General features: G+C 39.3%; 6 protein-coding genes across 10 annotated transcripts; all 6 read left to right on the forward strand.

Annotated features, from left to right (window-relative positions):
* The first annotated feature begins 5,652 nt into the window (after positions 1–5,652).
* On the forward strand, positions 5,653–19,787 carry LOC309715615 (adhesion G-protein coupled receptor G5-like). Its single transcript, XM_082548858.1, has 15 exons — positions 5,653–5,706; positions 7,118–7,160; positions 7,728–7,861; positions 11,788–11,845; positions 12,069–12,213; positions 12,384–12,500; positions 14,535–14,660; positions 14,813–14,858; positions 15,028–15,122; positions 15,970–16,085; positions 16,389–16,657; positions 16,738–16,834; positions 17,091–17,220; positions 18,405–18,561; positions 18,686–19,787. The coding sequence occupies exons 2-15, from the start codon at positions 7,153–7,155 to the stop codon at positions 18,778–18,780; spliced, it is 1,593 nt and encodes a 530-aa protein (XP_082404984.1). The 5' UTR covers positions 5,653–5,706; positions 7,118–7,152; the 3' UTR covers positions 18,781–19,787.
* An 8,764-nt stretch (positions 19,788–28,551) lies between these two features.
* On the forward strand, positions 28,552–43,741 carry LOC309699348 (adhesion G-protein coupled receptor G5-like). The gene is made up of 16 exons (XM_082522346.1): positions 28,552–28,623; positions 30,349–30,388; positions 31,529–31,650; positions 34,817–34,880; positions 35,101–35,242; positions 35,639–35,755; positions 36,502–36,624; positions 36,806–36,851; positions 37,033–37,127; positions 38,978–39,099; positions 39,210–39,478; positions 39,549–39,645; positions 40,775–40,904; positions 41,299–41,446; positions 42,536–42,607; positions 43,281–43,741. The coding sequence occupies exons 1-16, from the start codon at positions 28,554–28,556 to the stop codon at positions 43,322–43,324; spliced, it is 1,701 nt and encodes a 566-aa protein (XP_082378472.1). The 5' UTR covers positions 28,552–28,553; the 3' UTR covers positions 43,325–43,741.
* A 6,410-nt stretch (positions 43,742–50,151) lies between these two features.
* LOC309699436 (adhesion G-protein coupled receptor G1-like) lies at positions 50,152–68,206 on the forward strand. Of its 2 annotated transcripts, XM_082522446.1 has the most exons (14): positions 50,152–50,206; positions 50,398–50,483; positions 55,577–55,652; positions 55,841–55,982; positions 56,243–56,359; positions 60,681–60,806; positions 61,095–61,140; positions 61,256–61,350; positions 63,966–64,099; positions 64,405–64,673; positions 66,414–66,510; positions 66,805–66,934; positions 67,102–67,258; positions 67,732–68,205. In XM_082522446.1, the coding sequence occupies exons 2-14, from the start codon at positions 50,399–50,401 to the stop codon at positions 67,839–67,841; spliced, it is 1,584 nt and encodes a 527-aa protein (XP_082378572.1). In that variant the 5' UTR covers positions 50,152–50,206; position 50,398; the 3' UTR covers positions 67,842–68,205. The 2 variants fall into 2 exon arrangements, with proteins under 2 accessions (XP_082378572.1, XP_082378573.1); XM_082522447.1 differs by lacking the exon at positions 60,681–60,806 and having other exon boundaries at positions 67,732–68,206.
* An 8,023-nt stretch (positions 68,207–76,229) lies between these two features.
* LOC309708983 (adhesion G-protein coupled receptor G2-like) lies at positions 76,230–85,751 on the forward strand. The gene is made up of 14 exons (XM_082537398.1): positions 76,230–76,303; positions 76,402–76,523; positions 78,982–79,045; positions 79,292–79,433; positions 79,832–79,945; positions 80,599–80,724; positions 81,479–81,524; positions 81,684–81,778; positions 81,873–81,988; positions 82,288–82,556; positions 82,637–82,721; positions 82,944–83,073; positions 84,188–84,344; positions 84,968–85,751. Exons 1-14 carry the CDS (start codon positions 76,296–76,298, stop codon positions 85,060–85,062), a joined length of 1,569 nt encoding a protein of 522 aa, XP_082393524.1. The 5' UTR covers positions 76,230–76,295; the 3' UTR covers positions 85,063–85,751.
* A 159-nt stretch (positions 85,752–85,910) lies between these two features.
* On the forward strand, positions 85,911–97,464 carry LOC309710811 (adhesion G-protein coupled receptor G5-like). The gene is made up of 14 exons (XM_082540593.1): positions 85,911–85,990; positions 86,706–86,765; positions 88,366–88,584; positions 88,702–88,861; positions 89,191–89,341; positions 89,524–89,646; positions 89,816–89,941; positions 90,358–90,406; positions 91,734–91,840; positions 92,051–92,166; positions 92,255–92,523; positions 95,874–95,979; positions 96,611–96,939; positions 97,028–97,464. The coding sequence occupies exons 2-14, from the start codon at positions 86,714–86,716 to the stop codon at positions 97,138–97,140; spliced, it is 1,920 nt and encodes a 639-aa protein (XP_082396719.1). The 5' UTR covers positions 85,911–85,990; positions 86,706–86,713; the 3' UTR covers positions 97,141–97,464.
* Positions 97,465–98,672: 1,208 nt separating this feature from the next.
* Positions 98,673–117,370, forward strand: LOC309702285 (adhesion G-protein coupled receptor G1-like). 4 transcript variants are annotated; one of them, XM_082526886.1, is made up of 15 exons: positions 98,673–99,056; positions 100,312–100,444; positions 100,635–100,677; positions 100,835–100,967; positions 101,292–101,346; positions 102,098–102,182; positions 102,325–102,453; positions 104,241–104,390; positions 104,468–104,522; positions 104,602–104,693; positions 105,341–105,459; positions 109,493–109,773; positions 114,267–114,360; positions 114,463–114,791; positions 114,878–117,370. In XM_082526886.1, exons 4-15 carry the CDS (start codon positions 100,910–100,912, stop codon positions 115,000–115,002), a joined length of 1,572 nt encoding a protein of 523 aa, XP_082383012.1. In that variant the 5' UTR covers positions 98,673–99,056; positions 100,312–100,444; positions 100,635–100,677; positions 100,835–100,909; the 3' UTR covers positions 115,003–117,370. The 4 variants fall into 4 exon arrangements, with proteins under 4 accessions (XP_082383012.1, XP_082383013.1, XP_082383014.1 ...); XM_082526887.1 differs by having other exon boundaries at positions 100,352–100,444; positions 100,635–100,967; XM_082526888.1 differs by having other exon boundaries at positions 100,355–100,444; positions 100,635–100,967.
* Positions 117,371–127,386: the final 10,016 nt, after the last annotated feature.

Here is a 127,386-nt window from a genome sequence, read left to right on the forward strand (position 1 = left end):
TTGTAATATATCTATATCACTAAAGCACTTCTGGATGGATGCAAACTGCATTTCGTTGCCCTGTACCTGTGCATGTGCAATGACAATAAAGTTGAATTCTATTCTATTCTATTCTATTCTGGATCTTTGCATGTTTAAATAAGGATGGTGCATGCACGCATGCATGAGTCACATGCATAATTAACATTTTCTATTAAGAATTCATTTTTCATTGTTTCAGTGTGAGGGATTATATCATCAGTCATCATTCCCTCTATTTCTTTGTAGATGCTAGATGCCTGTCATGAGGCTCAGATGGTGACTAAGGTAGTGTTCAGGTGGGTTGTTCTAGGTTGTTCTCTGTTTTGTGATCATCCTTGAGATGACACTTACATGGTACATGCTAATGTTGTCATCTTTATGTATTGAAAAGTATAGTTATATGTAACATTTTCTCCATCAGTATACCCCTTTTTGCTCATTTTTATTATTGACCACATCTTCCAGGATACACACACTTGATGATAGGTTGTCGAATCTGTCAAAACAAAAAGTACCAAGAGCATCAAGCAGCAAGTTAAAAAGAACCGCTAAAAAATGTGACACTATTGATGTATTGTGATGTGCAGACAACAATATTTTCCTTGAATGGCAGTTTTAGCAGTCACTCTTGAAACACAATTTAATGTCTGTTAGTTTCATGTTGTAATCTGCTGTGGCATTTTCTGTTTGACAAATCAGTTTTTGTATGGAGCCAAGAAAGACATTTTTACCCCACTGGGGGTAGGGATGGGTATCGAAACCCGGTTCTTGTTGAGAACCGGTTCCCACTGTTTCAATTCCTTGGAATTGTTTGCTATTTTTGCAAACAATTCCCTTATCGATTCCAGTCGCCCCGAATGATGTCACCACATTGCGGAGCGTCGCTTACCTGGCAGGAAACATGGCTCAAATGCTCAAAAGTTTGGCTATACTTTACGAGAACGGATGACAACAGGGCAACTTGCAATACTTGCAAAGTAGATATTTCATTTATCTATCTATTTCATATTTCCACGAATATGCAAAAGTATTTGCTCACAAAACACACGATGACCTTAAATGAATGTCGTGTTTTTAATTCCGCTCCGGATTCGTGAATCTCAACCCAGCAGCAGCGGTAACGTTTGCACGTGCTCTCCCGTTAATGCGGCAGGTAAATAATCAACTAACAGTGCATATTATGTTAGCGCGATCTGCCTTATTACAAAATCTGCCATTACTGTGCATTTAGGTGACCATGATGAGAGAGACAGACAGAGTCTGGCTCAGATGCTGGCAGTTGTTGCTGCAGTCTACCGGTAGCGTCTCCTTTCAGGCCAGGATAGACGAATGTCACCGAGCAGTGACTCAGTTTGTGGTCAAAGATTTGGACCTATTTGCCACAGCAGATGCCCCCGATTTTCAGTAAGTGAATGTGTTTAATTGTAGGCAGGGACATTACTGGATATTCTTGTGTAATTGCTACTGAATAATTTATGTTATACTTTGTTATTGCTACAGAAGAATATTTATTTTATTATTTTACATTTACAATTTTTTTCCCGGGGACCCTGTGACACCCCATTGAAGAGCCGTAGGCTGGATCTCTTAAGATCTCACTGCTGGGTTTGTAAGGCCATGTTACTCCTAAATTTCTATCTTGTTCAAAGAGAAGACATAAAACAAAGTTCTAAGCTATTCGACCTTAGTGTTCTCCTTTTTTAAAAATAAGAATTGATAAGAGAATCGATAAAGAATTGAATCGTTAAACAAAATCGAAAATGGAATTGGAATCGTGAAAATCTTATCAATACCCATCCCTAACTGGGGGTCATCACTCTGCTTGGCATTACCTGGGGTCTGATCGTCTTCGCTTTTGGCTACCTGACAGCTCCTGACCGATAAATCTTCAGCATCCTGAACTCTTAGGTCTGAAAAATGTTTGTCTTAGTGTTCAGCTCAGTTGTATGTAAATAATATTGCAAACTAAGCAAGTGCTGTGTGTGTGTGTGTGTGTGTGTGTGTGTGTGTGTGTGTGTGTATAAAAAAAAAAAACACCCAGCACGCCCCTGCGGGCGGTTTATCCTTCAAGCTCGGGTCCTCTACCAGAGGCCTGGGAGCTTGAGGGTCCTGCGCAGTATCTTAGCTGTTCCCAGGACAGAGATTTCCGATGTTGTTCCCGGGATCTGCTGGAGCCACTCGCCTAGCTTGGGAGTCACCGCACCTAGTGCTCCGATTACCACGGGGACCACCGTTACCTTCACCCTCCACATCCTCTCGAGCTCTTCTCTGAGCCCTTGGTATTGGCCTCTATATATATATATATATATATATATATATATATATATATATATATATATATATATGAATCCATCCTGTGGATGTGAATATATTGCAGATATATGATATATTGCAAACATAATTCAGAATAGATGAATGAGAGAAAAACATGTCATGAAAAAACTACATCATATATAACATAAGAATGGGAAAAAATTTAGACATTCATAATTTGTGAATGTTTACTGTTTATAGTTCATTACAAGCAATGCTTGTCAAGTAAAAAGTATAAGACATTTATCAGGAACTTTTAGAATTGCAAAACATGTTTATGCAGTGGAATTTTGCTAAAAGCAGGCTCCTCTGTCTACAGAGTATGGAAATCATTCTATGAGGAAAGAACATGACAGAGGCTAATGCGCAATATTATAATGGATGGTTCCACATGCAGATTTTGCTTTGTTTAGGGATAAACAGAAAACTGCCACTGTTGTTGTATCAGTTTGTAGCAACTACCTCTAATAATAATGGTTTTCGCTTAAAAATAAAATAGCAAGATGGAGACAGAAAACCTTTGTGGCAGCAACTTTACTCTTCCCACACTCAGCACCTCCACTTAACACTTTGTTCTGACCTCTCATGTGACTAAATTGAGAATGTAGAATATGGAAAAGAATACGGAAATCTGAAAAACATGCAAACACCAAATGCAAATGCAAATGTGCAAATCGTTAGCTCTGTAAACACTGCAAAGACACGGCAGTTTCAGTGTTATTCTGTAGCTAATGCGGGAGACCTCAGTTCCCAAGTCGCCACCTCGGCTAACCAGACGCCGCTGGACCGGCCTGTGCGTCCACAGACAGGAGGGTTGCCACAACATGAACAAAATTAATTTCCACAGGTCCACTAGGTGTCAACCTTTGATCCTAAAATGTGTCTTCGCTCTAGTGCCCTTCAATTCACACATTAACCGTCACTGTCACCATGTTCCTATTTCACACAATGAAACACACAGAGAGCGCGTCTCACACGCAGAAACACACACAGAAACCTCTGAGCTCAACTTACAGTTTCTTGCCACAAAAGCCAGTCATAGACAAAGTTAAATGTGGAAGGTAACGTGGGCTGCAACTCTAGTCTCAACGTAGAATGTTTTTAGTATCTTGCTAGAGCCAGTTCGTATGACACTGGAATTCAGCCTCAACTTATGATGTCAGTATCTCGTGCCGAAAACCAGACACCGACAATTTAATGTGAAAATACGTGTAACTCAGCGAACAGATTAATTTAGAATTTCCAATATGAACATTTGGTATTTTTGATACAACAGGCTGTGCTTACCTTTTTATATTTGGACCGGTCCTCTGCTCGCCTCGCCTCACGATCTCACCACAGGCCAAATCGGCCTTCCTCAGCACACCAAAGATCCGGGTCGCGCAGCACCAAATTGTTAAAACCTCCCAATTGTTTTGATCTTTGGGCTGAAGGAAGGACAATACTGTATATAAATGGTGTATAAATGCTCAATCAACAATCTTTTATTCCATACTCAACACTTTATGAGCATAAACCATCCGGAGGAGAGATGAGCACGGGAGGGTGTCTGCCTGATCCCGAAGTGTCTCAGCGTTCCTCAGATTCTTATAGCTTCCGCCTCCCCTCCACCTAGTCATAAAACCTAAACATCTACATTCTTTCTCTCTCTCAGTGAGCCTGAGTTATGACCTTGGCTCCCTGTTTTTCTGCTTCCAACAAAGGTGGGGGTGAAGCTCCTGTGGAATGTGTTCTGTGCTCTCTGCACACAATATTCTCTTCTTAACTCAGCAGTATGAAATGTCATGAAACAGTGTAACTCATTCACAGTAAATCAACAGTATAGGATAATACAAACCTATCTAATAAATCTAATGATTTTCACATTCTTTTTAATTCAGAAATATAATGCAAACTATACTACATACTGATTATACTCTCTATAATAAGAAGTATAATGCGTCTTACAGCAATATAATGATTCACTGTTTGATACTTGAGACGGGCGATTGTGGCTCAAGAGTTGGGAGGTTGCCTTGTAATCGGAAGGTTGCCGGTTTGAGCCCCGGCTTGGACAGTCTCAGAGGGCCCGTGGCGCCAGTGTCCGGCAGCCTCGCCTCTGTCAGTGCGCCCCAGGGTGGCTGTGGCTACAATGTAGCTTGCTGTGTGTGTGAATGGGTGGATGACTGGTTGTGTAAAGCGCTTTGGGGTCCTTAGGGACTAGTAAAGCGCTATACAAATACAGGCCAATTAACCATACTTGGTGTTTTCGCTGCATTATTGTAGATTCTTAACCTTACAATATAAAGCATGTCTAAACATAACATATACAAATAAGGTTGGAGAAACCTGAGTGGTGAAACGTTTCTTTCTCCCACTAAAAACACTGTGTCTAGAAGAACAGAATCAACCTTTTGGGATATACATATTATATGACATATATAAATAAAACTGAATTTAAATAATGACCATTTTCATTCATCCATCCTTCCTGTTGTTATACAGTGAGAGGCAGGGACGGGTCTGCTACAGGGATAACATATAGGTAGAAAAATATTCATGCCCATACTCACATATATGTTCAAATTAAAATTGCCACTTAACCTTCATGCATGAAGCCACAGGACGCACAGAGACAGCTGGAGACCCATGGTCCTAAGTGCATATGAGAGCATGAGGGTGGGGATGGATGTTTGTGTCTGTAAAATAAATTCATAATTATAATAAAGGTCAATCAAATGGACCAATATGGCAAGGCCATGATGATCCACTTGGTAAAATAAATTCGCTTGGCATCTTTCTTGGCCTTAAGACAACAATTCTGATGGCTAAAGATCCAAACGGGACACAAAAAAAAAAAGAACTGCTTTGAAATTCATATGAGCTGTTCGCACTAAAGTAAAAATCACCATCACTTCATACGGATACCCTTTGGGCGCCAGCTGCGGTCGCAAGGCTGGAGCCGAACAAAAACACCCTGATACAAACTGTGTTTAGTCTGTTCCTTCCCATTCCATGCAAGGCCACCTGGGTTGGCTGGAAGACTGTTTACTTAGCCTGGCAGGGCGAAGGACACTGTCTCAGCTGAACTCTGGACACGCACACACATACATATACACTGATATGCACACACTCCTCCCCCCTCCCTTTCCAAACGCCTTCGACGCTTATTCCCTTCCGATGCTGACGGAGACCAGCGCACGCAGGCCCGGATGTACTGTCTAATTAGGCTGTCTCTCACCCTTTACCCACCCCTGTTGCTTGTCATGTGTTTCTTTGGTGTATTAAGAGTTTTTTTTTTTCATGTGCTATGTGCAGATGTGTTTTTTTCTGCCTGGGGTTAGCTTCTGTTTCTGGGGATGAGAGTTGGGCATTCCCCCTTACCTTCTCAAGGTAAGCTATGTTAGCCTCCCATAAACCTTAAAGTGCACTTGAAAAGCTCGCACAAGCTTTTCAAGTGCACTTTAAGGTTTATGGGATTTTTTTCCCTTTAGAAATGTCCTGCATAATTTGTCTCTTTCCACTACAAGACACTTGCTTTATCTAAAACATAATCATATTCAAAGTAATCCAAAATTGGACTCTGGCGATTTCTCCCAACTTTTACTGACATGATTCTACGTGGGACGGAGCAGCAACACAGACGACTCGACTAACGTACTTGCCACCTGCTGGCATAATGAGACACAGCATAAAAAAAACCTGGAAACTACACTTCATTTTCACCCTAGACACACACACATCAATGAAAACTAAAATGGTAAATGGCCTGTATTTGTATAGCGCTTTACTTAGTCCCTAAAGACCCCAAAGCGCTTTACACTACATTCAGTCATTCACACACTGGTGATGGCAAGCTACATTGTACCCACAGCTGCCCTGGGGCGCACTGACAGAGGCGAGGCTACCAGACACTGGCGCCACGGGCCCTCCAACCACCACCAGTAGGCAACGGGTGAAGTGTCTTGCCCAAGGACACAACGACTGAGACTGTTGGAGCCGGGGCTCGAACCGGCAACCTTCCAATTACAAAACAAACTGCCAACTCTTGAGCCATGATTGCCCCAAACTAAACACATTTTCGCTCTAAATTCCGTTAAATTTAGTTAGTTTTGTTAACACTCATTACAGTTTTAGTTAGTTTTCCTTTTTTTGCAAAGTCTTGTTTTTATTTTTATTTCCGTTAACGAAAAAAAAATTCACTTCTAGTTTTCGTTATTTCGTTAGTTTTCATTAACGATAATAACCTTGTGCATTTCTACAAGATGTTTGATATCATCTCTGTCAGGTTGATTCTGGCATTTTATAGATGTAGAAAGCCAAGCCAGTGTGCAAACTGAGGGCCCTTTTCCCTCAATCAAACTTGGATTAAGATACTGATGTTTTGCAGAGAACTTGTTTCAGCTTCTTTTTCTTCCAGATTGAATATATCTTTATTTAACTTGTTCTCTTATTGGCTTATTTCAACAACTGTACAAAAACATATGACCAGTGAATTGCTTTCAAAATTGAGATAAACTAACTTCTAAAAAACATAACCTGTTGCTGAATGTGTGGGAACAGAATTTACAGCATATGCAGTTTCCAGTTTGCTTCAGTTATTTGACATCAGCCTGTATTTAGTTTAGGATCAGTGCCAACAGAGGGAATATTTTACTCTCCTGTCTGTTAACACTTCCTCTTTCTCTCTCAGACAGTAATTTACATCTTATTTCATTTCCCATTACCCTGCTCACTTTCAGCATGTTTAACTCATTTGCTTTTTTCCTACCATCATATCACCTGTGTTCTCTATTCATTTCAGAAGTATAAATAATATTATTTAAGAGACCCAGCAACATGCAAAGGTAGGATATGGTTTGGTACTCTTTGCATAAAAAGATGTTTAGCTTCATTATCAATATTGGGACTGCAAAATATATATTAGCTATTTAACTAAGCACACAAAATTGTTTTGTGCGAACACATAAAGCTGTAGATGAGTGTTTGCTCTTTGCTGTGTCTCTTTTAAAGACTTAGATTCACCATTGCTAAAATATATCTGTCTATCACTAATGTTCCGCATGAAATGGAATGAGATAGATTAATAACACCATGTGGTTTTGTCAGATTGTTTTATGCACTGCTATGTAATAAGACCTCATCTGCAGCCACTGGCTTTTGGTTGAAAAAAGGAAACCCATAGTTGTCATTTGTTATCATAATTACAATAATAAACGTCCACTTAAGTATATGGGGTCACCTTATATGAAAGCTATAAACACTGTCTGCTTGAAATGAGAGACAACACAATCTCTTGTCTTGTCTTCATCCTAGACCTCCTTTTGGCTTGTAAATTGCTTTCATGACAAACATCCTTTTTTTGTTAAGCAGAGACTTTTTTTAAAAATAGATTAATTTTCTCAATTTCACAGGATTAAGTGGGGGATACTTTGGTGGCTGGTGTCTTGTGTGTCTCATGACATGGTCTCTGTAAACTGTGCATCAGAAACGTCTATCTGTGGAAACTCTAGTTCTTTTTGTGATCCACATAAACACATTACCATGAGTAAGTATTTCCATGTATTTATTGAAATTCCTATTGCTAACAGTATAGGAACATCCCCTTACTTTAATACTGTTGTTTTTTGGCATAAAGCAGGTCTAAATGCTAGCCTATAAATTCTCTGAAACTGTCAAACTGCTGCAATACATGTAAACTCACCATTAAAACATCTTAAAATATGAAAGACCTCCTCACAGATGAAAAGGAAGTACAGGCAAAAACATACCATACACTTCTTGTGACTAGCATAAATAATCAAAACACAATGAATCATGGTCTGTAAATTCTAACCAGCATACTAATGGAGCTAAACAGGAAACAATACAAAATCAAGAAATAATGAGAAAAAAACTGAAGTGGAAGAAAATAACTAACAATCTAAACAAAAACCAGATAATCACAAAATGCAAAAATCAAAGCAATTAACAGTTTCACCTCCAAGCAAAATATGCGAGATGCTCAGCTATTGTCTGAAAGACTGAAAACAAGAGGCCTTATACACTGTAAACATAGGAACTGATGATACAGTTACTTATATGTCCCACCAGGCCTCCTCTCGGTGGGACATGCCTCCACCTCAGCAGGAGGCATCCTTGTCAGATGCCCGCAGCACCTCAACTGGCTCCTTTCGATGTGGTGGAGCAGCGGCTGTACTCGGATGACTTCTCGCCCTAAGGGAGAGGCCAGCCACCCTTCAGTGGAAGCCCATTTCCACCGCTTGTATTCGCAGTCTCGTTCTTTTGGTCACTACCATGACCATAGGTGAGGGTAGGGTTGTAGATCGACTGGTAAATTGAGAGCTTCGCTTTTACACTCAGCTCCCTGATTGCAGACTGCATCACTGCAGCCGCAGCACCAATCTGTCTGTCAATCTCCTGCTCTCTTCTCCAATCACTCGTGAACAAGACCCCGAGATACTTAAACTCTTCCACTTGGGGCAGGAACTCGTCCCAAACCCAGAGTGGGCTCTGCACCCTTTTCCGCCCACTCCGGGTCAGGGACGAGCTCCTGCCCCAAGTGGGGCATAATTATAGAGCTAATGTGAATTCAGCTAAGGTATGCTGAATCTTTAAGCTGGATGATTGTTTGCTTTTCTCCGACCTTTTGTGCTCACATTCTAATACATTTTTATAATTCTACATTGTCGATTTCTACATTCTAATATAACCCAAGTACAGCCGGATTCCTAGTAATGTCTTTTTTTAAAAAAAATTTGACAGGCAATAGAAAGAGTATATGATAACAATTCAAATACCACACAATAACGACATTAACCCTTTAACTAACTGTTGAGATCACCATTCTTCATCATCATCATCATAATCGTTTATTTGTATAGCACTTTAAGAACACACCAGGCAGACCAAAGTGCTGAACAACACAGATCAAAACAACTACCAAATTAAAAATACCATAGAATCATTAAAAAATAGACGCTTGTCTAATATGGAGGGGAAGGTTATTCCAGAGCATTGGAGCCGCGATTGAAAACGCTCGGTCTCCTCTGCATTTCAGCCATGACTTAGGGCCCGACAGCAACAGCCACTCAGCTGAATGGAGCGAGCGAGGAAGAACGTGCTTCAGCAAATCAGATAAGTAGACAGGAGCCAAACCATTTAAAGATTTAAAAACCAATAAAAGGACTTTAAAACGAACCCTAAATTCAATGGGAGGCCAATGCAAGGAGGCCAGAACCGGAGTGATGTGATCGAATTTCCTACTACCGGATAAAAATCGTGCCGCCGCATTTTGCACTAACTGCAGGCGTGACAAGGTGTCCGACCCAACCCCTATTAAAAGGGAATTACAATAGTCTAGACGTGAGGTGATAAAAGCATGAATAAGAGTTTCCAAATTTGTCACGGTTTGCCGGGGCAAGCCGTGTGGAGTAGTAGAAAGGACCCAAAAGGCGGCAGCTCTGGTGCAGGTGAATATTTATTTACAAGGGTGGGTACAAACAGCAATGGTGGGAAAACATGAAACCGGAAACCTAAACTGGGTAAACTAACAACACAAACCAGAAATGAAGATGCAGGGAGGTCCGGGGAAATACATACGGAGAGACGTAGGGAGACCGAGGGGAAACAACACAGACGAACCAGCAACTACCATGACAGAAGACACAACTTAAATACACTCAGAGAACACAGGGAGATTACACACAGGTGGGGAACACAGCTGGGAGTGATTACGTGACGAGACTAGGGAGGCAAACTGAAAACACTCACATAAGACGCAGACCTTCACAATAAAACAGGAAACACATACACACAATGACACAACACACCAACTTAACACAGACTGGGGGACACAGAACATAGGAACATGAACCACGAAACAGAAGAGTACAAACACCCAAGGCAACCAAAACCACAGAAAACTAAACATAAACACGGAGTCGCAGACTCCAGACCATGACAAAATTGGGTTTGGAAAGGAAAAGCTTAACCTTTGATAGGCGTCTGAGGTGATAAAAAGCTGATTTTACCACCCCATTTACATGACCTTCAAAAGTAAGCGCAGAATCAAGTTTACCACCAAGATTAGTGATTGAACTTTTCAGATGGGAGGTCAAATCACCAAAATCAACATCTGGAGAATCAGTAGAGCGATGCAGGCCATATAAAATTGCTTCCGTTTTGCGATCATTAAAATTCAGAAAATTATTTGCCATCCATAATTTAATATCGCTAAGACAGTCAAGCAGTGATTGACATGGGGAGGTATCCAAATGACTAAAAGGCAAATAAAGCTGACAGTCATCGGCATACAAATGAAATGACACTCCGTGTTTACGAAAAATCACACCAAGAGGGAGTAAATACTGCGAGAAAAATAATGGCTCAAAGATAGATCCCTGGGGCACACCCCAAAGCAGAGGGGCCACAGAGGAAGCGGGCAGCCCCAGCTTAACACAAAAACTCCTTTTGGAAAGATGTGATTTTATCCATGACAATGCCAAATCAGAAATTCCCACACAGTGGTGTAAGCGGGAGATCAGCAGGTCGGGGTCCACTGTGTCAAATGTAGCTGTTATGTCCAATAACACAAGCACAGCATATTTACCACGATCAGTAGCAAAAAGAATGTCAGTCATAACTTTAACAAGAGCTGTCTCCGCACTGTGAAAGGGCTTAAAACCAGATTGGAAGATTTCAGACAGTTGCGAGTCATTCAAGTAATCCAACAGCTGGGTATGTACAATCCTCTCCAAGATCTTGCTTAAAAAGGGAAGCTTGGAGATAGGTCTAAAATTTGACATAACAGAACTACCAAGGCCAGGTTTCTTAAGTAAGGGGTGTATGACTGCATGTTTAAACCCACTAGGAACTTGACTGGTTAACAGACTAGTATTGATAATTTTCAGGATATAAGTCTGCACTTTAAGGTTTATGGGATTCATAAACCTTAAAGTGCACATCCATACAACTGACAAAAGTCAGTTGTATGGATGTGATGTAATGAAATGAGTGTCTGCCGCTCACATGGACTGTTTCTGTCTGTTACTCTCTGAACTCTTTGTAAATGCAAGGTAAACAGCAGTATGCTGTTGAATATAAAGCTACAGATGCATATACAGTCTAGAACAGAAGTGAAAACAGCACAGACTGTACATTAGCTACAACACTAAAAAGCCTGTTTCAAAAACAAAGAAAAAAAACCCTGAATCAAGTGCCCTTGAACTCTGTTGGAGGCTATAGCTCAGGAGGTAGAGCAGATCATGTGCTAGTTGGAAGGTTGGTAGTTTGATTCCTGCCTCCATGTTGCTGGGCCAGAAGCTAATCCTGATTTGCTTTCCGATGAATTGATTGGCATATGAAAGTGTGTGACTGTTATATAGAAAGCACTTAAGCATAGAAAAGGAACTCTAAAAAGTACTCTCATATATATGAGGGTATATGATATGTATCCTTTTTTTTCCTTAACAGCTGAATTCTGTTTGATGAATACATGCAACTTTTCAAGGGGCCCTGAGGACACCATCACGTAAACATTTACATTTTTATGATTTATTTTTTGTCTGTGTTCCTTTCTGTTTCTGAGTTTAAAAAAAAACTCTTAGATCTAACATTTATATGAGAGTAAAGTATAAAGAATTAGTAGAGTTGAGATTTAAATTATATTCAAGAACAACACGTTCTATGACATGAAATCACTGAATAGTTATAAATCAAAATGATTCATATTATCTTGTCCGTTTTTCTCTAAGGTCCTTAATAAACATGGAAAAGGTTCTTCAGAACACAGAGTTAAATGGAAACACATTGATCGCAAATCCTTTCTGCAATTTAGTGGTCCTCGTGTACCAGCCAGAGGCCAATAAACACATTGAAATGTATGCCAGTGACACGAAGGTACGAAAAAAGAAAGAAAATATTCTTAGTGGCAAACATGAAGTCACTCGCTGGCATTTTTTCATTTTTCTGTCTTGACTGAAATTCACTACATTACCAAAAGTATTTGCATCACTCAAGTGATGCAAAATATTTACATACAGTGTTTTGCTCTGTTTCTGATGATATAGGCGGACGTGGCTCCTCTCCCCAACAGCACAGTGAGTGTTCAACTACCAGCAGAACTGGGTGCTGGACCAAACAACAAGATTGTGTTTTTCATGTTTACATTTCCTGAAACTAACAGGGTAAGACATTACACTTGGTTATATAAATGTATAGAAAAGGATGTGAATAGCTGTTGTTTAAGATGTGTTAAAATGGGGTGGCTGTAGCTCAGGTCAACTACTGCTTGGAAGGTCGGTGGGTCGATGAATGTGTGTTAGTAAGTACTTAGAAGCATAGAAGACCTATGTTGTGTGAATGGGGTGAATGTGGCATGTTGTATAGAGGGCTTTGAATACTCCGGGAGATTATAAAAGCACTATATAAGAATCATTCCATTCCATTTTAAGGGCATCTATACCAGGGGTTGGCAACCCTTAACCCTTTTACGCAAGATAAAGATGACTTTGTAGTGGAAAGCACAGTTCTTCATTTCCTACCATAGAAGAAAGTGGTCAGTCAGAAACTCCACATCCTTCGCAGAGGTCATTTTCACACCTTCAGGGACCTTAATTAGAGGGGTCGACCAGCTCTCTCCCTGTGACTTGGGCCCAAAACATGACTCCATCACCTCCTTGCTGACGTTGCAGCCTTGTTGGGACATGGTGGCCGTCCACCAACCATCCACCTGGACCATCCAGGGTTGCATGCATCAGTGAACAAGACTATTTATAGATTAGTCTTTATATACTTCTGGGTCCACTGCAGCTGTTTCTGCTTGTGAACATTGGTTAGGGGTGGCCAAATAGAAGGTTTATGCACAACTGCAAGTTTCTGGAGGATCCTACACCTTGACGTACGTGGGGTTCCAGAGACACGAGTGGCTTCAAATATCTGTTTGCTGCTTTGTAATGGCCTTTCCGCAGGTGCTGTCTTAATCTGATGTATTTGTCTGGTAGAAACCTTCCTCGTTGTGCCTATATCTGCACAAACCTGTGTGTGCTCTGACTCAGCTACAAATCTCCTAACATTATGGTGATCACGCTTTAGTTTCCATGAATTATTTAAGGTTTTCATTACATGTCCAAGGCATTTAACTATTTCACGCTTATCAGCAGCAGACAGATCCTTTTTCTTTCCCATATTGCTTGAAAATGGTGATCTGTTTAATAATGTGGAATATCCTTCTTTTGTAGTTTTTCCTTTAATTGGGCTCACCTAGCAAACAAAGTCACTTTCATCAACGCAGGACTGTAAGCTGTCATCTGTAAGGCATGAGCGGTGTTTGGTTTTAACATAGCTCATAGTGGAAAATAGCAGTTCACATACATATGTGTATCCGAAGATCGTCATGAATCTGAATGCATATTTCTTCATGTTTATGTGTTGAGGATGGCATTCCATGTTTCAAACACAAGTTAATAATTTTATTTTAATATTTCAAGATCACACTAATCTTCCAATTTAGAACTACAATTTTAAAAAAAGAACTAATGCAAATAAATTTAACTTTAATTAAATTATTATAATTTATTTTGTAAAGTCATGCGGAGCCACAGTATAAGGACGAAAAAGGCTGTGGAGCCGTGGGTTGCCGACCACTGATCTATACTAATTCTGTCTATTGTTTACACTGTATTATTTAACTACCATGGTTGGTTAGTTTTGTTTGTTGTATCCCAAAGAGATTAAAGAAATATTGCCTCTAAATAGCACTTTGGCTTGAAATCAGTTTGTCGCTGCCATTAATTCCATTATTCACATTAATACCAGGCCTCAGTTTTTTATGTCTGTGCAGTTCTGCCAATAACCACAAATACACATAAGCTTTGAATAAAAGACACTAGAAACACATACATATATTTTTTATTGTTTTAGAAAAACAAAAATTGGTCACTATACTCTTTGGTCCTTCACGCCAATATGCTAGAGGAATATGCCAGATGTGCAAAGTGAATGCTCTTCTGCAGTTACTGTTTACAACAATACACCAAATGTAAATCAATATAAATTTAAATTAACTTGTAGGAATTTAAGTACACCGGTAAGAAATAACCATCACTGGGGGTCTTTTTCCTTTGGATACTGTAAAAGCCCTTCAGAATAGTGAAAAAATCTTACATGATGCATGTTTTAAACAAACCTTCCCATTAATATCAATGTGTCTTGTATTTTAGAAAATGTCTGAAGTGGCACGTGACCTATATAATCTAAAACTAGTTGGCCTGTTGGTACAAAATAAACCTAGATCAGGACTAAGTGAACGTGTCAACATAACCATGGAGGTTACCAAAAATATAAATGTAAGTGCAACTTCATTTCATCATTTATTCCATTCATACTTTACATATTATAGTATTAAATAACATGGAATGCATTGTGTATGTGACTAAATATATAGCATATATATATGCATGTTATGCATAACATAACATGCAGTATAATTGTGTTACAGGAAAACCAGAATCTCTCCTGTCAATTCTTAAATTTGTCAACAGGAAGTGAGTAACCAGTAATCACATTTGTGATGAATAGTAACATGTGACACAAATATGTTATTTTATGAATAGGAATGATTGAGGTTCATGGTTTCAATAGGGACCTAAAAGTTGAACTGTAATTCATTGGTGGCATCTTAACTATAATGGATCTCTTTGTTTTGCTTACCAGGTTATAGTGAGGATGGCTGTGAAACACTTTGGACACGTAACCAGAGTAATGTCACCTGTTCCTGTAACCATCTCACGTACTTTGGTGTACTCCTGGTAAGACTGGACTTGTGCATTATATAAAGAGGAATTCAGGATATACAAAAACAAATATTAATACAAGAGCCATTCATTTATAGCAAAACAAACAATCATTTAAAAAAAAACCATCTACTATCTACTAGAGATGGACCGATCTGATATTACGTATCGGTCCGATACTGACCTAAATTTCTGGATCGGACATCGGAGAGAAATAAAAAATGTAATCCGATCCATTAAATATCACGAAAGCACTCCTCAAAACGTACGACATGGCGTAACTCTGCTCATAACCATAGCACGTCGGAGCAGTATGCGTCACGTGATAGAGCAGCTGTGGCGTGCGAGACCTGTCGGTGGTCTGGTTGAGCATTTGGAGCCTCGCTACCAAACCGGCATTTCATCTCCTAGAAAGTTATCCCAGAGAGAAGTAAAGCAAGTGTGTAAGTTCATCTCTGAATGTTTGTAAAGCATTCCCACCTTAAGCTTAACAACCGATATATGGAGCGACTGCCTCTCTCTCTCCCTCCCTCTCCTGTTGCTGCTTCAATCATGAAACTGATCAATGATCGGCTGATCGGCTTTTCTGTCGCGAGTCCGTCTCTCTTGTTTGTTTTTGGCCCACTTTGCACGAGAAAGAGGAAACCAGCGGCTGAACAACAGCAGCATGTTTACGCTTGATAAGCTGTTGTTAGAATTTATTTAATATTACTTTCTACACCAGGATACTTTTCTACGTAGCTGACGGCTGGTAACTGTGCAGGGGCGGATCTAGCAAAGTTTAGCCAGGGGGGCAGGTAAGAAAGGGGGTAAATCAACAAAAACATTGATAACTTTATGTAAATATGTATTTTCTCCACAGGTTTCTCCACATGTGTCAGAAAAGGACACAATAATATTGACGTATATTTCCCAAATTGGTTGTAGTGTCTCTCTTTTTGCCCTTTCCGTTGCAGTTTTGCTGTTCATCACAAATAGGTAACTTTTTTGATGATATTCTTTCAACATTCGTCAGTCATCTCCCGTCTCACATATTTAGTATCAGGCTCTTCTCACCAAACCTCTGCTCATTTCTTTCTGTCTTGTTTGTTGTTTGTTTTTGTGAATTTACATATTTATTCATTACTTTAATAAAAGGAAATACATTCTTTTCGCAACAAATTCTTTCTGGTTTATTATGTTAGTAATTCTGTCAACCATCCCATCCTTCTTCTTGATATGGCTTTCTTCAATGACATGACCACTAAATTTGCCACTTACTCTGTCTCCATTGTCTAACAGAACACTCAGACTAGATGTTTCTATGAAGGTCCACATCAATCTTGCAATTTCTCTCATCATCCTCAACCTGCACTTCCTGCTAAGTTCCACAGTGGCAGCAGTGCCCCCCACTGGGGTCTGTTTATACATGGCTCTTGTCCTTCACTATTCTCTGCTGACCACTTTTAGCTGGATGGCTGTGGAAGGATTCCACCTCTACCTTCTCTTAGTCAAAGTCTTCAACATCTATATCAAGAGATACCTGCTCAAACTCAGTGTGGTGGGATGGGGTGAGTGGAGCCATTTAAGCAGGAAGCTGTTATTATCAGTCACATAACATTTAAGTGACTGCTCGGTTCTTGTGTTTCAGGAGTTCCTGCGATCATTGTGTCAGTGGTGGTGATCATAGACAGAGGTTTTTATGGTCCTGCTGTTGTGGACAACTATAACTCCAACAGCACTGCAATGTAAGGAACAAATGTGATTGCATGTAACACCTCAACATAATTAAACTGTTTTGTATGTGCATTGGAGTTTCTGATAATACAATACAATAAAAGCTTAAAAAGGGAAAGGCATACAATCCTATTTAACCTAACATGTAATCTCACAATTTGACTCTGAATCTCAGTAGTTCCACCTACATGCACTCTTACTATGTGACTCTAAATCACCTGGGCAGGTGAGAGATTAAAATATGAACTGTAATCACTTTCTTTGTAGATGTTATATAACTAATGACACGGTGAAGGTGTTGACTACAGTTGTGCTGTTCGGCTTGGTTTTCCTCTTTAACGTGATCCTATTTGTGACAACTCTCTGGCATATTTTGATTCTCCGCCGTGTCAAAGAGGTATGGGTTAATCTTTAAATCTTTATAATGCATCTTGAAAAGTTTATGAATCTCCACATTTTTCTCATCGGCAATCCCCTTGAAAAGGCCACAAGGAACACGTGTTAAACATTCAGTAGCATCTTTATTTTAAAGGTAAATAAAGTGAAAGTGGGTTACCAGTCATTTAGTTTTTCTGATAAACATTTATCCATCTTCTAGTACATTTCTAAATTATGTAATGGGTTAGGTATAAACTATTCCTGAGTGTAAATGCTCATCCTTGTGTATTCCTATCGATTTTCTGTCCTTAGTAATATTGCCTGATTACTGTAACCTGTGTTTAATGTGTCAGCTAATCACACATGTTGTTTTCCTAGTGTTTAGTGTTGATTTTCCCATGTTTGACTTTTTTGGAACAGTTTGGAATATGTTTTTTCCCTGCTTCTCACTGAGAATATTTGCCTCAAAGGATACCTTCCAGTGTAATGGCCACTGCCTATCTTGTGCCTAAATTAGTTTTTTACTCCTTAGCCATAAAAGGCTGATGGGGTACTGACATCACCCTGTTGGGCACATAGCCAGAGAGGTGGATGGCATGGACACCCAAGTTTGTGAATGCCAAAATTCAATAATGGGGTGACATTGGGTTTTGAAATTGGCACTGTAGGTGTAGCTACTAAAAATCTTGGACAAGTTCAAACCCTGGTGACACTGACCTCAATGTCAGAGCTCAGCCTTTCTAAAAATCACTTAGGATTTACAACTTTATACCATAGGTGTATCTACCAGGAGGCTGATGGGTAGCACTGGAATCGTATAGTATTTGTATAATTTTACTGTTTTTTACTTACTACCGCTGTGTGCGAGATACCTCTTCCTTGTGTCAAAGTGCTTGCTTGTATGTTATCAACTTCCATTTAGCATGCTGTATGAGCGAATGAAAGAGTCTAAAGATAATACACAAACTGAAAGAGATGTGATCTCATTCACTAGACAGGAGGCAGTTTTAGTGGTTACTGTTCAAACACATTTAAAAGTCATGTTAGCTTCAAGAGCACAATTTTACATAAGCTGAATAAGAGACATGCTTTCCCTGATGAGATAAGAATAGTGACAACGAGTTATAAAACAGATTTCAAGTTCTCATGCTGCTTGTCAGATGTTCTATAATGGGATGTTTCATTTTATGCTTGGCAAATCAGTTTGGACAGCGCAACCGTGACCGTGCCAAGAAAGATATTTGTACCCTGCTGGGAGTCATCACTCTGCTCGGCATTACCTGGGGCCTGGTCTTCTTCTCTTTTGGCCATCTGACCACTCCTGGCCTCTACCTCTTCTGCATCCTGAACTCATTGCAAGGTCTGCATAACCTGCTGAAAGATGAAATACTTGCTTTCAATTTTGCCATGAATGTTTGTAAAGTGTATGAACGAACTGTAACCAGGCACAGTCTTTACTACTTTCTCTCCTTTGTGTGATGCAGGTTTCTTTATATTCCTGTGGTTTGCGATGTCACTGAGAAAGACTAAAAATCCCCGTGCTATGCCAAACAGTGAAATGGCTACAACAAGCAAGTAGTTTGAACAACTACCAACTCATCAAGAAGCTCCCATGTTTGTGTAGTTTATAGGTAATACTGTAAGATGTTCCTACTAACATGTGCTTTCATTATTAATAATATGTCATGAAAAGAAGTGTAGCAAATCCAAATGCAGACTCCAGAAGCAGACGTAATGAAACGAAAAACAAGCCTTATGTGGCTGATTTAAAGCCAAAAGAATGAATCAAAACACTCAGGTCAACAATGAACATCATGCTGTTGTAAGAAAGTTGTAAAGTTTTTGCCTTGCAGGACGAATATAAGCTTACATAAGTGATATTAATCAAGGTTCTATATGATGTGATTTACATTAGTAATACTGTTAATAGGCTACATGTATAAATATACATCAGTGTAGGGTTTCTTTTCTCAGCTGTCACAAATTGGAAGATTCAGGAATTTATTTTACACTAACTGATTCCATATGTTCCTTAGTAATGAAGTGATGATTTTTACTGGTTGTTCTCATTCATATGACTTGCACGAATTACCACAACAAGAGCATTCTGGAGTAAACCAATATATCCCATATGGAAAAGAAATAGTAAAAACTTATATGATTTACTCATGAAAGTGGCCACTTTCTCATTACTTTCATATATTGTTTTAGTAAGTATCCAAAACATACAAGTTTCATTATATAATTTTTCAAGGGATCTTATATCTGTTTTCACTCTTGTATGCTTTTCATACAAGTTTCACACAAGACAGATACAAACTTTATAAGATTTATATATATCTTTTCCAAGGAGTCTAGAATAAGTGTCGCCAGATGTATCAATTTTCTTCTCCTAATTATTATTATAAACCTTTCCTTGATATGATGACGTTTTCCACTGAGGTCAAGAAAAATACACCTTCTGCATTGCCTACTGATGTGATTTGGTTTTGGAAAGTACCTCACCTGGTGCTGGTTTAGTCCTTTGTAGTGTCCTTTGTACATCTGAACGAGCATTGTTAATTCACTAAATGCTGTGACATTAATATCAACAATAAAAGAAAATTAAAATTGTTTATGTAACATGTTTGTCAAGGGTGTAAGTGTGTGGCAGGCAGAGGTGTGGATCCAAAACACATGACTCTGCAACACAGAACAATGGCTTTAAAGCTGGTGAAAAGGGCAACAAAAACAAAAGGCAAAAATACCAAAGTAAACTGTACCAGACGTAAAATAAACTCACTCACTATAAGCTGAACTGAAGGGAAACAATGAGGATCTTCAAGGTTCAAAACACTCAGTAAACTACAAAATCTGAAGTTTTGTTTCATTTCATTCCAGTTTCAACAGGTGGCGTACCTGCTGCTTCTAGGCACTCCGAGGTGTCAGGAAATCTATTTTTGTTAACCAGAGTAAATTGTAATTAATGAATTAATGTTTTATTGACATTACCACTTCTATATATTTAACCTTTATTTATACAGGTTGTCCCAATAACATTCACGATTTACAAGAGGGCTCTGTTTCAGACATACAGATTGTAATTACACCCATGTGTAAAAGAAAACAGTACCCTATATCTCATTATTTTTGCTGCAGATTGTGAAGCCCAATACAACACTGGAATCAAAAGTGTAATCAAGTAAATATGATATAGAAATTTGAATAGTATTTAAATACATTATTCAAATGATTAGAAGCATATAGATGAAAGAAAGAGAGATACTGCTGGGTGAGCTCCATTCACTCACATCATCAGAGAGTGTTATTTATGTATTACTCACATTATTTATTGTATATTGCCTTGGTGCCACTGGGTTTTAGCATGTCTCAATGTCTCACACATTGATGCCATTGAACAGCCGGATTATTTTATCTCAGGAAGTTGGGGGGAAGCAGACAATTCAACAGGAACAGTCTTTTGTCTCTTCAACCGCTGTAAGAGGTAGCAAGGAAGTGTGAACTTTTCTTTGGGAGAAGACCAAAGGTGTAAAAACTGCCTTTTGTTTATCTCAGGATGGCTAAAACATACCCTCTTAGATGAACCTTGGCTAGATGTAGAACAAGCACTTTGCAATAATCTAGAGATCTCAGACCTACCATTTATCAGCTCAAACATCCAACGACATGAATGCTTTAAAAGCATCAACATCAGCTCTTCTCTGACAGCATGGTGGGAGTTTCTAAAATTTCTAAAAAGCGTCTTCATTAATCCCATGCAAACGTACACCTATCTGGAACAACCCTGACATATTACAAAACAATAATATGATAAACTTTTCAGATTGGAGTGGTAAAGGAATCAAATATTTAGAACATATACTAAAAGGAACAGAATTTATTTCATTTGACGGACTAGTTACACAATATGGGATCAACAAGAAAAGATTTTTAGAATATCAACAAATTAAATCCATAGTAAAAAAGAAATTTAAACCGGGTCAAGTTGAACTACAAACACCACCAAGTGTGGTTCAATTTCTTACTCTTAAAACCCCCAAATTACTATCCAAAATATACAGAATGCTTTCTAAAACAGATGAATCAATATCACTTCCTATTGCAAAATGGGAAGCGGATTTATCAGTTAACTTAGACCAAAACTTCTGGTCTCAGATTTGCTTAAAAACCTTTCATCTAATTAGAAATCCCAGTCTTCAATTAATTCAATACAAAATATTACATAGAGTGCACTATACAGGTCATCGGATGTTCAAGATGGGCTTTACGTCTACCAGCAACTGCTCACACTGCCAAACCAATTCACCGGATAATTATATCCACGCTCTTTGGTTCTGTCCACCAGTTCAGAAGTTTTGGCGCGAGATATGTGAAGACTTATCGAAGTGTCTGAAATGTAACATTCCAACTTCCCCCTTAGTGTGTTTGTTGGGCAGCTTAGATAATGTCACTTCAGAAAAGAATATCGCCCATATGGTTTTCACTGCCCTATGCATAGCCAAGAAAACAGTCCTCATGAACTGGAAAAATAAAAATAATCTTAATTCTAACCAATATAGAAATTATCTATTAGATTACATTAGTCTTGATACAGCCTCTGCCACCACATCAGATCAATTGCTCTGGGCTCCTTTGATCAGCTCCATCACCTAGAGGGGGTGGGGGGGTCATAGTTTGGTCCCGCCTTCACTGTTGTGATTGGTGTGGGGGTAGGGACAGGCTTAGGGCGTCGGGGGGGTCCCCGGAGGCATCTTCCGTGGGGGGCTCAACCCGGGGTAGCGGTCATGTCCGGTTAGGGGCTCTGTTGGCTCTCAGGTGACTGTTTCCTCGCGGCTGCGTGCAGCAGGGCTAGGGGAGGGTCTGTGCTGACGGACGTGGGTTACTGACCTGGTAGCCTGGCTGCCCCTGGGTGGGTCCGGGATGGGCGTGAGGTTCTGGGGGTGCTCCGTCTCTGGGCTGGGGCCCGGGCCTCGGGGGCTTGGGTCCTGGTTGGTGTGTTGCCGGGGTTGTGGGCGGGTGGGTGCATGGGGGCCCAGCCCTGGAGCAGGGTGCCGCCGGTGCATCGAGCCACCTGGGGGGCTCTTCAACTGGTGGGGAAGATTGTCACATCTTGCAGGAGCTTTCCTCTCCTCAGGGGCTCTCTCTGCAGGAGGGGGAGATACAGGGGAGGTGGAGGAAGATCTCAGCCTGGGTGTTTATTGTCTTATGTAGTCTGGAAGATGAGTGGATGGTGGGTTGGGTGCAGTTTTCTCTGCGGTGGGGTTGGGTGGACTGTCCCGGGCTCTGTGGGGCCGGGAGGCACTGCTGCGCTGGGCCCCGGTCTGGATGGGCCTGGGCCCCCTTTCCCTGGCGGGTCACGGAGTATGGGGGTGCCTACTGGGGTCAGCGGGGAAGCTGGCCCCAGGGAGGGGTCACTTGCCCCTCCCTTCCTTCCCTCCCCATCTCCAGCTGCCTCCCTCTTCCCGCTCCACCACAACCACCCACACATGCAGGACCTTGGAGTAGGGGTATGTCACCAGGGTGCAGAGGAGGCTAACCCCCCCCCCCCCCTCTGTCCCCTTCTGGCTGCCTCTGCCTCAATTTTATCCCACAACTTAGACATTCACATTACTCACACTCTCATTACACATACATATAGGATCTTGGGGGTGGGCACGATACACGGAATCCAAAGTACCATCAGGGTGTACACCCCACCCCTGGTGTCGTTGCCCACCTCTCAAGGTTAAATACACGTAGACATTGAGGGCTAGCAGGAGGGACCATGCGCTTACCTGCTGCTCTCTGGCAGGTAGCTCCATGCCCTCCTGGGTTTTAAATGCACCTTAGAACACACATGCATCAACACTACAATGAGCGGGTGGAGGGAGGTTTGGAGTCTTCTCTCACCCCCATTCTCTGCGACCTGCTGGAGCAGGGGGGCTAGGAGGAGGAGTTGGCCGTCCGACTGCGGTCTGGAGTGTGGGGCCTCCCTGCTGCTGCGGAGTCGGGGCGGTCTGCCTCCCCCCACCGCAGGGAAAAGGGTAACACCACCTGGGTCTGGGTGCAGTTCCCCCCTCCAGGGGCAAGGGTACCTAGACCCGGTTTGTAGAGTACGCTTGGGGAGTGTGATCGTGTGTACAGCGTCTCTTTATGTCTGTCTCCACGTTGGTTGAGTGTGGAGTAAGTGCATATGAGAGCATGAGGGTGGGAATGGATGTTTGTGTCTGTGTGTGCCTGTATTTCTGTGTCTATATGTCAGGTTGGGTGTCAGGCGCCACCTCTCTGGGGACATCTCAGGCCCTCCAAGGTTTGGAGGCCTATCTCCCCCTACCACCACTTCCCCTGCCAGTGGCGGACTCCCTCAGACATCGGTGCGTTGGTGGTTTTTTGTGTCCGGGGGTGGGCGTCCAGGTACACACCGGCTCACTCCTTGGCGGCCGCTTATCGGGGCCTGGAGCCTGGGGCTCGCTCGGGCCACTTCGGAGGTGGGGTGCCCCCGGCCTCTCGGCCTGGGGCTCGGTCACTCAGGCACGGCTGGCTGCCGGCGGAGCTCACGGGCGCGTCACTGCAACTCCCCCTGGCTTCTGCTCCGAGGCTGCTGAGTGAGCCCTCATCTGGGACTCTCCTCAGCTCTTTCCGGGACAGTGGCGCGGCTGCCCCTCTGTTGGTCTTCCTTGGTCTCTTGTGTTCTGGGGGCCTCTGGATGTCTGGAGTTTTGATCTCCTCCATACCTGCTTCATGCCCCCCCACACCCTCTAGCAGATCATTACATGAAGGAACCTTTAAAAAACAAAAAACAAGCGCGTCCATGCTCACAGGTGTACACACGGGTGATCACACCCACAAACTACACCCTTTTTGGCTCCTACCTCAAAGCACACTGTGTTCTGTTGATCTTATGTGCTGCACAATAATGTTTAATATTTAGTATTTACTGTCATATTCCCATATATCATTGTGATGTTGTTTATTCTATTACTCTTGTTCTCTTCTGCTTGTTTTCTTTTTTCTTTCTCAGCAGGTGATCCAGGTGATTGATATATGCATTTTTTTTTCTGCTCATTCTGTTGGTTTATGTCTTTTGCCCTTCTCCCCGTCCCTCTTCTCAGCTGTTTCTCTTTCCCTCTTTCTTTCTCCCCTTCTTTCCCCCAGTCAAGTCTGTCCTGTATTCAGTAAGTGAAAATAAAATAAACAATAAAAGGTGAATCAAATGGACCATTACGGCAAGGCTGGGATGGTCAGTTTGGTAAAGTAAATCCGTTGGGCATCTTTCTTTGCCTTTAGACAACAATTCTGATGGCAAAAGAGCCAAACGGGACAGGCAAAAAAACCCCAAAAAAACTGCCTTTTGTTTCTGTAGAAGGTATTTAAACCCAGGGCTGTGCCAGGTTCAGCAGAGACTTTGCCAGTTGTTTGCCCCGCGATGCCTTCTCTCACCGATCTTGGGTTTTTGTTCTTTTTTGATAAAAGGATGTTAGCTACGCTCACCATTTGTCTGCAAGCATTATTGAATGGAAAACTTCCACAACAGGATGGCATCACGAACAGGATGGTCCATGTGGTTGGTGAACAACGGTTCCCGGGACGGGCTCATCACCCCTGAGGGAAAAGGTACCTTTGTCCTCCCGCCTGTTGAAGTGAGGAAATGGAGGAGCCTCTAGACTGTGTGTTTTAGCCAACACTGAGACATTCGACTCTGAGGGGACTCCTGCAGATGGGTGAGCTGTAGCTAACTTATGTACAGTCCTGGAGACTTTTTGTCTGGCCGCGGTGGAGTACCTGCAGACTCCGGAGTTTGAGTCTCTGTAGGAAAAATCCTCGGGTTCGAGTCCCCAGGCCTGTGTTTGGTTCTGGGCCATCACACGAATGGTGGTTCGAGTCCAGTGTTGATAATCATTTCCGCATACCGCAATGGGTTAAGTGACGGTATTTTAGCACTTTTCTGCCGGGAATGGAAGAAAGCCATTGCAGAGGATGCTCTGAATGTAAAGGGAAGCTTGATCCAGCGGGCGTTCCAGGGACAAAGCTCAATATCTGACTATGTCAAGAAATGTGGGTAAAAGTATGTTGTGTTAGATGGCAGAGAAGGGTTTTGTGGGAAAGGGTTCAGCATGAACCAGTTGAAAGTTAGAAAAGCAGTTGGAGAGAAAGAAAAAGAGATGTTTGAGAAGTGAGTTAATAGGTTGATGTGTGGGTGAAAATTTTTAAAAACAATGGTGTAAAAACAATGAAAAATAGGAAATAAAGCAATGAAAACTAAAGAAAAAGAAAGAAAAGGAGAGGAGACAGTGTGGAAGTGTGTGAGAGGGGAATTGTCTCCAACTAGTGGGAGAAGGTGGTACTGCAGTCACCAGCTACCCTTGGTGCACACAAAAGAAACAAAATAGGAGTGTTATAATATTATGAAGAGCAATGTTCCCTCTAATTTTTCATGTGTCTGAGCGAATGCACAAACTCCCTGAGCGGTCCCTTGGACCACTGTGAGCAACAGCAGATGTGTGCACTGTGGTCACGCCAGCATCGAATCCGTCCAAGTTACATGGTTTATTAAAATAATCAAATTACAACATTTACATTTATGTGAGACTACCTGTGTGGTTATAACAATAAACACAGCATCCTTTTCTCTTTATGTTTAACTTTATGAATTGATTTATTGTGAGCAACACGAATGTTTGCAGTAAAACAGGAACTAACACACAGAGAGAGACTCAGACACGTGGGCTTGATTCTGAGACCAGAGAGAAACAACATGAAAGCATGACAGACCAGAGAAACAAAGGAACGGAACACAGAGAAGACACTCAGACAACTTGGTATTAGTATCTTTCCCAAGGATATTTGGTATGCAGACTGGAGGAGACAGGGATCAAACCATCAATCTTCAGATTAGTAGGTGACCTATTTTACTTCCTGAACCACAGCCACCCCCGAATAACTGTATCCAGTATATATTGTAAGTGGAATCATGTGTGAAGAGATTTCACCTCCACAAACAGCAAATGCATGGTTTGTGACACAGGAGAATTGCACTGTTAGGTGATTTAGTTAATTAATCTGACCTTAGCACTGCTGTTATGTTGCAGGTCAAATTGATCCACTTTAAAAGTTAAATAAAAGTGCAGGTTTAAGGGTTCAGATGTGTGAAAAGCTAATGTGAGACATATTTCACCACAAACAAACAAACACACACTCCCTATTGACCTCTTGCAAAAATAGGGTTGTTTTGACTTTTGATGGGACCCTTTTCCCCTTGTGTGGGCAAACTCCACCTACACTTAGTGGAAACTCACCAGGAAAGGAGCAAACCATATAGAGTTTTACAAAATGAGCAGCAGATGTAAACAGCTGACAGCCATGGAGGCTTTGATCACAGAAGAGGAGGATGTGTCTAAAGATAAAGACCATGTTGAGGTTGCTGCTATTCAGGTAGTCTTGTTCATTTTGTTAAATTGGAAGGAGCTGGATAAAATGCATTTACATGTGTTCTAGGGGTGTGTGTGTGGGGACTGGTAACAAATGGGTCCAAAACAGAAGGATAGGAAAACAGAGGTGTTTAATAAATAAAATAGTTTTTATTATAGATAATCTTAACTAGAAGAGCCGGCAAGGCCGTTCTTCCAATTACACTAGAAAAAGAAAGAAGGTCGCAACAACAAAGAACACAACCAAACAAAAAACTCGACATCACGAGGAGGAACTTCCAGGGGCCCACAGGCCCATCATGTCACTACCAGCAGCTAGCTTTACTGCGGCTGAGGCCCACAAGCTCACACTACTCACATGAAGCAGCTACACTCCCCACTACTCCCCACTGCTCCCACTACTCCACACCATAGGCTCTCTTCTGACACAATCTGGAGACACCAGAGAATACCACCCTGCCTCATCCAGTTCATCCCCAACTTCTATGACCTCAGAGAGGTGATTGCTGACTGGGCCCAGGTGGTAAACAAGCCCAATGAACAGCAGCTGTGTCCTGGGAAGAGAGAAGAGTGAGAGAGAGACAGAGGGGTGGCGCAAGAGAGGAGGCGGCAGAGAGAACACCACACTCACACAAGAGTAGTTTCAGGAGGCCCGTAACACATGGATATACATGAATATATCCTCGCTCGGGTCTGTAGGTCAAAGGATACATCAACTTTCAGTCTGTGGGATAATGGTGTGCAGATAAATACTGGAATATCGATTCCTCCGATACCAGATATTTATTCTCTAGAATTGATTCTCATTTTAAAATATTCACATTTTAATAATTTAGGGTACATTTATACTTTAACATTAACGGAAAAACAGTGAAAAGTAGTTATATTATCGGGTTCATCGGAATGATTGACAGAAGCTACTTGACAAACCTGTCACGGTGATATGTAAAATACAGCTGTATAAATGCGTCACAGCTCACGTGTGCTTCCAGGTGCAGCGGGAGAAAACGTGGAGCTGGAAGCACGCGTGTAGCTGAATTTGGAAAGTGTTGACGTTCTGTTGACATTTAAACAACAGGGACTTCCTCGTATGATAAATATTACAGAATCCCATTTGTTCAAATTTACATTCACAAATATGGTTATGAAATTAGTAATTAGTAAATAAATACATGCTACAGTACATAGCTGTATTAGTTTACCTTGGGGGTCATATGTGTGTCCCTGCCATCACATGGATTCAGTTGGACTAGATTTAGTCAGGTAAAGATGTAGCGTAGAGCATTTAAAGAGCATTACGTAGGTTGGGTATCATTAAAATATATGCAGTAGCTGTAAGCTACAACTCATAATATTTCATACATAAGATAGATCAATATAACCTGTATTGATAAAATGTTTCTCAGTTGTTTTATGATTTTCAATCAGTCGCACTCATTTTTCATTTGAAAATTTAGGTACTTACTTTTCATGTTTTTTTATTTCTTGTATAATAATTCTTTCTAATTAATAAGAACAATAAGTCTGATGTCTTTTATTCATTACAAAAGGTATACATTATAGTATACTGTATCATCGATGCCATCCTGAATTTTACTTGCTATCAGATCGGAATAGAAATCAGTATTGCACGTCACTGGCAGCCAGAGAGCAGCAGGCGATAGAGATGCTTTGGGTTTGTTTAGGGGAGCTGTTAGGTGTCCATGTTTTTCAACTGGTATTTCTTTCTATATTTTTTTTTCTGTTTTGCAACACAGATTCTCTTTGGGGTTGCATAAGGAAGGTTGTCTGGTGTTTAAAAAACTCTAACAGCTCAAACACAGCTGGCGAATGACAAGGGACAAGCCATAAATGGTTTGTCCAACCTGAAAAGAGAAGAGAGTAGTAGAGATAGATATATGTTGATAGTTCCGCCTCTTGTTTCAGATAGTTTACATGTCATTTTATGAACTTGGCAGGAATCTTTCCAAGCGGAGCAGGTTTACTCATTTGCATTTTTCCTGCTGTCACATCAGGTGTGTTCTGGATTGTTTTCAGGTGAAATCATTTCTACAATGAGATCCAAAAAGGGTAGGCTATCATGTTGTTGTCCTTATATTAGAGAGCTCTTTTAGCTTTGTGTATTGTCCTTTAGTGTATTGAATTAGAGTATTTCGTCGTATGTGTTTTTATGTGTCCAGTACTAGTTTATGTGTAACTGCGGTTTACTTATTGATGCCTTTTTTAGTGAGGAAGTGGACAGTGCATCCTCGGTTTTTTAACATAAAACTCATTGTTGCATCCCAAATATGATCTCCTTAGACTAATTTTTAGTTTTAGTATCCTTATTTTCCTCTGACTTGTCTCTTCTGTGTCTAGGTTCTAGATCTAACATAATGTAATGGAAGTTTGTTAGGCACAACCACCACAAGACACAATACTGAAAGACAATGGCACTACACATATTCCTTAAAAAGTAAACTTTTAGCACTTACTTCAGATATCCTGCTATCAATCGGCAACTGAATGAAGTCAAGCTTGCTGTGATAATTCACTGAAAATTACGTCTACAGCCGAAATTCTCATTTAACGTAACTTATATCAATGTGACATTTAATTATTAGATGTCCATTCAACATCCTTCCTGTTCTAAAGGATTACAACCACAATACAAATGCCATACAAATACACCTGGCTGCAGGAATACAGATTGAAATCTGTCTGGAGATTCTCTCTAAATTACAAAGAAGTTACTTGCAAACTTCCAGCAATCTCTCTGAGAGGGACTGCAATCAGTCCAGGTCAGACTGTCACTCTTTGCAGAATGGTGGCTATCAGGTGGTCTGTGCAATTGCAGTGTGATCAAAAGTGGTCATGAGTGTTCAAGAGCCTCAAGTTCTGGGCATCCACCAGTTATAATCTGCTGGAGAATGTGAAAACATTAAAAAGAGCCACCAGGCTGCCACTGATTCGTTTTCATTTGTTGTTGTTAATTCAAGGAGGTTGCAATCCTATTTGTATTTGTGTGATTGTTTGATTCTCCATATTCAAAGTGCGTTTAGTGTTGGACAAGTTTGTTCAGCTAACGTTATCACTGGATGGTGGTGCAGGGGATGAGCCCTCTTGATGTTTAGTATTCTGAGTAGGGCTGCAGATTAATTATTATGGTAATCTATCAATTATTTCATCGATTCATCGAGAAATTAGATAAGAAATGCTTTTGGCTTATCAATGAGCAATAATAAATATTCAAATGAGAACAAACACAGGTCTTAAGTTGAACTACATTCAACATCTGTCCAAAAACAACAACTAAATCATTTGATTTTATGTCCGTGCCATATTGAAATTTAATTTTTAAAATAAACTGTTTCTATGTCAAGCATCATATGTATAATTGTCTACTTTACAATATAAAAGGGCCATTGGTGCTGTACAAATAAAATTGAATTGAACTGAAAGAAAGCATTTCTTAAATGCAAAAAGTATCTAAATAATCAGAAGTACAATCAAAGGTCAAAGTCACATAAAATACGGTATATATGGAATCTAAGAAATTTACCTTTACTATGTGTTCTTGGAAACCTTTCTGACATTAATAGGAGGCAAGTTTTTGTGTAGCTGAAAACAGACATTATAATGTCTCAGGTCATTTACACGTCATTTTTTATAAATTTACAGAAAACATTGTCAAAGACAGCAGTTTACTCATTTTCTTTTTTTCCAATTGTTACATAATTCGTGTTCCATTAACTTTTCAGGGGAAATGAATTCTACAAGGGCATCTAGCATCATGCAAGGGTATGCTTCATTTTTGTTCTCTTTATGTTAGAGATGCTTTCTTTATTAAGTATTTAATCTGTTTAATGCTAGTTTAAGAACACAAAATAAATATGAATATCAGGACTAAAAGTTGCCTATTGATGATTTTTGCAAAGGTACATGGCAGTAAGATTGTGGGGGTTTCTACATGCATGTTTTTTCTAAACATATTTTTCTATGAATATAATAATCATTATCATTATGATTATTGTAGTTGTTGCTATTGTTATTTTCATATATTCCATTCCATTGGATGAGTATTCCACATCCAAAACATTTTTCATTTAAATAAGGATACATTCAGATAAATATTTTGCTAATTCTCTTACTGACATGTGCAGTAAGGGGAAACTGTGCAATCTTATTGAAACACAAATGCAAAAGTACCCTGCCTCACTATTCCTAATGTTTTCTTTTTTTAATTAACACGCCAATTCTTTGCCTGTTTGATGTTAGAAGGCAATTACATCAAATTTTCAATATAAACAATAACATCTTATATATAGAATCAGAATCAGAATCAGAAAGGGTTTTATTGCCAAATGTTGAGCAGGTTTACAACATTAGGAAATTGCTGCGGTGCGGTGGATCATAGCTTGGTCATTTTCAACCACACTAGGGAAGCTCGTCCCATTTTGACCCTGGGGCCTTCAGGTCATGCTCGGCACAAATGTTCCTGTATACTATGCTTGCCACTTTATGGCATTCTAGCATCTTGCACCTTGCACCCGAGCCTGTCCCAACTATTTGAGAAGGGTTCCTGCCATCAAACTCAAAATTACCTTATTTTTTTTCTTAAAATGTTGAGCTTAAAATTGTTAGATGTTTTGTGTGCGTTCTATTGTGAATAAAATATGGGTTCATATTTATAATCAAATGTATATTTATAATACAAATCACTGCATTTTGTTTACATTTACATTTAACACAGTGGCCCAGCTATAATTGAAATTGGGGTAATAGTTATATAAACCGATGCTCTTCACATTGGACTGATGATGATGAAGTTTATCACAAGGCCTATTCACCTTGATAAAAAACATGTAACTATAAATGAATAAGTGGTGTTTTGTTGTTGTTGTTGTTGTTGTTCTAAACTGATTCTCTCCATTTCCCCAGGATAACATGTTGCATGCTTTGGTGGCTGTTGTCTTTTGTATCTCATGGAAGCTTCTCCTGGAGCTGTGTATCAGGAGCTTCCTGTGGCAATTATTGCAGTTCAGTTTGTAATGAAACATTCTGTAAGTGGTTTAATGCATTTCTCTTAACTTTATCTTAAGTAAACTGAGAAGAGACAGGGACAAGTTTTAGATGAATTTCATAAATATTCTTTATTTATTAGGGTGGCAGCGTGGTGCAATGCTTAGCATTGTCGCTTCACAGCAGAAACCCCAGGTTTTGAATTCACTGTGGGACCTTTCTGTGTGGCATTTGCTTGTTCTTCCATGCTTTGGTGGGTTCTTTCCAGTTACTCTGGTTTTCATCCACAGTCCAAATATATGCATTGGCCTAGGTTAATTGGTGAGTCTAAATTAGGCATAGGTAAAAATGTGAGTGTGAAGGGTTGTCTTTCTCTCTGTGTTAGCCCTGGTTGTGGTAACCAAATCTTCCTTAACCACAAACACTTCCTTCCTTCCCTCAACTTTAGTTGCCTCTGGAACACATTTAGAGAACAATGGTTCAAGTGTTAAATCCTCTTTCTGTAGCCAAGCAACCTCACTAGCACTAGGGAGAGCCTCGGACTTCAAAGGATATAAAATGTGTTCAGCTACTCTTGTTCTCTTCACCTTTTCATGTCTTCTCTGTCACGTGCTCTTTTTTGGTTTAGAATGAGTGCTAGACTCGTCCAATGGCGCATCCTCATTTGCAAAAGGCAATTCATCCAAACCCAAAGCATTAACCTGTTGCTCCTTTGCTTTTGACCTTGTGACCGCTAACAAACTTTCAACTGCTTCAGCCTGACATGAATGCTTGGTTATTAGCTCTGTAAATATTGGAAGATCACGGCCCAACACCACTTGATAAGGCAGAGTTTGCAGCACTCCCACTGAAAGAGTGTAACACTGGCCTTCAACTTCAATTGCAACCTCAGCAATTGGGTACGATACCTTATCACCATGAATACAGCACACATTCACTGTGGAGGCCTATCTCCCCCCACCACTTTCGCTGCCAGTGGCAGACGCCCTCAGACAAGGGTGGATGGATGGGCATCCAGGTACCCATCGGCTCACTCCTGGTGGCTGCTTGTCGGGGCCTGGAGCCTGGGGCTCTCTCGGCCTGAGGTTGGGTCACTCTGGCACAGCTGGCTGCCAGCGGAGCTCACGGGCACGTCACTGCCCATGAGCTCCGCTGTTTATTATATTGCTCTCTTTTTCTTTGCTTGTTTTCTCTTTTTTCTTTCTCAACAGGTGATCCAGGTCATTGATATATATATTTTTTTGTCTGTTTGTTTTGTTGGTTTTTGCCCTTTATCACCATCCCTCTTCCCCGCTCTTTTTCTTTCCCTCTTTCTTTCTCCCTTTTCTTTTCCCCAGTCAAGTCTGTCCCGTGTTCAGCAAATGAAATTAAAATAAACAATAAAAGCAAAGGTGAATCAAATAGACCAATACGGCAAGGCTGGGGTGGTCCATTTGGTAAAGTAAATTCATTGGGCATCTTTCTTTGCCTTAGACAACAATTCTGATGGCAAAAGAACCAAATGGGACATGCAAAAAAACAAACAAACAAACAAACAAACAAAAAAAAAAAACAAGTACCCCAATTGATGGCTCATGTTGCTGACATTCAAATTCATTTTTGTGATTCTCACTGACTTCAGTTTGTCTAGCAGAACAAATGTAATTTTTACTAACAGACATCTTTGTACACTGAGCTTTAAGATGACCTATTTGACCACACAAATGACATGTTTTATTGGTTTTATTTTTTGTCTCAGATCTGGCAGGATCTGAGTTATACCAGTTCTGTCATGTGTGCTTAGCGTTTAAGTCAGTTCCACCACCTAACTCGTTCGATGGCATGTTGGAAAAAAAAACCTAGCTTGAATGAAGTCTTTTGATGGTCGACAAGCTGCTAAGAAAGCTTCAGCCAGTTCTGCTGCGTGCTTGGAAGTCTTTAGGATATGTTCCTTAAACCACATCTGCATATCAGGATTCAGAACCTTGAGAAACTGTTCCATAACAATGGAATATCCAATTTGATCGTTCGTCTTTGGGGTTCCCTCTTCTCCAAAAGTACCAGAACAAAACCTCATTCGATAGGTGTCAAAACTTATTTCATACTTCTGCAAGACAGCACACTTTACTTTTGCATAGTCCATAGTGTCATCAATATCCATAGCTACATAGGCGGAACAAGCTTTCCCAGTTAGCAGTGGTGCTAGGTGAAGAGCCCACTGATCTCGTGGCAATTAGTAATTCTTTCAAATGTGATCAAATAATGTTCAATGTCCTTACCTTCACTGTCAGGTTGAATTTTTGGCACCTTCCAGTCTGAATGTCTCATCAGTGTTGAAAGCTGTGCTTCACTGGGTTGATGTACTGGCTCCAAGTCAAACTTATTTGATTCTTGTGTGCTGGAAGATGGTTCTGGAGTAGGTCCTCTTGAAGACGCAGATGTAGATGCTTGAACTTCAAGCAACTGACGCTATTGGTTGCCCTGCTGCACCTGCTGTTGAACCTGGGCAAACTGATGCCGGATTTGCCTGCATCTATCCTCCTGGTGCTTGTGCTCTTGCTCCAGTTTAGCATCGAGTTCAGCCTGCTGTTGCATCAGAGTTCGCAAACGTTTGGACAATTCAGCCACATTCTCTTGTCCATCAATATAGCCACTTACTGCCCCTTGTTGGTTGCTGCCATCTTGTAAATCACCTGCTTCACATTCTGGAACAAGCCCTCTCTTTGCTTGGGTAGACATCTTCTCCACTCATTAATTGGCCTGGAAACCCACTGCTGCTGCCACCAAATGTGGTAGAACTTGACCTAAGCGGCCAAAGAAGTGCAGAAGACAGATGCTGTCCAGTGTAGCGAGTGATTTATTCACCATTTTGTGACCAAACCATATTTACAAAAATAAATTTAAAAAAAACTCAACTCCATAATTAACTCAGTTCAAATAAACATAACTAAACTTAAATCAACGGAAATTAAGGTCAAACTCCATACAGCTACACTGACCTGGTCCTTCCTTCCTGAACACCTGCGTTCACCCGCTTAAATAGTCCACTCACCCCTGGACTATTCCATTAGGTAGGTGAGAAGAACCAGAACCAGTCCATTTACTTCTTTTGCACAAAGTAGTCTATGGCTAAAAGTTCATGATACAATGAATAATGTCTATTTTGAGCTGAAACGTAATACCCCCATGAAAAATTTATTTAAATTGTTTCCTTTAATTACTTTACAGCCAGCTGCTGTATGAGGTATACAACAAACATCCTGGATGGTTCAACCCAAACAAACCCTGCTGAGTAAGCATTTTATTTACCCTAAATACATGATTTTTTTTTTCAGTTTGTCAGAATTTGGTGTTTGAACATTTGTGTGGTGGGTGAGTGCAATTTGTAAAACACTTTACATTAAAAATGAAGAATTTGGTAATATTAAGAATATTTTTGTGTTATTGAATCGATGACAGGGTGTAAACTAATATAATACTTGTGATGAACTATTCTTGTCCTTTTCCACCAGAGCCTTGATGAGCCTAGAAAAAATTCTAGAAGAAACTCCAGTAAAAGGAGTCATAAATATATCTTCAGGCAATTTTGTGGCTCTCCTCTTCAAACCCACTGGTTCCTTTACAGGCCTTGAAATTTATGCCAGTGACAATGAGGTAAAAACCCAAAAGACAGAAAGGATTGACACTGCTGTTTTCACTTTTTGGGAGCAATACTAACCACGTCCAATCATTTCTTTGGCTTGGGCTGAAATATCTGAACAACTGTTAGACGATATTTAAACAATGTGTACACACACTTTGATCTCAGATGATGACTTTTACTGATTACTGCTTTGATTGACATTGCCTTGAGCACAATTTGCAGGTCATATTATTTTCTTATCAATTATTGCATCACTGAACAAATTTCCATTTCTAAATTTCCTTGCTATTAATACTTCAAAAAGCCTTTTAAATACCATCAACTGTGCAGTAGCTGTGACAGTTCTATCATACTATTTCATGTATTCAAATGCAATATTTCTCCCTCTGTTTCTGGGAATGATATAGGCAGGATTGAGTCAGGTCCCCAAGAGCAAAGTGCATGTTCAGCTACCAAGCACTCTGGATATTGGACAACAGGACAAGATTGTGTTCTCCTTGTTTAAGTTGCCTGAAACAAATGGGGTAGGGCAGCATATGGGCTTCTGTAAAATACTTTGTTTCTTCTGTTGTGTATAAAATTCTCCACAATTTTCTCACAGTCAATATGAAATATGTTTTGAGTTCTAAATCAAGCTTGTTCCAATGAATCCCATGGATACTTGATTCGACTGGGTATTGGGGAGCTATCTTGTTATTTGATTTGTGAGCAGGTACCATTTTTAAACCTGATTTATCTTTTACTGTTGTAGTGTTTATAGTTTATTTCTGCACGTAACTCCAACTGCAAATTCACATAGATTTTTTTTGTGATTGATTGTATATCATTGGCCAAGTTTTAGCCAAGTTCACACTCATTCAGAATTCCTTTCAGTATTTTTGTACATAATTTGCTTTATTATTATTACAAAGGAAAAAAAGTAAATGGGTTAAGGGTTGTGTTACACATCATGCAGGCTGAATTATGTTTTGAAAAAAGAGGAAGAGTTACTCAAACACAGTGATGCACAAGAAGTTGATCTTTTGGTATTATGTAAATCAAAATGTAAAGCAATACAAATTTAGAAACATTTGAATTTAGGGGGTAGAGTAGTAGTACATGGGAAAAGACAAACCTCTTGTTTTTACTAAGATGTAAATGACAGATTCAAAACAGTGCGACATTATCTCTGAGTTGCTTTCCCCTTTTGCAGTTAGAATTTTATAAAAATCTTATGTAAAATCATTATGAACAAACTTTTAAATGAACTGGTGTATGTGTTGCATTCTAGACTGATGCGGGAGTGTTATATGATGTATATGAGCGAAGACTGGTTATCCTGAGTGTGCAGGGCAAGCGAATATCAGGTCTTAAGGATCCTGTCAACATCACCATAAACTTTAAGGATATAAATGTAATTATAATTTCATTTCATCACTTGTTCCACTCTTGCATATTGATATATAATCCTGAATATTATGGAAGTCTGTGTAAATTATTATTATTACTAAAAGTTAGTAAAAAAATATAGATGCATAACACTAAACAGATATAAAATAGTTATTTTGTTATATGTCTGTTTATTTTTGCCATAGAAAACCCAGGAACCCTCCTGTCAGTTCTTTAATTTTTCAACAAACAGTGAGTAACCAAGCATGATGTCTCTCATAAAAAGTAATATGTACCATAACTATGTCTTTTTTAAATTTGTAGTCATCTGGGTTTCTAGTTTCACTCAACATTACAGATTTCTGAGTGAACTGATATAATTAAGAGGTGACAGCATCTCATGGATAATAGTTGTTTTTGTTTCACTTACCAGATTTCAGTACGGATGGCTGTCGCACTCGGTGGACTGATGGTCAAAGTAATGTCACCTGTTCCTGTGACCATTTCACATACTTCGGCGTGCTCATGGTAGATTTATTCTTTTTTAATATACAAAGTATAATGAACAAAAAAAGGCATAAAATTATGCCAGTAATTTAAGAAATCTTTTAAATAAATAAATAAGAAGGAGAGTTTTAAAAAGAATTACATCACAGTTTTGTCATGCCTCAGTTAGGCTTGTTAAATCCAAAAGTTTAGGAAAACACTAAACAAGTATTGCTTGCTATGAAGGTTTGCCAGGGTTAGGGCTGCCACGATTAGTCGACTAGTTACGATTACGTCGACTATCAAAATCGTCGCCGACTGATTTAATAGTCGACGCATCGTTTGAAGCTTTGTAAGATCACAAAAGACGCAGGAATAAGTAGTAGGATTTAAGCGTGTAATAACGGACCGAAACAGAAGATGGCAGCACTGCATGTACAAGGATGCCAGCTGCCATTAACCCCGAAGAAGAAGAAGCTGTGTCCCAGAATTCATAGCGCAGCCCAGCTCAGTTTCCAACAATGGCAGCAGCTAGTTAGTTTGAATATTACTGGTATTATTCTTTCTGGGTCACAAAATAAACGTTTAACATATATTCAAGCTTGAATGTAGCTGTGTAAACTTTAAATATCTGCTCAGTTTATCAAGACACCACATATTTTCAAAAACACTCCGACATTTTCGGAGACGTCTGTTACCCACTAGCTCGATAGCTAGCCGGGGGCAAGGCTCACTAGCGCCGGTGAGAACACTGGCCTCCCAGCAAACAGTTTTCAAACCCACCGCTGTCTTTCGCTACTCAGGTTAAACATATATGAGTCACTTAGATAACTTAAAAATGTTATTGTTTTGCTTTTTTTTGTATTTTATTTGTTCCTGAGTAAATCGGTTTGGCTGAGATTAAAGTTACAGTTTTTACACAACTGAATAAACGTCAAGCAGACAGCTGATCATCAGAAGTGTGAGATGCTCGAGAATATACTCCGGTGTCCTGTTATATTTTAGATAGCAAGGAGCAGACGGCTGAGTTTATTAAACTCCACCGAAACAATCTGCAAATTTCATTAAAATGTAATAAACTAACATCTTGTCTTTTTTAGTTAGCACATACCTTAAACACTTAAAGCTGTAAGCTAATGATAGTTATATAAGAGCAGATGCTGCTGGTGCAATAAGCTGTAGGTTTTACGTCCAATGGATGCATGATCTGATTAGTCGACTAATCGCAAAAATAATCGGTGACTAGTCGACTATCAAAATAATCGTTTGTGGCAGCCCTAGCCAGGGTAAGAACATTTATATGCAAATATTAGTAAATGAGGTCCAGTGTCCTTCAGACAGGCAAGAACAAAATGGAGGCAACGTACAAGAATACCAAACATGGAAAAGGTCCACGCAGCTCATACTCAAGCGTGGAATGATGTGGTACCTTGCAGTCATTGAGCTGACTGCATTCACGGTGTACCTATGCATTACAGTGTCAAATGTGAGGCACTCTGTCTGACAGCTAAAGCTTGGGTCAGGCAACAAGCTAATGACCCCTACACACCAGCTACTGGAATAAAAGTTGTGAGTTTATTATAACGGATACAGTAACATTTAATTAGCTTTCTGTTAAAAACAGCAGAGGTGATTTAATATGCCAGTTAACTTGCCAATTGTAACAAAAGCAGTTAGGTCTGAAATATTGTTATTAAAGTTAAAAAGGCTAAACTTAAACATTTTGTAAAATGAATACATTTAAAAAAACTATCTTAAATAAATAACCGCCCCATTTTTAGGATTTGTCCACCTAGTAAATATAGAATCACTAAACTTAAAACATCTAAAAACCTCAATTTTGTGCCACTAATAATGTGAACAAATAATGTGAAAGTGTATTTGCTCCACAGACGTCTCCTTCTGTGCACGTCTCAAAAAAAGAAATTGAGATATTAGCATACATTTCTGTGATTGGCTGTAGCGTGTCTCTCTTTACTCTGATCATCACCGTTTTACTCTTCATCACAAACAGGTAATTTGTGGTTTTTTGTTTTTGTTTTTTTCCCCATCAACATATTTTTCAATCAAATATGACAAAGAAAGTTGTCATTTACAATAGATCCCTTCTTCTCTATCCAACAGGACGCTCAGAAAAGATGTTTCTATGAACATCCACATCAATCTCGTCATCGCCCTGATCCTCCTCAACCTGCACTTCCTGCCCAGTCAGGCAGTGGCAGCACACCCCTCCACTTGGCTCTGTTTCTACATGGCTCTTGCCCTTCACTACTCCCTGTTGGCCACTTTCACCTGGATGGCCTTGGAGGGGTTCCACCTCTACCTTCTCTTAGTCAAAATCTTTAACATTTCTGTCAGCAGATACATTCTCAAACTCAGTGTGGTGGGATGGGGTAAGTGGAATCCTTCAAACAGGAAGCAGTCAGCAATCTTGTGCGTGACTAATCATTTTTTGTGTTTCAGGTGTTCCTGCAGTCATTGTGTCAGTGGTGGTTATCACAGACAGAGGCTTTTATGGCCATGTCCCTCTAGACAGATCAAACTATGATGACATGAAAATGTGAGGAAAATATTTATTACACAGAGTCATTCATCTCTCTCTCTCTCTCTCTCTCTCTATATATATATATATATATATATATATATATATATATATATATATATATATATATATTAGGGGTGCAACGATACACAAAATTCACGGTTCGGTTTGATGTTTTTTCGATAAAAAAAATGTTCATGCTTTTTTAATTTGTCATTTATTAAAATTATAAATATATATTTTAAGTCAAAAGTACAGTTTTTAAATTTGATGTTGCTGGAACAACAAAGGGATAAAATAATAAATCTATCTGATCGAGAAATCACTCATCTTTGGAAAAGAGAGTTTGTTACAGAGAAATGGCTCTTTCCAAAATAAAAGCTATACTGTACGCTTCTTCTGAGCTATATTCTCAGCAGCATATTAAACATATCAGGTCCCCATAAGGAGAATCATGTGCTAACGGCTGTCTAAATGACTCGGGTAAAATTTGTAGCATGCATGCTTGTTGTTTTTGTCTGCTTCCACTTGTCTTTGCACTAGGATGATGTCGGCATAAATGTGCAGTCATATTCATTGTGTTCCCACTAGTGCTTTCAGGTTAATCTCGTTGAAATGACATTAACGCCACAACACGGCAAATCTCCGTTAACGAGCTACCGCGGATCGCCCCGTGCGTGGGGCTAGACGGCATCAACACGTTAACGAGCAAACTGCACTAACGCAGTAGTTCCCACCCATGTAATTGAGCATTGCGTGGCACATCCGACATACTGTTTTACTTTTGTCCATGACGCGCTTACCTTCAGGGTCATACGTCACATGAAGACCAAAATAGTTCCAAACGCCAGATCTGAATGAGGGTGGGGGAGATTAAATTTGCCATGTTGCAACGAGCTTAGCTTCTGTCTTGCTAGCTTGCCCTGCGCTCAGTGGATCTGCGCTCGACAGTGCAGCCTAGGCGGAGTAGTCGAACGCAGATCCACTGAGCTCTCAACACAGACAGCATCGTCAGAAGAAACGTTGATAAAAAAAATTAAAAATTTTGTATTGTTCAATACATATGCATACCGAACCGAAAGCACTATATATATATAAACATATAACTGTGTGAGATGAAATCACTGTCTGTTTTCTTTCTTTGTAGATGCTATATATCTAATGAAACAGTGAAGGCGGTCACTACTACTGGACTGTTCACCATGGTGTTCCTCTTTAACATGATCATGTTTATGGTGACAGTCAAACGTGTTTTGAATGTTGGGTATAACAAAGAGGTATGAGTTATTCTTGTAATCCTTTTTTAAATAAACTTCAACCTTTGATATTTATAGTAATTTCCAAATCCTTCCACAAAATTGTATCCTTTGATAAGCCCGCCAACAATGAACTGGTCTTAACAACAAGGACTGCTGGTTTTTCGAGATAATTTTCATTTCTTTGCATGAGAAATGGTTCATGTGGATTTTTAAATAAACTGTTTACATTCCAGTAATATTTCAGTACCTAAAACCTAATTTCCATTACAGTGTCTATAAAAAATAAATAACAACAAAAAAAAAAATACTGAAGAATTCCTGTCATTACCTTTAAAACACATGTGAAGGCCTCTGTTAGTTTCAGATTTTGTCTCTAATCTGCTGTGTCTTGTGTCATTTTGTTTTTGGACAGCTTCGCCACAAAAACGCCAAGCAAGCAATTTTTCCCCTGCTGGGTGTCTGCGCTCTGCTCGGCATTACCTGGGGCCTGGTCTTCTTCTCGTTCAGTAACCTGACCAACATTTCCCTCTACCTTTTCTGTCTCCTGAACTCACTGCAAGGTCTGTATATTGTGTTTCATTCATTTAGTTCTTCTGTGTGTGTGTTTGTGTGTGTTCAATCAAAAATTACTACTAAATCTAACCAAAATAACAGAAAATAATTGTGGATTTTAACAAGTGAAATGAATGTAAACTTAATTTCATCGCAGTTTTTAAAAGGCCAAACGTATTTATGCATAACTTCATTTAAATCAGCCGATTCTACAGGATCAGATCTGAACTTTTTTCAGATTTGGTGGTTTTAATATGAAATAACCACTAGTGACTCCCAAAATATGGGTTAGGATTCCGTTGTGGTCACATCAGTTGGGTATGATGGGTCTTTTGCAAGAATACTGTATGACATTATAAAAAAGACTTTTATATTAGTCCTGTGATGGACTGGCAAGCAGTTCGGGGCATACCCTACCTGTCAAAGCTCAGATAAAATCCAGTCCCCCAGTGAATCTAAATTAGATATGTGGCTGTGAAAATAGATGGTTGAAATAAAAGTTGAAATGACCAGAAAATGCATATTTAACCCTTTCATGCATACTAGTGACTACAGTGGACAGCTATTCGAAGGCTGTTTTCTTGTATTTGTGTCATTGTTGATGGTTTACGTGCACATTAACCATTACACTGGACACTGATGTGTCACGTCACTCCATACCCTGCCATGTTAAAAAAAGAAAAAGGAAAAAATTACATGTTTAAAAAAATGAAGTTAAAAATGCACATAGAAGTACAAAAATCATTTTCATGCCTAAAGATAAATGAAAAAACTTGGTCTTTCACGTGGAATTCCAATAAAATTGATTCATGTTTGTGGCTGTAATGTGACAAAATGTGGAAAAGTTCAAGGGGGGCGAATACTTTTCCAAGCCACTGTACTATCAAATAGATGGTTCTATTTTTAGCAGATTTCAATACAACTGTTTCTGTTGGGGTGTGTTTTGTTTGTTTGTTTTTGTTTTTTACCATCTATGGATAAACAGCAATCTGACACTGTTGAAATATCAGGTTTATTGCATGATTTGTATGTCTGGCTCACTGTCCAAACCTCCTCTATTTAACTCTCTCTTGCTCTCTCTTCTGTTTGCCTTGCAGGTTTTTTCATCTTCCTGTGGTTTGTATGTTCATTAAGAAGGCTTAAAAAATCAGCTGAAGCAACTTCCTCCAGTAAGATGATCAACAGCAAATAACAAGAGTTCGAGAAGTGTGTTCATGGAATTTACTTTACTTTACTTTACTTTATTGATTTATATAGCAATCTTCACAGGATAAAAACCACAAAGTGCTTCACAATAATATAAAACACATAAACATAAAACAGTACAATCAAACATACAGTACAAATCTAATTAAAAGCTAATCTAAATAAGTGAGTCTTAAGATGATGTTTAAAAGAATAAATAAAATTCCGGAGGGAGAGAATTCCACAACCTGGGGGCCACCACTCTAAAAGATCTATCAACTCTGGTTTTAAAACGTGTTTGGGGAACTACCAACAGCCTTTGATTAGATGATCTCAGGCTGCGAGAAGGAGTGGGAGGTTCTAAGAGATCAGAAATATAGGCAGGAGCGTCATGATTCAAAGCTTTAAAGTCAGTTTTTAAAAGGACAGTTTATGGACTTCCAAACTGTTCAGCTCTACTGCTCTTCTGAGCAGTAGAGCTGAATATTATCAGCATAAAAGTCAGGGAACTGCCTAATTTCACATTATAATTTTGGCTTTAGATTGTCTGCATGTATAACCATGTACCATGTGTAATGAAATGGGATGAGAGATTTATCTTTCCAAGATATTATGTTTAGATAAGATGTTTATTCAAGTTTCTTTTCTTCTATGAAGGGCAATTCTGTGAAAATTGTGAAATGGTGAAACTGAGAGAATAATTTCTGCAGAAAATCCTGATCTGACCTGATCTTTCTGTCCTGATTGGTCCTGGTTCATTGTCTGTCAAGTCATCTATTCTACTTTTATACAATGCATAAGGATCTGATCTTAGTTTTAGTTGTGTAGAGCTCTGACATTTGTAATTCTGATATTCTGGTATTGTTATCTAGATAATTACTGCATATCATATTTTATGTGAGATTTTTAAATATATCTTCAGGTGTGTCTTCTTACATATATAAAATGCATTTGTGAATACTTTCAGTACTATTTTGCTTATCTAAGCATGTATCTGTATCTGAGTTTACCAGAGGCTATCATGTCAATATAAACAATAAAAACTGGAAATTGTGCAGCTTCATTCTATTTTTGTATTAAGTTTTTTTTTCTTGTTTTTGGAGGGCCATTTTTTCCAGTGTGGCATCTTTGTGTGAGTAAATTTGAGTTGACATACCTGATTTACAACATTTCACTGAAATGTTTATTTATGATTGCAGTCATTATATTGCTTGCTGATGTTTTAAACTATTTTAAATGTAAAGATACTATTTCCAGCTGCAACTATAAAGACAAACCTTTAAAAGACTGCCATGTGAATACTGATTTTGCAAGTGGTAAATGAAAAAGCCTGACTTTTAAAAAAGCTTTTCAAGGAGGGATGGTAATTGAGATCATTTTAGCAATTCCATTATTGCTATCAATTTGATACCAAGTCTCATTGGGTTCTCATTGACTCTGATTTGAGAGTCACCACCATCTCTAAGCAACATATCAAAGACACATTTGTGCAAATTAATTACATGCTGAGTGGTCAAATGTTTGTAAAAGTTGGAGGTATTTATCATCTGTTGTGATCAGTGTTGGGGTCATTGCTCAAAAGAAATAAGTAATGTATTACACATGTAACACAGAAAACCTTTCTAAAAAGTAATGCAGTACGTTATCAAGAAAATTTGCCACTTATGGGATAAGGTTTATATTATATTATCTTATCTTACGGAATTATTTGGTTTGTAACTCTGATCTGAAACACACTGTCTCATAATTATCAGTTAATAATATAAACCTACAGGCTACAGTCCCACACACCAACACAAATCCCATCTTAATGAAGTCAGATATGATCTTTCTCTTATTATTTAGGTATAAACACAAATTTGACAGCACACAGTGATTCTGTGTTGAAATATGAACAGGTAGAAATGGAGGTTGCAGCCTGACTGCTCATCATTGTTTTTGTTAGCTGTTAGAAGTTCAGAGTCTGACTGCTGAGCTGGGATCGGCATCTACTCAGCTTTAACATAACTCTGTGTTTTTGGCTAGCTTAGAGTTAGCACTCTGGCTATGCACGTGCTCGCAAAGAAAGAAGTTCAGTTATCAGTATAATGCAGTTGTTTCTGTCCTGGATGTAGTCTTCACTTCACCATTACACTCTCGTTTTTGTACAATAAAAGTAAAAGTATTGTCAATATTCACGCTGCAAACTGAGCCAGCATTTTCCTCCTCCAGCACACAAACTCAGCTGAAATCAGATGATTGTTGTGCAAGTGCAAGTGGAATCGATAGGAAAGCAGGTTATTGACTCCAAGGAACTGAGCTTCTGGGAACCAGTTCTCTACAAGAACCAGTTCTCAATCCCCATTCCTAACTCCAAGTCAAACTGTACTTCTCTATACATCTGTGCGTCTGTGTCACTTGGCTGGTGTAACTGATGACTGGTAACTAGTTTGATTTTAACATCCAGAGACCTCATGGAGGTTAAGTTACCACTGTGGCTGAATCACAACAATTCTGCAAAAATCAGTGGGCCATAATTCCTCAACAGCACTGTAAAAGACTCATTACCAGTTATTGCAAATACTTGTTTACAGTTTTTACTGCTAAAGGTGGCCCAACCAGTTAGTGGGTTTAAGAGGAAATCACTTTTTTTTTGCACAGGGCAATGTAGGTCTGGATTAATTTCCCCTTAATAATAAAAACTATCGTTTAGAAACTGCATTATGTATTTACTTGTAGTATCTTTGAATAATATTAAAATTTTGTTTAATGATCTGAAACATCATTGTTACAAACATACAAAAAAAAGTAAATCAGGTGGGCAAACACTTTGCCATACAACTGTATATGCTTTGTCCAAAAGGAAAGTTTAAACGTAATCGTAAATTTAGGCGGGTGTCTGTACCACAGAAGCTGGGTAAAGTGATGACTTTTTAAGTAATGATTTAATTACTATTTGTTTGAAGGCCAATAGTGCCTTCAAACAGTGAATATAGTCTAGGACTTTTTGGGGGAGTCTTGTAGGAATCAGGTATAATGGGCATGTTGATGGTTTGAAGGAAGTGATTGCTCAAAGGAACTATAAATACTACTACTAGTACTGAAAGTAGATGCATGTAGTGATAAATATGCGAGGTGAATCTTGAAGACGATTCTTGAAGATGATTCTCGGATATTCACCTTGCATCCAAGAGCTACAGTTCCTTTAAAAGCTGGATGTGGAGAGTCCCCTCTTTTGACACCTTAGCTCATGTGAGACACATGATTAATAGCGGGTCAATGATCCCCTTAAGGATACCACCCACTAGGGTTTAAATACTTTGGACTCCCCACCATACAGCTCATATTCAATTATAATGTTGTTTTAAAGCAATACTGAGTTGTGAACTTTGTTGTACTGTTACTGCACACATCACTGAACTATGAAACATTCCATTTTGATGCTACTGTATTATTGTATCATATACGTGTGTGTGTGTGTGTGTGTGTGTGTGTGTGTGTGTGTGTGTGTGTGTGTGTGTGTGTGTGTCATGTTTAAATAATGCAGTAGTTAGCTCAGGTCCTCTACCAGAGGCCTGGGAGCTTGAGGGTCCCATGCATTAACTTTGCTACTCCTATGACTGCACTGTTCTGCATATAGATCTCAGATGCCGTTTGTGGGATGTGCTGGTAATGATCACCAAGATTGCGGTCACTGCCCTAACTCCTCCAATTACCACGGGGACCACTAATAAAATGTAAATAAAATAAAATGTTTTTTCTCATGCTAAGCTTTCATGTAGAAATAATTCCATACTGAAGCAGCACTGTAAATTGTTCTTATATCCTCTTATCTTCTTTGTGTCCACCCTAAAACCATGGTTACAATAAGGCATCTAGCGATGGCATTATTTTTGTGCTACTATTCTGAGCGCAGGTAAAAAAAAAAAAAAATTCAGGTGCAAGTGTTGTATTTTGAGGAGAAATTTATTTTGAGTGAACAAAATTCATTGCTGCGTGCAAAAAAATGTATTTCAGTGTTTGCTGTTATCCATACACACACACAATAGCAGCACCTCTCACTTTTGCATTTGCGCTAGCTCGCAATGTATTGCTCGCGCTCTCAACATTTCTGCCCGTACATGTTCAGCTCTTTCTGTACACCATTATATTTGTGCCATAAAACCAGCCAATCACAGACTTGGATGCAAAAAAGTCTGATTGTCTGTTTTGGTCTCCAATCAGCTCGAAATGACGAAAAGCAATATCCCAGAATGCATTTCGTCCAAAACTCAGTACAAAACACAGAGTGGCAGAGTTTGAAATATTACTCTTTCTGGGTCACAAAGTAAATTTTTAAGATATTTTCATGTGAGAATGGTGCTGTGTAAACTTCAAATATCTGCTTGATTTTTCAAGACATCACATATTTGCAAAAGTGCTCTAACGTTTTCGGAGATGCCTGTTACCCACCAGCTGACCGCATAGCTGGACTGGCCATTGGGCATACCAGGCATTTGACCAGTGGGCCGATGGTGATTTTTCATTTTTATGTTTGTTTGTTTGTTTGTTTGTTTTTGTAACAGTTTATACAATGAAAGGTGGTGGATTAGCCAATTGGTCATGATCAACTCTGAGCTGGACCAATTACAATACATCTGCATTGAGGTGAAAAGGAAGCAATTTGTCCCATACTTCAGCTAGAATGAAAAAAGGACACAAAACTGGAGTTATTCTGTGTCTTTGCTGCACAGCTGCCTCTTCTCTCATTCTCTCCCCTCCCTCTCCTGTTGCTACTTCAATCATGAAACTGATCAATGATCAGCTGATCGGCTTTTCTGCTGAAAGTCCCGTCTCTCTTTGCGCCAGAAAGAGGAAACCAGCGGATGTTTAAGCTTGATCAGCTGTTGTTAGAATATATTTAAAATGACTTTCTAGTATCAGCTGATGTTTGCTGGAGCCACAGCTGTAAAAGCTGCTGGCCACGATATCGGTTTGGATATCTGGTGAGAGGGAAACATGAAGGTGATACATCATACATATAGTACCAACAAGACAGTGTACATAACTGTCACAACAGCGTTTGTTTCAGTTCAAAGGCTTTAAGGTTTTTCCTGTAATACCTGGTGGTGTAGTTGGCTGATTTTTTGTCCCAGTCCAGCCCTGGCTGATTGGGTGGTGAAGGCGCGGACTCCCGGCACTTTGTTTTAAAAACCCTTTTCGTTTCTTTCACTACTTGGGTTAAACACAATATATAAGTCACTTAGATAACTTCTAAATGGTAATGTTTTGTTTATACCTGGACCGTTTAATTTAAATCTGAAGTCTTGGAGAACTGTAAGTCTGTTTTGAATTTCACCCGTCATATTGTGAAAAGTTTTCCTCCTCAATTTAAATATTTTTTATGTTCGACTTAATTCAGAGTCAGCTGTTTAAATAAGAACAGAACATTTTACATCAGGGGATATTACAGCACACTTTGGGTGTGATTGTCCCCCATTATCCATCATTACATTTGTTGCAGAGAAACAAGCACAGGGCTCTCATTGATTTAGCGTATGGTGAATTATATATTTTCATTTACTTTACATTTGTTTTGTGTTGTGTGTCTTATTTTGAAATAAATATTTTTGCGTTACCATATCGACCAAAGAGCATTAAGGGGCAGAGAGGAGGATGTCACTCTCAAAGTTGTTGGCACATTTCAGAAGGACACTGCTAATAAAGTTACACATTTACACAGTGAATTTGTATTGATTATTATATTTACACAATACCACAGTTTTTGTTTTGGTCGTATCATTTTATTTTGTTGTATTTATCTGTGAAATGTTAAGGCTGGTCCTTGAAAATATTGTCTGACATTCCGTGACGCAAAAAAGGTTGGGGACCGCTGATCTAAGTGACTTATATATTATATGTTTAACTCGAGTAGTGGAAGACCATGGGGGGTTTGAAAACAATGTGCTGGGAGCTGCGCCTTGACCACCCGGTAAGCTAGTGGGTAACAGGCATCTCCAAAAATGTTAGAGCGCTTTTACAAATATGTGATATGATAAATCAAGCAGATATTTGAAGTTTACACAGCACCATTCTCGCATGAAAATAACTTAAAAGTTTTGTGATCCAGAAAGAGTAATATTTCAAACCCCACCAATCTGTGTTCCTCCGCCACTGCCTCGTTTGAGTTTTGGATGAAATGCATTCTGGGATATTGCTTTTCGTCATTTCAAGCTGATTGGAGACCAAAACAGACAATCAGATGTTTTGGATCCAAGTCTGTGAAGATCTCATCCCGTGGGGTCAAAATGATCATGAGAACGGTGAGCAAAGATCCCAGAACCACACGGGGGGACCTGGTGAATGACCTGCAGAGAGCTGGGACCAAAGTAACAAAGGTCACCATCAGTAACACACTACAACGGCAGGGAATCAAATCCCGCAGTGCCAGACGTGTTCCGCTGCTGAAGCCAGTGCATGTCCAGGCCCGTCTGAAGTTTGCCAGAGAGCACATGGATGATACAGCAGAGGATTGGGAGAATGTCATGTGGTCAGATGAAACCAAAGTAGAACTTTTTGGTATAAACTCAACTCGTCGTGTTTGGAGGAAGAAGAATACTGAGTTGCATCCCAAGAACACCATACCTACTGTGAAGCATGGGGGTGGAAACATCATGCTATGGGGCTGTTTTTCTGCCAAGGGGACAGGACGACTGATCCGTGTTAAGGACAGAATGAATGGGGCCATGTATCGTGAGATTTTGAGCCAAAACCTCCTTCCATCAGTGAGAACTTTGAAGATGAAACGAGGCTGGGTCTTCCAACATGACAATGATCCAAAACACACCGCCCGGGCAACAAAGGAGTGGCTCCGTAAGAAGCATTTGAAAGTCCTGGAGTGGCCTAGCCAGTCTCCAGACCTCAACCCCATAGAAAATCTGTGGCGGGAGTTAAAGTCGGTGTTGCTCGGCGACAGCCCCAAAACATCACTGCTCTCGAGAAGATCTGCATGGAGGAATGGGCCAAAATACCAGCTACTGTGTGTGCAAACCTGGTAAAGACCTATAGTAAACGTTTGACCTCTGTTATTGCCAACAAAGGTTATGTTACAAAGTATTGAGTTGTATTTTTGTTATTGACCAAATACTTATTTTCCACCCTGATTTACGAATAAATTCTTTACAAATCCTACCATGTGGATTCATGGATATTTTTTTCACATTCTGTCTCTCACAGTTGAAGTGTACCTCTGGTGCAAATTACTGACCTCTGTCATCATTTTAGGTGGGGGACTTCGAAAACCATAACTTTGTGCTGAATATATGGACAGAATATATGTGCATTTTCCTGTATTTAGTTTAACACTTTTAATGTCCACATATTTTTACTACAGACTTAGTGGCACAGAAGAATGTAAATTCAGATACTGTAGCCTTTTGTCAGTTGACACTGCCTCTTTCTTTTTGACAGTGTCATTTACATATTGTCATGCCAACCTCAAAATAAGCTGTAAACGCAAACATTACAGCTGAATATGCTTACTCATTTGTTTTTTTTGCTGTTGTGGCTTCCTGTATTCTTTTCAGATGAAATCATTTGTACAGCAACTCAGCAACAGACGAAAGGTAGGCTATGCTTTTTTAATGATACACACATATACACACATGCACGAATAATGTTAATGTAAATAACTTAACCCATTTCATTATTATGTCTCATGAATTGTTTTAGAGACGTATATAATTTGAATGTAAAGCAGAGAGGTTTTGTTTGCTTGTTTATTTTTTAATCTAAATAAATCTTCTTAACCCTACAGGATGAAGTGGTTGATCTTATTTTGTCTGGTGTTTTTTGTGTATCTTGACGTTTCCTCTCAGAACTTTACAAACATTTCTGTAAAAGGTAAGTGAGATAATATACATTTTTAACTTTGTTTATATCACAGCAAAACATGTAATAGCCGCACTGGTCCACCGTCGGATGTCATGTTTTGCTTCTGCTAAGCATGAAATGGATACACGTTTAACAGGGTGATATTCTATTTCAAGTCAACATGAAAATAGTTATGGCAAAAATAGACATTGCTAACATTGCTAACATGTCTCTTTTAGCCATCCAGTGTAAATATTTCTGGTATAGAAGGAGCAAGGAATGAGCCTCATGCCTTTCTTGTTCACTAGTGACTTGATGCCTTTAAATATAGTATCTCCCCCTGCTAGTACTTAAGCAGGACTGTCTATTTCTTGCTTATGATAAACAAAGTAGGCCATCCACACTATTGACCAGCGTGTTTATTACCCGTTTATATGGGGTTGGTTTTGAATATGAACAATGAAAGATTTCCCACAGGGTAGAAATTTTATGCTTGTTAAAAATGTTAACAGATCAAGGTGCTATAAATACTGTAAAGACATCAAAATAGTCTACAGAACTCATATGTTCCATAACGTTGCAAGCAGTGGCGTCGTTAGGCCTATTTTAGGGGTGCTGAAGCCTCCCTAAAATATTCTTAAGCCCCCCTAAATAATTTGGTGGGGGTTTTTTTGGGGTTTTTTTTTTTTTTTAACTTATTCGATTTTTTTTTTACAGAACTTGCAGACAAATTCAATATAAAGATGCAGGAATATGAGTTTAAAGAAATAATAATATAAACCTGTCGCTATTCACACAAATATGATCATAACTCGGTTGGTCCTTTTCGCTTTACATTGTTAAGGTAGCGTCAGTGCTTCGTTATCCAATCCGTTCCAGTTGTTCACAGGGGACATCCACATGACTGAAAATCCAGTCCTCGTTTTCACTGCTACTTTACACTCCGCTCGTATACACCTGCAGAAACACTAGCGTGCATGTGGCAAACGGCAAGAAATCATGGATATACGCAAGTTTTTCAAGAAAGTAAGTTTTCATCACTGGCTGGTAGTAACAATTAGTTAGCTCCAGCTAACAGCAGAGAGTCCCATGTAAATAATGAACCAGGTGCTCCCCATTTTGTAAATAAAAACCTGGCTAGCGCACTAAGTTAAATTGTTAGCATAATGTTAATTTCTGTCACTCGTTTTAGCTCTGAAAAATCCAGCTGAGCTCATTCAGGTATGGTTATCATCAGTGGAAATAATAATAATCACTCCATCCCCATTAACCTGTAGGAGTCTGGGCAGAGGTGAACAGCGAGGCAAAGGGGAGAGACGTCTGCTGGAGAGGTGAGTCAAAGGATGGAGTCATTTGTGATGCAGACAGTCTGATTAGAATTTTATGGGACTCAATATGGATATGAAATATGAAACATTTCAGTCACGGTACAACATATAAGACCTGTTTAACTTGAGCTTTTATTTAGGAGAGTCAAGGTTAGAAAGTGGAGAGAGCAAAGAGAGAGAGATATATATAAGTCAAATTAGCCTGACTCACATATTTTTGAGGGTTCTATTTTAATATTACTTCAATTCAAGTAATTTAGTAATATTTTTCAGGGCTTTAAATTGCAACCATTTTAGTCACATGCGTGCTCAAAATATAATGTTTGTAACTTCAAAATATTTGGGAGCAACAAATTACTGTGGAGCGGGAGCAGAAGTCATGATATTAGCAATTTACATTACAATTCAGTATGTTTTAATGTATCTTGAAGGGTGAGGCAGAAGGAGTGGCTGAGGGAGAAAAAGGTCAACAGGCAAGTTCAAGTCAGAGAGAGCAAGGAGAGACAGAGGAGCTGCAGCAAATGGATGGAGAGGCAGAGGAAGATCAAGTTATTACAGAGAGAGGAGAGCAAACAGGCCAAGAGAGGGAAAATGATGAAGCAGCTGCAGCAACTCATTCTACTACAGGGTTTGATTTAGGTGACAAAGACACAGGGCCCAGACAGGTGAAGCTGAAGAGCTATCCACATGATACGTTTGGTACACAGAAGCGAGCATTTAACCACAGCTGGTTTGAAAAGCACAACTGGTTAGAATATTCAGTCAACCAGAGTGCAGCTTTCTGCTTCCCATGTAGAGTGTTTGGCAAAAACATCAAACATGATAGTTTGGTCAGTAACGGTTGCAAGAACTGGAAGAAAGCTTTAGTCATCTTTGGCAAGCATGAGATGGCACAAACACATAAGGACAGTGTTGTTACATGGAAAAGCTACCAGGGAACTAGCAAACAGGGAAACGTTGCACAGATTATAGCAACTGCAAATGTGAGTGAGATAGTCGAAAGAAGAGAGTATCTCAGACGAATTGTTGCAGTCACCTCTATGTTAGGGAGACAGGGACTCCCTTTTCGTGGCCATGATGAAGGTGAAGACAGCCCAAACAGAGGGAATTTTCTTGCATGCATGGAGCTTTTGAAGGAGTTTGATCCTTTTCTTCAAAAACATAATCCCCCATCAAATGCACAGTATATCTCACCAACATCCCAGAATGACATGATTGACTGTTGTGCCCAGGAAGTTACTAGTGTCATTGTATCTGAAATGACAAAGTCTAAAGTCTATTCCATCATGGTGGATGAGGCAAGGGATAAAAAGGCAGAGCAGTTAGCTGTTTGTGTCAGGTACGTGTCAGAGGGGGCAGTGAAGGAGCGTTTCCTTGCACTTGCAGAGATAAAATCATTTGATGCCCAGTCCATTGCAAATGAGATTCAGCAGCAGATCCAAAACTATGGTCTTGCAGAGCTTAAGTGTGTAGCACAAACATATGATGGTGCAGCCGTTATGAGTGGCTCCACTGGAGGTGTACAAGCACATTTTAGAAGGCTCCATCCTGAGGCTATCTATGTGCATTGTTATGCTCATCAACTCAACCTGGTTTTGTGCAATACTTGCAAGGCTGTCCCAGAGGCTGTGGAGCTTTTCAGCTTGTTGGAGTGTGTGTATTCTTTCTTCAGCACCTCCCTAGTCAATCATCATAAGTTCATGGAGACTCAGGCAAAGCTTGGATTGACAAAAACTGAGCTTGTGCAACTTTCAAACACTCGCTGGGCATGTCAGTTGCGATCAATCAGTGCAGTTCTTGAGACATTGCCTGCCATTTTGGAGTGCCTATCTGCAATTGGATCCCCCATAGCTGTTGGTCTCAGAGCAAAGCTCTACAAGTTCTCAGCAGTCTATGCACTACTGATGTTTCAGTCGATTCTGTCTGTAACCGAAGGACTCCACAAATTCCTGCAGAAAGAGACTTTAGACCTGGCAGAAGCTTTTATCTGCAAACAAGCTGTGTGTGACACACTTAAGGGCAAACACTCAGATGCATTTGCTACAGAGCTGTATGAGAAAACCAAGGCCCTGTGTAACACCCACAGTATCCCTGAACCAGGTGCCAAGACAAGGCACAAACAGAGGAAAATGGAGGATTTTGTCCTGGAGGCAACTGTGGGTTCACGCACTGAATTGAACAACTCAGACACATTGAAAAGAGAGTTACTTTTCCCTTGTGTGGATCGGATGGTTGGCGAGCTTGATCAAAGATTTTGCAGTGTAGATGCAGGGCTGCTAAAAGGCGTCCAGGCATGCAGTCCTAAATCTGAGAACTTCTTGAGTGAACCACACTTGAATGAACTTGCAAAGCACTACAGACTTGACCTGAAAAAAGAGGAGGTTCTGGTGGCCAGAAACTTTCTTACCCGGAAAACAGAGGCTGGATGTCCACCCAAAAATATGTTGTCTGTGTACAACCTCCTTGATTCAGACATGTTTCCCTCTCTGAAGGCAACCATCCAAGTTGCCCTAACAGTGCCTGTCAGCAGCTGCTCGTGCGAACGGTCCTTTAGTGCACTGCGTCGGCTGCACTCCTGGCTGCGTCAAACAATGGGTCAGAAAAGACTTCACAGTCTTGCAGTCATGTCTATTGAAAAAGACACGCTTCAGCATCTGAGTCACAACAGAGTGATTGACCGATTTGCCACTCTTAAAAACAGACGTCATTCTTTGATGCTTCCACCCACCAAGTAACTGGTGATTGCAGCCAGAAAAATGTACTTTTTTATTTTCAGTTTTTTTCTTGTTATTGATGCGGCAAACACATTTCCTCTGTTTTTTTGTTGTACTGTATTATAAAGCAGACTGAAATAAAACAATAGATCTATTGGTGGCCTAGGATGTTTAATCTGTCCAAAAAAGTAGGAAAACAATTTCTCAGTCTTTGTTTTCTGTTTGTGAAATTTTGTGCTCATTCACTACGTTCGTTCATGTCGTGTGCATCTCTTGGGGGCTAAGCCCCCCCTGTCCTTAAAACCTAGTGACGCCCCTGGTTGCAAGACTCCCCACCCTCAACTATACTCAATGCATAGCAGACCCTCATCCTTGGAGCTGCTTTAGCAAAATCAGATATTTCTCACCTGTGATAATTTATCGAGAAATTTAACAGACTTTATTGTTCATGTCTAAGTAAGACTGCCCTTCTTAAAGTAAGTGGGTTGCTGCAACTCACTTGCATTAAAAGCTACAGATACTGAAAGAGCACATCTCCAGGGCTCAAATATACAGCCAGCGCAAAAGAGCTGCTTTGATCTTATGTGGGCTGGACCAGTGAAAACCAGTGAAATTTAATTCAATAAGTTATTTACTTTAGTGTAGCATTAATGGCTATGGGGGGCATCCTAATCAGTAGAAAAAGATGTAAAAATTATGAAAATACAATTAAATGTCTGAAATTTCTCTTCTACTTAACATTTTCCAAAGCTATCCAGTGGGCTTTATTGGAGTCTTTGCAAGATTGATTTTGCCAGCTCTAGCAGCTGGAGTTAGTGATGTGTCTGGTTCCGCTGACAGGTATGCCAGCACAGTGAGTGTTGGGTGCAGACACTCGATCTGCAAGCCCAAGTATTATTGGGAATGATACTAAAACCCAAGTTGTTCCACGGAGTATGAATGCATGTGAAATGTTAAAAAGTGTAAAACAAAATGCTTGTAAGTAGCCCTTTGAGCTGAACTTTGGAATATTCTGGGGACTTGTGTGGTTCTTAACTTGTTAAAAGGGGTCTTAATATTTTTATTTCATTCTACTCTACAGCGAGCCCTGATGCTGAGAAATGTATGAACTATAAAGTCAACCTTTCAGGAACTGGAGGCTATGCAAACACTATCAAGTAAATATTTTCAGTCTTTTCACAGAAAAGATTTCTTTTCTTATTAATTCATAAGTAATTTGAAAAAAGCTGCATAGAAATGTGATTAAATTCTGATTTAAAGCTAAGTTACTCTATGTTATGGAATTAATGAAAGAGTATAAATCAAAATGGCACATGATCTTTTTTTTTTTGTCTTTTTCCACAAGGGACTTGGAGAACATAGAAAAGACTCTTGAGAACATAAATATAAATGCGACTATATCGATATCATTTGGAAATATTGTGGCTCTCCTGTTTATACCGACTGCTCCCTTCAAAAGCGTTACACTTCATGCCAGTGACAGCCAAGTAAGAAAAAGTCAAAATCTCATTGGCTTTTTTACTTACTTCCAGATTTCCAATAATATCAACATCACCACTGTGGTCTATGCAGAAATATCTCAGCAACATCTAAATAAAATAGCTCTAAATTATGTACAGCTATGCCTTAGCATTCAGCTTTTCACCACAAACAAGTAATATTATTTCCTTGTATTTGTCACAAATATTTTTTAAAAATATCTAAAACAGACATAAAGCTTCTCTTTCTGTTTGTTACAATATAATAGGCAGGCTTGAAGAATGTCTCCAATACGACAGTCAGTGTTGAACTCCCGGAAGAACTGAACCTTGGACCAACGAACATGATTGTGTTCTCCAACCTTAAGCTCCCTGAAACAAACAAGGTCAGAAACTACACTACTAGGTTCTCGAATGAGAGGTGAAACACACACACACACACACACATATACACTGAACAAAAATATAAACGCAACACTTTTGTTTTTGCTCCCATTCCCCATGGGATGGACGTAGAGACCTAAAATTCATTCCAGATACACAATATAACCATCCCTCCCAAACAGTGGTCACAAATCAGTCCAAATGTGTGGTAGTGGGCACATCTGCTATATTGAGATAATCCATCCCACCTCACAGGTGTGCCACATCAGGATGCTGATCTGACATCATGAGTAGTGCACAGGTGTACCTCAGACTGCCCACAACAAAAGGCCACCCTGGAATGTGCAGTTTTGTCTCACAGCAAAATGCCACAGATGCCACAAGCAATGAGGGAGCGTGCAATTGGCATGCTGACAGCAGGAATGTCAACCAGATCTGTCGCCCGTGCATTGAATGTTCATTTCTCAACCATAAGCCGTCTCCACAGGCGTTTCAGAGAATATGGCAGCACATCCAACCGGCCTCACAACCGCAGACCTCGTGTAACCACACCAGCCCAGGACCTCCACATCCAGCAGGTTCACCTCCAAGATCGTCTGAGACCAGCCACCCAGACAGCTGCTGGAACAATTGGTTTGCACAACCAAACAATTTCTGCACAAACTGTCAGAAACCGTCTGAGGGACGCTCAACTGCATGCCCGTCGTCCTCATCGGGGTCTTGACCTGACTCCAGCTCGTCGCCGTAACAGACTTGTGTGGGCAAATGCTCACATTTGATGGCGTCTGGCACGTTGGAGAGGTGTGCGCTTCACGGATGAATCATGGTTCACATTGTTCAGGGCAGATGGCAGCTGAGTCCCAGTTCTTGCATGGCCAGCATACTCACCGGACATGTCACCCATTGAGCATGTTCGGGATGTGCTTGACCGGCATATACGACAGCGTGTACCAGTTCCCACGAATATCCAACAACCTCGCACAGCCATTGAAGTGGAGTGGACCAACATTCCACAGGCCACAATTGACAATCTGATAGACTCCATGCGACGATGTGTTGCACTGCATGAGGCAAATGGTGGTCACACCAGATACTGACCGGTTCTGGGTCCCCAGACCCCCAATAGCGCAAAAAACTGCACATTCCAGGGTGGCCTTTTGTTGTGGGCAGTCTGAGGTACACCTGTGCACTACTCATGATGTCAGATCAGCATCCTGATGTGGCACACCTGTGAGGTGGGATGGATTATCTCAATATAGCAGATGTGCCCACTACCACACATTTGGACTGATTTGTGACCACTGTTTGGGAGGGATGGTTATATTGTGTATCTGGAATGAATTTTAGGTCTCTACGTCCATCCCATGGGGAATGGGAGCAAAAACAAAAGTGTTGCGTTTATATTTTTGTTCAGTGTACATATATATATATATATATATATATACACACGCATATATATATATATATATATATCGCGCCTTTTGAGTGAGGCGATGCTGAACGATAGGCTATAGGCTAAAAGCTAACTAGAACAACAATATGTCGCTCAAGTGGAACAGCGAAGTGCAATTACGAAAGCTAAGGGGATGTCACATGATTCGGAAGGCATTGTGGGCATTGTAGGCTCAGCCAATCAGAGCCAGTGGATTTCGTTACAAGGGCATTTTGCCGTACCACGGGCAGAAATATTGCTGTTCAGTGCCTTCGTAAATTGAATTTTTTGTTAAATGGGGTATTCGTAAATTGGGGTTCCACTGCATTTTTTTTACATGAATAATTGGTTAATTATCTTGTTAATAATTTTACCTCCTCACGACTCTGGATAGTGTAGCTCCATGTGAAAACTAAGGCCTCAAATCAGAAGTACCTGACTCCGTGGTATAATTCTCAAACGCGTACCCTAAAGCAGCTAACTCGTAAGCTGGAGAGAAAATGGCGTGTCACAAATTTAGAGGATCATCATGTAGCCTGGAGAAATAGTTTGCTGCTTTATAAGAAAGCCCTCCGCAAAGCCAGAACATCTTACTATTCGTCACTGATTGAAGAAAATAAGAACAACCCCAGGTTTCTCTTCAGCACTGAAGCCAGGCTGACAAAAAAGTCAGAGCTCTATTGAGCCAACAATCCCTTTAACGTTAACTAGTAATGACTTCATGAAAAATTACCAATAATCATCCCACAGCTGTAATATTATCTACAGCTACTTTCAGTACCATTGATATTAATTTGGAGTCTTTTTCTCCAATTGATCTTTCTGAGTTAACTTCAATAATTACTTCCTCCAAACCATCAACGTGTCTTTTAGACCCCATTCCTACAAAACTGCTCAAATAAGTCCTGCCATTAATTAATGCTTCAATCTTAAATATGATCAACCTATCTCTAATAATCGGCTATGTACCACTGGCCTTCAAGCTGGCTGTAGTTAAACCTTTACTCAAGCCAGGTAAAAGCCTGTAGGTATTACAGGTACTGCGCTGCAGTGGTTTTTATCATATCTATCTAATAGACTCCAGTTTGTACATGTAAATGGAGAGTCCTCTTCACACACTGAGGTTAATTATGGAGTTCCACAGGGTTCAGTGCTAGGACCAATTCTGTTTACATTATACATGCTTCCCTTAGGCAGTATCATTAGAAGACATAGCATAAATTTTCACTGCTACGCTGATGACACCCAACACTATCTGTCCATGAAGGAAGTTAACACACACCAATTAGTTCAACTGCAGGAATGTGTTAAAGACATAAAGAGCTGGATGGCCGCTAACTTTCTGCTTCTTAACTCAGATAAAACTGAGGTTATTGTACTTGGCCCTGAAAAGCTTAGAAACATGGTATCTAACCAGATTCTTACTCTGGATGGCATTACATTGGCCTCCAGTAACACTGTGAGGAACCTTGGAGTCATTTTTCTACCACAACATGTCCTTCAACACACATATTAAACAAATATGTAAGACTGCTTTCTTCCATTTGTGCAACATCTCTAAAATTAGAAATATCCTGTCTCAGAGTGACGCTGAAAAACTAGTTCATGCATTTATTACTTCCAGGCTGGACGACTGTAATTCATTTTTATCAGGATGCTCAAAACCTTGCTAAAAAGCCTTCAGTTAATCCAAAATGCTGCAGCAAGAGTCCTGACAGGGACTAGAAAGATAGAGCATATTTCTCCTGTTTTGGCTTCCCTTCATTGACTTCCTGTTAAATCCAGAATTGAATTCAAAATCCTGCTCCTCACATACAAGGTCTTAAATAATCAGGCCCCATCATATCTTAATGACCTTGTAGTACCATAGCACTTGTTCCTAGAGTATTTAAAAGTAGAATGGAAGGCAGAGCCTTCAGTTTTCAGGCCCCTCTTCTGTGGAACCAGCTTCCAGTTTGGATTCGGGAGACAGACACTATCTCTACTTTCAAGACTAGGCTTCAAACTTTCCTTTTTGCTAAAGCATATAGTTAGGGCTGGACCAGGTGACCCTGAATCCTCCCTTAGTTGTGCTGCAATAGACATAGGCTGCCGGGGGATTCCCATGATGCATTGAGTTTTTCCTTTCCAGTCACCTTTCTCACTCACAATGTGTTAATAGACCTCTCTGCATTGAATCATACCTGTTATTAATATCTGGCTCTCTTCTACAGCATGTCTTTCATCCTTTCTAAAGCATGTCTTTCATCCTGTCTTCCTTCTCTCACCCCAACAAGTCGTAGCAGATGGCCCCACCCCTCCCTGAGCCTGGTTCTGCCGGAGGTTTCTTCCTGTTAAAAGGGAGTTTTTCCTTTCCACTGTCGCCAAAGTGCTTGCTCATAGGGGGTCATATGATTGTTGGGTTTTTCTCTGTATCTATTATCGTACGGTCTACTGTACAATATAAAGCGCCTTGAGGTGAATGTTGTTGTGATTTGGCGCTATATAAATAAAATTGAATTTAATTGAGTTAAAAAGCTAAAAGTGCACGGATTGATTCTTAAAAAAATAAGATAAAATGTTCAGAACAGTAAAAGTTGGTCACCATGTTCATATATTATGCAGACCAAAATGTTTTAGAAAGAGGAAGGGGTACTCAACCACAGTGTTCTGTAAGTAGTTTGCCGTTTGCAAAATGTAAATCAAAAATGTAAATAATACAGATTTAGAGATAACCAGGCAGGTACATCAGGAAATAATGTTTTTACTAAGATGTAAATGACTTTCACTACGCATTAACTGTCTCACTGGGTTGCTTTTTTTCCTTTCAGACAGTCAGGACAGTGAGAAAATATTACATAAATTGTATTGGAGAAACAGTCAAACCAACTGACCAACGTTTTGCATTGTAGAGTGATCCTGGAGCCTTATTTGAAGTTTATGATAGACGAATGATAATCCTGAGTGTGAAGGGCAAGAACATATCGGGACTTCGGCAACCTGTCAACATCACCATGAAATTTAACCAGAATATAATTGTAATTACAATCTAATTGTTTATTCCACTATTTTTCTCAATAGTTTTATATCATTGTTATTTAACACAACACAAAATAACTGTGTATTTTGATGTATTAAAGATTACTGTAAAAATGTAGTATTTTAGAGAGAGTAATAATATTTAATCTAGTTAATATTTAGTTACATGTAAAAGTAGAAGTGTAGATTTTATCAGTAAACATAAGTAGAAATATATAGATGTATAATATTAACCAGATATAAACATACATTTTGTTTGTTTGTTTGTTTGTTTCTTTTTGTCTTAGCAAACCCAGAGACCCTCCTGTCATTTCTTAAATTTTTCAACAAACAGTGAGTAACCAAGCATGACATTTCTCTGGTTTCACTCACCATTATAGATTTCTGAATGAGCTGATGTAATTGAAATGTGGCAGCATCTCATTCATCTCTTTGACTTTGACTTCAGATTTTAGTACAGATGGATGCCGCACCATTTGGACACATGATCAGAGTAATGTCACATGTTCCTGTAACCATTTCACATACTTCGGTGTGCTCATGGTAGGATTGTTTGTTTGTTTGTGTTTCAGTATACAAAATGTCATGCCATATCTTGAGAACTAAGGAACCTTTCTTCAACAAAATACAGTCATAAAATTGCACAAAGAAGTTAATCCATCTCTTCATTTGCCATCTGCATCTTGGATTTCTATAAAATTTTCCATCCAATTTGCTCTAAAGGTGGCAGATCCATTTCTGGATGTAGTATGTGTAGTGTCATATTTGAGATCTATTGCTAAATTCAGCCCTGTGTTCTTTATAAACAGTGTTGGGACTAACGCGTTATTAAGTAACGCGTTACAGTAACTACGTTATTATTGTTGTAACAAGCACAGTAACTAGTTATTATGCCAAAATCAGGAACGTGTTAATCGTTACTGGGATTTAGATCGTTATTTGTTACTACGTGTGGTGGCATCGCGGAGCTTCCACAGATTCAGTAATATTAGCAAGGTGGCAGCCAGCTGGTGGATGAGGGAAAGGGGACGCAGGAGGAAGAGAGAGCCAAGGCGGCCGCCGGTCTGAGTGTCAGGTGAGCTGAACTTCAGGTAAGAAGTTATGACCTGCAGTCTATCTGGGTCAGATATAAACCAAGTTTAAGGGTAGTTTATTTTCATTATGCTGACTTTTTCATCCTCAGTACTAGGACGAGGAGTTTCTATACAGCTGGGCGGCATGCTATGATGTTACTGAGCTGAAAAGGAACACAGTTTGTCCTGGACTTCAGCTACAATGAAAAAGACACAAAGCTGAATTTATTCTGTGTCTTTGCTGCACAGCTGCCTCTTCTCTCATTCTCTCTCCCTCCCTCTCCTGTTCAATCATGAAACTGATCAATGATCAGCTGATCGGCTTTTCTCTCTTGTTTATTTATCATCCACTTTGCGCCAGAAAGAGGAAACCACCGGATGTCGCGTTAAACAACAGCAGCATGTTTAAGCTTGGTCAGCTCTTGTTAGAATTTATTTAATATTAATTTCTAGTATCAGCTGATGTTTGCTGGAGCCACAGCTGTAAAAGCTGCTGGTCATGATATCGGTTTGGATATGTGGTGAGAGGGAAACATGAAGATGAAAGCATATCCTCGTGTTGGTGTTGTTCCCAGATCATCATACTAAATGTTGTTCCAGGATCAACATTGCAAGTGACCAATCAGAATGTTGTGACGTCATACTTTTGCGACTTCGGGAAAAACCGGCGTAAAACAAAAAACTGTAGCTGCGAGACACCGCCTCTGTCCGCCGATCAACGGACCCTGACCCTAACCCTAACCTTAACCCTTTAATAAACAGTAAGCAGAATTGATATTGTCCTTGCAACATTGGAATTTCATAAATGCACGAATGGCTTGGCGCGCAAAAGAATAACGTCACAACAATGTGATTGGTCACTTGCAATGTTGAACCTGGAACAACATTTTCATGATGGTCTGGGAACAACACCAACACGAGGATATCAGATCATCCAAGATGAAACCAGGAGATGTCCTTACTGAATCATCAGAGCTGAACAGGTGAGGGAGAAACAGGCTTACCTTATAGGTGACAAGAATGAGTTGAAGGGAAGTTTTGAACTGTTTCTGAGAGACAAATAACACCAGGATCATTTTCTATGTAGCTGACAGCTGGTAACTGTGCAGGGGCGGGTCTAGCAGAGTTTTGCCAGGGGGGCCAGGTAGGGCATTAACGGGGGGGGGGGGGGGCACAAAGAAATACCTTTCTTTCTTATTCTCATTTAAAATGTCTCGCTTTTAAAAAATAATTATCTGAATATTACAACAAATGATTGATAGATTGATACATATATACCATGAAAACAGTGTACATCACTGTCACAACAGTGTTTGCTTTCATTCAAAGGCTTTATGGTTTTTCCTATAATGGTGGGCCGGTCTCTAGTCAAAACGCCCGGCCGATCTTTTGTCCCATCAATTTTTTTTTTTTTTTTTTTTTGCTGGGAGTGTTAGAGCCCTATTAGTTAGGTTGTTTATTCTTTAAAATACCAGAATAGGGAGGATTGAGTAGGATTAAGTTTATTAGATTGATCAGTATTGCTGAACTATGAAATATGTTGGGTGCAGTGCATTTTTTGCTTACAGGTATAACAGAATAGCTTTAGTGTTTTTTTTAACTTGAGTATGAACTTATACAAAAAGCAGCAAGATATTAAAAAAATATTTTTTATTGATTAAAAAACACACTATATCGGATTCATATCGGTATCGGCAGATATCCAAATTTATGATATTGGTATCGGACATGAAAAAGTGGTATCGTGCCATCTCTAATAGAAATACACCATTATACACAAATCCTCTCTTGTTAAGCAAAAGACTGTAATTAACCTCCACAGCATACTTCTACCACTAGATGGCAGAAATGGCACAAAAAAACAAAGACAGAAAAAACAGAGTAATTGTAAAGTTCCATGCAAAGTATTTAGAGATAGTAAAGGTAAACATCTGGTGAATTAAAAACTGTTAAATGTCATCTTAAAAAAATGTACCATGAAGTTGAGGATTTGTATATCTTGTATATACAGGATGAGTAAAACTTAAAATATATCCGTCCTGCTAATAATGTGACAAGATAGCATGAATATGTATTTCTCTACAGGTTTCTGCTTCGTCTGGGGGGGATGCTGTTCTTTCAAAAAAAGACATGGAAATACTATCATACATTACAATAATTGGCTGTAGCTTTTCTCTTGTTGCCCTGGTCATCACCGTTTTACTTTTCATCACAAACAGGTAATTTATTCTTCTCTGGTTGTATTTTCCAAACTCTAATTATTTTTTCCCTTTTCAGGATCTGAAATGAGTAAATTCCACCTTGTATTTATTATTATTTACTATATATTTACTTCCATTTTCTGGCACATTTGTGCACCAATGTGTTTCTTTTTTTGCTCCTTCCCATTTTTTTTTTCCTTTTTTGTCAATTGTCAATTTGTCAAGGTCATCTTTTTTCATTCTTTTGTAAAATTTTAATATAAAGTTAAGATATGACCGATAGAAAGTTATTTACAACAAATCCCTTCTTCTCTGTCCAACAGGACACTCAGAGAAGATCTTTCTATGAACATCCACATCAATCTCGTCATCGCCCTGATCCTCCTCAACCTGCACTTCCTGCCCAGTCAGGCAGTGGCAGCACACCCCTCCACTTGGCTCTGTTTCTACATGGCTCTTGCCCTTCACTACTCCCTGTTGGCCACTTTCACCTGGATGGCCTTGGAGGGGTTCCACCTCTACCTTCTCCTAGTTAAAATCTTCAACATTTCTGTCAGCAGATACATTTTCAAACTCAGTGTGGTGGGATGGGGTAAGTGGAATCCTTCAAACAGGAAGCGGTGGTTATTAGCAGTGTTGGGCAAGTTACTTTGAAAAAGTAATTAATTATAGTTACTAGTTACTTCTTCAAAAATGTAACTGACTCAGTTACTGAGTTACAAGATCCTAAAAGTAATTAATTACATGAAAAGTAACTATTAAGTCACTTTAAAAAAAGGTTTAACCCTCTGGGGTCCAGGGTATAATTGGCCATTTTAAACCACTTTTGATTTTACCTCTACATTTAACCTTTAAAAACGATTTACTTTACTTTGTCTGGTATCATTCTTTTCAGCACAACCTCACGTCTGAATTTACAGTTGTGTTTTCATTTTGACATTCTGTATTAACACAGTTGATCTAAAATCAGACAAAAAAAACATAAAATCTGAGTAGAAAGTTATATTTTTTACTGCAGCAACCACAGACATGTTTAATGAATCATGTTTCAGAACTTTAAATGCAAATATAAATGATCAATTTTAAAATCCTATGCACAAGTTTTGCCAACAACAAAGTTATCTGCTGCAATTTACCTTTTACCCTCTTTTTAAAAAAAAAAAAAAAAACATTTCAAACTGTTGACATAACAATCAGCTGTTCTGCATTAAATAAGATTCCACACAAATTATTTGTGCCACTCCAAAAAATAATTTCTCTCCACTATAAAGGAGAACATTACAGCCTGATACCTGCAGGTCTGACAGCAGCAGGTGTATCACTCCTTTTTTTACCTGGCGCCTCATTGTTCTGACACACAACACAAAACTATCTACAACACTACACACTAACTACACAAGACAACACATTAACTACACACTCCAAACATGCTGAAGGTCACAAATCTCTCACATCTCAAAACTCGCTCTCTCTCGTTTTCTGCTGTTTCTCTCTCGCTCTTTCTCGCGGTCACTCCTTAAACTTCCCCCTCTTCCTAAACAACCAAATGTCATGTTGCCATATCATTTTTGATTGGTCGACATGGTGCATTTTTTCACCAACTGTTTTCTGTTTTATTTTTTGGTCATAAGCAGAGAGTGCTTGCTAGCGCTGTCCTTAGACAGTAAACGTGACGAAACTATTGAGGAAAAAACGCCGCGTATATATTGATTATCATGACTCTGGTTTTACGTGGCCTATCAACACAACTGGTATATATCACCTTGTTGCTTTGTCATCTTGAAGTGGTCATATGATTAGCTTACCACAATTACTTTATTCCTCCTTAGTCAAACAGCAGCACTCATGCGAAAGTTTGCCCCCTTATAGAATAGAATAGAATAGAATAGAATTCAACTTTATTGTCATTGCACATGCACAGGTACAGGGCAACGAAATGCAGTTTGCATGCATCCAGAAGTGCTTTAGCCATGATATAGATATATTACAATATATGTAAGCTCCAGGTGTTGTGCCAAAAAGTGATTGTGATTGCCATCCGCCGGAGCGCGCACAGCTGCTGAAAGCTGTAGTGCCCAGATTACTTATGTGCATTAAGCTGAACACAGCTTCAGCTGTCTGTTTGTTGAAAAATAGTAACGCAACAGCACAGCATTTTCTTGTTAGTAACCGTAACTGCGTTGTAACGATAGAAATAGTAATCAGTAATTAGATTACTTGTAACTTAAAAACGTAACGCCGTTAGTAACGCCGTTACTTGTGATGCCATTATTCGCATCACTGGTTATTAGTCAGCAAACTTCAGAGTGACTAATCAATTCTTGTGTTTCAGGTGTTCCTGCAGTGATTGTGTCAGTGGTGGTGATCATAGACAGAAGCTTTTATGGCCATGTCCTTCTAGACAAGTCAAACCATGATGACACTAAAATGTAAGGAAAACCTTTTAAAGGGTATGAAATTAGGAATTATAATTAATGTTGACTTATTAACTGTTTTGGATGTGTATTAGAAATTCAATATATATTTCAATGTTTTAAATTGTCTTGTACAGCACTTTGCTCAACACTCCTGTTGTAATTAAATGTGCTATATAAATAAATAAACTATAAATTAACAAGTGGAAAAAAATATTAAGCAATGCTGAGACACTCAGTCATCTATATACACTCACCAAAAATATAAACGGGTAAGATGAAATCACTGTCTATTTCCTTTCTTTGTAGATGCTATATATCTAATGAAATAGTGAAGGTGGTCACTACCACTGGACTGTTCACCATGGTGTTCCTCTTTAACATGACCATGTTTATGGTGACAGTCAAGCGTGTTTTGAATGTTGGGTATAACAAAGAGGTATGAGTTATTCTTGCAATCTTTTTTAAATGAACATTAACCATTGATATTTCCAATAATTAGACACTGAAGAACAGCTTTTGTTCATACACAATTCAAGGCCTCTGTTAGCTTCAGATTGTCAATAACCTGCTGTGTCATATGTCATTGTGTATTTGACAAATTAGTTTGGGCAGCTTCACCATAAACAGGTCAGGAAAGCAATTTGCGCCCTGCTGGGTGTCAGCGTTCTGCTCGGGATTACTTGGGGCCTGGTTTTCTTCTCATTTGGTTACCTGACCACTGTTGCCCTCTACCTCTTCTGTGTTCTGAACTCCCTGCAAGGTCAGTATAGTTTGCTCCTATTCATTTATCTCACTTCTTTAACGACTTCAGTCACTGTGAGTGCTGAAGCTGGCATTTTAAAAACATGCATATGCAGCGCCAGGGTAACAATGCATTAAACAACAGCCATTTGGCTGCTGTTTATGCTATATATGGTATTTTTTACAAAATCATATGTTGGGGTCTTATTTTAGGTTTATGAAACCTGTTTATGCTCATAAACAGTTAATAATAGGAACGTAAACTTTTTTATAGGCCAGTTTGGGAATGTTACAGTGTTGGGATTGAATGAGTGATGCATAATATTAATATACATCCTTATACTTGGAGCAGATTTTTGACATTACTGTTATATACTCTGTATGAAACAGTAATGTCTGAAAGAGTTGAATATCAGTTTCGTTTGCATGATTTGTACTTCTTGTACACAGCCTAAACCTATTTCACCGTTTCTCCCCCTGTATGCTGTGCAGGGTTCTTCATCTTCCTGTGGTTTGTGAAGTCACTGAGAAAGGGTAAAAGCTCTGCCCCTAAGATAAGCAGTGAAGCAACTTCCCCCAACAGAAAGCTTAACAAAAACTAACAGCTCAGGAACTGAGTTGTTGGAATTTTTGTCTGATATTATTATTTCTGCTTTAGGTTGTTTACAGCGACTGATTTTTTAATTATTTAAATGAATGTGATATTTGTGAAATTTTTAAAGGCACTATTTAAATGTTATGTTTGATGCTTTGTGATTATAACAGACTCTACATCCAGTGTAAAATAGGGCACTTCTGGGAGTGAAAGTTATAAATGCTGATATGATGCATCTTCATTCATTTTGTGTGTGAACCAACTGCCATTGGTTTCAGTAGCCTGAGTAATTTTGATATTGTCATGCAGATTACACCATCACTGTTGTGTTTTGCTGTATACTTATATCCTATTTCATGTGATATTTGAAATATCTTTCCTATATCTTCTTATCACATATATAAAATAAAATATATGAATCCTTTCAATAAAATCATGTATATTTGAACCTCTATTTGCACACATTGTGAGTTGCATACATTCACATTTCACTAGAATCTGTGTTTATGAATGCAGACATATTGCTGCCTGATGTTTTGAACTATTGAACATGTAAAATTAACATTTCCAACTGCAGCTATAAAGACAGAACCTTCTTTAACAGGCTGAAATTTAAATATGAGTGTTATGTAAGTGGCTAAAGTAAATAGCTTTTATCAAAAGATAGTCCAAGTTTAAACTATACTCTTTCTGTACACATCGGTGTTTCTGCCTCAGGTCATTGGTGTAGTTGATGATAGGGAGTTGGTTTAACCACATTCAGGTCTCTAAAAGCATCACTTACTCTAAAATTGTCCGGACATTAAACTCAGCCTACGGTAACCAGATGCCAAGAAATAAAGCTCCTACAATAATACAGTAAACAGAGAAAAGCCCAACAATCATATGACACCCTATGAGCATAATAACTAATGATTAAATGCAGAGACGTGTATAAACACGTAGTGAATGAAAAGGGTGGCTGAAGAAAAACTCACTCACTGATGTGCTGTTTGAGAGAGTCAAGATATTTAACAGTAACAGCTTTGAAAGTTATAACACATGGTGACACAAGATATATGTCAAGCTTTTATAAACACTGGAATAAGTGTCTATATGACTACCGCCCAGTAGCCCTCACCCCCATCATCACAAAGTGCTGCTAGTCCTAGCACACTTCAAATCCTGTCTCCCACCCCACCGTGGACCCCCACCAATTTGCATACTGTCAGAACAGGAACTCAGAGGATGCAGTCTCCATCGCACTGCACTCTGTCCTATCACACCTGGACAACAACAACACCTACGCCAGAATGCTGTTTATAGACTTCAGTTCAGCATTCAATACAATCCTCCCCTCACAACTCATCAGGAAACTGACAGACCTGGGCATCAGTTCCCTCATGTGCAAATGGTTACTGGACTTCCTGACCAACTGCCCCCAACATATCCAGCTGGATAACTGCTGCTCATCTACAATCACAATGAACACCACAAGGCTGTGTGATGAGCCCTTTCCTCTACTCCCTCTTCACTCACCACTGCAGACCTACCAGTGGTTTTAGCATCATCATTAAGTTTGCAGATGACACCACGGTGATTGGCCTCATCAAGGACAACGATGAGGGAGGAGGTGGATCGTCTGGCTGAGTGGTGCGACACAAACAACCTACTGCTTAACACTGAGAAGACCAAGGAGCTCATCGTGGACTACAGGAGGAATGCTGACCTACATCCACCCATCTACATTAAGGGGACGGAATGCATGTTAAATTCTAAATCTGCCTGTTCTCTTTCAGAAACCTGCCTGCAGAAAATTAACCTAAAGTATGTAATGCAAGGATGTCATCACTTTCAAGATGGAGAAAGCATAAAGTGACAATTATGAATCACTTAATATGATAAGGAGATTCTGCAGGTCATTAATCAATGTATAAAACTAAAATAAAATGTATTTTAGTGACACAGGACACAAACATGGAAGCAATATGTATAATTAGAATTTTTTATAACAATAAATTATTTCAATTTCTTTAACCATAAAGAATAACTAAATCCTTCAGGACAATGTCACATCAATGCACTGAACTCACTATGTTATCCCTCTAACAGAACCTCCACATGTTCTCACTGTAATTTCCCCCTCGTGAATGAATTTATGCTGCACTAATTTGAATGTTCGGGGGAAAATCAAACGCAGTACTCAAGCTGACTCACCTTTGTTTGAATGACGACTTGTAAGCGGTGACTCCACAGACAAGGTACGAAAATATGTCAGGCTACATCAATAGCGGTAGGTCTTCAGGGTTTCTACTCCACGGCCGTATTTCATACGGGTCCAAACCCCACCCTATCATGTGATTTCCTGTGGTCAGATGGCCCAGGATGTGAGTGGGTGTAAGGTGTCTAGGATGAGATCTCAGAACTGGATTATAGATGGCAGACATTTGGTGTCATAAAGCACCGCCTCTGTTCAAAGATGGTTGTTCACAGTGGACTTTCAGTCCTCTTTCAAAACATCTGTCTTCTCTGTCCAAAATGAACATTGGCATCCTCGAAAGAGTGACCTTTGACCTCTATATAAAGATGAACAGCTGTGTCTTGTCCCATTGAGGTGGCTCTTCTATGTTGTGCTATGTGTTTATAAAGCGGCTGTTTGGTTTTTCCAATGTAGAGGTCTGAGCATTCCTCGCTGCATTGCATAACACACACTATGTTACTAAGTTTTGTGTTTGGGAGTTTGTGTTTGAGATGAACCAGTTTTTGTCTAAATTTTTGGCTGGGTCTGAAGTACACTGGGAATTATGGTAAATGGCCTGTATTTATATAGCGCTTTACTAGTCCCTAAGGACCCCAAAGCGCTTTACATATCCAGTCATCCACCCACACATTCACACACTGGTGATGGCAAGCTACATTGTAGCCACAGCCACCCTGGGGCGCACTGACAGAGGCGAGGCTGCCGGACACTGGCGCCACCGGGCCCTCTGACCACCACCAGTAGGCAACGGGTGAAGTGTCTTGCCCAAGGACACAACGACCGAGACTGTCCAAGCCGGGGCTCGAACCGGCAACCTTCCGATTACAAGGCGAACTCCCAACTCTTGAGCCACGATCGCCCTGCTTGGAGAAGACTCTCCTGAGTTTCTCTGATATACAGTACCTGCTGCATAGGGGATGAGAATATTGTTCCTTTTGTCCTTCTGATCCTCCCTGGTTGAGTTTGATCTTCTTTTCTGTGCATCTTTGCTGATTTGATGAAAGCTCAATTGGCATAACCACATGTTTTAAGAGCATTCTTTATATGTGTGTGTTCTGTCTTTTTCCCTTCTGGTATGGCGTTATTTTTGTGCTGCTCGCGTTCTCAACATTTCTGCCCGTGCGCGCTCAACTCTTTCTCTACACCGTTATATTTGTGCCACAAAACCACCCAATCACAGACTTGGATGCAAAAAAATATGATTGTCTGTTTTGGTCTCCAGTGAGCTCGAAATGACGAAATGCATTATCCCAGAATGCATTTCGTCCAAAACTCAAATGAGGCAGTGGCGGAGGAACACAGAGTGGCAGAGTTTGAAATATTACTCTTTCTGGGTCACAAAATAAACTTCTAAGATATTTTCATGCGAGAATGGTGCTGTGTAAACTTCAAATGTCTGCTCGATTTATCAAGACATCACATATTTACAAATGTGCTCTAATGTTTTCGGAGATGTGAAAGGGGCTGCTATTGTGTGTGTGTATGGATAATAGCAAACATTGAAATACATTTTTTGCACGCAGCAATGCATTTTGTTCACTCAAATTTAGCTTTTCTTCGCTCAAAATAAATTTCTCCTCAAAATGCAACACTTGCACCTGCTAATTTTTTTTACATGGACTCTATTTTTTTTATACGTGCGGTCAGAGTGGCACAAAAATAATGCCATATTCTGGCTTACAGGGACTGGGCACTGGGCAGAAAACAAGATTGATTAAAAAGCTTGAGTGGAAGACTGCCCCAATTGGTTAAAGACAACCAATTGGTCACCCTAAATTCAATTTGTTGACACTAGTGAAAAACACAATGTACAAAACCAGGTTTATACATAGGATGTAAAGCTGTTTACAGAAATACCATGTGAGATAAAATAATTAATTTTTTCTTTATTAAAATCTCCCAAGGGTGTTTTAACTTTAGTTTTTGTCTCAAAGTAAAAATAAATAAATACAAAGAATGAAAATTGTTGAACAGAAACTATAAAAAGACAAACACAATATTGCTGATCAAGGAGAAGAGAGAGCTTGTAAGCAGTTCTTCTGCACCAGCCTTTATAGGTGATGACATTCCTAATTTAGGAATTGCTCCCTAACATTGCATGGTCAGGCCTAAGGTGGGGTAGGCCAGGACTACAGTACTCCAAGTACTCAAAGTTTGTATCAGGTTACACTTCCTCTTTTTTCCCCAAGTGTTTTTTACATGTTGTTTTTGGCGTTTTTAATGAACAAGATTATATTCTCCAACATTAAAACAAACAAGGTCAGAGACTACATATGAAGTTTTTAAAAGTGCTGTAATTAGCTATAGTCAAAATTAGATGCCTACCAACTTTGCATTGTAGTTGCACTATAAAAATATGATAATGAATAATAAAATAATATTTTGAGTTGTATTTTTGAGAACTGCTTTTGGAAAAGCATTCAGTAATTTCTATTGATTGTAGTGCACTGTTTAGATTTACAACTAAATGTAAACATGTGTCTTCATGAATCTCCTTTTTTTATTTGAATGATTCTATAACAGAGTAATACAGTTGTATTGTAGTGATTTTTAAATACTGCAATGAAGCAAATAAATATAACTTTGTGTAGTACTTTGGCGTTGATCAGTGAAGAAATATTTCAGTCATGTAAATTTCATTTTAAATGCTCTTAATAGAACATTATTATAAAACATAAAATAAAAGAGTTGGTCAACATTTTCACATTTCATTCTGACTGAAATATGCTACCAAACAGAAAGAGAATCACAGTGATGCAGAGGTTGTTTTTGTTTTTTCAGTAACAGACAAAATGTAAATTAATACACATTTATACAGGAACGTACGTACACCAGGAAATAACAACCATGACCTTTTTAATAAAATCTAAATAAAAAATGTCAAACCTGCTGAAATGAGTGTGTTTTGCAGAGTGTTTTTACCTCAAAATAAACAAGCACTAAAAAGACAAGAGCCTTTTCCCTTTTTAGCTCAAAGCCTTACATACGTGAAGGATAAATGGCAAACCAGGAGAGCAAACACAAAGGCTCAGAGTATTCAAAGAACTAAATGAACAAAACAATGAAAAAGGCTCATGGTAAGGCAAGGCAAGGCAAGGCAAGTTTATTTGTATAGCACAATTCAACAACAAGGTGACAAGGTACTCAATTACTCTACGTTATCGTGTTTTACTTACACTTTTCAGTTATAGTTGCTGACAATAAATAATATTGATTTGAATAATTAATGATTTTAGTACAATATAGTGATGAGTATAGATACCTATTTCACAAATATTTTGATTCAGTTTTAAACAAAAATATTAAGTACATGCAAAGAAGGTATTCTGTGAACCACATACTGAATTTTTTGTCTGAGATAAATGTAAATAAATACCTTAATTTTACACAAACACATACGCTAACATTTCAGACGTTTATTTCAAATTATCAAACTCAAATAATTACTAAAAGGATATTCATAGATTTTATCAAGCTCACCCAACTTATATATAGTGATTATATAAGTTGGATGTACAGTATATATATTTATAGTATATATATATATTTATAGTGATTAAGCCTCTGAATTACTTTTTAGAGTGTGGAGTGTCAGCTTTTATTGAGCACATAATTTGCAATTTGTATATAAAAAATCATCAAAACAGCTTTATTTTATCATTTTAGCTGGTAGAAATGTCCTCCAAGGAGGTACTTTTTACTTTCTTACCTTGAGTACATTTCAGAGCCTGTACATTTTTACCTTTTCCTGAGTAAAGAAGTTAAATTAGTACTTCAACTTTTACTAGAGTATTTTTTAACACTAGTATCTTTACTTGCACTTAAGTACAGAATTTCTGTACCTTTGCCACCACTGCAACATTGCAAGGAAGAAGGGTTAAATCAAGATAGCAAGTTCTTATGCTGCTGCATCACTTTCATACAAATAAAACAAGACAAGAACAGGTTTCCAAAAACAGAACAAGAACGGGTTTCCAAAAACAGAACAAGAACAGGTTTCCGTAAACAGATGGTGCAGGGGTGGGTGGCATTTCCTTCTTTCCAGTGGAAAAAATATGTAAATTTACCAAATGTAGGGATTAGTACTAGAAGGAAGATAGGTACACCTGGAAGGCATAACCACAAAATTAACATGATTTTAATGTTGATAAAATGCAGTGTAACTAAAAACAGTGAGTGTTCTTATTTCCTTTAAACACAATAAAGGTATTGTAATCCAACCACGCTTTTTTTGGGGCGATCGTGGTTCAAGAGTTGGGAGTTCGCCTTGTAATCGGAAGGTTGCCGGTTCGAGCCCTGGCTCCAACAGTCTCGGTTGTTGTGTCCTTGGGCAAGACAAGTTGCCTACTGGTGGTGGTCAGAGGGCCCGGTGGCGCCAGTGTCTGGCAGCCTCGCCTCTGTCAGTGAGCCCCAGGGTGGCTGTGGCTACAATGTAGCTTGCCATCACCAGTGTGTGGATGGGTGGATAACAGGCTGTGTAAAGCACTTTGGGGTCCTTAGGGACTAGAAAAGCGCTATACAAATACAGGCCATTTTCTGCTGCTGAGTCATTCTCAAACCAGCCAAGAGATATAATCTTTCCAGTGAGTCCTGGATCTGTCCCCGAAGGACATGCCCAAAACACTTGGCTAAGAGGTGTCCAGGAGGCATCCTAATCATATGCCCAAACCACTGCAATGTTAATAAATAAATATATTTTATTTACTCTGTATTATTTTATTCCTTTCCTATTCTGCCATGATGGTTGAGAGTCTGTACACCATAAAATCTATTAATCAAACCCTGTATCTCAGTAATTCAAGTTCTTTCAAATAATTTCTCCTCATTGAAGTGTAGTTAACTGTAGCTTCCTCCTCTGTTGTAAAAGGTCCTAATTGCTTCACACTTTTTAACTTGTGAATATACTTTCACTGCTAAAAGTGTGTCAGTTCAGACAAGGCCTTTATGTAATGGACACGACTCACATTCTATCTGTATTTTTATACCATTTGTGGCTAAATGCTGAAAGGGAAGGTTTACACATAATCTACTTTATTCAATGTAGATTCAAAGCAAACGGTAACAGCAGAAATGCAGTTATTCACTATATGTAATATATTCTTGACCCTCTCACAAAAATCTCAATAATAGTTGATATAATTTTTTCGATGGCATTTCATAAAATCAAGTAAATTGTTTACCACCGCTAAAGTCCCACTGCAATGGCCTCCTTAACAAATACTGCAACTACACAGGCTACAGACTTGGATCCAAGATTTGTAAGTTCCTCTTCACTATTTTTTGTTTCATCTTTTTGTCTTGCCAATATGCTTTGACTCAATGGCATTTATTGTATCTCAACAAAACCTGAAATCACACTCAGAAATAATGGGTGTTACAACGTAACAACCATTATTGGGGTCCCTAAGGACCCCAAAGCGCTTTACACATCCAGTCATCCACCCATTCACACACACATTCACACAAATGTAGTAGCGTACTGGTATGGTAAACTGCATGGAGAATAAACTCCTTACATTCGGTATACCTGTAAGGACAAGTTGCTGAAACATGTAATAATAATGGATTGGATTTATATAGCGTTTTTCAAGGCACCCAAAGTGCTTTACAATGCCACTATTCATTCACTCTCACATTCACACACTGGTGGAGGCAGCTACAGTTGTAGTCACACCTGCCCTGGGGCAGACTGACAGAAGCGAGGCTGCCATATCGTGCCATCGGCCCCTCTGGCCAACACCAGTAGGGTAAAGGACACAACGACCAGGACAGAGAGCCCGGGGATCGAACCGGCAACCTTCCAGTTACAGATGTGCTTCCCAACCCCCTGAGCCACAGTCGCCACCTAAATATCTAAATATATGTAAATATCTCCAAACCAAGTCATTTATCCTGCATCCACTCTTGTGTTGGGAATTCCAGCAGGACGTACAGCTATATAAAATCTATACAGTTTCTGCATAACTAACTGAATAGATTCAAATTTTGTTTAATATTTTAATCATATTAGTCTGTATGTGATATGGAGTTAGTGGCAAAAGAGGAGTGGGAGTACATTTAGCTTTCTATCAGGTTATGCTTCCTCTTTCTGTGTCAGAATGTTATTTACATGCGGTTTTCTCATTCCATGATCCTATTCCAAGCCAGGAAGAATATTTATTTGCTTTTTTCCTGCAGTTACATCAACTCATCTCTTTTCAGATTGTTTTCTTTCTCAGCAACATGCAGAGGTAGGATTGTGATCTTAATCATTTTATTATGTAGTTCTTTTTTTTTTGTTGTTAAAGATGAGAAATAATAGTGCTGGTTTTTGTTCTAAACTTCACAGGATGAAGTGGTCAGCAGTCTGGTGGTTGGTGCTTTTTGTTTCTCTGGACATGCTCTCTCAGAATTGTGTTTCAGAAATTGGCACCTGTGCAGCCTGTGCTAAAAAGTGTGGTGAAAACATGAGTAAGTGCGTACATGTTTTTCTTTAACATTTTCTTGACAGTTATATTAAGATGTTATAAAAATTGCCATACCTTTTTATCATAATACAGGTTGCTATAAATACCTTGAATCCAGTAACGATGTATGGCAAATAGAGACACACCATCAGGATTTCCATAAAGCTGTATTGCCACAGTTTGACAATGACAATATTCCTGTGGGTGTTCTGTGGTGTATGATACTGGGATGTAGTAGAGGCATCTGCGGTGCAGCTGTTTATAGTTCTTGCTCCAGTGCATGTGGATTCTCAATCAGATCGAGGTCTTAGGATTTTGGTTTCAGATCAACATTTTGAGGTCTTTTTTGGGTTCTTCAAGTTGTTATTCAGTAGTTTGGGGATTTGATGTGTTTTTCTGTCTTTAATCTAATAAACTTTAGAAAGCAGAGGTAACCAAACTGTTTAAGAGTAAAGTGAGATCTTTAACTTAATGTGTTGCTTAGTTATTCCTTGTATGTGAGGAGAGGGATTGTATTAAACAAGGAGCCAATAAACAGAAGGATATATGGGAGAAATATGGTCTTTCTTTCTAGTCCCTGTCAGTACTCTCACCGCAGCCTTATGGCTCAACTGAAGGTGTTACATACTGATGGAAGGTGATGTTCGTCCAGGTGCACATTGGGGTGTATCACTCTAAAACATAGCAGTTCTGTGTCACTGCCGGCTTCTATTACTGCCCTGCATTACTTTTGTAAGGCATTACTTGTAATGAACCTTTGGTAATCAGTTTTTGGTAAGCAGGATAACTAATAGACAATAAAATAAAAAGTTCATAACATAAGATATGTAGCCTGGTCTCTACCAAAACATTTATAATAACATTTACTGAATCCAGTGAATTTCTGTGAATATATTTCATATGGAACAACACGGTTAAAAAGTCAAACGTAGGAATAACGTCATTTAGTTAGCACACCCACGTTACTCATCACAACTAATGTGCATTATCTTTGTTATTTGGTCACATTTATACCTTATAAACAGCAATTACACTCCACACATGTTAGTTTAAAGAAGTATCAACCTTAGTGCTGCACTATGATGTCAAATTATTGTCACAACAACAAAAGCAAGGTGATGTGTGGGGGCACAACCACATTAAAACAGCTTCACCAATAATTCTGAAAACCGTTTTTAACGTTTCAAATACTCAGGCTGCCACAAAGGTATTTCAGGAAGGTTCGGGGAGATTTTAATGTTAATGTGCTTCAGCATTTGTTCGTGGCGTTCCAAGATTGCTTCCGGGGTGAGGACGGGCTGCGGGGGGTGTTGAGTCCGCTGAGTCCGTGCTGGCTGGATCGTTATTGTGTTATTGTTCAACAGGGAGGACTCAAGTGCGGGACTCCAAAATCAGCTGTACAGAATAATTTATTTACAGAATCCACCTTGTGTCTTTACAGGCAGTGCAAGGCAGTGCTATATACAATTAAGTCAGGGACGGGGCTCAAGGGAAATCCAAGGGGTTAGTCACGTGGTGTCCAGGGGTCCAGGTTTTAGATCTCACCCTGAGTAGGCACACCTGAATCACATGATTAGTTCATTACCAGGCCTCTGGAGAACTTCAAGACATGTTGAGAAGGTAATTTATCCATTTAAATCAGCTGTGATGGATCATCTAAAACCTGCAGGGACACCGGCCCTCGTGGACTGGGATTGGGGACCCCTGAGTTACACAGTTCACTTTCAAACACTTGACTTAGCTTAGCTGTAGACTTCACTTTCATTAACGCGTGGCAGACAACAATCCAGCGAAGAACAGCAGTCACCTCCTGGCTTAAATGCATGCCACCCTGATTAGGCTCAGGTGTTTCCTCTCACCGAGAGCGTGGGCCGAGGGCGTGAACCTACAAAGAGTTCCGCCCCGGCGATAGAGAAGAGGTGAGAGAGAGAGAGTGGACGTTTGGAAAGAAAGATAGAAAAAACCTCTGATCAGCTGGACGCTGATTCCCCTGGCCGTGACAGGTATTAATGGGTAAGAAAATAAAGTAATAAAGTTACATATTATAATTTTAAATGTTTAATTGATCAGAGAAATCCAAAGACAAAAAACGTTAGACCCTACTACTAAACTCATACAGAGGCCCAAGGGATCGTGGGAATCATAGAATCATGATGTCATTTTTCTGAAGAACTGATTGTTCACTAAGTGGTGATTTGAACCTTTTGAAAATCTAGAACATGTAGCGATGACACATGTAGAAAATTGTGTATGATCCTAAATTTTTTTCGTAAATTAAAAGCTTTCAATATCTTCTCTCTGATATTTTTTGTAAATCACTTTTTTATATAATCTGTGGCATAAAATGATGGTAGAATAAACAATTTTTTTTGTGAACTGAATCTTTAATACCATTGAATATGTGGTACCTTTAATTGACCTTTTAAGCTTAGTATGATATGTTTTCTTTATTCCTTTAACAGCTAGCTGCTGTTTTCAGAATGTGTGGAACCCTGTGCAAAATGGCACCAAAGAAGACCCCATTAAGTAAATGTTTACATTTTTTGGTCATATTTATGCTTGTCTGAATATTTCTGTTTCTGTTTGTTTATGACTGATTTCTTAGTCTTTGATCAAGCATGTATATCACAGCCAAACGTAAAGAATTCGCTGAGAATTAAGATTAAAATCACGTTCAAGATACGTATTCTGTGATGCGTAAATACTCAAAAGATGCAAATACAAAGGATTCATGTTAATATTTTCTTCTTTATCTCCCCCTCTCCCTACAAGAACATTGGAAATCCTAGAAAATATTCTTGAGCAAACAAAAGTGGAAGGGGCCATATCAATGCATTTCCCTGATTTAGTTGTTCTCCTGTTCAAACCCAATCGTACCTCTGACAACCTTGAAATTTTCGCCAGTGACAGTGAGGTATGAAAGAAAAAAGAATACATAATACACATAATAAAATATAATGATTTTGACATAATACATAATATGTTGATCCATGATTTTGTATTAAGCCCAATTAACATTGTTCTTGTGCAGCTCTAATGCCTTTGTTGTGCAGAATAATTTTTAGCAAAAATCTTCACATCATCGTATCACAGATACATTGCCATGAAATTTTGTTAGAATGAATTTAATAATTTTTAATAAATAATAATTATAAAATAATAATAATTTAATAAATGTTCGGATAATCCACCTTTTCCTCTAGCATGACTGTCAGGTCACTGTTTGTCATGTAAACACAACCTAAAAATCGATCTCATCACTCTCAGCTGAAGTATTCACATGCAATGCTTCTCTATCTTTCAATAATATAGGCAGGATTGACGCCAGTTGCCAACAGGAGAGTACACGTTCGACTACCAAGAGAAGTTGGAGGAGGGGGGAACAAGATTATCTTTTCCATGCTTAAGTTTGCTGAAACAGCCAGCGTGAGAGACTATACTTTGTTATGTATTATAAAAAAGACATGAGCAAATAGTCCTACCCATGTATACTTACTATGTAAATTTAAACTCCCACTTACTTTGGTTTGGCCAGTAAGATTTTTTAGCAAAAATATAATGTTAATATTAACTTACATTAGCGTTTTTGGTATTGCCTTACTTGGTTTTTGAACATGATTAGTTTTAAAACTGGAATTATCTTTTAATGTGGTTTAGTTTATAGCTCATGTTTGCAGTTCTCCTATACATCCAAATACACTGATTAGGGGGGAAAAAACTCCACCATATAGCACCTTTACTTTCTTTTAACCACATGAGAACAAACCACATCAAATTGAATGAATAAAAGTCAATTTATTAAAAAATTCTGAATATTGGATCAGCACTTTTGTTGCAATTTTTTTATTTAACTTTAGCAATCTAATAAATCTACTAAAAGACAACTTATCAAACTACATAGACACGACTTGCAGGTTTAGTACAATGAGTTTATTTACAATTAATGTTGCACAAAAAACAGAATATGTCCACAAACACAGACAGACTGATAGAGAAAAGAGGGGAGAAATGGTAGACAGCAAAGCAAGTAAAGAAAAACTTTCTACAAGCCAACTTGATGAACTTGTGTTGTATTGCAGAGCATGGTTGGAACCTTCCATGAAGTTTATGATCAACGACTGGTTGGCCTAAGTGTGCAGGGCAAGAAAATATCAGGACTACAAGAGCGCTTCAACATCACCATGAATTTCACCACAACAATAAATGTAACTCCTGATGTAATTCAATATTTTACTCCAGTCTTACTTTCTATACCTTTATATCATTGTTAAAACAACATATCAGGTTTATTAGTTGTTAAAACACATGTATGTATGCTGTATTGCATAAGATGTAAAATGATCGCCATCTCACAATGCTGTGATTGCAGCTATTCCCCAAAGCTGTATGAATGGTGCTCATGGCCACTGATCAGTGGATACTGATCAATGGTCATCGCAATTTGCATATTAGTGATCAAGAAACAAACCTCACAGCCCGTTTTTGGTCAGCAGTGCTGGTTTTTTCCTTATGAGAATGTTCTCTTCGTAACGTTCGGGAAACCTTCTTCAATCTGGGCTGAAGAAGTCACTTTGATGAATGATGAAACGTTTGTACCACTGAAAATGTTACATTCAGATGAACAGAAGCAATTTTTGGGGGGATATAAATGTTAGAAAAAAGATATGCACTCACCAACGACTTCAGTAAGGACACCTTACAAGTGGACCCTGGTTTTTCATTAGAACTGCATTAAATAGAGACTGAATGAAGTTTTTATTCCCATCTACTAATATTGTTTTATTATTACATTATCATAGCACAAGGTTCAGTTGGGTTTCCATAAACACAGGTGGTAGAAACATATTCTCCAAAGAGCTACTGTTCACTTTCTTACTTTAAGTACTTTTCTTGACCATGCCTAAATGAACGCATGAACAGACACGCATATATAAACACACAATATTTTTTGTGCCATAGGAAACCCAAGAGCCATCCTGCCAGTTTTTAAATTTCACAGCAAAGAGTAAGTAACCAAGCGTCACTATTCAATAGTAATCTATAATACATTGTTTGTGTTTGTATTTCTCAATTGTGGTTTCACTCAGCATCAGGAATTTGTGGTGATGTCATTCAGCTATCACAGCAACTCATGCATAATGGTCCTGTTTGTTTGACTTACCAGATTTCAGTAAGGAGGGCTGCCTTACCCTGTGGACACGTGGTCAGGGTAATGTTACCTGTTCCTGTGACCACTTCACATACTTTGCTGTGATCATGGTAGAATTTACCTTTTTCATGATAAAAAGGGGCTTTAAAACCATTTATCCATGCTACATCTCTAACTGTAACAATGTGTATGTATTCTCCTCAGGTATGTACTTCCATCTCACTTAAAGACCAGAAGATTTTATCATACATTACTATAACTGGCTGTAGTCTTTCACTTTGTGCCCTGGTCATTGCTGTATTGCTCTTCATCACAAATAGGTATTATTCCCACCTTCATCATCCCCCCTTTCACATCTTCAATATGTGGAATCAGTATCAGTATCTTTAGTTTCTGCTCCCCTTTCCTTTTACCTTTTTGCTGGTCTTCTTCTTTTCATTAATTTAAAAAGGAATGCAGTCATCCTCTCTTACATTCCTTCTCTTTTCTTTTTTATTTCATTTCTCTCATCAAGTATTTTTTTTATTCTTCCACTTAATTTCCCTACAAACATGATATGACCATTAACTTTACACAAAAGTTATCACTTACCACAGATACCTTCTCCCCTCTCTGACAGAAAACTCAGAGAAGATATCTCTATGAAGGTCCACATTAACCTTGTAATTGCTCTGATTCTCCTCAATCTGCACTTCCTGCCCAGTCACATGGTGGCAGCAGAGTCCACCACATGGCTTTGTTTTTACATGGCTCTTGCCCTTCACTACTCCCTGCTGGCTGCTTTCAGCTGGATGGCCTTGGAGGGATTCCACCTCTACCTTCTCTTTGTAAAAGTTTTTGACACCTATGTCAGCAGATACCTGCTCAAAGTCTGTGTGGTGGGATGGGGTAAGTGGAGCACTTTAAACAGGAAGTTGTCTTCACCAGTCTGCAAACCTTTGTCTGACTGATCAGTTTGTGTGTTTCAGGTGTTCCTGCAGTCATTGTGTCATTGGTGGTGATCATAGACAGAGAGTTTTATGGCTACATCTCTATCTCCCCTGAAACTGCAGTGTAAGAAACAAATTTGCATGCATGTAAAATCTAACCTTACTTCACATTTATAAGGTGATTTGCATGTGCATCAAAATTTCTATGTATTTGCATGTCAGGGAGGAAAATGTGTCTAATTTGTTTAAAATACACTGCATGTCCTACATTTCTGTTACAGAATGCTTTTCTGGCTTTTCAGTGTGAGACATTAAATTATCATCTGTTTCTGTTCATTCTCTTTAGATGCTTTATAAACAATCAAATGGTGAAAATGGTGACTACAACGGGACTGTTCCCCTTTGTGTTTCTCTTTAACATGTTAATGTTTGCAGTGACAGTCAAACGTGTTTTCTCTGTTGGACAAAAAAAAAAGGTAAATTTGTCAAAAAAATCTTTAAATTACTTCATTTCTAAATCCTCCATGTCAGCCTGTCCCTTGGAAACCCCAGACCAACTGGTCTTGCCAACATTATTCCTCATTTTTCAATTTAAAATGGATCTGCCCGGGACCTCCTCCAGGTGGGACATGCCTGGAACACCCAGGAGGCATCCTGTCAGATTCCCCTATCACCATAACTGGCTCCTTTCCATGTGGAGGAGTAGCAGCTTTACACTGAGCCCCTCCCAAATGGCTAAGCTCCTCACCCTATGTCTAAGGGAGAGACCAGCCACCCTGAGAAAAAACTTAGAAAGCTCATTTCTGCCATTTGAATCTGTGATCTCTTTCAGTCACTACCCAGAGCTCATGACCGTAGGCGAGGGAAAGGATGTAGTTCGACCAGTAAACTGAATGCTTTTCTTTTACGCTCAGCTCTCTTTTTACAATGACGAGCCGGTACAGCGCCCGCATCACTACTGCTGCAGCACTAATCCATCTGTCGACTGTCCCACAATTCTCAATTGAAAACAAGAACTCGAAATATAATATAACTTCTTTACTTCACTAATTATCTCATCTGTAACCCAGGGTGGGCACTCCAGGTTGAGGGGCATGGCCTCAGACTTGGAGCTACTGATTCTCATTCCTACTGCTTCACACTTGGTTATGAACCACTCCAGTGCAAGCTAGAGGCCACCACCCGATAAAGCCAACAGAACCATATTATCTGTGAAAAGCACAGATGAAATTCTGAGATCACCCATGTGAAAGCCTTCCAGCACTTGGCTATGCCTGTCCATAGAAATTATGAACAAAATTGGTGCTAAAATGACAGCCCTGGGTCCAACGCGGACCGGGAACAATTCTGACCTATTCCTGCCATTGTGAACCAAGTTATTGGAATGGTTGTCTAATTTTAAATATTCTGAAGAAAGTTATTTACTGGTAATATTTTAAAATGTGTTTTTAAAGCTTAAAACATTTCTATTAAAATCAGACTCTATAAATGAACAAGTGCATCTGGAGAACACAAGCAATTTTGAAAACATTTTGTGGTCATCTGTGTTTTTTTTAACCTGCTGTGTCATGTTTCATTCTGGTAAATCAGCTTGGGCAGATTATCCATACCAAAGTCATCAAAAGTATTTGTCGCTTGTTGGGAGTCTGCGCACTGCTTGGCCTTACCTGGGGCCTGGCTTTCTTCTCATTTGGACAGCTGACCACTCCTAGCCTCTACCTCTTCTGCATCCTGAACTCATTGCAAGGTCTGTACAGTCTACTGCTATGTGTGTTTCTGTCAAAGGGAATAATGAGGATTAGCTTATTGATTCCCACCCAGTATCCAGTAAGGGTCCTGGCTAGACCACCCATATTGAAAACCAAGCCCTGGAATGGCGCAGCTACATCTGCAGCCTGTCTGCAACTCGGACACAAAAACATTTAATTCTTCCCGTCTCACCACCATGGGAAGCAGAGCTTTTAGCTGCTATGCTCCCAGGCTGTGTTCTATTTTATTGTAAAGTGTCCTTGGGTGTCTTGAAAGGCGCTTCCAAGTAAAATGTATTATTAGTAGTAGTATTATTATCAGTGTTATTATTGCATGTTGTTCTGTGTATGATTGTGTATGTGATGAATAAAGCTTGTTTGTTTGAAACTGAACAAAATTTTCCAACAAGGCCACTTGTTAAAGTGCACATGCTATCCATTTCATAGACATTACTTCGAAATACATTATTGTATGCAGTAGATTTTGACTTTTCGTGTGTATAAATGAACAGTAACCTAACACAGTTGACTTATCAGTTTATTTGAATTAATTGCACACTCCTCACACTTCCTGGACTCACTCTGATCCTTTGCCTAACACACTCTTCTTTGTGCCACACAGGTTTCTTCATCTTCCTGTGGTTTGTGATGTCAGTGAGAAAGTCCCAAAACTCTGCTAAACAGACGAGCATTGAAACACGTAGTAAAAGCAACTAGATTAAAGACAACTGGAAAAATACCAAAAGGTGTGCTGGTGAAATGTGCAACATAATGCTGAAATCTGACAGTAACGATTTTGTTTTACTTCTGGATTTTATATGCCCGGCAATTTACCATAACTGGCAGGAGCTGATTCTAAATGATGAAAATAAATGTAATAGTATGAAGATTTTGACAGTTCTGCTGCTTTATTTGAAATTTTCTTGTTTATATAAATCTTTGTGGAAAAGGGGTTATCATTCCAAAATAAAGCTTAAATAGGATGACAACATCCTATTTAAGCTTTTGAGAGTAAAAGTTGCCATACTGAAGAGAATCTAGAATGACTAGATTCCATGTCCGACTGGATTGTCAAGAGGACAATCATCGATTATTGATATTTTTCCCTTGAAGTCACCTGTCCTCTTTTTTTTCGATTGCACACAGAGCAGATCTTGCTTTTAAATGCAGTTCACCCTCCACTGGTTTAGTGCTTTGAGACATTTTGATATAGTTATGTTGATTACACCATTGTGAATTTACGGCATGTTTCCTTATAATCCAGCTTTGAGATTATTAGAAATTGTGTTAGTTATTTTATGTTTTGAACTTTTCTGTGCCAGTTTGTACATCTGAACATGCTCAATGCATTGCTAACTTATAAAAGCTACAGTGTCAGTGTGAATAATAAAAAAAATGATATTTTTTTTGCTTTGCTTGTTTGTTATATTTCATAATATTTCTATTAACAGACCTAGTTTAGAAAAGACTGATGTCAGACTCCAAACTCCACTGAAAATAGTTTTTAGAACTGCAGTCATATTATTGCCCCCATAAAGAACATTTGCCTAAAACAAATACCTCCCAAAGACCACACAGAAGCGCCTCTTAAACATTAAACACATAGTCACTCAGCTCACCTCACAGATGTTGACTGAATGTTAAGGTAAGTCTTTCTTTATTTTCTCATTATTTATTTCTTTGTGTGCTTTGTATCAAATGCAAAAAAGACATACATTCAAAAGTGAATTTTAGCTAGAAAAAATGCTTAACATCTTTATTAGTTTTGTAATGTATTTCGGCAAACTCTTGCTAACTACTAGTCAAGCATTACTAAATCTTGAAAGACTGCAATGCAAACCAGGAATGGAGAAGACTGACCCTTGGACAGTAGCTAAAACCTTTCAAAAGCTGCAACTTTTACTATGAAGGCAAATGGTCCCAATTTCTAGTTTGTGTTGCACTTTTCACAGCATCACTATAGCTGGTCTTGAGGGAAAAAAATAGATCATTGACATTTGGCTACACCTGTATGACTGAGGCTTTAGCAATTATTTTCCCAGTGATTGGCATCAACCTTCAGAAATTACTTGCAAAGGGTCAGAAAATGCTCAAAATGGTCAATGGATACTTAAAATGAGAGAGAACTTGAGGGTAGGTAAACATTTGTATGTTTTTTAAAGGACTTGAAGACAGTCAGACAAGTGCATTATTGTTATCAGTACATGCTTTCCAATATGCATATTCGAGCTTACTTCCTACTACCTTCCTCATATATGAATGTTTATTGACATGGATTTTAAATAAAGCTGATTGAAACTCTCTGTAACACATTCATTTTGTTTTATATTTTCTTTTAAATTTATTCCACATATTCACAGGATAAATAATGTTGACCGTACTTCTTTTGCTACTGCTGCACGAATCACTGGCTGACCAAGGTATGAATGTCTGTTTTGTTTGCTCACTCATAGGAATTTATATTTATTTATTATTTATTTATGTATCTATTTATTTATCTAACATTTTTGTGCAGTCTTCAAAAAATAACACAAATACAAATTGGATTTAAAATTCTGGTTCTCACCACTTATTTCTGTGGAATATTTTTTTTAATTTACCTCATATTTTATATTTTCTTCCATTTTTTCTGCCTTGTCGTGTATAAGACCTCATGTTTACATGAAGCTGTTATACCAACCACAAAGATAATTTGTAACACACGATTCAGAAAAATTCTATTATTTTATAATCTTACAATATATAGCACCTTGTGGCGACTGTTGCTGTGATGCTGTACTACTTGTTCCTATGTAAAACATTAAAGTTCTAGGAGATTTAGAGGGAGCAAGAACTGCAATCAAGCTCTATTTACAGTTTTTGCTATAACTTGCCTGGAAATTTGTTCTAACTGGCAACAGTTTTTTCACATCTCTGTGGAGGAATTTTGGCCCTTTTTCTTTGCAGAACTGATGAGTAAATTGGAGCGGGAGATTGAGAGACAGATTGGGGCTGCAGCTGCAATGATGTGGATGCTGTATCAATCTGTTGTGGTAAAAGGAGAACTGAGCATAAAAGCGATACTCTTATTTACCAATCAATCTATGTGCCTCCTCTCACATATGGTCACATTAGGTGTGACCAGCCGCTCACCAGCCTCTGTTGGCCTCACCAGCTGTTGTTTATCCGGGGCCTTGAAGTGGAGAGGGTGAGCAGCTTTAGGTACCTGAGCGTCTACATCTTTGAGGACCTCACCTGGACCTGGAAAATTTGGTATGTCGGCCAAGATCCTCAGCAGGTTCTGCAGCTGCATTGTGGAGAGCACACTGACAAGCTGCATCACTGCATGGTACAGCAGCACTACTGCCATGGACCGCAAACACCTGCAGAGAGTGATAACAACTGCTTGGAAGATCACTGCTGTCACTGCAGAGCACTTACCATCGCAGAGCCCAGAGGAGAGCTGCCTCCATCCCCAAAGACCCCCCACACCCCCAACACGGGCTGTTCACACTTCTGCCATTGGCATGGAGGTTCAGAAGTCTGATATCCAGAACATCTATACTCAACAACTCTTTCTTCCCCATTGCCATCAGACTCTTAAACAGCTGACCTATTTTTGACCAGTAATAATAATGTTTTGCACATCAGGCTGCATATTAAGCTATAGCTCTTTTGCACACATCTCTGTTTCACACTTCAATATTTTGTCTCCTTTTCTGTACTTTTGTACTATTTGTATTTTATCTGTTCTATTTCTGTTGTCTATATTAACTGGCATCTGAGGGTGGACAGCAAAGAAAAAAATTCATTGCACAGAGAAATGCCTTTTCCCCCCCTTTGGACACGTGACAATAAACACTTTGAATCTTGAAAAATGAAAAAAACTGTGAAATCAGGGAGGGGGCTTAAACTTTTTCACAGCACTATATGTGTACTACTTGGTCTCTCTGGAATAGTTGCTCTTAACTTAACCCTGACTGAATATGTGTAAGTTTATGTGAGTTACATCTTTTTTTTGTCTTCTGTGTCTGTGCACAGTGTGCCTCACCATTTCTACTTACACCACTGAAATTAATGGAACTAATGCAAACATCACTGAACATCAAAGTACGGTGGACTGTCAGATGCACTGTCAGACTTCCTGCGTCTTTCTATGCATCCCTGGAGAAAAGGCATGGTTCAATGGTACGTCTTACTGCTTGGATGTTAAGCCTGAAACAACACCTGAAAATGGAACAATTTATCAACTGGGAAAATGTAAGTGTGCTGAAATCTAGTCTGATTAGGATAGAAATTGTTCTGCCGAACTGCTGATTCACAGCCATTCCCACTTGTCCTCTCTTTTTCTTAATCTCTTTCGTGTCTCTTTTCCAGATCACACTTGCTACCTGTACCCATGCCTGAACAGTTCCATCTTGCGACTGATTGATTCACTGGATTATAAACAGAAAAACTTGATAACACTCTTCAACATAAGAAACTCGTGTTTGAACCTCTTCAATAATAATCAAAAACTCAAGTGGACCTTTATAAAGTAAGTAGGAGTCCTGCAGCAGGCACTCCTGCACATGCTGTTGAGTAGGCACATGTATTTGTCTTTTTTTCCTTTGTTCTATTTTTTCCCTTTAGTACTGTTAATCTTTAGCCCTGTGACCAAAATTGCTCACAGGATGGTTGATCCATCAATTTGGGTCAGACTGAGACATCTTAATGACAGTCGGGTCACCTTGGCACAAATTTTCGTGCCTTCACGTCACACTAGCATTTGTGGTTGCCAAATGCTAGTTCATTTAATGCAAATGTATAAATCTGATTGCAGAAGATGTTCTTTCATTTGCAAACATGTGGATTTTATTTCTGCAGTGAAGAAAGAAAGGCCATCCATACCCTCATAAATAACACCCAGACTGAGGCTGCATTGTCCAGTACCTACAACCAGCAGTACTTGTCTCTGAATGTGATCAACATCAGCAAGGCCCCAGTGAATTCCATAGTGGAAATAGAAGCTCCCCAGGTACACAAGCCAGATGTTGATGAAAAACACAAGGGAATAATATGGACTCAGATAGCATGACAGTGGTTGTTTAAAAGTATTGTCTTTGATCTAGTTACTTATACTGTATGCTTGATTAAAACTACCCTTAAATTGTTCTGCAGAAGGATATAAATGGACTTTTTTTCCCCATCCACTGTTAGCTGCACCCTCAGAACCATTCATTCATCCCTAAGATTTGGCTGCCTGTCGATGCTCTAAAGACCATCCCAGAGGAGAAGAGGATTATTGGCTTGGTCAGCTTCATGTATCACGACCATTTCCAAGTATATCCTAAATCTTTTATACTATTTCAATATGTTTTGATGAACTTTTTTATATTCTCAGTCATGAGCATTATCCCCATTTAAAACAAATTATGTACATAAAACATTTGTATTTATACCATATAATAATGGTCTTTATTTCCTTTCTTACTGTACATTCCTTTGTTAGTTTGATCAGGAAAAGATTTTATCAGTGGTTCTCAGGATAGAGGTGCTGGGGGAAGAGCGCCTCAGAAATCTGGCTTCTCCAATCAAGATGACCTTTAGAGTTAAAACAGACAAAGGTCAACTGGATGTAAGTCTGTTTGTACGGAAATGTTTATTCTTTTAGTTATTGAAAATTTGTAATCGGATTATGGTTCCACGGTGTAATGGTTTACATATTTGTCCAACATGTCAAAAGTCCCTTTGATGCTGTGGCAGTAAAGGCATCTAGCATAACAGTCTGTCAGATCAAACATGCAGTTCCTCCTTGTGATTAAGGGAGCAACTGAGATCACTGTGTCTGATAATCTCGGTGTCTGTTGCCTAATCATACACTGAACCACTAAATTGTGCAACACTAAATGTTCTGGCTCATAAAAAGGGGAAAAAAGATGTGACTTGATTTCATCATCATCATAAGTTTTATAGAACTTTTCTTTTACTAGTTTTATTCTGTTTAAGAAGCTTAATTGACTTTGCATTATTAACATTTTTCTAATTTTACAGAATGACTCACAGTTAGTCTGTCACTATTTTGATGAATTTGATGAAAATGGTAAGTATATATCAGTTTTATTGGTTACTTCAAGATGAACACCAAAGTAATGAGATTGGACACATTAATATTTTTTTACCTAATTATTTGTTAACTGACAATTTGGGGAATCTTTAACTACTGGCTTGATTTATTTACGCTATATTGGCTTTATAAACATGGTGTTTTAAAACTCCTGTAGTTTGGTGTAAGTAAATGGATCTTTGTACGTGAATTAGGACATGTAGTGTAATAGACACAGTGCAACATTGCTGCAGAGACAAGCATAACTGTATTTTGATGCAGTCGTTGTAACCTCTAATCTAATCTTTTGTTGAGAGCTTCCTGTTTTATTTCTGCATGTTCTTCCTGGGGAGGGGGGTGTTTCTATTCAGTACTCTAACCTCTTTGTACACTCATTTCTACTACACTCATTTCTACTACAAACACACCGTTCTGCCCTGCTTCATAGATTGAAACTCGCCCAAAATGCCGCGGCTCGCCTTCTAACTGGTACTGGTAGGCTTGAGTTTATCACCCCAATTCTCTCTGGCTTCCACTGGCTTCCAATTAAATACCGCATTGATTTCAAAATCCTACTGCTCACCTCTAAAGCCGTAAATGATATCGCACCTAGCTACTTTATTGATCTCCTCAGTGTGTATATTCCCAGTAGAACACTGAGATCATCTGACCAATTTCTCTTGGTGCATCCTAGGTCACAGCTGAAAACCAGAGGTGACCGTGCCTTCGCTTCAGTCGCACCTAACCTCTGGAACAACCTCCCTCATGCTATTCGCTCGTCTGACTAAAGCCAGACCTTCAAGTCTCGATTGAAAACCCACCTTTTTAGTTTAGCCTTCCCGGCTTCCTAGAGCATGCCTTTTAAGTGTACTTTCTTGCCCTCCCATTTTCCTCTTTTGCTTATATTGTTTTATCAATTTTATCTTTAAGTCTTACTTGCTTATCTGCGTACTTGTATGCTTGGTTAATCAATGCCTCCCACCTGCTAGCTTATCTGCATTTGTATTTTGCTACTGTTTTATTGGATTTTGTGAAGCACTTTGGTGTATCTCTGGTTTTAAATGTACTATACAAAAGTTGTATTGTATTGTATTTCGTCTCTAGATGTGGATGTGTGGATCCACATCTGTGGATGTGCATCCTCAGTTAGGCCTGTGATGGACTGGCGGCCTGCCCCACATTCTATCTCTTGCCTTTTAAAAATTTTGCATATGCTTAAGTGAAGTTAAGAAAGCAGTAATGAAAAGGCACGGATGTATAGATTACTGCACTTAAAATAGGAAACTGTTCAAGTACAAAGAACGAAGTTTTACTTATTTTTTAGGCTCACCCTGGAAAACTGATGGATGTGAGACTCAAAGCTTCAACCAATCAGATGAACAGGACATTGCGTGCTATTGTGACCATACTACACCGTTTGCTGTTCTTCTGGTAAGTTGTTCCTGATGAACTTCTTGTTTTTAGCCGCTTTCAGTTTTAAGATATAAGAAAAATAAATCTAATTATAGAGATCTTTATTCAATATGGGTTCCAGAGGTTAGGTGCGACTGAAAATCCCCTATTTCCTAATTTTCTCACTTGTTTTTAGATATTGGTAAAAGTAAATATGTAAACTACAGACAATTTTCATCACTTTTGCAGATAAGAGGTCAAATTGCAGCAGTCCACTGGAAAATATTGTCATACATCAGTTACATAGGCTGCGGTCTGTCAGCTTTCTTTACTGCTTTGTCTCTTTTGATGTATGCTTTCAGTCGGTATGTATCATAAAATTAGCATGCATAATAATGTGCTTGTCTGTGGACTTCACATATCTGATTGTTTTTTTATTTGTCTCCTCTTCAGTAACCACAAACTGGACTACTCACTATCTATTCACGTATCCCTGAGTGGGGCCTTGTTTCTGCTCAATTCATCCTTCCTGCTGACTGAGTGGGGAGCTACACTGGACCTAGAGGGCGTGTGTGTGTTTGTTGCAGCATTCATGCATTACTCCTTGCTCTGCAGTTTCACCTGGATGGCCATAGAGGGACTTCACCTCTATCTAATGCTGATCAAGGTGTTTAACACCTACTACAAACACTACCTACTGAAACTTTCACTTGCGGGTTGGGGTGAGTATTGCAAAATTTTCAACGGTATTTACTACATGAGAAAAGAGGAAAGGGTTTATGAGGAAACTTGCACTGAACCAGAGATCATGTAGACAATGGCTGCAATCACTATTGAATGTGAAAGTATGGGTAGCTACTAGGGCTGGGTGATATATCAAGTTTTTAAATATATCGATATATTTTTATAAGAGATATTTGATGTGACAATATTGTTTATATCGATATAGTCTATGCTATGTTATAATTATACTTGTGGAGCTGCAAGTTTACCTCTCTTTCTCCCACTTTTGCCTACGCTACGTTACTCTGACTCCCCTCTCTACTTCACTGAATTCACTAGCTGGGCCCACGTCCTCATATTAGGTTTGACAAAGTACTGGTAGGTAAAAGTGAATGCTTTGACACGAATTGAGCTGCGGTTTGGGGAAGGCCTCGAAGGGGACTGGCGATGGCTCCCAGGCCTGGCCGATCCCCATGCACTAAATAGAAATGAGGAAGTTAAAGAATTGAGAACAAGGAGGGAGGGAGGGAGGGAGGGAGGGAGGGAGGGTGAGGCACGTAAACAACGATCAACTGCTTGCAAGAAAACCATTAATCAGCATATGAACATTAACTGATGCTACTGAAGTGAAGCAGAGCAAAGTTACAGAGGTTTTATTAGAGAGCGAAGCAAGTGAATAATGCAGAAAACAGAGCGTTTTAGACGGGAAACAATTCCTGAGAGAGAGAGAGAGCTCTGCACTAAGCATGATTTTATCATGGTGGAAGCAAAACAGCAAAAGTCAGAGGGAATTCATGACGATGTTTATGTGAAGCGAAATGTGAAGCGATCTTCTTTTGCTGCTGGTTCAGTCAATATTGTTTGGAGAGAGATAAAAACCTGCAGCATCAGAATCGAGCGCAAAAAGGACGTAAACACAAAGCTTTCGGCTTTCAGCCCCGACGGCGTGTCCATGCCCGTGCTGTCAGGTGAGAAAGGCGACATCTCACTGATTCTGATCAGTCGGTGGGTCCGCGTTTTGTGTTTACATCTTTGTGCAGAATCCCTGTACCTGCTGTCGTTTACTGTTTTAGCTGTTTGGTGGTTGTTGAAGTTTTTTGATGTTTAACCTGAGATTCAGGCGTTTCGAGCAAAATAAATGTATATTTAAAATTCGATTCAGCATTTTAATGAATCGATATCACGCTATCCAAGCTAGAATCGATTTTAATCAATAAATCGATAATCAAAACCCACCCCTAATCCCGACTAAAGGCTGGAGGACTAATAGTATTTTCACCATTTACAACAGCGCCATAAAGTGCAAAATGAAGACTGTGTGAAACTGCGTGCTGTAGACCGCAAAGTCTCCCAGCCTCCTGCCCCGAAACAAACCACCTTACCAAACTCGTATACCGTATTTTTCGGACTATAAGCTTACACTAAAATCCTTTCATTTTCTCAAAAATCGATAGTGCGCCTTATTTATAAATTCTGGTTGTGCTTACTGACCACGGACCGATTTTATGTGGTACACAGCACTCAGAAATCTGTCAAAAATGTTTTAGTACGACTTTGTTAAGCTACATTGCTGCACCACTTGCTGGAATTGTTGGAGCATTACGGCTACCGTAGTCAGGAGCCTCGCAGAGTGATACGTACTGTGCTTCAACGTAATATTGCCATATTGTGTGTGTATAAGGACCACAAATGACACCTGTTAAGAGACATGATTATGAAGCGGATTTCAAACTCAAGGCTGTCAGTCATGCAGTAGAACTTGGGAACAGAGCAGCTGCGAAATCTGTGTGAACCTGCATCGTGAACTACGAACGATTAACCCCTGTGTTACGTCCCCTGGCTAGTCTAGGGGGTTGAAGGGACGAACATAAAGGTGGATAGTGAAGGAGGAGCCAAGATGGTAACTTTAAAAGGTTTATTTAATGCTGGTGATGAGATTTGGGTTCAGACTGAGGTATAACTTCAGGGAGAGCCATGGCCAACATAACAAACAAAACATCCCTGATGTAAAAATAAAAGAAACTTACCTAACTCCAAAGAAAACAAAATATACAACCTATAACCATAACCTACCTAACAACACATAAACAGGAGAAAACGGGATGTCAAAACAAAAGGCAGCTCTCCCCTACAAGCAGTCTGAACATGAAAACAACAATGCTCATACAAATCACAAAGGCATGCCAGCCTGTACAGGTATGGCAACCAAAATGGCCAGAGGGCACAGAAGCACAGCTCCACAGGCCTTAAGTAGTGCTCTGCTGATTAACAATTAGCCGGACTCTGAGCAGCATCCAATCAGGACAGAGGAGGTGGAGCCTAGATGAAACAAAGCGTTAGTAGGGAGAAGAGACATCCTCCTGGGGGATGTAACACCTCTGAGTCAATTGTGAAGTTTGAGCAGAAGCTGAATAACGCGACTGAAAAAAATCGCACAGTGTATGCCAGCTTAAAGAATATCAATACCAGCCCTAGTAGCCACCCCTTTTGAGATTTCCTTCTACATTCACTGTATGATTAATGAACACTGTTAAAATTGAACAACATCTCTTAGAAATATGTCTGACTTCTTCAGACTCACTTGACTGCCAGATTTCCCTAAACTTATGAATGAAGTCTTTCATATGCTGGGTGCCTCTTTGATAGTAAATAAGATAAGATAAGATAAGACAGAACTTTATTAATCCCTCGGGTGGGTTCCTCTGGGAAATTCGACTTCCAAAAAGCACAGCAACGACCGAAGTTACAGTTACAGAATTGTTTTATATATATATATATATATATACACACACACACACACACACACACACACACATATATAAATACAGAGACAAATATAAATAAAATATACAAAGGGGATAAATAGAATAAATAGGAATAAAAAATAAAAATACAAGTGAATTGCACATTTCAAGTATTGAGTCTATTGCACTGTTGACTATTTACAAAAAGTATTGCACAAGGTATTGTACAGTGAGGTGAAGAGGCACTACAGCTTAGCTGTTCCCCCCTCCTTTGTCCTCCTGTTTCCCCTCCCTCTCCCCTCCAGAGAGGAGTTAAACAGTTTGATGGCGTGTGGGACAAAGGAGTTTTTAAGTCTGTTAGTTCTTGTCTTGGGGAGAAGCAACCTGTCACTGAACAGACTCTTCTGATTGTTTATGGCCGTGTGCAGAGGATGCCCAGCATTGTTCATAATGTCCATCAGTTTCTTTAATGTCCTTTTCTCTGCCACTGTCACCAGAGTGTCCAGCTTCATGCCGACCACAGAGCTAGCCCTCCTGATCAGTTTCTCCAGCCTGGAGATAACTTGGTGTTAAACTGTGTCTGTGTCTTATTGTGTGCTTCTTAGGTATTCCTGCTGTAATTGTGGCAGTCTCTGTAGGAGTGATGGATTGCAAACAGTTTTATGGAGTTAAACAGATGACCATGGCTGACACCAACCAAACTAGTTCGATGTAAGTAAACCTGCTTTTGGCAAGACTATAAACTAGCACTATGCGCCTTTAGCAATAGGAATCCAAAACCATGACTGAGTTTGCAGGGCAACCTGTCTGCTACACATGACACAGGCCATGTCCACATGAATACGTTTTTATTTGAAAGCGTTTTGGCCTTCCATCCACACTGGCAAATGGAGCATTTTGAAAACACTCTCCAAAGCAGATACATTTGAAAATGCAGTTTTCACGTCGCAGTGTAGACAACGAACCCGGAGCCTTTTCGAAAACGATGACACATTTTAGTTTTCAAATTTATCCAGGCTAGTGTAGACGTAGCCACGGTGAGAATTTTCATGCCACACAGACATATTTAAAAACCTGCTGAACATTATGTAGTTTGTAATCAGGATAGCAAATAAATTAAATAACGCACTGGAAAAAATGTTCTTTACAGGATGTTCCTGCCTATTAAAGTAAGATCTGTCTTACAAAGAAGTGCGTACTGCTGAAACCATAAAGTACCAACAACCAAGTTTCATATCATTATGAAATTATACTGTTTCTGTTCTTTGTATGCTGGACTGTAGGCAGACTATGCAGCCACAGATTTTGAAACTGTACTTTGACAGCTCTGCCTGTTTTACAGCTGCTGGATCACTGACGACACCTTCTTCTACTCCTTGAACCTGGTATATTTCACCCTTGTTTTTATCTTTAACACTGGCATTCTCATGGCAGTGGCTTCTAGCATATGTAAGATGAAACAAGTGTTACAGACTACCTTAAAGACAGGAGCCACAGCTAAGGGGAAATTGTGGGGAGACCGAGAGAGGCTTAACGCATCCTGTAAGAGTGGCCTAACATTGTTTGGTCTTACCTGCCTGATGGGTACCACCTGGGGCCTGGCCTTCCTGGGTTCTGGATATATCAACTACCCCATTCTCTACCTTTTCTGTATCCTCAACTCCACACAAGGTCAGTTTAGTGGTTTGTGTTTGTGTGCAAGTGATTTGGGCATTTTGTGTCTGATCTGTTCATTTGTTTCTCTGGTTTTCTTGATAAGGTTTCTTTATCTTTCTGTGGATTTGTCTGTCAGCAAAGAAGCAGAGAAAGAGGGCTAAGGAGGACCGAACATCTTCAGCTCCTGTGAGAACTACAGAAATCAAATCTGATTAGAGTTACTCTCTACCATTTCTGCTCTACATGTAATCTTCTGTTATGTTAGATTTAAAAACACACTGAAACTTTAAATACTATTGCTTTATAGTATGTCTGTATTGTCTATATGATTTAATATTTTTTCTGTTTATATTCTGTTTATTTATTTTTTTCTGTTTAGTCAATCATATATATTTTACCTCTAATATTCTTGATATGTATAATTGAGCAATTTGTATATATTAGAGCTATTTCTTAATTTTTTTTAAAAAAAACTCTGTAACATATTTAATTACTTTAGTCTGTTACTGTTAGTGTCTTGGAGCAACTATAACCCACATAATTTCCTTAGAGATTAAAGTATATTCTGATGTATGCTTCTGAATAAAGTTGTACATGATATATGGTAGACTGGTAATGGACTGATTCTTATATAGCGCTTTTCTACTCTCCCGGAGTACATAAAGCACTCTATACAACATGCCTCATTTACCCAAGCACTTCTAAGCTCAAGTACAAACTAATCTACATTCACACTCCAATTAACATATCAGAGGGCAACTTGGGGTCAGTATCTTGCCCAAGGATATTTGACATGCAGACTGGGGAAGCCAAGGATCAAACCGCCAACCTTCCAATCAGTAGCTGATCTGCTCTACCACATGAACCACAACCACCCCACTGAAGTGTTGTTAAGTTTCTATGGGCCTGAACACATGATTAACTTTGCCCTTTTCAGACTTTCTCACACGACACACTGAAGAATTAGACCATTTCTTCAAAATGTAATATGCTAGTGAAAAATATCTCTGTATCCATCCAGGTTAATGTTAGGTTAACTGTGCTTTCATTTCAGCACATGCACCAATAGCCCAGTGACCTTTGGACAACCCCCTGTTAAATAGATAACAATTCTTTATAAGACCGATTTATAATATAGTGATGTCATCAGTGTGATAAGTCGGTCTGACTGATTTATTCAGAATTCATTGAGATATGTAATACCATGCATATGATAAACAATTTACCGAACTGTGGATTTTGCAAAGCTGAGCTAGTGAACTAATATTAACATCTGGAAAAGATCCGGAAAAAGAGTAAAATAGATCCATTGCAATGAACTCCTTATGGAGATTTAACTTTTCTTCCTTTCCTGGTGTGGTCCAGAGAGACTCAATTTTTATTATTACAGCATTTAATGCACCATTTATTCCAGACTTCAAATAAAGGGTGCAACAGTGGTCTGTTTTCAGTTTGACATTTTTTAGAGAAATCAACTTTCTTAACTTCTACATGTTTAAATCCTCAGTTCTTTTCTCAACCTCAGTGGGTTGTAATAGTTCTCTGAGGTTTGGCCAAAGGGGCCAAAGGTAAGAGATGAGAATTCCGGAGTAAGTACTCAAAATTCCCATGGGATTAAATGCAACAATAATATATGGTATTCACAGTTAAACCCATGTGATCTAAATATAATCTAAATGTAATATGCATTTTAATACGTCACAAAGGTAAATGTAGTTAATTAGAGCAACAAAACTATCATATGAATCACAAAATATAATTCCCTCATATGCAACTTCGAATGTTCTAGAGATCTGTGAAGGTAGCATATTAGTTTTGAGCGGAGACTGAGAAGGAGAGAACGTATAGCGGAGAAACACACGGGTGTCAGTTCAACACGTGCGACATACTTGGCTTTGTTTGTGTGTGACCAGACGTTAACAGTGTGAGGTGACATTTCCGAGAGTCGCACCACAGTGTAGAAAGGTGTTTTCAACTGCAACTGCTAAGGTTAAAGGTTGGTCGCGACAACTCGTCTGATCAGCGGACCCTGATATGGACCGTCGGAGAGCTGTAAAGTGACTTGCTGGCGCGCTGTAGCACAGACAGCGCGGTGTCCTCAGGAGGAGCCGAGAACTGGATTCAGTGGACTGGTGAGCAGCCACCGACAGAGCCACTGTGTTTCCATTTTTATGTGCAGTGTCTTTACTTATATTGGTCAAGGGACTTTAGTGAACAGGATTTACAAAGGGGTTATGCATAAAAATAAAAATAAAATAACAGTTATGACTTTATATCTTTATGACTGCATGTATGTTACTGTACATACATAACCAGTCCAGTACTTTTTGGCCACTTAAAATATCTTTATAGAACTCTTGCTATATTTGTTGCAATTTCTGTTGTCCTCTTCGCCAGATTACTCTTAAAAAGCCATTTTTTTAATGTCAACGAGACTTTTTAACTGGACAGTAAACTAAAAGGCACTTTGCCAAAAACTGATTGTGGCTTCTACCTTGTGATAGGAATGTTGTTTGTGGCTCAAGATGACTTGATATCATTCATGAGGGATATACTTGACACATTTCACATAGCATAGGCCAACAAATGTGGTTTGCTTTTTTGTTTTTTTTGTTTTGGGGGGGGGTAGCAGTGTAACTACGGGCCATCGCTTCTTGGTAAATACCGAAAATCAGTTTTTGACAGGCAATCACATTTTGGCACAACACCACCAAGATGTGATAACCTGCTTCTGTGTTGCTTAATAATATTTCATATGGTATTATTTAATTTAAAATATCTATTTCATTTTCTTGTGGGGATAGGTTAATTGGATAATCCAAATTGTCACTATAGGTGTGAATGTGCGAATGAATGTCTGTCCCTGTGTGTTGGCCCTGCGACAGACTGGCGACCTGTCCAGGGTGTACCCCGCCTCTCGCCCTATGACAGCTGGGATAGGCTCCAGCGCCCCTGCGACCCTGAAAAGGATAAGCGGAAGCGAATGGATGGATGGATGGATGGATGGATATTTCATTTTCTAAAGTAACTGTGATATCATTTGAATTTATAAAAAATGTGTGTTTTTGTACATTTTTATGCTGCACCAAAGTACAGTAAATGTTCTGTTCTTGTGCTTAAGTTGTCTGGGATCAATTCTTTCATTAGTGTTTAAGTGTAACATGCAGGCAAGGGGTTTATGGTTAGTTTCCTTGATTCCTGTCCATACCAAAACCATTGTGGAATCTGATGCAATAACTAATCCAACACCCAAAATAGTGGGTCTAAACTGATGTAAGAGGGTTTAGACTCAGTATAACGGGTGGAGTGCTACACTTTTCATGACATCTGTTGAAGTTCTTAGACCTGATATATAATTTTGAATAATTTGTGCATGTCTTTATGAAGGTGTCTGACACATCTTCTTGTCGATCTGGTTACCCACTAGCAGAGGAAGAACAGAAAACTTTCCTTGCCACTACTTAAAATGATAAACCTGTAATACCACAAGTCCATCACACCAAACCTCATTAGATCTAAGGTAAGTTTAAAGCAAACCACTACTAACGGAATTTTTGGAATAATACATGAGCTATTCTGATTAGAAATGAAATAGACTATGTAAAGAGAAACAGGTCAGGAAGAATAGAAAAATACAGCAGTCCAGTTACCTCCAAAGACTTTATTTTCAAAGATTTGCATCTTATTTTACTGTGTGCTGCAACCTGTAGAACTGGTGTGGCGCAAGTTCCTGTTTTACTTCCTCAGCAAGCTGTAAGTATCAGCACTTCTTTAGTACTTAAAAGTACTTGATTATTGTGGTAGCACTGAAAGAAATTGCCTGATGTGAGTCATTTCCTTTTCTGAGCTGTGAACCACAGATCTGTTAAAGCATGTGATATATGTAGATATGAAACTCCCCCTCATTCAGCAAACATCAACCAGACAGAAAAATACCCTCTGGACCTCTTACAGCAAATCTATATCTGTTGATGAGTGAGACGCAATGTGGATTATACTTTTTATCACAACAGCCCTCTGTTTTTCTATGTCCCGAGCTAATGGTGAGTAAACCTACCATGTTATCACTCTTATGTTGAAAGGAGTATACTTGTGAAGTGAATCTCAAAGTCATGAATCCTTGAAAAAGTAAAATTACCCAGCTTCTTTGTTACCAATAGCTATTAAAGACTCTAAGTCAACCAGTTTCACAAAACTACCTGCAATTTTATCAAGTGCTGATCAAATACTTGTAAAAGAACATCTTGTCTCTCATGTGTCTCTGGAGTTAGATGCCACTTAGACGTTTTATCAGCTTCCAGTCTTGTTTAAATGTATTCATTATGCTAATTTTGGTCTTTCCTTTTCTGTGTGTTTTACTTTGACAGACCTTTGTAAAAATGTTCTTAAAGAATGCCGAGACAGTGACCCATCATGGATAGGGTAATGCAGCTTCTACTGTACATGTCGCATTCCTGTTTGTGAAAAATAAATTGTCCTACATGAATGAATAAATGCTGTCAGTACTTGTTAATTGTTTTCAACAGTGGCTGCTTTTCAGTGGTTTTACATGGCTTCATCATCAAATAAGAATCATTAGAGTATTAGTATACAGCCTCTAACATATACTCATTGTAACAAATACTGCTGTTTCAAACAAGAACACAGTGTAACACTTTGGAATAACCATAATTTTGTATTATTGTTTAAGTGTATTGTGTATGTTGGCGTGTATTTAAACTTGTTACATACTTGATTTATCTAGAAACATTATTTGGATGATTTACTGTACTTTTTATATTTCTTTCTTATTTTTCTTTTTGGATTTTGTTAGCTGCTTGGAATTGACAAAGCTGTAGAATGTGATACTGTGATAATATGGACATTATTATTTAATTATTGTCAGAGTTTCACAGCTCAGCATTATTTTGTGCAAATTGAAAAGCACTGAAGGATGCTTAAACCAAATACAACAGAATCTATTTCTGTTCATCTCAAATTCTTGCAGTTTCATTTTTTCTCCTTTAAATGTATATCCATGAACAAATGAAGTAATCAAATAGCAGAGAAAGGTCCACTATGAAATAATTGATCTTACTTCTCATCTCTTTGCATTAGTTTGTCTTTTTTATCCTCAGTTATATCCCTGTTTGCATGTTTATATATCTGAACTATGTTAAATATCTGTTGGTAGTTGTTACGAGGATCGAATTATGACCTGCAAAACAGGCCGCTCCTTGACAGGCATCAAACAACTCAAAGTAGACTCGCTTCAAGAGGTGAGGTCATTTGGAGCTGAAGTGCTTTTTAGAAGTGAAAAAGTTACATTTGATCTGAATTTCTGTATTTTTGTATTAATGAACTCTAATTACTGACAACCAACACATTTTTTAAAGTTATGTTTTCGTGTATGCTTTTTAGGTTGATGTGAGTCCTACATTTGAACATAGAGTTCACATCCCATCATCAGCTCTCCAGAGAAGCATAGGAAATGTGCCTGAGGTGGATGTCCTGGTGGTGGCCTCTGTAATAAACAGCAGTTATTTTAAGGTTGGTAACGCTAAAAGCAACAGAAAAAAACTTAAATATTCCCACGAGCAGAGTCTCTTCACAATCAGCTGTTGCTTATCATGAAAAATGATTAAAAGTTGCTCCTTTAATAAAGAGTTGTTTTCACTGAGGGCCACAATGAGAAATGTTTGCTTTAATTTAGTCTAAAATGTTTGTCTTATATTTGTCTTATATGACAAATTCCTCAACCAGTGTACAAACAACTTTATTAGACTTTAAAATGTTTATTTCAGAAAAGTAATGCATTCTGACTACAGTTCTATAAAAAGGCTACTCACAACAACAATCTTTGGCTACCTTTACCTAATATTACTGTCACGGATTGCCGGGGCAAGCCGTGTGGAATGTAGGAAGGACCCAAAAGGCAGCAGCTCTGGTGCAGGTGAGTGTTTATTAACAGGGGTGGGTAAGTACAAACAGCGGTGGCGACAAAACATGAAACTGGAAACCTAAACTGGGTAAACTAATAAGACAAACCAGAACGAGGATGCAGGGAGGTCCGGAGAAATACATATGGGAAGACGCAGGGAGACCGAGGGGAAACAACACAGACGAACCAGCAATTACTAAGACAGAAAATACAACTTAAATACACTCAGAGAACACAGGGAGATTACACACAGGTGGGAAACACAGCTGGGAGTGATTAACATAACGAGACTAGGGAGGCAAACTGAAAACACTCACATAAGACGCAGACCTTCACAATAAAACAGGAACACACGGGCAGAACAGAGTAAACACTAAACAAAGGAAGAACAGAACCAAAATCGAAGAGAAAACACAAAATGCTGGGTCAAAAGGACCCAGGATCATGACAATTACAATTTGTTTAATGGTCTGAAACATGTAAGTGCGAGAAATATAAAAGAAATCTTCAAAATGCAAATACTTTGTTCATAAAACTGCGCTTGTGGCTGTACAAACTGTAGCTACAACTAGCCAACATTTAAAAAAAAATATCTTGAAATTTAACTACAAGTCCTCTGCCAGGATTAAAGGCTAGATTAGTTTTTGAGATTTGAGATACATTTTTTCATATTAATCCCACCCTAACATTTTATTTATTTTATTTATTTATTTATTTTTTAGAAAGAGGGGCAATACATATTAATGAACATTTTAACAAATGTAAATATGCCAGATTATAGGCTTGGGCTAATTTCCATCTGCAGAACCTCTGGCAGGTTGGTGTTAAACACAAGTTAGTAAAAACATACAGAGACACTATTTACAGGTCATGTGACAAGGACAAAAACAGTGATCACATTATACTAGAACAAACAATGACAAGGAGAGTGGACACAGAGGACAGTATAGATAACAATAACGGAAACACATCAATTATATTGCACAAACCCCAGTATTGTACATGCCCTCACCATCGTGATATTGCGTTCACCCATTGCACTAACAGTTGTTTCCCTTTTTGTAATACACTAACTCTTTTTCACGTCCAATATAACGCATGATTATTAAACATGATCACATGTTTGTGTGTCCCTCAGCCGCCCTTTTAAGTGACTCTTAAAGATGGGTAGACTTGTACTTTCCCTCACTGACAGTGGAAGACTATTCCAGAAGCTCACTCCCTGATATGACAGAGCATTCTGTGAAAAGGTGGTCCGCCTGAGTGCCAGTTCACAATCACTTCTAACAGTGGCCTGAGTTAGTCGAGACCCGGCAACACTGCTAGACTTTTGTTTAATAAAATCACTCATTGGTGGAGGCGCCACTAACATAACTGTCATGTGCCGTCCTTTCAGCTGAGTCCTCCCCAAAGAAGTAGGATACCACAAATTCACCGCAGAAATGGCAAAGTATTTAGGGACTCAGCCGTATGTGTGCGGGCAGGAAACCGTGCAGTCGAGAATCTCTCACAACCCATCACGTTAACCTTCAAACACAACAAAGAGGTAAAAAGACAAAAGTGTTGGACGAACATCTTAAATAGAAAATGTAACAACCTGTTTACCGTTCATTTTGATTCCAGGTTGAAAGTGGAACGTGTGTATTTTGGAAGGAAACATCAGCAAAGGATGGAACAGGTACTACTGGAGATGTCAACCTTCAGTGTTTTTGTTTCTAAATAAAATGACTTAGTTACTCCGAATGTTTTCTTTATAGGTTACTGGAGCAATGAAGGCTGTGACACAAATTACACGGCACATGAATTTATTTGCAGCTGCAACCATCTGAGCTTCTTTGCTGTGCTTGTGGTGAGCTGAAAATCTCTTCCTACATATGATAAAAGCCTTTGGCAAACACCATATTTATCTAATTAATATTTAATTAGATAAACATGTTGATAAACAATTTGAATTGAGAGGCTGTCTCAAATTTATACTGTATAAATAGCCACATATTTAGTTCCAGTCTTTCCACAACCAAATGACCAGAACTGAAATGTCAGCAATACACTCAAAGATGATAATTATGATATTTAAATTATAATTATAGTTATAAGTTCACTGTACACATACTTTGTTGTGCATGTAAAATAACAATACAGGGCTATTCTATTCTATGAGCAAACTAGTGTGTTACACATAGATTGTATAAAAGATAGAGGGAGCCACCATGGTATCAAGTCACAATTTAAGGCTATGGGTCAGCACACCTGTCACTCTAATTTTAAGCTTTGCCAGCACATGGATCACTTACAAAAATAATTAACTCATCATATAGTTGTGATGAAGGGTGAACCAACCGATACATTCCCAACCATGTATTGCACCAAAATGTCTTGCCATCTTAACATGGAAATTTAGCAATTGATAAATTAACAAATCTTGGTCTACTACTAAAACAAATTTCTTATGTAAAATACATTTCAAAACAACAACTTCATCTTTTTATGTTGCAGAATCCAGGAATATCGGTGACAAAAGCTGATGCCGACAAGCTAAACTACATCACTTACATTGGATCAGGATTCTCCGCCCCCTTCGCACTGATCAGTTTGTTCATCTATATTTATCTACAGTGAGTAGATATCATATTATTCACATTTAAAACTTTATAGTTTTCAGTTCCCAATTGTGATCAAATGAGAAACTGGAGAAAATAGACTGTATAAAAGCTATTGAGTTCGTTAGTGACAGCAGCTCAGTGATAAGGTCTCTGACCACAACACCCACACTCAAACATGAGCAGATGAAAATAAGAGATGAAAAAATAAGAACAAACCGATACTCTTAAGAATTTTGCATCTCAAACGATGAAGAAATTAAGGAAGTACCAGGTTGTTTCCAACTGCTTCTTAAGCAAAGTATGCACAATTTGGACTTCTATACCTGGCTGATGCTCATACTAGCCTTTGGCTTCCAGCTGTCTTCCCCTAAATCAGTGATTAATGACCCACTCTTAGTCACGTTAAGTTTAAGGAAATCGTCATTCCGAACATTTAACAAATGCAGGCAAAGCATCAGCCAGACCTGACTGTGAGGTCTGAAGAGGAGGCAGCAGTGCAGTGTTATCAGGAAACTTCAAGTCTAGGAGCTGTCTGTGTACATGATAAAAACCAGAGGAGAAAAAACACAGCCCTCAGGAGAGCTGGAGTTTGATAGGTTTGAGAGGGTTGGACATTTTACAGAAATCCCATTCAAGTTTCTCAGTTAAAAAATTCAAATGTAACATTAAAATCTGATCAAGTAAAATAATTTCAGAGGCCAGTCAGTCCATCAGTACATGGGGCTGCACCTTATCAAAAGCAGAAGATGCTTATATGCTGTATGATCTAGAACAATGAGCTTATCATCATCTATATCAATGCTTACTTTATAAGCAAACAGCAGTGGCTCTAATCTGTCATCAGTTGAGGACACAACCTCATCAGTTTTTTTTTTATCACAAGATGTGTAAATACAGCGGATCTTAACTCATTTAGTTTTCTTGCATCTTTTTTTAGTATTGTGATTAATATGTTTTTTTTCTAAATGACTTCACATCAGTTACATTTCATTTGTTCTGTATGCTGGTTATGTTTCCACCCTCTACACATCTCTGTACGATTGTAGAAAAATCCTCACTGAGCTAGATGGCATCGGGGGCCAGCAGCTGTCCTAATATTCACCATTTTCAAGATGGTTTCAGCCTGTTCTAGTGACATGACAAAATGATTCTGAGAAAGATTCACTAGTATGAAAAAAACATTTTTTCATTTCACATTCCTCCATTGCTTCCTCACTTCTCCACAGCTGGTGTTAGCAGCAGCACCAGCAACCTGTAAGGATTGGTTACTATTTGTTGCTGGTTCACAGTCAGGCAACCCTGACGGCTTACATGCCGTTACTTTGACACATTTTGCTGCATTTATGTTTAGTTTAGTGTTTTTTATTGTTTTCTCTCAGCTTTCCAGCTCCACCTTTTCACCACTTCTTCCACAATAAACTTTTTCACAAGGTGCGTGAGAAGGTAGAGGGGAGCCGGTCACATTAAGAAAGTTGATTGAACAATCCAGTGGCAGTATTTAAAAAATGAACAAATGGTGTCAGTGCTTTGACACCTGTTGTGCCAAGGTAGTTATCTCCTACAGCATTTGTGTCTCCTGCGCTCCCAACGGGGGAGAAACTAATTCTGTCAGGGATAACTAGCTTTGCATGACACCTGGTGCATGGTGGCCCTTCAGGCAAAGACAAGCAAAGGGAACCCATACAGTTAATATACATACATTTAATAAAATGTAATGGAGTAGCATGATGGTGCAAGTATTTCCCGTTTTTTCACAATATTAGTTTTGGCTATGATATTATACAGAAGACAACTTATTACAGGAAGAAGAGGAGTGGGAAAAGGTGGTGGTACTAGGGGAATCGAGGGGGGCAGTATATCTTGAGGTTCAATGTTGTTATGGCACTGAGAAGTAAACTGCTTTTGACGCTGTTTCTCAGGTGGCAACAGGTCAAAAGTGAGACCAAGATTATTTACTCAATCCTGCTAAATTGAGTAAGTCCTGTAGAGAGGCCGTAGTTTCTGCACAATGTGATACAGTACTTTCTGTAAAAAGTCATGAGCTGTTTTTGACTCACTTTGGTCTTCCCGAGTACTCTGATGAAATGAAGTCATAGCTGTACCTTCTGCTAACTGCAGAGTCTTCTTTAAATTGCAACAATTAAAGTCTCACAAGGAGGAATTTAGCAAATGGAGCAAATAGAGTCCAGTTTGTGCATTAGGTCAGCGATTATCTGAGGAGTAGCTGACATGTTGACTTGTGGATGATTAAACACTGCTGTATAAAACAACTGTTGTTGTTTGGCAAATAGAATACATGGAGTGAATTTATCCACAGTTCCACTGCAGCAGTACATATCCTGATGTTTGCAGTATTACACCGCTTCCATTTACATAAACAGCTGGTATCTGTAGAGCTCTGTAGGGAAAGAAGAAACTCTTGACTCAGACTAACTCTCCTATGTGTGTCTCCACAGCAATGTAATTACATAAAATAAAATAGAATGCACTCATACTCTGCATCACCAAAGAACTTACTAATAGCCTGTAATACTCTGACAGAGTATATCTGAGTCTGGTTTGTGGCAAAAACCTCTGAGGACACAAATACTGTGAGTTCCTACTGTGCTTTTTATGAACTAAAGGGTCGAACTTTTGCTACAGATGTATTTGCTAACTTTTGTCAGGGTTCCCTGTATAAAGAAACATCCCTCTTCCTTTAACAGTTGTCTCTGCAAAGAATGATGAGCGTGTGTGTCACGGTCTGGCTGGCAGACCGTGGGGATGTGGGGAAAGGAGGACCCAAAACGCAGACTCTGCGATGCAAACAGTGCTCTTTATTTACAGTGAAAAGGCTGTAAATACAATAACTCCCCGTTGCTCCCTCGAACCCCGTGTGCGTGCTTCCCTCCGATATCTGTGCTCGTGCTCCCCGCTGTTGTGTTTCCGCACCCCCGTGCGTGCTGCCTCTCCGGACCACTCCTCCTCCTGTAGGGAAACCAGAGACGCAGCCGTCAACACTAACCCTCGGCGGGCATATACGCACAGCACAGACCTAAGCTAACACACACTGACTTGGTACGATAACTCAATGATCCCGCGCCGGTGGGAGCTCCAACTCTCTCCTAAGTAGCTCCCCCGACGAGCCCTGATCACCAACAGGTGTGGCATGAACTTCAGGTGTGGCCAGTCCTTCCGCAGGGCCACACCCCTCAGGCCTGCAGGTGGCTGAGCTCCATCCTCCAGCCACACCCGCAGACATACACACCCATACCCTGCCTATACATATGAGTGGGACACAGACTAACACAGCACAGTGCAGAAAAACACACACATCACCAAAATAATAATAATAATAACAACAATAACATCAACAGTCAAAACTGCTCACGGACCCCGAGTCCTCCAGAGCTGGGTCCGTGACAGTGACAGTGTGAGGTTGCAGAGATTGCGTCACAAAAGCTCAGTTGCTGCTTACATTTTGGGAACTATTTTTTTTCAACATGTTGATACTGGTATAAACAAAATGTAGTCACTTCCCCAGAGACATCTTCTGTCAAGTAGCCTCAAAGAAACACTGCTACGAGGGCCTGGAAATGCCATAAAAAAAACCCTGAACATTAAGAAAACAAACTCAATAATATTAATGGTTAAAAAAATGTGATTGTGAATGAAATTTGTAAAGTAATTAATTAAAGAAATGTTGTGTACATTAATATATCTGCCTGAGAGTGATTTTGTCATGTTTGTCTTTGTAATTTGTTTGTTTAATGAATTTGTTGATTTTCCCATTTCAGTTCAACCCATATTCTGTTACATTTCTAACATTATATGATGCAAATGAGGCGACTGCTACTCAAAGTGTGGTATTAAGTGAACTTTGTGGCTACATCTAGTTAAGAGACCATTAGAGAAGTGAGGCTACAGCCTCATGGCCTTTCTTATATATAGTTTTATCTGCTGCATTAGTGTGGGGTTATTACCATCATCTCACATCTAAAAAGGCAAGATAATATCCACTATCTCCACAGTTGGCAACAAGAGAATAATTCTGTTTCTGTTTTAGTCGGCGGCATCCTGAGAAATCCATAAGTCTGCACATGCAGCTAACAGTGGCGATGTTCTGCCTCCATCTCACCTTCCTGCTGTCCAGCCTCCTGGCCCAACTACTGAAGGAAAAAGAGGACGGCTCATCTTGCCTGGTACTGGGTCTGGTTTTACACTGGTCCCTGCTGGCCACCCTGACCTGGAGTGCTCTGGAGGGGTTCCACCTCTACCTTCTGCTCATCCGGGTCTTTAACATCTATGTGAGGAGGTACCTGCTCAAACTCAGCCTGATTGGATGGGGTGAGTGTCGTTTAGGTGGGACGCTGCTCTGCAATACACTGTCACAAATCTTTAAATGAAAGTGGATTGTGTTGAAGTGTTACATCACAATAAAGGCTTAAACCCTTTATTCTGATGTATTGTGATGTCAAGTAAATTCGCCTTATTTGCATAACCTACTGTATTTAAGCACAACAGACACTGACCAAACACTAGGGCAAATAGGTACAAAACTACTTAAAAAAATCACGAATCATGAAATGTCTTGTATGTATTTTAAAAGTAATTAAATGACACTGTTATAAATTAGGCCTTAACTGAAAAGCCTGTCTAAGAGAGATGTGTTTTAAGTTCAGATAATAATACTGTGAAACAGACGATCTGATATGGACGATTGTATATTGTTCAGCTTTAGTCATTCTAATTTATTCTGTTGTTTAGAATCAACAGCTGTTGGTAAGATCACCTGTGCAGTCAGCATGGGGCACAAAATTTTAAGGACAGGGTTCGTACAGGTGCTTGAAATCCTTGAAAATGATAGAATTTTAATATTGTCTTTTCAAGGTTTGAAAAGTGCTTGAATTTCAGATGTGGTGCTTAAAAGTGCTTGAAAGTGTAACTGTATGTCATCACCACAAATAACATTCTGATTGAATAGTTTTCTTATCAGATAGAGAAATAAAATGAGTCGCAAAATGTAAAAACAAAATTTCAATTTGGGTCGAAAGTGCGGACTTCAAACTATACACCAGTTTTTAAATTGTGTTGATCGGCCATGTAAAACCAGAGGTATGATAAAAAATACACGCAATGTTTTTTTCTTAATAAAACAGTGGTGTTTGCAGGGGGAACAAACAGCACTAGCAATCACTCTCAGCCTGGGAGTGAAAAAAAAGGAAAAGAAAAAATACTCCTTCTAGAGCAGGGCGATATGGCCAAAAATATTTATCACGATATATATTTGAAAATTTGCGATAACGATATAACTGACGATATAATTGATGCGAGACAAAATACAACTCCACAACATTACTAACGCAAAAAGACAACCTTCCATTTATTTTCACTTAAACAAGAAGCTGGTTTTTATGTACATTAAAGCTTTATAAAAATGTAACAGTGCAAATGCAAATTCCTAGCTGAAAGTTTAACCAAAAGGCATTTCCAGTAGAAATGGGCTGACATATCCTGAGCATAACCATGTATAATATCCACTGAAGTTAAAAAGAGGTGCTTTGCAACATTAAACTGCAGTGTGCAGTACGTATTTTTCGGACCATAAGGTGCACAGGATTATAAGGCACATTAAGCGAAACAAAGCAGTCAGATAAATCAAACTTTATTAAACTCATTCTTCTTGCTTCCTCCACTTCTGTACCATTGATTCATTAATGTTGAATTCTCTGGCAGCTGCTCTGTTCCCATGTTGTTGCAGTATATTAATGACTGACCTCGTATTGTGGATGGATTATCTCAGTTGTTCTTCTGACTGAAGTTTGGTCCGTTTACAGCATCCTGCCATGCGATTGCATTTGTCTCTAACTATCAGAAACCTTAACGTTAACCTTTTTAAGTGGAAAAGTGTTAGTGTTCGTCCTCCAGCTTCACTGTTTATATTATGCTAACATAGCTGTGTTGCTAGCGATCACGTAGCACATCATTATATACCAGCTAGCCCAACTTCAGTAACCCTATAAACGTCACTGCTGTTTAGTTTCCTGTCTTCATTTATGTTGGAAGTGATAGCAGAGCTGTACGTTTGATTTTTTTCAGAAATCTCTCAGTCTCTCAGTCAGAACATGCTAGCGAAACTAGCGAGCTAACTTCCGCTAGCTTCCTGCTAACTTCTAACTCCGTTAAATGTAATAAATTTTGTTTTCATGGATGCCTGGAAGTTAAACTTCATAGTTACACCTGGTAAAGCAGCAATGCTGATCGTTTTATTAAAGATGAAAGAATTTAGACAATTTTTAATTCTCAGTGATGCTGCAGTGTTCGTTTGACCTGAAGAACGTGGAGTTTAGGACCCAGATTACTCCCAGATTTAAGAGCATCTTAGTCCGACAATAACGACGGCCGCTTGCATGTTCTGCAAAAAAATGTGCTTTGTCGTGTATCTGACGGACAAACACCAAACCAGTTCCACATCACTGAAGTTGCACCATTTTTACAAACCAATTCTGGTTCATTTGTTTCACTCAACAATCGGCCATGTGCGTATGAAAACAAAGCCACTGCGCATGCGCGTTTTACTCATATTCTATCGCGATATTTCATTTTCCTATCGTTGCATAACATTATACCGGTATTACCGTGAACGGTATAATATGGCCCAGCCCTAACTCCTTCCCTATTGGTGGAAAAATGTACCATTTCGACCAATCAAAAAATGTGGCATTTGGTTGTTTAGGAAGAGGGGGAAGTTTTAGGAGTGACACCAGCGAGAGAGAGCAAGTGAGCGAAAGAAAGAGAAAGTGAGTTTTGATAGATACGTGATAGATTTGTGACGTTTACCATGTTTGGAGTCTCACGTTAGTGTGTTATCTTGTGTAGTTAGTGTGTAGTGTAGTCGTTGTTTTGTTTTGTGAGTCACTTCTACTAGAGAATGTCACAGTTGCTGCAAAAAAGCCACAAAAGGCAGATCGCAGTGTAAACGCTGTCTCCAGGTGGAAAACAGGAGTGACACACCTGCTGTCAGACCTGCAGGTTTATCCCTGTGCTGTTCTCCTCTGTCTTAGTGGATACAAATTATATTTTGGAGTTGCATAAAGAATTTGTGTGCCTTCCTATTTGGTGCAGAACACCTTACTGTTCTGTAAGTAGTTTTAAATGGTTATATAAAAACGTCTTAGCCTTGGTTGCATTTTTGGGTGTAAATAGTACCATATAACTTTGTTGTTTGCAAAACTTGTGCATATTTTTTTTAAATGTACAATTTCTATTTGCATTTCAAGTCTGAATTTAGATCAGTTGTGCTTATACAGTATGTCAAAATGAGAACATAACAGATGGGCAAGATAAACAGTTTTTAAAGGTGAAATATAGACGCCAAATAAAAAGTAGTCAAAAATGGCCAATTATACCCTGGACCCCAGAGGGTTAAAGGCTAAAAGCAAAGTTGTCACCAAGTACTGTTTATATTTCTATGTATTTCTGCAGGCACTAAGTATTAACTTAGTGCCTTTGGGTGAAATAATGATAATATGAGGGACCGATCCATTCGGTCACAAAGAATAGCCACTTGCTACCAAAGTTCCCCGGCTTTCATTCACAATGTGATTATCGTCAGCACCTACACATTAAACTACTTAAACATTATAAATGTCTTCAAGCTCACAATGAGGCCACAATAAGGCCTGTATCTACTGTCTCAGCCACTGAGACAGTAGATACATTTATATGTGTTTTTATAAATGAATATTTCATACTTTAAGGCTGCCTGTTTATTTAAGGGAGATGAACAAAATACTGTAGCGGGTCAGGGCTGTTTGGGGTTTGACAGCTATGTTTTGTGGTTCCAGGCGGCAGCGTTATGTTGCCATGGTTACAGGTGATGCTCTCTCTCTCTGCGACTGTGTGTTTCTGGGTGGAGAGAGCGCCTTTTTCTTGTGGTTGTTGTTATGCTAGAGCTACGCCGAGCAGTTGAGTTAGCAGCGTTGTGTTTCCTGTTGAATGCTAATAAACGGCTGTGCTCCCTGGCTAACTCTGTGGGAAGCAAGACCAAACGATCCCTTTGCCTCCTCCTTGTCTGAGCTCGCCACAATGCATTAGAATTGTACGTGATAATATCATAGATGATAGATTAAATAAAAAATTTTAAGTAGATGCTTGTGCGTTCTTAAAGTCTTATATATTGAATTGAACTATGTGATCTATTCAAAGCCTCTTGCAGTCAGTGCTGTTCTCCATGCCTGTCTGACTGTACATGATGTTATTAGCACAAACACTTTAAAGGTGATCATTTAGGACTTCAGCAATAATGCAAACAGCAATGTAGTTAAACATCTTACAGTTAGTTTTATTAGGAATTAACTTAAAAAACAAACAAACATCTGTCTCCTATTTTTTGTGTCATACAGGAAAGAAGCATCAATATCTGATGAGAAGACTTATTTATTTCTGTTTTGTTTGTTTTTTTTTCAATAGGAAATGAATATCTAACAAGTTGATCTGATCACATTTTCACATCTTAATTCTTAAGTGAAATGCGCATTTTGAGTTTATACAATATATGCATTTAAGGCGACCATTTCCTTTTGCAGTATGTTTGTCTGGTGCGTTTTTCTATGTCTTAACAAAAGGGCAACAAAGATGTTTAAGTTCACCTTGGATGATTTGTTTTAATTTTCACATGGTCTTACTGAGGTGATGCGAACTGAAATTTGCATTCTTTGGGGGGGGGGGGGGGGGTAAATGTGAAAAGGGACCTTAAAGCAGAGGAACAGTGACAATAATGCCTCACGCTGTCCTAAAGAACACTCAGCTGACATTAATTCTGTCTTCCATGTTTTCAGGTTTTCCTACACTGGTTGCAGCTGTTTGTGGGATTTCACGTGTTTATGGCAAATACACTCTGAAATACAGCAACAGCAATTTAACACAACACATGTAAGAAACTATCTTTGGTATCATTTTATATTAGAGTGAGCCAGGAGATTTTATTTCTTAGCAAATTCATGCTGTTTTTTTAATTTCTTTATTAATGAGCAGGTGCTGGATGAGCAACGAGTCTGAACAAAAGCTCCTCGTAGTCAGCTACATCACTACCGTGGCCTTTCCTTTCTTGGTGGTTGTGTTCAATGCCTGCATGCTGGGGCTGGTGGTGTTTAAGATGTTGGAGCTAAGAAGGGGTGATAGAAGCTTTGGAAGCAGCAGTGACTGGAAGAAGATAAACAAAGAGAGAAAGAAGAGGTTATGGAAGGACTGTGTCACAGTGCTGGGCCTCAGCTGTGTGCTTGGGTTACCTTGGGGGTTAGCCAGCACTACATACGTTTCACTCGCTGGGATCTACGTATTCACCGTATTGAACTCCCTTCAAGGTTAGTATGTGATCATCATGTCAAGGATTAACTGGACTTTGATCATTTAATAGAAGAACTGACAAACTATGTCTCTCTCTTCACAGGTCTATTTATTTTCCTGTGGTCTGTGGCGATGGCCTGGTCAAAATCTCAACCTGAAAATAACTCATCAATCAGAGACTCTTCCTCTCAGAAAATGATGACTACTAGTTTCAACAGCAGAAACTGAAAAGACTAATGCATTATCCATGACCTATATTAGGTGTTGCGCTTCTATTGATATGTAGTTCAGTATAACCAATAGGGCTGCCACGATTAGTCGACTATCAAAATCGACGACTGATTTAATAGTTGACGCGTCATTTGAAGCTTTGTTTGCTTTTTTTGATGTATTGTGCACTTAGAGATGCTCTTCTGTATAACCTGGTTGTAATGAGTGGCTCTTTGAGTTTACATTGCATCACCCTTTGAGGTCTTTCTGATAAATCGTTCCTAGTGCTGTACCTACTTATAATTAAGTTATTATTTATAGCAGCTTTCAGGTAAAAAGGAAAAACAACTAGAGTAATCTCTAAATGATCTATATACATTAAGAGTATTTTAAAATACATTGTATTTAATCTCCCCAATTCTTCCCAGATACTGATACTGTTAATATTCAACTCCATCATCATGACCTGACATAAGAAGTCTAACCAGGTGGCAGGTGCCACAAGGTGGCAGCAATACCCACAGGAGACACTCTTCCTCTTTTTTTATGCATGAAGATAAGATAAGATAAGATAACCTTTATTAGTCCCACGTGTGGGAAATTTGTTTTGTTACAGCAGTGGAGAGTGGAAAGTTACATGGAAAATTAGAAAAAAGAAAAACACTGGAATAAGATATCAATAGATACTGTGCGCAACTGTACACAATAGAATATAATAAAATAAAATACTATATACAATTGAATAAAATAGAATACAAATGCTATATACAATTGAGTATAATACAACGATGCCAGAAAAGAGTATTGTACTTAGTGTTATTGCTATTGCACATGTGTGGATGTGTGTGTTTGATCGGTTGAAGTCTTTGTTGTGGAGTCTGACAGCAATAGGGAGGAAAGACCTGCAAAATCTCTCCATCCCACATTGTGGGTGCCACAGCTGCCACTGAAGGAGCTGCTCAGTGCTCTCAGAGTCTCCTGCATGGGGTGGGAGATGTTGTCCAACAGGGATGACAGCTTAGCCACCATTCTCCTGTCACTCACCACCTCCACTGCGTCCAGAGGGCATCCTAGAACAGAGCTGGCCCTTCTGATCAGCCTGTTCAGTCTCTTCCAGTCCCCAGCAGAGATGCTGCCCCCCAGCAGACCACACTGTAAAAGATGGCTGAGGCCACCACAGAGTCATAGAAGGTCTTCAGGAGTCGGCCCTTCACTCCAAAAGACCTGAGCCTCCGCAGCAGGTACAACCTGCTCTGCCCTTTCCTGCATAGGGCGTCTGAATTATGAGTCCAGTCCAGTTTATTGTTCAGATGAACACCAAGGTACCTCTAGCTGTCCACAGTCTCAATATCAATACCTTGGATGTTCAGTGGTTGCAGTGGAGGACGTTTGTGCCTGCAGAAGTCTACCACCAGCTCCTTGGTTTTACTGGTCTTGATCTGGAGGTAGTTCTGCAGGCACCAGTCCACAAAGCCTTGGGTCAGTCGTCTGTACTCCCTGTCGTCCCCATCAGTGATCAGGCCAACTATTGCAGAGTCATCAGAGAACTTCTGCAGGAAGCACTGGGTGGAGTTGTAGAAGAAGTCTGCAGTGTAGATGGTAAAGAGGAACGGTGCCAGAACCGTTCCCTGTGGGGCCCCCATACTGAACTCTTATGAATTGCTCATGCATTTCATGCATGACTCCATGATCTGCTTTTTACCTGGATGGCCAATGATGCACTTCTGTCTCCTGCTGATAAAGGTGTTTATATCCCACCCCTAGCTCCTGAAACTGTCAGGAGTAGTGCAACATCACTATGTAGTACATGCTGTTTGGATCAAACAGTGTGTGATGTTGTTTAAGCTTAGCACAGGATATACCAAGAAACACGTTTCAGGTTATAGATGGAAATAGAGGAAACAGTTTGCTAGGAAGCCTGCTGAGTCTCTCTTACGCAGAACCCTGTCCACATCTTCTAAGATGTTTTTCTACACTGATAAGATAAGATAACTCTTTATTGTCATTGCACAGTCATACATAGTACAGTAGTACAATGAAATTGGAAAACTGTCCTACGTCGGCACTACATATAACACAACACGACACGATATGACACATCACAACGCAACAAACAACACAACACAGTATATTAACTTAGTATAAAAAAGAAGAATAAGTGTATTTGTATTGCACACTGTTATTATTGCACATTAATTATTATTGCACCTTGTTATAAATATAAATATTATTATTGTTATTGTTTTAAACATTGTTACCTCTGCCTTAAAAATTCCAGGGAGGTAGCCAGTCAGGTCAGCTATTTACATTGTGGGCTTTCTTCAAATCTTTTAGAAATGGCATAATATGATTCACATCATGTATTATAAATGAAATCTTACATGTGCTGGTTGTCTCTTGAATATGATCTTTGACATGTCACTCTGCATGCATGTTATTGTGTGAGGATTCCTGGTGTAATCATCCAAACCAATTTCCTCTCATATGAGGGTGACAGATTAGGTATTCTCAGACCTCGAGAAAGTGGTGACACATCTGAATAATTTAACTTAAAGAATAACTTAAAAAACAATTCAAATAAATAATTAAAAGACCAAATTTACCACTGACATTCATGCCAGTGATGAGCGTATGTAAACTTCTGGCCACTACTGTCAGTATCCGAGCTCTGATACCAGGGGAAAGGACAAAACACATTCAATAAAAGCATAATAAAATAGAATACTCATATTTTTATCAGTGTAGAAATGAAAGTTTCCTTAAATATGACAGATGCTAGTTTTTAAAGTTCAGATTTGAATCATGAATTCTTCCGCAATATTTACAAGACTGAACGGACTCCACTGACTTTCCCTCAATGGACCGTGTTGCCTATAAGACGATTTAATTCTCTCTTCTTTTTTGCCTGTCCCGTTTGGTTCTTTAGCCATCAGAATTACTGTCGGAAGGCCAAGAAAGATGCCCAACGGATTTACTTTACCTAGTGGATCATCGCAGTCTTGCCATATTGGTCCATTTGATTGACCTTGGTTTTATTTTCAGTTGTTACAGACATGACTGGGAGAAAGAAAGAAAGAAAGAAAGAAAGAAAGAAAGAAAGAAAGAAAGAAAGAAAGAAAGAAAGAAAGAAAGAAAGAAAGGGAGGGAGGGAGGGAAAGAAAAACAGAGGGGAAGAGGGACAGTGAGAAATGGCACTTAAAATCACCTGGATCACCTGTTGAGAGAAGAATAAAAAGAGAAAACAAGCAAAAAAGAGAGCAACATAATAAACACAACACCATTGCAATAATCTAGCTAAGCATAAATAACAGTAAATACTAAATATTGAATTTTATTTTGCAAATGTCCAGGGTGCGAGGGGTCTTTGATGATGATGCTGGCTTTCTGCTGAAGTCTGCCAGTATAAATGTCTCTGAGGGGAGTTAGTATGGTGCCAATTGCCCACCCACGTGTTTTTTCCTCTTGTCCTCCGCGGTGCAGTAGTTGAAACAGAGTGTGCAGCAGTAAGTCAGAACGCTCTCGATGGTGGAGCGGTAGACGTTTCGAGAACCCTCTGACCTACTGCTGCACACTCTGGTTGCCATTTTTAGAAAAATAATAAGATGCAAGTTCAGGTTTCACTTCCTTGATAACCTATAATTCTCAACAGTTCCTGACAATTATGGCTTAACTTCTTCTTATCTGTTGCGTATATGGAAAGCAGTACCATTTGATCACTTCCTTTTTCTTCAAAACATCATCTCATAATAGTTATTTAGTTGCAAGTAATTGACTTTTGTTTCTGTGTGACCGTTATTTCATTGTTTTTTAAAGTATAATTGTATAAATGATCAAGACTAGCGCCTCAAGGTGCTTTATATTAACTCCTGGCTCCACCCGTAGCCTGCACCCATACCGCAACTGCCTAGAAAAAAAAAACCTGAGTTAATATGAACTTCACATTTGCAAGCAACTGTGGGTCAGAAGAGTAATAAGGGATCTAGCACTGTTGCCATAATTTGCCCAAATCATGGATCATCCCATCTGTTTACGCAAAACTACTGTAACCAATGACTGTTCTTAAGTAATTTCACTTAGTTGTTTTTCTTTCTTGCTCATTGTGTCAGATGTTTAGTTACTCCTCGGCCTCCTTTAGCAGTAATGATATCTGTAACAAATGTAGCATATTTGCAGCGCTGGAGGCCAGGATTACTGAATTGGAGACTCGGCTTCGCACCCTTCATTCACCCGTAGCTAGCCAGGCCCCTGGAGCTGGTGCAGCCGAAGATAGCGTAGGCCCCGCTAGCTGTTCCCCGGCAGATCCCAAGCAGCTGGGGAAAGAGGGCGGCTGGGTCACGGTGAGGAGGAAGCATAGTCCTAAACAGAAGCCCCAGGTACACCACCAACCCGTTCATGTGTCTAACCGTTTTTCCCCACTCGGCGACACACCCGCCGGGGGTCAAACTCTGGTAATTGGCGATTCTGTTCTCAGACATGTGAAGCTAGAGACACCGGCAACCATAGTCAATTGTCTTCCAGGGGCTAGAGCAGGCGACATTGAAGGAAATTTAAAACTGCTGGCTAAGGGTAAACGTAAATTCAGTAAAATCATAATTCACGTCGGCAGTAATGACACCCGGTTACGCCAATCGGAGGTCACTAAAATCAATATTGAATCGTGTGCAACTTTGCCAAAACAATGTCGGACTCTGTAGTTTTCTCTGGTCCCCTCCCCAATCAGACCAGGAGTGACATGTTTAGCCGCATGTTCTCCTTAAATTGCTGGCTGTCTGAGTGGTGTCCCAGAAACGATGTGGGCTTCATAGATAATTGGCAAACCTTCTGGAGGAAACCTGGTCTTGTTAGGAGAGACGGCATCCATCCCACTTTGGATGGAGCAGCTCTCATTTCTAGAAATATGGACAAATTTATTAAACCCCCCAAAATATGACTATCCAGAGTTGGGACCAGGAAGCAGAGTTGCAGTCTTACACGCCTCTCTGCAGCTTCTCTCCTCCTGCTACCCCCCCAAAAACCCATCTCCATAGAGACTGTGTCAGCTTCCAAAAAGACAAAAAACAAACTAAAAACCAGCAACAAACAACTTAAACATAAACAATTACAAAGAAAGAACAATACAGTATCCACATCTGAACCAAAGAGTAAAACAGTGAAATGTGGATTATTAAATATTAGGTCTCTCTCCTCCAAGTCTCTGTTAGTACATGACTTAATAATTGATCAACAAATCGATTTACTCTGCCTTACAGAAACCTGGTTGCAGCAGGATGATTATGTTAGTTTAAATGAATCAACACCCCCGAGTCATTCTAACTACCAGAAACCTCGAAGCACAGGCCGAGGGGGCGGTGTGGCAGCAATTTTTCACACCAGCCTATTAATTAATGAAAGACCAAGACAGACTTTTAATTCATTTGAAAGCCTGATGCTTAGCCTCGTCCACCCCAGCTGTGAAACTCAGAAACCAGTCTTACTTGTTATCATCTATCGTCCACCTGGGCCTTACACAGAGTTTCTGTCTGATTTCTCAGACGTTATATCTAAATTAGTTCTGAGCTCAGATAAAATAATTATTGTGGGTGATTTTAACATCCATGTAGATGCTAAAAATGACAGCCTCAACATGGCATTTAATCTGTTATTAGACTCAATTGGCTTCTCTCAAAATGTAAAAGAACCCACCCACCACTTTAATCACACTCTAGATCTTGTTTTTAACATATGGCATAGAAACTGAACATTTAACAGTGTTTCCTGAAAACCCTCTCCTGTCTGATCATTTCCTGATAACATTTACTTTTACAATAATTGATTACACAGCGGTGAAGAGTAGACTTTATCAAAGTAGATGTCTTTCTGAAAGTGCTGTAACTAAGTTTAAGAATACAGTGGGGCAAAAAAGTATTTAGTCAGCCACCGATTGTGCAAGTTCCCCCACCTAAAATGATGACAGAGGTCAGTAATTTGCACCAGAGGTACACTTCAACTGTGAGAGACAGAATGTGAAAAAAAAAAATCCATGAATCCACATGGTAGGATTTGTAAAGAATTTATTCGTAAATCAGGGTGGAAAATAAGTATTTGGTCAATACCAAAAATACAACTCAATACTTTGTAACATAACCTTTGTTGGCAATAACAGAGGTCAAACGTTTACTATAGGTCTTTACCAGGTTTGCACACACAGTAGCTGGTATTTTGGCCCATTCCTCCATGCAGATCTTCTCGAGAGCAGTGATGTTTTGGGGCTGTCGCCGAGCAACACGGACTTTCAACTCCCGCCACAGATTTTCTATGGGGTTGAGGTCTGGAGACTGGCTAGGCCACTCCAGGACTTTCAAATGCTTCTTACGGAGCCACTCCTTTGTTGCCCGGGCGGTGTGTTTTGGATCATTGTCATGTTGGAAGACCCAGCCTCGTTTCATCTTCAAAGTTCTCACTGATGGAAGGAGGTTTTGGCTCAAAATCCCACGATACATGGCCCCATTCATTCTGTCCTTAACACGGATCAGTCGTCCTGTCCCCTTGGCAGAAAAACAGCCCCATAGCATGATGTTTCCACCCCCATGCTTCACAGTAGGTATGGTGTTCTTGGGATGCAACTCAGTATTCTTCTTCCTCCAAACACGACGAGTTGAGTTTATACTAAAAAGTTCTACTTTGGTTTCATCTGACCACATGACATTCTCCCAATCCTCTGCTGTATCATCCATGTGCTCTCTGGCAAACTTCAGACGGGCCTGGACATGCACTGGCTTCAGCAGCGGAACACGTCTGGCACTGCGGGATTTGATTCCCTGCCGTTGTAGTGTGTTACTGATGGTGACCTTTGTTACTTTGGTCCCAGCTCTCTGCAGGTCATTCACCAGGTCCCCCCGTGTGGTTCTGGGATCTTTGCTCACCGTTCTCATGATCATTTTGACCCCACGGGATGAGATCCTGCGTGGAGCCCCAGATCGAGGGAGATTATCAGTGGTCTTCTATGTCTTCCATTTTCTGATGATTGCTCCCACAGTTGATTTTTTCACACCAAGCTGCTTGCCTATTGTAGATTCACTCTTCCCAGTCTGGTGCAGGTCTACAATACTTTTCCTGGTGTCCTTCGAAAGCTCTTTGGTCTTGGCCATGGCGGAGTTTGGAGTCTGACTGTTTGAGGCTGTGGACAGGTGTCTTTTATACAGATGATGAGTTCAAACAGGTGCCATTCATACAGGTAACGAGTGGGGGACAGAAAAGCTTCTTACAGAAGACGTTACAGGTCTGTGAGAGCCAGAGATTTTCCTTGTTTGAGGTGACCAAATACTTATTTTCCACCCTAATTTACGAATAAATTCTTTACAAATCCTACCATGTGAATTCATGGATTTTTTTTTCACATTCTGTCTCTCACAGTTGAAGTGTACCTCTGGTGCAAATTACTGACCTCTGTCATCATTTTAAGTGGGGGAACTTGCACAATCGGTGGCTGACTAAATACTTTTTTGCCCCACTGTATAATCCACCCACTGTTATCATCTCCAATGCCCTGTACCAACACAGAGCAGAGCAGCTATCTGAACGCTACCCCAACAGAGGTCGATTATCTTGTTAATAATTTCACCTCCTCACTACGTACGACTCTGGATACTGTAGCTCCTGTGAAAACTAAGGCCTCAAATCAGAAGTACCTGACTCCGTGGTATAATTCTCAAACACGTACCCTAAAGCAGATGACTCGTAATCTGGAGAGGAAATGGCGTGTCACAAATCTAGAGGATCATCATTTAGCCTGGAGAAATAGTTTGCTGCTTTATAAGAAAGCCCTCCGCAAAGCCAGAACATCTTACTATTCGTCACTGATTGAAGTAAATAAGAACAACCCCAGGTTTCTCTTCAGCTCTGTAGCCAGGCTGACAAAAAGTCAGAGCTCTTTTGAGCCAACCATCCCTTTAACGTTAACTAGTAATGACTTCATGAACTTCTTCACAAATATAATTTTTATCATTAGAGAAAAAATTACCAGTAATCATCCCACAGATGTAATATTATCTACAGCTACTCTTAGTACCATTGATGTTAAGTTAGACTCTTTTTCTCCAATTGATCTTTCTGAGTTAACTTCAATAATTACTTCCTCCAAACCATCAACCTGTCTTTTAGACCCCATTCCTACAAAACTGCTCAAAGAAGTCCTGCCATTAATTAATGCTTCGATCTTAAATATGATCAACCTATCTCTAATGATCGGCTATGTACCACAGGCCTTCAAGCTGGCTGTAGTTAAACCTTTACTCAAAAAGCATCTCTAGACCCAGCAGTCTTAGCTAATTATAGGCCAATCTCCAACCTTCCTTTCATATCAAAAATCCTTGAAAGAGTAGTTGTCAAAGAGCTAACAGATCATCTGCAGAGGAATGGTTTATTTGAAGAGTTTCAGTCAGGTTTCAGAGCTCAGCACAGCACAGAAACAGCTTTAGTGAAGGTTACAAATGATCTTCTTATGGCCTCTGACAGTGAACTCATCTCTGTGCTTGTCCTGCTAGACCTTAGTGCAGCATTCGATACTGTCGACCATAATATCCTATTAGAGCGATTAGAACATGCTGTAGGTATTACAGGTACTGCGCTGCAGTGGTTTGTATCATATCTATCTAATAGACTCCAATTTGTGCATGTAAATGGAGAGTCCTCTTCACACACTGAGGTTAATTATGGAGTTCCACAGGGTTCAGTGCTAGGACCAATTCTGTTTACATTATACATGCTTCCCTTAGGCAGTATCATTAGAAGACATAGCATAGATTTTCACTGTTATGCTGATGACACCCAGCTCTATCTGTCCATGAAGCCAGATGACACACACCAATTAGTTAAACTGCAGGAATGTCTTAAAGACATAAAGACCTGGATGGCCGCTAACTTTCTGCTTCTTAATTCAGATAAAACTGAGGTTATTGTACTCGGCCCTGAAAATCTTAGAAATATGGTATCTAACCAGATTCTTACTCTGGATGGCATTACCTTGGCCTCCAGTAACGCTGTGAGGAACCTTGGAGTCATTTTTGACCAGGACATGTCCTTCAACGCACATATTAAACAAATATGTAAGACTGCTTTCTTCCATTTGCGCAACATCTCTAAAATTGGAAATATCCTGTCTCAGAGTGACGCTGAAAAACTAGTTCATGCATTTATTACTTCCAGGCTGGACTACTGTAATTCATTATTATCAGGATGTCCAAAAAACTCGCTGAAAAGCCTTCAACTAATCCAAAATGCTGCAGCAAGAGTCCTGACAGGGACTAGAAAGAGAGAGCATATTTCTCCTGTTTTGGCTTCCCTTCATTGGCTTCCTGTTAAATCCAGAATTGAATTCAAAATCCTGCTCCTCACATACAAGGTCTTAAATAATCAGGCCCCATCTTATCTTAATGACCTTGTAGTACCATATCACCCTATTAGAGCACTTCGCTCTCGCTCTGCAGGCCTACTTGTTGTTCCTAGAGTATTTAAAAGTAGAATGGGAGGCATAGACTTCAGTTTTCAGGCCCCTCTTCTGTGGAACCAGCTTCCAGTTTGGATTCGGGAGACAGACACTATCTCTACTTTTAAGATTAGGCTTAAAACTTTCCTTTTTGCTAAAGCATATAGTTAGGGCTGGACCAGGTGACCCTGAATCCTCCCTTAGTTATGCTGCAATAGATGTAGGCTGCCGGGGGATTCCCATGATGCATTGAGTTTTTCCTTTCCAGTCACCTTTCTCACTCACTATGTATTAATAGACCTCTCTGCATTGAATCATATCTGTTATTAACCTCTGTCTCTCTTCCACAGCATGTCTTTATCCTGTCTTCCTTCTCTCACCCCAACCGGTCGCAGCAGATGGCCCCGCCCCTCCCTGAGCCTGGTTCTGTCGGAGGTTTCTTCCTGTTAAAAGGGAGTTTTTCCTTCCCACTGTCGCCAAAGTGCTTGCTCATAGGGGGTCATATGATTGTTGGGCTTTTCTCTGTATCTATGAAGCGCCTTGAGGCGACTTTTGTTGTGATTTGGCGCTATATAAATAAAATTGAATTGAATTGAATTGAATTGAATTAACACTACAAGCTCAATAGCTTGAGATGAACAGTAATACGATAATGAGCCCAACACTAAGATATTCTGTAACCACTGCACATCCTGCTTTTTTCACTCATGTCTCTCTGTGTGATGCCAAATCCTCCACAAAGACCCTTAGAGAAAAAACAGCATTTCCCAGTGGAGCATCGTGGAGGTCCAGCCTGGATCAACAGATGCAAGAGGTGCTGCTGTAAATCATGTGATCAACTCTCCTTGTCTTTGAAAAGAGTGATACTGATTTTAACACCGTATATGTTTCACATTGTATACATATTTTTCAACAATACAATGTGATTGCATAACCAACAAGCCGCCAGTAAAACCACAGTTTCCTTCACACACACACACACACACAAAAAAACAAAAAAAAACACAAAAGCCTGATAAATCAGACACACAAAAAATTGTTTCCTTGTGCAAAAATGTGGTGTGAGGATTAGAACTTCAGGTGCCATGACATGCAGTGTTGCAATCACTGCTTCTGGCAGTGATATTACCATTACCATTACTAAAGTGATATGGTGGGTGTTGGGGTTACCTTGGGGGTTGGCCAGCACTTCATACGTTTCACTCCCTGGGATCTACGTATTCACCGTGTTAAACTCACCTTAAGGTTAGTAGGTAAATCCTTATATGAAGTGTGCATAGGATGAAATATGCTAGAAAAATTATTAATCTTTAATAATGTGGGGCTTTGGCTCAGAAAGCAAAGACTCTTCAGACAATGATTAACACCAGTTTAAACAACTGCAGCAGAAATGTATTATCCATGACCTATATTAGGTGTTGACTGTTGACTGATGAACAATAACTTTATTTTTTGATGTTTTATTTCTTCTTTTATATGAAATCTTATTAATATTATATCAGTTTTGAAAAAATGCAGCTATGATTCTTATGGTTGCATTATTTTCAGATACGAGAAGGCAAAGATTTTCAGCAATTTAACAACAAATCACTTATTTAAAAAAAAAAAAATGTGTTGTTGTATTATGGCTTAGATACGTTGCTGTAGATGGAAATTATAGATGTCCTGCACTCGTTTCTCATTTAGAGCATTTACTTCCAATGCCCTGTCAGATCCCATTTGGCTTCACTGCAGGTCAGTTTCTCAGTGAGGTGTACACTTTCAGGTATTTTCTTCTGGCTTTTACTTTTTCATTAAGTCCAGGATGACTCAAGCAGAAACATTTTGATCACAATATTGAAATTCACAATATTAAGCCTTCACACTTAAAAATGACACTTTAATGATCAGCTCTGGGAACTGTCATAAGGTTCGAGGTTTCTTGTTGGTTTCATGAGCTAAAAACCAAATGTAACCTCTTGCTTCAGTGGTTTGGGTGCAGTGATTGTTGTCGGTCACATCATGACTTTACAGGTGATTGTGAAACATGAATGTTGCATGACAGCTAAGTGGAAACATCAGTCATCAGTTTTCATGGTTTGTACACACATAAACCAATACTCTGATTGGTTTGGACTGAACTGACTTTTTAGTAAAATGGGGCTGCAGACGTCATGTGATGGTATCTGAGAGGAAGCGAAACTTTTATAAACTTCTATGAAACTCCACAACAGAGTTTCTCTGGAGTGATCCCTTGTGCACAATATTTTCTGTGTGCTTTTGGTTTTGCTCGTGCCTCTAATGGCTGATTGTTAGATTCTTAGATTCAATTTAGACACCCTAGTCTTTATGCAATTGAAATACTAACTTCTAGTGATCAAATGAAATGAAAAGGCTTTCTTTCCAATATGGAATATGGTGTTGTAGAGCTTTTTACCCCACTTCACATTTTCACTTTAGGCTCGTTGATTCAGAACAGTACGTAATATGACAGATTTCAATTCAATTAAGCTTCACTGCACCTTATATTGTAAGGCAAAGACCCTTGGAAGGAAAACCAAAATCATATGGTGGCCCCTCTGTAAGCAGCACTTCAGCATAAAGTAAACAGACAAGATCAGATCTTCAACAGAAGCCATCTGCTTTTGTTGTTCCAAGTGAGGGGAAATAGAAGATAAAAAAGAAGAGCACATAGAGATAAGGAGGGCACAAACTATGAGAAGGCAACATTTTGTGGCACGCAGTAGCGCCGAATTGCTCTGTGCATCATGGGAAGTCCTCTAGCACAGGAAATTCGGGGGTAGCTCTACACTCTTTTATACTATACTATTTTCAGCAGTGCCGTCCTCTGCTCAACGGACATGGTAGCTTCATAGGGCTTTATAATTATTTTAGCTGCTGCTGTGTAGCTTTATCTATACAGATAAAATATTTTAAAAAAATGTGTTTCTAGATTGAAA

Source organism: Aulonocara stuartgranti (assembly GCF_965226115.1).
Source record: "Aulonocara stuartgranti genome assembly, chromosome: 1".
NCBI lineage: Eukaryota > Metazoa > Chordata > Actinopteri > Cichliformes > Cichlidae > Aulonocara > Aulonocara stuartgranti.

Coding starts and splice junctions, on each gene's coding strand:
- LOC309710811 (XM_082540593.1), top strand. CDS start 86,714: ATGTTGACCGTACTTCTTTTGCTACTGCTGCACGAATCACTGGCTGAC. Junction 89,647..89,815: donor TGTATCACGACCATTTCCAA/GTATATCCTAAA, acceptor TTCCTTTGTTAG/TTTGATCAGGAAAAGATTTT. Junction 91,841..92,050: donor CACCGTTTGCTGTTCTTCTG/GTAAGTTGTTCC, acceptor TCACTTTTGCAG/ATAAGAGGTCAAATTGCAGC.
- LOC309715615 (XM_082548858.1), top strand. Junction 15,123..15,969: donor CGTACTTTGGTGTACTCCTG/GTAAGACTGGAC, acceptor TTTTCTCCACAG/GTTTCTCCACATGTGTCAGA. Junction 17,221..18,404: donor TTCTCCGCCGTGTCAAAGAG/GTATGGGTTAAT, acceptor TTGGCAAATCAG/TTTGGACAGCGCAACCGTGA.
- LOC309708983 (XM_082537398.1), top strand. Junction 81,525..81,683: donor TTTAAATTTCACAGCAAAGA/GTAAGTAACCAA, acceptor TTGACTTACCAG/ATTTCAGTAAGGAGGGCTGC. Junction 82,557..82,636: donor AGTCTGTGTGGTGGGATGGG/GTAAGTGGAGCA, acceptor TGTGTGTTTCAG/GTGTTCCTGCAGTCATTGTG.
- LOC309702285 (XM_082526886.1), top strand. CDS start 100,910: ATGTGGATTATACTTTTTATCACAACAGCCCTCTGTTTTTCTATGTCC. Junction 104,694..105,340: donor GCTTCTTTGCTGTGCTTGTG/GTGAGCTGAAAA, acceptor TTTATGTTGCAG/AATCCAGGAATATCGGTGAC. Junction 114,361..114,462: donor AGCAATTTAACACAACACAT/GTAAGAAACTAT, acceptor ATTAATGAGCAG/GTGCTGGATGAGCAACGAGT.
- LOC309699348 (XM_082522346.1), top strand. CDS start 28,554: ATGAACTTGGCAGGAATCTTTCCAAGCGGAGCAGGTTTACTCATTTGC. Junction 28,624..30,348: donor TTTTCCTGCTGTCACATCAG/GTGTGTTCTGGA, acceptor TTAACTTTTCAG/GGGAAATGAATTCTACAAGG. Junction 39,100..39,209: donor TTACTCTTCATCACAAACAG/GTAATTTGTGGT, acceptor TCTATCCAACAG/GACGCTCAGAAAAGATGTTT.
- LOC309699436 (XM_082522446.1), top strand. CDS start 50,399: ATGAAGTGGTTGATCTTATTTTGTCTGGTGTTTTTTGTGTATCTTGAC. Junction 55,653..55,840: donor GGCTATGCAAACACTATCAA/GTAAATATTTTC, acceptor TTTTTCCACAAG/GGACTTGGAGAACATAGAAA. Junction 64,100..64,404: donor TTACTTTTCATCACAAACAG/GTAATTTATTCT, acceptor TCTGTCCAACAG/GACACTCAGAGAAGATCTTT.